This window comes from Schistocerca nitens, chromosome 8 (assembly GCF_023898315.1).
Source record: "Schistocerca nitens isolate TAMUIC-IGC-003100 chromosome 8, iqSchNite1.1, whole genome shotgun sequence".
NCBI lineage: Eukaryota > Metazoa > Arthropoda > Insecta > Orthoptera > Acrididae > Schistocerca > Schistocerca nitens.
Genome location: NC_064621.1, coordinates 446465087 through 446609265, shown reverse-complemented (window position 1 = coordinate 446609265; position 144179 = coordinate 446465087). Strand labels below are relative to the sequence as shown.

The 144179-nt window shown below is 41.9% G+C and overlaps 1 protein-coding gene across 1 annotated transcript; it reads left to right on the top strand.

The window, feature by feature from the left end:
* Nucleotides 1-34648: 34648 nt before the first annotated feature.
* Nucleotides 34649-118276, top strand: LOC126198907 (protein transport protein Sec61 subunit alpha-like). Its single transcript, XM_049935534.1, has 3 exons — nucleotides 34649-35422; nucleotides 85214-85496; nucleotides 117918-118276. The coding sequence occupies exons 1-3, from the start codon at nucleotides 34649-34651 to the stop codon at nucleotides 118274-118276; spliced, it is 1416 nt and encodes a 471-aa protein (XP_049791491.1).
* The last annotated feature ends 25903 nt before the right edge of the window (nucleotides 118277-144179 follow it).

Genomic DNA, 144179 nt, shown 5'->3' with positions numbered 1-144179 from the left:
TATGACGAGAGGGACAAGTGCTTGAGAGAGGACTTCCCTATCAATACAAATGTGCCTGAGAGACGACTTTCCTATCAATCTCCTGGATAGTTTTGTTTCTCAAATCAACATAGTGCGTTATCATGCAGTAGCACAGGTGATGTAGTTTTGTTGCTCGATTTTCTTACACTGTGACCGAAAGGTGTCTCAGTTGTTGGCAACAAATTCCAGCTGTGTTGCACACACCCTGGGGGCAGAATTCGTAGCCCAAAACACACTTTTGGATTTATCAGATGTAAAATAATATGTTCACGCAACTCTTTCCTCGAGTTTACGTCTTTTGGTGGGGCTCAGCCTTTCATTTCTTCTTAGGAAGTTAACGATAAAGGCATCATAACACGTCACCAGTAACAGTACTGCATAGGAATGCTCGATGAGTGACCTGATGACGTTCAATAATAGTTACTCTGTTGATTTTTGTTGTTTCGAATTAGAGCATGCAGTACTCCTACACCAGACTTCTGAACATTACCTGTTGAATGCAAATTCAAGTGGTTCATAATTATTTTAGTAAATTCACTCGATATTTTTATGTCCTTTAAATTACATTTGCTACATGATTCGCATTGAAGACGTAGGAAATGTATGTTATTTGGTCCGGGAAGCACGTTCCAACAGAAACTGATGCTTACATTGACATTTATGTTGCGAATTAGTCGTCTTATCCATCACATGGATAACGAGGATGCTCCGTTTTGCTACAGTTGTTTCATAGATAACAAGGGAACCTTCCCATCGCACCCTCCTCAGATTTAGTTATAAGTTGACACAGTGGATAGGCCTTGAAAACTGAACACAGATCATTCGAAAAACAGGAAGAAGTTGTGTGGACCTATGAAAAAAATATTCAAACCAAACAAACTGAGTAGTCCGTGTGCATGATAAGCAACATCAAGGATAGCTTGAGCACGGGAGCGCAGTGGTCGCGTGGTTAGCGTGAGGAGCTGCAGAACGAGAGGTCGTTGGTTTAAGTCTTCCCTCGGGTTAGTTGTTTGATTTTTTTTATTTTCAGACAATCATCACCACACGTACTGTTATTCAACAAATGTAGGAAATAATCATACAAATGTTCGACAATCGTTCGATCCCTTAAGGAACTTTCCGATGCCTTACAGTTCGGAAAATATTCATTGACATTGTTATTGGAGTCACGAGCTATATTTGCTGGATTCATATTGCCCACGCAATGCATCGCACGTATTTAATGCACTCTCGTCCAAAGTAGCGAACAGTTAACTGCCAGCCAGGGAGCCTCATTAGCAGGAATACTCTCTCTTCCGTGCGCTATAGTCGACTGACGTCATGTCTTTCGATGTTTTTTAGGTGTAGCGTCATCATACTACGGCGCGGTTACCTCGCATCGGACAGACGGACGGACAGATAATAATTGTCTGAAAATAAAAATTAAACTTTTCACTCCTGGGAAAATTTGACGGAAGGACCTCTCGTTCCGCAGCTGCGTGCGCTAACCACGGGATCACGGCGCTCCTGAGCTCACCCTATCCTTGATGTTGCCTATCTTGCGCATGGACTACTCAGTTTGTATATTTTGCTTATTTTTTTCATACTTCCACACAACTTCTTCCTGTTTTCTCGATTGATCTGTGTTCAGTTTTTCAAGGCCTATCCCCTGTATCAACTTATAACTAAATCTGAGGGCGGTGCGATGGGGATGTTCCCTTGTTAGTGGTATTGTGTGTTGGTGGCGTTGCCAGTTTACATACTGTGCATGTAACTCACAATAAATGCGTTGGATTCCTCCTGTGATCAGTTTACTTGAAAAACGTTTGTTGTCATCGTAATTTGTGTAACTGTCTCTCCGACTTCCAATTTGACAATTTGTGGAAAAATTGTTTACCTTCTTAGTCCTAGTTTCAAACATTGTCTGATAGAAAATGTAGGCATGAAGGAGTCTGTAAAAGCAATTAATCGCTATTATAGCAAACTTTTGAATCCACTGGACACTTGAATTCTATATATTGATTCTGAGAGTTTTGTTATTTCTCTTGTTATTTACTGTCCCAAAGTCATCCGTGAGAATAAAATTAAAGGCAGTTGGATTAGGTTCCTGATCTATAAACTGTGATTTAATATTCTGCGCTGCTAAATAAATTTTGAAGGTTGTATTCTTTACGTAAAACAGAGTATCGATGTCAGTCCTAGGATTGACGATAAACTTCAGAAATACAATTACGGAAAAGTGACATATCGATTACGGCTACTCACCATCAACAATAGTTGTTACCCATTGTTTAGTATTTGCTATTTTACCGTCGTTACCCTTTAGAGGCCAACCTGATCTTTCCACAGTGCCATTTTTACTTGCTTCTTAATATGTCCTATAACTAAAGATTTGTTGAAAATATGAACTGTTAAATACGCTATTCCACAAATTAAAAACTTCCAGTTATTCTTCATATCTTGAAACTTACTACCGTTGACTTTCACTGAAGGAAAGATACGTAATAATAAAATGAAATCAAAGATTAGAATGTCGAAGCATAGTGTGAATGGTTAAAATGAAATGAACTAAAAATCATCTTCTTGTCTAAAACACTTTACTCTTCCAGAGAACTTCGGTACCTCTCAAAATTTTTTCAGCTCTGATGTTTAGCCACATGTGGAAAAATAGCGGGTCTCATGATGCAGCACTGTTTAGCCGTCACAAAATAAAGCCTCAAAAATCAGTAAATAAAACTATTCTTGTACAGTTGCTCCGAATCGCATATACCAACCGCCCTTTGCTGCGACAACTACTCAAAGTCTATTGGGTATTTGATTTTGTTCTGCTTTTTCGGGCCTCCTTACCTCTCCTTCTAGCCCAACCTTTGTTCTGCAATTACGTCTTCATCGGGGAGCTTCTCCTCAACATTTTTATTTTGTGCTGAACTGTTTTGTACCCTTCTTGCATACACACGTGTGTCACGTATTTTATAGAGACTGAATGAATATATAAGGTGAGTATTTCTTCTCTTATCAAATTAAATATTACATATCTTGCTGTGAATTAATTTGTTTGTCCCCATTCCACTTATTGCGTTTCCTTGAAATTATATAAAACATAAGTCTGTAAAAAAAAATCGCGTATAGCCTCCTTTGGCTTCCACAACAGCTGGAAGTCTGTTGGGCATTGAGCCCACAACTCGAGCCACAGAACTAGGAGATTCAAGTAACTCATTCCAAGCTTCATGAATTTGCTGATTTGTCGTGCGTTGACAAATGGGTGGTTCTCACTGAAACGGCGTATCTGCTGATCCTGAGCTTGCGTTGTTTTGCGGCGACGGCCATGAGGCCTCCCATTCAAGTTACCACTCTCTTCCTTTCGTCTGATCCACCTGGCTACCGTCGACTTGTGAAGACCCATAGTTCTCGCTATGTCGGCATTTGAAGATCCCTCTGCATGGAGTATTATAGCGCCCTTGTCTGCCTCAGCCAGATGGGCCATTTAGCGTTGACTGAATGATTCGTCGCGGTTAATATTGGCTGCGGAAACAGCGCTGGCAGGAAACAGACTGCCTCCTCCAAGATGGCAGCCGCAACGCAGTGGCCAAGTATGTGTAACACGGAAATCGATGGCATAAAAGACAGATCGCAAGCCCGTGCCCGTGTCATTACATAGTGGAGCAACTTAGAATCTCTAATTTTTCTCAGAAGTGACTGGTTCACTCTTGTCATGTCTTATCCTGATAAATATTACATGAAATGAAATGTTTACGTTTTGCATATGCGGCAGGCCTGAGGCAAGAAACATTTCTGAAATATCTGAGGCAACCTGAAGAACACTTCGTGAATATTATCTGTAGAAGGTTGCCTTATAAGAAGGAAAACGTGTTTATCCCCGCTCGCCGTGTTTCCAGGTGGCGCAGTTTACTCGGAGGCATACATAATTCTCGCCGGGCGTAAGAAGCGACTCGACGAGCGAGGGGAACTCGCCAAATGTCATAGGCTGATTGTCCCGAAACTTTGCTCAGTGAAGGAGAGGACAAAATAAGCGAACATGTGTTTCGGCTTATCTGCAGACACTCGACCGTTTCCGAGAAAACGACGGTCAAAGTTATCAACGCGCTGTTGCTCTAGTGTAGATACCTTCTGCAGCCGAGAACGCAATTGAAGCGGTGGCTACCGTCGTTCCTTCTTAACACTGATTCCCGTGTTCGATACCATATTGGGTTTTTTAATTATTTTATTTTCCTGCCTCTCTATCAGAATTATCTACGAATGTTTTTTTCTAAGTTATGTTGAAATAATGTTGTCATTATTCGCCAATTAACTTTATGTGTAATTAATGAATTAAAAAGTAATAAACGAATGAGACAAGCTGATCTAACATCATCTGGGCTGCCTCATGTATCGTTATAACCAAATATTTTATAAATGTTAATCTACATTCAGATCCGATGATGGCACCTTTAGTGTGTTGAAACCGGTTATCCAGTAAACAATATTTAAGCGATCTTGGCTTCTGAATTATTTCTACAACAGAGTGATCGCCCCACTACGCACTGTATGTTCCCTTTTTAACTTATTTCTTTACACAGTAAATTAACTGACGAATAACGACAACAGTGTTTCAACATAAATTGGAATAAACATTCGTAGATAATTCAGAGAGTGAGGGGAAAAAAAAAAGGAAAAACCGGGTTTCGAACTCGCAGCGCAAAGTTCAGAAATCGCTATGGTAGCCGCAGAGCCACCGCTCCAGTTGAATGCTTACCCGCTAAGAGGTGTCTACACTATAGTAACAGCGCATTGAAAACTTTGACCGTCGTTTTCTCAGAAGCGGTAGAGTGTAAGCAGATAAGCCGAGACACGTGTTCGCTTATTTTGTCCCCGCTTTCACTGAGCGAAGTTTCAGCAAGATCGGGGTATTTCCTCGGGAACACAGGAAGAAACCATAGTAATAATGTAATTCAAGGCTCGCAAGAAAAGATTTAAGTGGTCCTTTTTCCCGCACACTGTTAATGAGTGGGACGGTAGAGAAATAACCCTAACCTTCTGCCGGGCACGTAAGTCCGGATTGCCAAGAAATCCTGTTGATGTAGTCATGTAGATGTAACGACGAAATTATGTTTTAATTACGACATGTGACTTTCATTTGATTTAAACATCGAAGTTGTTTGCTGTTTCAAAATGGTTCAAATGCCTCTGAGCACTATGGGACTCAACTGCTGTGGTCATAACTCCCCTAGAACTTAGAACTACTTAAACCTAACTAACCTAAGGACATCACACACATCCATGCCCCAGGCAGGATTCGAACCAGCGACCGTAGCAGTCGCACGGTTCCGGACTGCGCGCCTAGAACCGCGAGACCACCGCGGCCGGCTCGTTTGTTGTTTATTTACTTTTTGTTCAATAGTTTCAGGCATATACAAACACCTAGGCGCGTTAAATTGATATTGAAATAAAGTGTCATGCGTGGACCAATAACAATAAATTCCCACCTACTTGTTATAGTACTGCAGTATCTGCCAGCGTCTTCAGAAGTGGATATCGCATACGAAGTTCCTAGGGTGTTTGTAATGGATATTGCAGACGACTTCGACAAAGTTTGAATGTAGCTTCGTAAAAGTTCCGTGATCAAACGATCTGAGTTGCTGGAGAATACAGTTTATCCTCACTAGACAGTATATATTATCATTATACATGAGGTGAGTAGGGTTTCGCCGCGTTGCGGTGGCCGAGCGGTTCCAGGCGCTTCAGTGACGAACCGCACGGCTGCTTCAGTCGCAGGTTGGAATTCTACCTCGGGCATAGATGTCTGTGATGCCCTTAGGCTAGCTAGGTTTAAGTAGTTCTAGGTCTAGGGGCTGATGACCTAAGCAGTTAGGTCGCATAGTTCTTGAAGCCATTTTTTGACCTTTCGCGTAAATTTTCTTTACATAAACCGTCGTATCTTTTGATTGCGTTGACATAGAAGCTCACTTTTTTACACCAGCATGGGACCGGTTACAGCAAGAAGTGCGATACATTTCCGCTTATTATGTCCACCCGTTCTGGAGGTAAACGGGTTTTAAGGGTTGGGTAGACCGATAGACGGTCAAGAAAGTGAGACTAGTAGGGTTCCGTTTTTACCGGTTTAGGTGACGAAATCCTAACAACGAAAACACTGAAGATGAGGGCCGCATAAATAACACCCGCTACTCTTTATTCGAAATGTTCTAGTTGCTGTCGATACATAAGCATATTAGTCGTAGCTACGTTTTCGATCCAAATCACGTTTACAGGAATGCAAATAGAATGTATTTGCCTATACACGTGGTAATTCACATCCCAGTATTAATGCCACCGCGTTTTAGAAGTACGAACATTCTCATTGCTAGCTAGCTTAAGAAACACTTCTGCTAATGAACGTTTTCTGGCTGTGGCGAGTCTAGTGGAGAATTCGAAACAATGCAGAATACGTTTGGCAGCTATGTAGCCGTTTATTTCCTGGGGTGGTGCAGAATTATCCTAAAAAATTTACTCTCTAATAACAGTAATTTGTTATTTCGATAAACATCCCGAATGATTGTCACATAAGCGGTGACATAAAGGAAGAAAATTCATGTTTTTGAGTCCAGAAAGCTCTATGCAACAGAAACTGCAGATTTTCATTTCGAAATTGCCTGCTTGTTCATGTCTGGGGTAATAATAGAGGGCTGTTTGCCTAGGTTGTCTGCTAGCATAGTGAAAGGAAGGTCTGGTTTGTTTTCGGTTCTAATCTCTATGGAGGCAGGTAGAATATCAGTAAAGCAATTTTAAGAAATTCTCGCGCACCCAATACGTTTTATCGCTACCTTTATTCTGTACTGGCGCCCTGTGCATGTCAATATGACACTCTTGTAGAATTTCATACATGTTACTGCCTACTTTTTCCGCTTCTGTCAATAATGGAATTGACTTAAGCGTGGCACTGAATGATTTTTAACTGAATTTCGTTATGAATCTTCACGCATTGCTAAATTTGCACACTTTCATGGTAGGTCAGCAACGGTAATCCAGTATGACTGGTCTGAACGTTGACACAGACCGTTTCGCGGCCGAATGCGGATAATATTTTGCTACTTCGTAACGATCTGGGGTTCTTTGTCTTACTGAAACAGTTAAGTCATCTCGATAAGTTGAAATTCATTTTTATTTGTCCAGTTCATACCAATTAGCGTTTGTTCTTTCAGTTCTGTCTTATATTTACGTGTTGTATTTAACACACTAATCAGCATTAATATAGTCTTACAAATTATGGAATACAGTCTAAAAAAGTTCAGATAGTTTGTCAATTTCACGCCTGCGCATAGTATGTTGGTAGCACTTCGTCGCCTTGCCTGTTATGCTGTGTAGCAGACTTTAAAGCCGTGCGGATCAGCATAACGAAAAGGCGAGGGGTCTCGCTCGTTTTGTCCACGACTGTACATGGACTTGGGTTTGCCTCCCCTCACACAGGTCTCGTGGAAGTTGGACAGCTACAATAGACAGCAGATTCCGATCCTAGGTCAGTTCTCCACTCTTGTCTCTTACAAATCTGTTGTTTGCCTTCTCCCCCTTCTCTGTTGAAGATCATTCCTAAACCATAGACTTGTTCAGATTAGGTGCATTTAACGCTTTCAGTTTTCCACTGCCAGTGAGGTAAATTTAGTGTCAGATCAAGTTCTGTATCAGCAAATGGAGCCCCTCTGCTCTGAGTTTTTGTTTCTGTTTTCCCCTGGGCTCAGTTGTGTTACCAGTTTTAAGGTCCACATTACCACAAAAGAATCTGCCTGCCCTCGTTTTTCTCGGATGCAATAGGTGCCCGTCATGTTGACTATTTCTACCAGTGCATGGGCTACAGCACTGGTCACCATTGAGAAGCTGATGGGTAAGCTTCGCCTCTGCAGCGACTTCAGTGTCACAATTAATGCACAGTCCATGATAGATACATACCTTTCGCCCTGTGCTGACAAGTTGCTTGCAAAATTGTCAGGCAGCCACTACTTTTCCAAGATTAATTTGACAGAAGCATAACTCCAGCTCCCCTTGGATGAGGCCATTAGGCACTTCTCGTTGTAAATACACCTTTCAGCCTATTCCAATATTAATTTTTTGGCATCACTAGTGTGCCCGCAATTTTTCAGCATTTTTTAGAACAGCTGAGAGCCTCTGTACCAGGCTGGATCAATTACCTCCACAATATTGTTGTTTTGGGTTCTTCCACCAAAGACCAGAGACCAGAAAGGACCAAAGACCAGAAAATCTCCAGTCATTGTTTTCTGTCCTGCAGTCTGTGTTTTCTGTTCTGCAGTCTGTGAGTCTCATGTGCAATCTTGGTAAATCTCCACTTTTTCAGGCTTCAACTGCAGGCATTTCTAGGTAAAGTTGCACACTAATGTAAGTTTTAGTGGATACGTCCACTGTTGCTCATCCCCTGCGCTTTTACATAAAAATGGGTCTCAGTTCTGGTCCCCGGTTGTGATCGAGCATTCACTTTGCTTAAATCTAAGCTTCAATCTGCCCTGTGTCTGGCCACTTTTCAGCCTGGTCAGCATCTTGTATTGGTTACAGATGCCTCTAAGCATGGTCTTGGTGTGGCGTTGGTGCACAAATGTGCTCTCTTCCTCTCCTGTTGTCATTATCATATCCATTACCAGCCGGCAGTGCAATAGGTCAATACTGACACCTTACCTCACCTGATGAGACCAGACCTGTTGTTTGATCAGAAGGAGTTGCTTTGTTTCTATTTAGATATTGAGACCCAGAATGTGGTCAGTGGTTTTCTCATCACTGGTGCCACAATAGCATCAGCCGTCACCACGGATCCTATACTTAGTGTAGTCTTCTCTTTTGTGAAGCACAGTTGGCCCCAAAAATCCCTGCACCATGTCTCAGATCCCTTGTGCAATTACTTCTCCCTCCAGCACTGCCTTTCCGTGTTTGACAGGGTTCTTTTGTTAGCTATGGACATCACTGTGCCCTAGTTTGCGATTCCCACTTGCTGATGCCATAATGTACTATGCTTCTGCATGTTGGTCACTGGGGGATCTCTCACACCAAAGCTTTGGCCCACCAGCATATGAATTGGCTAGGCTTAGATGGGGACATTATGTGGCTTACATCCACTTGTACTCACTGATTTCAGCAACAGGTGGTACTGTGGGTGTCTTTTTACCCCAGCTGATGCTGCAGCGCCCAAGGGAGAGACTACATGTCGATCTGCAGGGCCTTTCTTAAATCTGTATTGGCTCACTAGAATGGACACCTATTGCAAGGTTCCCTATGTGATGAGTTGTCCAAGGCAGCCACTATTTTGTCCCTGTCCAAGATTTTTGCAACAAAGGGGCTTATACTTCATTACCGATAGTGGCCACCAGTTTGTTTCTCAAGAATTTGCATCTTTCAGTGAGGCTAGTGGTGTTTGCCATCTCATAGCTCCACCATTTCATCCTCAATCTAATGGAGAGCCTGAACGCATGGTCGGATGTTTAAAATTCAGATACAGAAGTAGGTATCCAGCAGGTCCTCTGAAGCTGCTTTAGACCATTTCATTCTTCATCTACATCTACATCCATACTCTGCAAGCCACCTGATGGTGTGTGGCGGAGGTTTACCTCGAGTACCTCTATCAGTTCTCTCTTCTATTCCAGTCTCATATTGTTCGTGGAAAGAAAGATTGTCGGTATGCCTCTGTGTGGGCTCTAATCTCTCTGATTTTATCCTCATGGTCTCTTTGCGAGATGTATGTAGGAGGGAGCAATATACTGCTTGACACCTCGTTGAAGGTATGTTCTCGAAACTTCAACAAAAGCTCGTACCGAGCTACTGAGCATCTCTCTTGCAGAGTCTTCCACTGGAGTTTATCTATCATCTCCATAATGCTTTCGCGATTGCTAAATGATCCTGTAATGAAGTGCACTGCTCTCCATTGGATCTTCTCTAGCTCTTCTATCAACCCTATCTGGTATGGATTCCACACCGGTGAGCAATATTCAAGCAGTGGGCGAACAAGTGCTCTGTAACCTACTTCCTTTGTTTTCGGACTGCATTTCCTTAGAATTCTTCCAATGAATCTCAGTCTGGCATCTGCTTTACTGATGATTAATTTCATATGGTCATTCCATTTTAAATCACTCCTAATGCCAACACCCAGATAATTTATGGAATTAACTGCTTCCAGTTGCTGACCTGCTATATTGTAGCTAAATGATAAAGGATCTTTCATTCTATGTATTCGCAGCACATTACATTTGTCTACATTGAGATTCAATTGCCATTCCCTGCACCATGCGTCAATTTGTTGCAGATCCTCTTGTATTTCAGTACAGTTTTCCATTGTTACAACCTCTCGATATACAACAGCATCATTCGCAAAAAGCTTCAGTGAACTTCCGATGTTATCCACAAGGTCATTTATATATATTGTGAACAGCAACGGTCCTACGACACTCCCCTGTGGCACACTTGAAATCACTCTCACTTCGGAAGACTTCTTTCTATTGAGAATGACATGCTGCATTCTGTTATCTCGGAACTCTTCAATCCAATCACACAATTGGTCTGATAGTCCATATGCTCTTACTTTGTTCATCAAACGACAGTGGGGAACTGTATCAAATGCTTTGCGGGAGTCAAGAAACACGGCATCTACCTGGGAACCCGTGTCTATGGCCCTCTGAGTCTCGTCGCCGAATAACACAAGCTGGGTTTCACATAATCGTCTTTTTCGAAACCCATGCTGATTCCTACAGAGCAGATTTCTAGTCTCCAGAAAAGTCATGATATTCGAATATAATACATATTCCAAAATTCTACAATTGATCGATGTTAGAGATATAGGTCTATAGCTCTGCAAATCTGTTCGACCAATCTTTTGGAATGCTACGCTAGGAACACCGCTGCAAGAAGGGGGGCAAGTTCCTTCGTGTACTCTGTGTAAAATCGAACTGGTATCCCATCAGGTCCAGTGGCCTTTCCTCTTTTGAGTGATTTTAATTGTTTTTCTATCTATCTGTCATCTATTTCGATATCTACCATTTTGTCATCTGTGCGACAATCTAGAGAAAGAACTACAGTGCAGTCTTCCTCTGTGAAACAGCTTTGGAAAAAGACATTTAATATTTTGGCCTTTAGTCTGTCATCCTCTGTTTCAGTACCATTTTGGTCACAGTGTGTCTGGAAATTTTGTTTTGATCCACCTACCGCTTTGACATAAGACCAAAATTTCTTAGGATTTTCTGCCAAGTCAGTACACCTCTTGCATGACCCTCCTCACACTACATTTCGCTTCGTGTAGTTTCTGTTTGTCTGCAAGGCTTTGGCTATGTTTATGTCTGCTGTGAAGTTTCCTTTGCTTCCGTAGCTATTTGCTAACTCGGTTGTTGTACCACGGTGGCTCTTTTCCATCTCTTGCAATTCCATTGGGTGATAAGAGTCCAGCACAGCTGCTACATGGACGCCAACCATGGATGCTCCTTCAGCTGCTGCATCCGACGTCACGACAGTGACAGCACTGGCTTCATGATATTTCCTGCCAGGTGTGCCTGTCTGGGCTCTTGGTTTCCCCTGCCGACCAAACTGGGTTCCTGCCATCATCAAGTGCCCCATTTCCGGCACCTGTGTGTTGTCCACACTCTTCATGGGTGGATGTATCATTACTTCTGCACTGATATAAACTGTGGCCAGCACACCTGTCAGCAAATATGTAGCAAGAAGATCGATAGTAGCCAGTCGATCAAGTATGCCTAGCAGGAGAGAAGCCAAAGACAGGCTCGCAAGCAGCATGCTACCAACACCCTCTCAACTGCAAGTATTTAGATTGCTGCCGCGGATTGGATGGCTCAGTTGCAATTACTAGCTCACCGTCTGAGTCAGTCGCAGTCTCAGTCACTATCCTAGTTGGTGTCTGTCATTCATTGTATAGCGAGACTTGTACATGTGTGCAGTTGTGTTGTAGAAAGAGGATACTGGCCACGAAACAACATCCTCTCCCTTGCTTCCCATGGTACAAGATTCTACAGTGTTGTCGAAGAGACAACAGTGGCAACAAGGGTACTTCAGTGCAAATCAAAGTTAATCAACTTGCTTGCTTCTTTTGTGTTTTAACTTGCAGGGGTGATCGTGTCTGCTAATTTGTTGTTGTTTGTTCCTGCATGTATTCCAGGAAGGGAGCCACAGAACTAATCAAATTTCTCTTTTCATAGGCTTTGCTTGCTTTTTTGCTATAACGTATTTGTGTAAACCATGAATACTCCACCCCCTCCACCCGACACCCCCGCATCTCAGCCACAGATGGCCGATGTGATGGATCTAACGCAACCTTTCAGTTTCAGAACCAATAACTTACCGCCCTGTTAACAACAGTACAACAATTTCTGGCTGCACAAGCTGTGTCGGCCGCACAACAGACCAACCAACCAGCCCAACAAGTGCTGTCGACCAGCATACCACCATTCCAGCAGTTTAACGACACCAAAGAGGAATGGCTCGAATACCTAACACAATTCCAAGCACATTGTCAAGTTCATCATGTTGAAGGTAATGTAAAGCTACAGTACTCTCTTTTGACTGTGGGGTTCCCAGTGTTCAGGTTAATTCAAAATCTATTTTCAATTGCAGCTCCTGATGAACTCAGCTATGACCCAGTAATTGCTGCATTAACTCAAAATTACGACCAATAAGTTCAGGTAGCTGCAGCTAGATATCAGTTGTTTCACTTGTACAAAAAGCTGGAACAGACGTACCATCAGTGATACACAGAATTAATGGCCATGACTAGGAAGTGTAAATTAAATGCAGTTGTGGCAACTTTTGCAATGATTTAATGATTAGAGATGCAATAACATTCAGTATCCCAGATAGTAGAATATGGGAATAGATCTTAAAGTACTCAAATCCATCACTTCCCCAAGTATTACAAATCTTAGAGCAATATGATTCCGGTGCCATAGCGGCTGATAAATTTGACTGGGCCCTAATTTGCCGGGTCAAGTCGCCCCTTGCTCGCCACCCCAAGCAGCCACAACAATGAGTGCATACACAGCTGCATGGACAGCCACACAGACATGTAAACAAGTCTGTGAATTTAGTGAAGTCTTACCCCAGATGTTTTGCTCACCATAAAAGGCAGGACTGCCCATCACATAACATAACATGTCACAAGTGTGGAAAAAAAGGCCATGGCAATGAGTTTGTTTGCAATGGCACAGAAATGCCAATTTTGCCCACTCCCAGAAGAAACAGGCCCGTGCACATGCAGTGGACGCTGTGTTTTCAAAACCTACAACAGGTTCTGACAAAAGTAAGACTAAGATTGTGCCTCCTTCTCACCCTAGTGCTGTGCAGTGACATTCTAACAACCTATTTGTCTCACGACGCACTGCTGACCACTGTGTGAACTTTCAGTTAGACACAGGTGCCTCAGTAACTTCGCTTAATCATGCCACATATGAACAATTAGGCTCACCACGCCTTTCTAAATCTAGCAAGCATCTCACTGCTTACAACGGACAGGAAATTCCACTGCTTGGACAGTGCAGTCCTGTGCCTGCTACTTAAAAATCTCACACTGTGTTGAAATCCAGAGACAGTGAGAAAATTTTTGGTTTAGATGCCTTTGATTTGTTTGAACTTGTCATCCATGAGAATGTACTTTCCATATCAGCTTTTGCACTAGCTTGCTTAAAGAATTTACAGAACTATTTTCAGAAGGAATGGGAAAAGCAAATAACTTCGTAGCACATTTTACATTGAAAGACAATGCACAGCCTAAGTTTTTTTGGGTCCACCCCATTCCAATTGCTTTACGAGACAAAGTAGACAGTGAATTGAAAGAATTGCAAGATAATGGTGTAATTGCTCCCATTCAAGCTAGTCAATGGACAAATCCTCTTGTTTTGTTGCTTAAGCCACCTGGTCACATTCCTATTTGTGTTGACTACAGTCAACCCACAGACAGTAGTTGACACTTATCCATTACCTTGCCTTGGGGAACTCATGGACAGGCTTGGTGCAGGACGTTACTTTTCTTAGATAGATTTGCGTAGTGCCTACTTGCAAATTCCATTGGATGAAGAATCACAGAAAGAGTTCTAAGCACACTCTTATGAATGCTCAAGTATTTGTGTTTGCCCTTTGACAGTGCTTCCACACTTGCCATTTTTCAATGTTACTTGGAACAGCTGACTGCAAAAGTGCCATTTTATTCAAACTACTTTGACGATATTGTCATCTCAGGTTGTACACCAGAGGAACACATTGCTAATTTGTGTACTCTTTTACAAATGCTGTCAGAAGCAGGACTCAAGTGTGGTCTCGAAAAGTGTGATTGAACTACAGTACTTAGGCCATGTGATAAACAGTCAGGGTGTGCATCACCTTCACTCTCATTTTCTTGCAATCCGTGACCTGCCTGTTCCTCATAATGTGTCTGAACTGCAGTCAGTACTAGGGAAAGATGATATGCTACATTCAGTTCATACAGTTTGCCACTCAGATCAAGGCTGCACTGCATTGCTTGCAATGCAGAACTGTGCCTTTTGTGTGGACTGAAGAATGTCAAGACGCATTTCAGAAATACAACAATCCCTTGCTCACGGACAGATGTTTAGTGCATTTTGACTTGGCTAAGCCAGTAGTTTTGCAAGTCGACGCTTCTTCCTATGGAATTGGTGCTGTGCTTTCACATAGAATTGGCACACAAGACAGACATATAGCTTTTGCCTCAAAGTTGTTACCTCAAACTCAGTGCAATTACTCTCAAATTGAAAAATAGTCTCTTGCTATTATGTATGATTTGACAAAGTACCATCACTATTTGTATGGTCAAAAGTTCTATTTAGTGACAGATCAAAAGCCTTTGCAGTCTTTGTTTCATCCATCAAAACCGGTTACTACAAACACTGCTCAAAAATTGCAACATTGGGCTTTGTTGATTTCACAGTATCAGTATGAAATTGTGTACAGATCTACGGCAAAGCATGGCAATGCAGATGCCCTGTCTCATCTTCTGATTGACCCAGACTCTGATTTTGATACATTGCCACATTTTGTTGCCAAATCGATGCACAGGGCTCTGAATTGCTGGTATCTTTTCCCTTGCACTACAGAAAAATTGCACAGGCCATGGAAACAGACCCAGATCTCAAGATTCTGTTGCGTTACATACATACATCTTGGCCTTGTTCATTGAGCAGTATCCAGAACTCAGTTGTGTGCTGATATTTTGCACATTGGCATAACCTCTCAGTTCAAAAGGGTGTGACTCCAGTTCAAAATGACAGTGGTAAGTGCATGTGCTTATTCCCAAAGTGTTGCAAAAGGATGTGTTATGATTTCTCCACCAAGGACATTGGGGAATTGTTTGTACTAAATAGTCAGCACGATGGCACTGTACTTGGCAGGGCATGGACATCCAGATTGAACAGATGACATCATGGTGTCACACACAGACATTCTCAGCTTCACCTAAGACTCAATCACCATGGCAATGAGTGCACATTGACTTTGCGGGATCATTCTGGAACACTCGCTGGCTCATAGTGGTAGACTTAGCAGGTTCCCATTTGTGATGCCTACACCTTCTACCACACCACGTAGCAGCATTCAAGTGTTGTCCTCCATATTTTGCGTAGATGGTTTGCCAGAAATACTTATGTCAGACAACAGACTACAGTTTACTTCATGTGATTTTGAATAGTTTCGTGTACAAAATGGCATTCATCATCTAACAAGTGCTCCATTTCACTCCCAGTCAAAACAGAGAAACAGAACGCTTGGTACGCACTTTCAAACAACACATGGCCAAGCTTCACATCACCCACACAGGAACAGACGCTGCAACTCTTTCTCATCTCCTATCACTCCCACCCATGAGACGGACCATTACCGGTGGAACTTCTGCTAGGCTGCCACCATCGGATGCTGCCCCACTTGCTACACCCACCGCAGCATCCGGTGCCGCCAATGGTCCACAGGTATCACTTTGCACCACACGATCTTGTTTTTTTCAGGGTTTATGGCAACCACTGGCGCTGGGAAAGAGGCGCAATACAGAAACGCATTGGCTCTTCTGTGTTTTTGATTGCACGTCCTGACAGTTTGCAGTGCCGTCACTAAAACCAAATTTGTGCATGTCGTTTGCCACATGATTCTGCTGATTTTCTTCCCTCAGATTCACAGCCTCATGGGACCATGTGGCCTTTGCAGTTACCCACTGGTGCCACAAGGGTATCCCAGGAGGAGCAGCTGGATGATGCGCCCTCGCCCCTGCTGTCCCCACTCACTGACCAGATGGACCTGGACCCACCATCACTTTTGCCGTCACCATCACCATCATCACCCTAGGATAGACCCTCAGGGCTACATGTGTGCCCTGGCAGCAGTTTCTTGAGGATGTTTCTGGTTGCTTCACAAGCCAGATGGTGGGGTATGGTCGGGAGTATGCCATCCTCCACACTCATGGCTCCCAGCTCATCTCTATATCCAGCATCCTGCCTCCCTCCCCATTGTCATTCATGTTATCCCTACATGACAATGTAGGAATGTGCTGGTGTAAGCTGTCGCCAGCACACCTCGGAAAAGATGTAGCAAGAAGATCGACAGTAGGTGTTGGATCAAGCGTGGCTATCAGGAGAGGGGGCCATAGACAGGCTCGCAAGCAATACGCTGCCAATGCTCTTTCGACTGAAAATATTTAGATCACTGCCACTGACCAGAGGGATCAGTCTCAGTCTCTCAGTCACCAGCTCAATCACTAGCTCAGTCACTGGTGCACTAACTCGCATCCTAGTTTGGCATGTGCCATTCATCTCATAGCAGGACTTGTACTTCACCAGCAGTGAGGCTAATGTGGACTATTAATGGAGAGCCTGTACCCCAACACATGGACTTTTAAAATTAAGTAGCTTCCTGGTTATGTCAATAAAGAACCTAGTTAATAAATGTGTGCAGTTGTGTTATAGAAAGAGGATACAAGCCACCAAACAACATCCTCTCCCTTGATTCCTATGGTACAAGACTCAATAACTTCAACAAGCTGTGACTGTGCACAGCAGTGTCTGTTCCGGAAGGCCCACCACAGCCTCTGCCCCCGCCAATGCCTGTTCCTGTGTTGCAGATGATCCAGTTTGATCTGCAAAGAAGGTCGCTACCTGGCTGATCACTGTCTAGGGTTCCTTCCTCTGATCCCACTCCTCAACTGCGATCACTGGTGCACCCCCCACTGAATCTGATGCTGCAGCTGCTGCCACCTCCATCACTGGGTCCTGTGTGGCCAGTGTCTCTGATGGCCCCGCTGATGCCTCCAGTGCAGGTCACTGACCTCAGTGAGGATGTTACTATGGAGATGCTGTCCCCAGTCCTGCCTTATGACCTCTCATGACAGGGGGGACAGTGTGCCAGACCACTCTCCCATCACTTCCACCCCAACCTGCCAGTGCCCGCTTGCCATATGCTGCAGCATCTGCCATCGTCGGACAATAAAATGGAGGTCAGCACAGTCATTGGCATTTTCTGTGACTCAAAATGTCATTGCCTTGTTATATCAGTGCTTTTTTTCATCGTACTAGTTCTTTTTCCATACCAGTGCTTTTTCGGTACCAGAGCTTTCCCGGTACCAGTGCCTTTTCTGTATCATGCATTTTTTCTGTATCATATAATTTTCTGTGCTTAGTGTTTTTATGTATGTGGTTTTCCCAGGGGATGGGAGGAGGGCTGTACCTTCACTCATAATGTACGCGATTTTAGAGATCTCACGTACACAGAGTCCAAAGACCCACTTATAGAGGCCACCTGGGTTGGGCCCCTGGTGCGCTCTGGTGAGCCGCCAAAGAAGGGATTATTTAAGGGATCGCAAATGAGTGCTCACCTATTCTATAACCTGTACTACTGCTGTCCATTCACTGTGTTCAGTGGTATGCACAACCTTGATATGTTTATCGAAAAAGTACTAGATTCCATAAATTGCATTTGTTCTTGCTGTAGCAAATGCATACAATTCAATTTAATGCTGGAGGGATGATTTTACAGAAACGTTATTACAGTGTCACCAGCATTAACTGTATGCTCATATAACTTACCAGTTTGAAACTTGAAAGGGCAGTTTGTAAAAGGTCATCCCACTTACTTTCTGAGATTTGTAGAGGATCCAATTTATGCACTATCTGTTAAGGTATCTGATCTCAATAAACATATATTCTCGATATATCAGAGTCAGCTGTTGTATTAAAATCATATTGTATATTTGTTTGAATTAAAAAACAGTCTTGGTTGCAACTTATTCTTTTATTAACAATGTGTTTCACTTCCATGGGGCATCTTCAGATTATCTTAAGATTTTTCCTTTTACAACTTATTTAAAACCATAAAACATAATATGTTGTGAAAGGAAAATTTTAAGATAATCTGAAGATGCACCATGAAGGTGAAACACGCTGTTAATAAAACAGTAAGCTGCATCCAAGACTGTTTTTAATTAAGATACTCTACATATGGCTGCTGTACCAGATGTGCTAATGGAGTTTTGTATGTATGTCTATTTTATAGTTACAAAGAAATTATTTTGATATTATACAACCATTCATCCAAAACTCTTTGCACATTGTGGAATACATTATGCATTTACAGATATTGTATATGTGTGTGCATGAATGAACATGTGGAAACATGCATGTCTACGCATTGCACAAAATTCAGAAAATTTAGCAGTAATACTGCAGTAAGTAAACCATTTTTTTTATTTACAAAACAGGATGCACTACTAGGATTTTTCATTTTCTTGTTTTGAGTTTCTTATAGTTCACATGTTCCAAAAATTCCACTACTGAATAGAAGCAACAATCTAATGTGAACACCATAAAGGTCTTAATAAATAGTGAGAATGATGATATAATTTTCACTGAATGTAGAAGACTATTGTAAATTTGAATCACACAATTTGTAGACAAAATTTTAAACACTGATTTCTTGTTCAACTGGATACGGAACTTTTCATTTTGCCTTGCATTACGTTCTACATCTAAATGTACATACATTCTCGATGAACCACCATATGGTGTATGGCAGAGTGTGCCTCATACCACTACCAGTCATTTCCTTCCCGCTCCACTCACAAACAGAGCAAGGGACAAAATGATTGTCTTTATGCCTCCATATGAGCCCTAATTTGTCTTATCTTATCTTTGTGGTCCTTACATGAAACATACGTTGGTGGCAGTAGAATCTTTCTGATGTCGGCTTCAAATTCTGTTTCTGTAAATTTTCTCAGTAGAATATTGTCTTGCCTCCAAGGATTCCCATTTGAGTTCTCAAAGCATCTCCATATTATCTGGATGTTGATCAAACTACCAAACAAGTCTGGCAGCCCGCTTCTGAATTGCTTCGATGTCTTCCTTTAATCCAAATTGGTGGAGACCTCAACATTTGAGCACTACTCAAGAATGGGTCACACTAGTGTTCCACATGTGGTCTCCTTTACAGATGAACTAGACTTTCCTAAAATTCTTCTAATAAAATGAAGTTGACCATTTGCCTTCTCTACCACAATCATTACATGTTCATTCTCTTTCAGATCATTTTGGAACATTATGCCTAGATAATCTATGTGACACTGTCAAGCAGCATACTACTAATGCTGTGTTAAAAAATTACAGGATTGTTTTTCCTACTCATCTGCCTTAACTTCAGTTTTTCGACATTTAGAGATAGCTACCATTCATCACATCAAATAGAAATTTCGTCTAAGTCTGACATTATCTATTTGTTGGCTACACCATCAGTCCCATAAAATGTGAATTTATCTAGAAGAATTCTATCATTCACACAATCAAATGCCCTAGAGAGGTGGCAGAAAATAAAAACCAGCACTATTTTATTATTTAATGGTTGTGAAATCTGGTGAGTGAACATGTAAGTGGCATTCTCAGTACAGCAACTCTTCTGAATTCAAAACTGTGATTTCTTAAGGATACGGTACTACTGTTGCTAACATGAGCTACTATTCTAGAATACATCATCTTCTCAAAAATTCTGGAGAATGGTGTTAGTGCTGAAACAGGTCAGTAGTTATTGACATCTTTCTTATCACCTTTCTTAATGAGGGGTTTAACAATAGCATAGTTCAGTCTCTCTGCTAAAATGCCTTGAGTTAGTGAGGCATTACATATATTGGATAAGACTGAGCTTATTACATGGGAACAAATCTTTTGTACTCAATTGGAAACACTGTCAAAACCAGATGAGCTTTCATTTTTGAGACACTGTATAATTTTCTTAATTTCCAAAGCAGAAGTTGGTGATACATTCAAATGATTGAATTTTATGATAGTTACATTTTTAACATTCTGCTGTGATTTTGCCTTTGAACTGTTTGTTGCTATGCTTTCTACTATATTTAAGAAATCAGTACTAAATGCATTTGCTGCCTGTGACTCACACTTTAGAGCTCTTCCATTCAGCTTCACACTGATGTTGTCTTGTTCTGTGGCTTGTTGACCTGTCTCTCATTTCACTACATTCCATACAGCCTTAAGTCTGTTGTCAGAAATACTGATTTCTGACATTATGTTCCTTGATTTTTAATAACCTTTATTAGTAATTCTGAATAGCTTCTGCAATTGCAACTACTGCAGGATCCCTACTACTTCTTGACAAAAGATACATTTCCATTTTTATTTCACAAGATACTTTAAGTCCTCTAGTAATCCACAGTTTTTTACATGGCTGTTTAGTATTGTTTCTGATTAGCTTATGCGGAAAGCTATTTTCAAAAAATGATATGAATTTATTGTTGAATTGATTAAATTTTATGTTAGGGTTTGGTTCACTATAAATTACATCCCATGTCATCTCCTTTAACCTATTCTTAAAAACATTTGTCCTGGAGTCATTAATTACTCTAGCAGACTTCCACAGATCCAAACTGTAATATACTATGTTATTTACCCCAGCTAACTGTACATCACAATCAGAGAAATGCAGTCTGTGTAATGGTCAAGCGACAATATGTTTGTATGATCCTCCTGTGCGAATGATCCAATAAATGCGATACTTGAAACTTCATCTTTCCTTTTGCTATATTCTATAGCCACACCTGACTGATCAGTGAGTGACTAGATAGAAGCCTTTGGCCCTCTTAACAATCTTACATTGGGCCAGAATTTCTTCAGGCTCTTGGCAAGATCTTTTGCAAGTGTGCGACGGTGATAGTTGTGGTATGCTTCAAGCATTGATCTTTATACACACACATGAATCTCTATTAATTTTTGCCTGTTGTCATTTGCATGTTCTCTTTTGAACCGAGAGAGCAACAGTCTTTGCTTTCTCAGTGTTTTCTGAATTTTGTTAGTAAACCATGGAGGGCTCTTTCCTGTCCTTAATCCATTTACTCGCACACACTCCTCCAGGGCACAACTTACAGTACTTTTGAACTTTGCCCATAATTCCTATACATCCATTATAGTGGAACTAAATGATGTCCATTCATCATCTGAGTGGGATGCTAACAACTGTTTATCTGCTCTTTCTAGCAAAAATACTCTCCTAGCCATCTTGATACATTTATTAACTTTAGTAACCATCATCACTATGATGACATCATGATCATTAACCCCTGTCTCTACACTAACACCACTGACAAGGTCAGACCTGTTTATAGTTACAAAGTCTAATGCATATTCATTGTGTGAGGGCTCTCGAACTAGCTGGTCAAGACAGTTTTCGGAACACTTGTTCAAAAGTACTTCATAAGATTGCTGATTTGTATCCTTACATGTCCCAGTCTATACTTGGAAGGTTAATGTTCATGTTAATGGATTTTAAAGCATTAATTATTTACTTCTAACATATTTATAAGTTTAAATCAAACAATGGAAAATCCAGGATGGACTGTAACAATATTATGAAAAGGATAGTTGCTACTCACCATATAGCGGTGATGCTGAGTTGCAGATAGGCACAACAAAAAGACTGGCACACAATAAGCTTTCAACCAACAAGGCCTTTGTCAAAAATAGGCAACAGACACACACACTAATGCAAACACAACTCACACATTCATGAGCACAGTATCTGGCAGCTGAAGTCAGAGACTGTAGTCATGCGTGTGTCAGTTGCATTGTGTGTGTGTGTGTGTGTGTGTGTGTGTGTGTGTGTGTGTGTGTGTTGTCTATTTTTGACTTGTGATTATTACATCCTGGATTTTCCATTGTTTGATATTTACAAGTTTCTACTATATAGATACAGGGGGTGGGTGGGGTGCAGAGATTGAAAGCTTTCCGGAAAAGGGCTTGGTATAATCTGTTTGTCAAGCATGTAGCATCCCTCTCAGTTCTTTTCTGAAGATAATTGAACTATACGGTGCATTACTCCAGAACATAATACTATACTGAATATTATATTGAAAGCTGCAGTGGAACTGAACAATGTAGGCAGTATTATCCCAATGTTAATGTAATTGGTTTGGAGTGTTTCCTGTTGGAAGGGTGTTTGTGTCAGTCTGTGTGAAAGATATTTATTTGTGATTTCATGTTCAGCGCTAGGTTACTTAGAATCAAGAGGAAAAGACTGGCTTGAGGACTGATCCTTCAGGAATACATCTTTTCTTGTTTTTTCCTCTGTCTGTTTTCCTTTAGTTCATGTTTTATCTCTATCTTCTCTCTCCTAGTTTTTAAGCATAGTGTGAACCATTTTAACACAGTGCATTAAACTGGAGCTCCTCCAACAGCTTTTTGTGCTCCAGAAAATTGAATGTTTTACTCAAGTCTAAATTAAAAAATGGGGCATTTTCATTTTTGTAGGAAGTCATAGATGACACTAGATGTAGATTTATTTTTCTGACAGCCATACTGGGTGTAAGAGAGGATTTAGTTTTTGTCTATAATTTTGATTAACTTGTTATACAATTTTTTCTGTGATTTTACCAAAGCCTGATTATAAGGAAATGGTCTATAGTTTTATACATTTGCTTTGTCTCCTTCTCTTGAAATGGGACCACTTTAGCAATACACAGACAGTCAGAAAAATGCCTGCCAGAAAAGATGAGTTAACTATATCTGCAAGAGGTACTGAAATGTTTGTAGTGCAACACATTGTGACAAAATCTGAAGTACCATCAATCCCTGAAGATATATTCTTGAAAGCAGCAGTTGTTTCACAAATGTAGACTGAAGAGAGACACTGATATCTTTTTTTGAAGAATGAAAAAGTTATTACATAAAACATCCAGATTGAGGTAAGTCGGGTCAACAGAAGTGTCCGGTTTTACCCGTCTGCTTTGACCCATGACGTAATGGTGTTGTGATGTTTGACGTCACTATAGCACAGTGTTTTTGAGTTGGTTGTGTTTGTAGATGTTGTGTTGTTGTATCTGGTAGTGACCTCTGACAGCGGATGTGGATATGCTGAACTTAACATGTGGTTTTGAGTTCATTTGAGTTTTGATTGTCATCATGCTAACATGGTTTTGAATTTAGGTAGTTAGTGCAGTCATGTGGGTTATGGAAATGTTTTCAGTTACTAAGGTTTTTTTTAATTTATGTGTTTGGTGTTTTTGTTAGGTCTGATTAGTTCGGTGTTTGCGGAAATATGTCTAATTTTTTTATTGCTTTTTAATTAGGTATGGATATGAGTGTCAGTTTCATGAGTGGGTGTTTTACACCTAAAACACCAATTTTTATTTCACAAGATACTTTAATCCCTCTAGTGATCCACAGTTTTTTACATGGCTGTTTAGTATTGTTTCTGATTAGCTTATGCGAAAGCTATTTTCAAAAAATGATATGAATTTATTGTTGAATGGATTAAATTTTATGTTAGGGTTTAGTTCATTATAAATTACATACCATGTCATCTCCTTTAACCTATTCTTAAAAACATTTGTCCTGGAGTCATTAATTACTCTAGCAGATTTCCACAGATCCAAACTGTAATATACTATGTTATTTACCCCAGCTAACTGTGCATCACAATCAGAGAAATGCAGTCTTTTTGTTGTTTTTGGTGTGTGTGTGTGCGTGCCAACCCAGGTGGTACTGCCGGCCGAAGTGGCCGTGCGGTTAAAGGCGCTGCAGTCTGGAACCGCAAGACCGCTACGGTCGCAGGTTCGAATCCTGCCTCGGGCATGGTTGTTTGTGATGTCCTTAGGTTAGTTAGGTTTAACTAGTTCTAAGTTCTAGGGGACTAATGACCTCAGCAGTTGAGTCCCATAGTGCTCAGAGCCATTTGAACCATTTTTGAACCAGGTGGTACTACCAGAGACTTTTGTTGGTAAGTAATTCTTGTTTTGGTTTTTCTCTGCAGTAGTTGTGATGTTTTGTCTGTTTTATATTTATGGTAGGTCGGTTGTGTTTTAATTCATGCAGTGAATATGGGATATTTGGGTTCTTGAGTCCTGGGGTATTGACCCACTTTTCGGAGTTATAGGTATTGGCTTTTTGGTATCGACAGTTATAGTTGAGCTGTGTAGGTCATGAATGTCCGAATTCTGTGGTTTTGCTGGTGTAGCGGAATGTAGTAATTTATATTTTTCTGGGTATTTTTTGTTTTAGGATGGTGTGGTGTTTCTTTATTGTTGTATATTTAGCTTGTCCTCGTCCTTAACCCCCAATTTTCTGCCGCTGTTACGTTAGTTTAATTTTATTTTTGGAGTAAGACGGTATTGGGTCATTCCGCGTGAAGTGTCCTAGGGTTCCCAGCTCCACCATCTTCAATTTTGATGAAATTTGTACAGGATGCACCTGAAGGCCCCACATGAACTTAAGGTTGAGGTGCTAGAACCATTTTCGTGAAGACCACTTTTACAGAGACTGAAAAGTCATGAAGAAATCGTCAAGTTTGGCACTCCACTGTTCCTAACGTAAAAGAGCTAGACTCTTGCTTCTGGGTATAGTGGTACAACTTTGTGTGCTCTACACACAAATGTTGCAAGTAGACTTCAGAAAGCAATGAATTTGGTATCATCTCAGTTCAAAGTGGGCAACAAAGCATGTCGCAAGAAATTTGCCCCATAGTTTAACCAGGCATAAGTAGTGGAGAAAGTGCGCTATGGACCTGATCTTTTTCCAAACTACTGTCTGTCTGGGTGCTTAGTATATCACAAATTTTGGCCTGGCTTGTGTGTTTAATTATTGTGCTACCATCCTGTAAATTTGCTAAAAAACATGAATGTATCAAAATATACCTGTGTTCAAAGTCATGTATCTCAAAATGGACACCTACCACATTACATTCATTAACACCATTCAACAGAGCACATCTCATTCTATTAGAAAAAACTTATTTTCATTTTGGTGTCTCTTTGGGCAAGGTGCAAAAATGTCACCTATAATTTGGAATTTTGTTGATTATGACTTCATTGTTTAAGTATTCATTTTGCTGTTTATTCGGTGATTTTAAACCTGTTTGTGGCAGTTTCAGTGCTAAATTTAACCATTTAACTTACTAGAGACTGCTACATAGTTTTTGGGGAATTTTGTTGATTAATCTTCATTGTTTAAATATTCATTTTGCTGTTTATTCGGTGATTTTAAGCCTGTTTGTGGCAGGTTCATTGCTAAATTTAACCATTTAGCTGTACTAGAGACTGCTATATAATTTTTTGGAAACTGAATGCTTATTAATTTTATTTCTTTTCTTTATTTAGGACTCGACAATTTGATTTTAGTGTCTGAAGCATATCAAGTTGTTGCTAAAATGGAAGAACAAGATCAAGTTAATGTATGCAGTTTTGGAGATACTGATTCCCCATGCCATTTAACGAGATACAGTGTCTTAAAAGGACTGAAAGCTGTAAAGCAACTTTCCTTAGAAGAACAAGGACTACTTACTAGATGGAGTGGTTTACAATCTACTGAAAATACTCAACTATGCTTCCTTCATGAAGCTTTACCCCTAAAAAGATCTGAATTTTTGCAAAGATCATGCTGCAACCCATTTGACAAGAAAAACCACCTAGCACGAAAAAGCTTGCGCTCAATCAACATAGAAACGGCTGACTTACTAAAAAGGATAACCATGTCTGATATTAAACCAGGCCAAAAAATGTGTCCTTCCTGTAAAAAAGAATTTGATAAACTGAAATATTCACAAATGGACGTTACATATCAGTCAGATGAAGATGATGATACTAATGTTGGTCACAATTTGAATACAAGCGTAACATCTGTTGGAATATCACCATTAAAATTTCAACGAATTGGTACAAGGGATACAAAAGGATATGCAAAGTGCAAAATACATCAAGTTGAAGGTGAAATTATTAAGAAAATTGCAGAAGTGGGAGGACTTGATCCCAGTGAATTGGAGCAACCATCCACAAGCAAGTAATGCGTGACTTGTTCAGATTACATTGAGCTGATCCAAGAATTGAAAGAAAAATTACATATATCAAATAATAACGAGAAAATTCATATTTTGACCTTAGTTCCCCAAAGTTGGTCTATCAAAAAGACTATGGAAGAATTTTGCGTTTCAGAAAGAATGGTAAGGAAGGCTAGAAAGTTGAAAGCTGAACAGGGAATATTGGCACAGCCCAAAGGTAAATGTGGGAAAAAGCTTTCTGAGTATGTGAAGGCAAGAGTCATAGAACATTTTTATGATGAAGAGTTTAGTCGGATATGTCCAGGAAAAAAGGACTGTATTACTGTTCGGATACATGGAGAAAAGGTTAAAAAAACAGAAATACTTATTACTGAGCAACTTAAAAGAAATGTTTGTTGCGCACTGCAATAAAAATGGGCCGGAAATTGGATTTTCCAAATTTTGTGAATTGAGGCCAAAGTGGTGTGTGACTGTAGGCACAGCTGGTTCACATTCAGTTTGTGTCTGCACAATACATCAAAATATGAAACTAATGTTGGCACATAGTCCAATAAAAGAAGAAGTTTACAAAATTTTACTTAGCAAAATTGTCTGTAATTTGGAAAACAAAGGATTGCATGCTTCATCGCTGTGAAGTATGTCCAGGAACAGAAGCTCTAAATGAATATCTGGAAAGCGCTTTTGCAGGTTTTGCTCCTGAGGATACAATTCAGTTCAAACAATGGACTCACACTGATAGAGATACATTTGAAACCAAAGAAATGACAGTTGAAGAATTCATTGAACTATTGGTTACAAAACTGTTGGCCCTTTCTACTCACCACTACATTGCAAAGCATCAGAGCAAGCATTTGCAGTTCACTAAAGAAGGTTTCAAACCAGGAGAATTGATTATATTAATGGATTTCGCAGAAAATTACTCCTTTATTGTCCAAGACGCAGTGCAAGGATTCCACTGGGAAAATTGTCAAGCTACAATACATCCATTTGTCATTTACTACAAAGATAATGAAGACATAAAGAGTGTCAGCTTCTGCATAATCAGTGATTGCCTCTGACATGACACAGTTGAGTGCAAGTGTTTTTAACGTACTTGATCAAATCCCTTAAGTGCATTTTTAAATAAATGAAGCATATTCATTATTTTAGCGATGGTAATGCAGCACAGTACAAAAATTTTAAGAGTTTCCTAAATCTTTGCCATCATCGAAAAGATTTTGTCATTACTGGAGAATGGAATTTTTTCGGAACAAGCTATGGGAAATCACCATGTGATGGAATTGGGGGTACAGTTAAGAATTTAGCAGCAAGAGCTAGCCTTCAACGCCCAACTGACAGCCAAATCTTAACACCAAACTGATCTGTTTGAATATTGCAAAAAAGATTTTCATGGAATTGAATTTATTTATATTAAAAAAGAAATTATTGAAGATGCAAAAATTGATCAAGAGGAACGTTTTGAGGATGGATGTACAGTGTCTGGTACAAGAGAACATCACCATTTTGTGCCAATTGATGAAAAGCGACTTAAGATTCACAGTGTATCAAATGATACATTGACCTTTATAGCAAATGTTAACCGAGGTGCTAAAGTTGCTACTAAACATGTTGCCATTAATGAACTACAGCCTGGCCAGTATGTTGCTTGCGTTTATGATGGAAAATGGTGGATAGGAAATATCTGTGAAGTTTCATGTGAAGAAAAAGATGCCTTGATTAATTTTATGCAGCCACATGGAGCTGCTCAATCATTTCATTGACCTACTAGAAGAGACATATGCTGAATCCCAGAACAACAGATAATTGCAGTCATACCAGTCCCAGCTGCTTCAATGATGGGTGGCAATACAGTTTGCCGGAAGCAATAGTTTTGGACATCAGCAAAAAATTTAAAACATTTAACAATTGAGGAATTCTGTATTACGACTTGGGAGCCACAGAGAGACCCAAAAAAGACTTGGGAACTTGCTAGATACCCACATTCAGACTTGGGAACCTGCTAGTTACCCACATTCAGACTTGGGAACCTGCTAGACATTCGCATTCTGGCTTGGGAACCTGCTAGACACTCACTTTCAGGCTTGGGAACCTACAGTAAGGAAACTCACCCGTGGCTGACCTTGCATGACTATTAGGTGTGGCCCCTTGGTGATGGGGTTATCAGTCTTGACATTGGTAATGACATAGCCACCATGGACCAACACAAGGATTTTCTGAATTACCAAAAAAGTCAATAGCTTAGGCGAATTTTTTGCACCCTACCCAAAGAGACACCAAAATGAAAATGAGTTTTTCTAGTAGAATGAAATGTGCTCTGTTGAATAGTGTTAATGAATGTAATGTGATAGGTGTCCATTTTGAGATACATGACTTTGAACACGGGCATATTTTGATACATTCATGTTTATTAGCAAAGTTACAGGATGGTAGCACAGTAATTAAGCACACAAGCCAGGCCAAAATTTGTGATATACTAAACACCCAGTCAGACAGTAGTTTGGCAAAAGACCAGGTCCATAGCGCACTTTCTCCACTACTTATGCCTGGTTAAACTATGGGGCAAATTTCTCGCGAAGTGATTTGTTGCCCACTTTGAATTGAGATTATGCCAAATGCATTGCTTTCGGAACTCTGCTTGCAACATTTGTGTGTAGAGCACACACAAAGTTGTACCGCTATACACGGAAGCAAGAGTCTAGCTCTTTTACATTAGGAACAGTGGAATGCCAAACTTGACGATTTCTTCACGACTTTCCGGTCCCTGTAAAAGTGGTCTTCACGAAAATGGGTGTAGCACCTGAACCAAGTTACTGGTGAGCCTGAAATTTTGCATAAGTTCATGTACGGCCCTCACATACATCCTGTACAAATTTCATCAAAATTGAAGATGGTCGAGTTGGGATCATCTTCTAAACTGGGACACTTGACATGGAATGACCCTATTGTCATTTTTATTTTTGCGTGCGTTTGTTGCCGTATGTACTGACGTCATTGTCACCATATTGTATTAGCTGGAACTATAGTTGAATTATTTTATCTTGGCGGCTCGCGCATGCCCGCCCAGACGCGGGAGATTGCTGCGTTGCCAGTTGCACACGACGCACGCGCCAAGAGAAGCAGCGCCATAGTATAGTATAGTTCGCAAGCTTACGTTTAGGGGGCGAGCGCGCAGTTTATGAAGTAAAGCCACCACGGCCGCATTAACCCTTTCGCTGCTACAGAGACCCCCCCCCCCCACTTCATTTGACTGATTAAAGTGCTTTAAAATAAAGCCAAACGCGCCCGGTGTAAATAAAACTTTTATTACAGTCGCGAAAGACGGAATATTTCTCAATATTACATACGACACCTATGTGGTACTTACATTAAATGAGATATTGTTATACAGTAAATTTTATGTGAAATTTAGGTACCTTGTCCACATTTCATTCTCAACATTGTGAGAACTAAAATCGACCATACGGAAAGTATACGCTATGGACTTTTACCTCTGCAAACTCTTCAAAATTTCGTGCAATGGTTTTCTACATTTAATGCTGCACAATAACTGGGTTGAACATCGAAACAAAATTAAGTCATTTATGGGGGGAAGGTATCAGTCAAGAATATGTGTAAAAATCTAATTTTTGGGCCAAATAGTTTTTGTGAAATCGAATGATAAGTGTGTCAAAGCAGTGGGAACACCATGTGTCTGCACAGGCGAGCAGTGCAGTGATGACAAAATCGCGCACAGCGCGGAATGCGGGGAGCACGTGACTGCAGCAGCGAAAGGGTTAATGAAGAGAGAAAGCACTAGAAATTTCAAAAAATTGCATTCAAACGAATAAAATTCATGAAGTAAGACACTTCGATATTGTTTTTAAATAAAGAAAATATTTGCATTGCACAAGGTTTGAACTCGTTACCTTTCGCTTACAAACCCCTTAACCGTTACGCTAGTGCAGCTCATCCTGCTATGTCGCTCCATAAGGTTTCTAACAGGTCACACAAAATTCTGACAAACACTGTTGGTATGCCTATGAATTACTCGCACTTCGTCGAAGTACAATAGGAAATAAACAATTACCGCTGTTCTTTATTGCGAAAAAGCGGTTCGTGAAATTGATACAAACACCTTTCCTTGCTATCGCCTGAATTAGGAGTCTTATTGCTTGTTTGGTTTAATTAATTAATAGAAAATGAAGCAATTGGTATAAAGAATGGTTTTTCCAAACTTTCTATAAAACAAAGTCTGCTATCAAGACATTGCTTTTGTTCTATTACTTTATTTATGACTGAACGTTTCTAAAACTGAAGACACTGGTCCCTGCTCTGCTCTGCAGTCGAGATCTGGCAACGTCGTTCTCTGTTCATTGGCTGACTGTATTTTTTGACGTCAGATGCGCAGAACGAACCTAAACTCGGCCGCCAACATAAATGACGCGCACTTTTTTAGCAGTTTCCGCCATTTGATGATGTTATGCGTCAAAGTTGACGGGTGGAATCGGACGCTTCTGTAATTGCAGTAAGTCGTCCATATGAAACATGCCAATTAAAAAAACAGTGAAAGTTTTACTTAAGACATCATTTACTGGCGCTCTCTCGCTATTACAGCAACGATTTATTGTATATGTACTGTATATTCAGTTTCCAGCAATTGCTTTTGCTGATACTTCCTTGGATATAGCACATAATAGTGAGAGTTCTCCGTAAGAATGAGGTATACAGAATGCGATGGATGAGTGAATGAATTGGTTGTAGGAAATTACCACAATCGCTCGAGTCTTCAGTATTATTATAACATTTAGACAATTATATTGACAAAGAAGTGTAGTGTGAAACGAACTCCACAAGGAACACACAAATAGCCCTTTTTCAGTCTAGATAAAATTATGAATAAAAGCGACTACCAACGATGTATTTACAGTTAAGAAAAGCTTATTGCCAAGATAGGCCAATATGAATTCCACCTGCACACAGTACAAACTATCTGATCAAAAAGATCTGGACACCTATGAGAGGACATTAATATGGGGACCCATCGCCTTCATGAATGCTTGAAATATGCTGGGGGAACTTACAGTGAGGTCAATGGAGTGAAGACAATTCTTCCTCAAGAGCCAAAACCACAGAATTTAGTGATGTTGGGTGCTGGGGTCTGGAGTGAAGTCAACTTCCTACCTCATCTAAAAGATCCATTGGTTTCAAGCCAAAACAGTCCATTGCAGGTGCGTTATGGCTTTAGGACAGTGTTTGCTGTCACGCTAATGCACCCATCATCTCTTAACTGTCCCTGTATTGCATGCAGTAGACAATGCTGTAAAATGTGTTCATATCCATATGCATTTAGCATTTTCGGTAATTTCCAAGAAATAAGAATGATTGCCTACCGAAGTCGTGGGGTCCAAACGACACATATCGAACATGCGATTGTAAATCGGTCATGTGAGTCTCGTGGCGGGCGTTATGATCAATTACTTGTGATCAGTTTTCCGTCGTTCATTTACTTGCTCTTTTCTCTGCGAATTATTTGTGACTTGCATGGGAAACTCAGACGATTTCTGTGGATAGTGAGTGTGATGTCTGGTGTTCCTGACGTTTCTTCGGCGGATTCTCTCAATGGAAAATCTCATTCCATGCATATCCAGCGTAGAAAATTGGCTTTTTGCGCAGTTCTACCGGACGACGGAAGGAGGGACTGTGTTGCTGCGAAGTGTGTAAAACTTCGTAAGAGGAGTTTTGATGCTGAAATACCATTTCAACTTCGCTGAGGACAGTGCGGAAAACGAACGAGTATCAGGAAGAATACGTGGTTCGACTCTTCCAAGTTATCCATCCAGACCAGCGTAATTCTTCTATCGTGTTGGATTCGAGACTACACGTTGCAAGCAACAGCGTCAGAAACTGAGTTATCTGCAAATACCGTCTGTAACTATTTCGGGTTTTACCGAGAAGTCTGTTATGCGGTAGTGACAAACGACAGTGTACCAATTGGTAGAGCAAGTTAAGTTGCGGAAGTTGACGAATCCCATATAGCTAGACGGAAGAGCCAGAGAGGGCGATCTTCAAAAAGTGAACTCTATCACATTTGGGTATTCGGTGGAATAAAATGGTTCAAATGGCTCTGAGCACTATGGGACCTAACATCTGAGGTCATCAGTCCTCTAGAACTTAGAACTACTTAAACCTAACTAACTTAAGGACATCACACACATCCATGCCCGAAGCAGGATTCGAACCTGCGCCCGTAGCGGTCGCGCGGTTCCAGACTGTAGTGCCTAGAACCGCACGGCCACTCTGGCCGGCCATTCGGTGGAATAGAAAGAGATTCGCGTAAGTGTTTCGTTGTCAGAGTATTGTCCAGAGACAAGGTCACTTCAGTGGGTCTCATAAAGCAGTTCATACTCCCTGGTACTTAAGTCATTACAGACGGGTTTCAGTCGTACAAGACTCTGAAAGCTGAAGAATTTGACCACGAACTCGTGAACCACTCTGTGGAGTTTGTGTCTTCGGATAGCCCCAGTGTCCACACACAGAATATTGAGCAGCTGTGGAAATCTGTGAAGTCTTCCGTTAAAAGAGAAGGGCGTCCAGGACAAAGACAAACTGTACTTGTATCAGTACCTCTACTTCCACAACTTGCGTTTGCAGGGATCTGCCGATATTCTTGCGTGATATTGGCAGAGTTTACCCAGGCACACCACATCACATTACATGGACTTTCACATGGCGTAACACCGACGACGAATAAGGTAAGTCGTGTCCTTTGTAATTGCAAGTGTTTTTTTAATGCTCTTGTTTTGTCGTTGCTGTTGTGACCACCGTAAACATACTCATAACGCCCGCCACGAGACTCGCCTAGAATCGCACGTTCCATATGTATCGTTTGGACCCCGCGACTTCGATAGGCAATCATGCTTGGAAATTACCATACTTTCTTCAGTGCAATAAGGAAACCACACCCTGTCCAATGGCATCCCTGTTTACCCCACCTCGAGAACCACTTTGCTGCTTGACTACTGTATCCCGTTCTTTTTAAATCCCCACGCACTGTCATTGCGCCAGCTGGACTGCTGGTAACACTTTGTAACTCACGGGTGATTCCTTCGGCTGTGTTCATGCGATTTTTCACAATGTAATTGCTCAACGGTCCCTTTCTATCAGTAGATGAAATTTGTTTGATCGTTTCTGCTGTGGTTGTTCTTCGCCTTTCCACTTCAGAATCACATCAACAACAGTCGACTTGTGCAGCTTTAAGAGGATCGTGACAACTACTGGTCGATCCTGCTTTACGTAGCGGTGTCGGGATACTTTTGGTCCGACACTGAACGTTCAGCAGATGACTAGACACTTTCCACGTGCCGCACGTTTTACTAGATACGACTTATGCGGAATGTACTACGAGCGACAGAATGGCGGTAATGTGATGAACTTTATTGCCCCTTCATCCACAAATCCCTTCTCCATAGAAAATTACCGATATCATGACGTAGGAATATCTGTGGAGTGAGCCTTCAGATGCACGCAACAGAATTTTTGTGGTCAGCATGCATTCCCTTCGAAAGTTAAGACTTGAAGATACCGCACTTACCTATGAAAAGTAATTGTTTCTCCTTTCCTGTATTTTGATTTGCATATGCAGCAGCCACAATTATTCATTGTTATTGTTATTAATAAGTAAACACACAAAATCGGGAGAAATGTCTGTAATAATCAAATTCCGGTCTTCTTTGGAAAATGTTAACAACCAATAACCAAAAGTAAGGTGACTATTACCACATGATATTGACGATATGTGCAGTATGCTGTGTTTACTTCATAGATATTCTTGCCTTATGTTTATGATCCATTGTTATGACCATAGAGATTGGTTATCAACGATACGCTAGTCAGTTGTTGAAGTTTTGGAGATACAGGGATTAAGAATTAGAAAGAGTGGAAGTAGCGAAACCTTGCGTTACATTTTAGGTCAAGTATTAAGAATCAGTTGTTCTAAAAGCGAATATGAGCGCGAAAGCATATATGAATTCAATTAGTTTTATTTTTAGAAGGAATGGTATTTGGATGCGTAGCAAGTGAGTGTGTTGTTTGGTTCTAATTCGACAATACTACTTTGTTTCTAACCGTTAACGATTCTTTCATTGTTGTTGGTCAGTAACGTCGGAATGTCGTGGGAATCAACTTGATTTAATTGTGGCGAAGGGAGACTGCTCATTGGGTGAAAGCCACGGACGTGTTTTAGCAAGAACATTCTGTTGCCATTTTCGATTGAAAACGTGCAATGTAAACGCTGCTAGCAGTTGTATGTCAGTAACACTTCTCGTGTCGCTTGAATACTTTAGTTTTGATATTGGATATTTTTTCCTTCAAAATGGGGGTGTTTCTCGAAGTTATTAAACCGTTTTGCAGTATTCTTCCCGAAGTAACGAAGCCAGAAAGGAAAGTTTCCTTTCGTGAGAAAATGTTATGGACAATAATAATACTTTTTATTTATCTTGTTTGCTGTCAGATTCCTCTATTTGGAATAATGAGTTCAGATTCTGCAGATCCTTTCTATTGGACACGTGTAATTTTAGCTTCAAATAGGGGGACATTAATGGAACTTGGCATTTCACCAATAGTAACTTCTGGTATGATTTTACAAGTTCTGGAGGGAACGAAGATAATTGAGGTAGGAGATATACCACGAGATAGGGCGATTTTTAATGGTGCACAGAAGCTTCTTGGTTTAATAATAACTAGTTGCCAGGCTGTTGTCTATGTTTTATCTGGTATGTATGGCGATCCAAGTGAAATGGGTACTGGTGTATGTCTGATAATAATAATCCAGCTAGTGATAGCAGGAATGGTAGTAATTTTGTTTGATGAACTTCTACAGAAAGGCTATGGTGTGGGATCAGGCATATCACTGTTTATTGCGACGAACATATGTGAAACTGTTACGTGGAAAGCTTTCAGCCCGACGACTGTAAACACGGGACGTGGTACGGAGTTTGAGGGAGCTGTCGTCGCCCTGTTCCATTTACTTTCAACGCGCAAGGACAAAATTAGGGCCGTGAGGGAGGCCTTTTACAGACACAACTTGCCAAATCTTATGAACCTATTGGCCACGATTCTCGTTTTCGCGATTGTAATTTATTTTCAGGTAAGAAAATCTTCACCTTAGGTTTAATTATGTGTATTTTTTCATTCTAAATATGTATGTATATTGTAAAAAGTAGGTGTATGCTATTCGTTATGTATACGAGACAGCTGTGTACTGTATGTACACAATTGTTTCTTGGGAGACAGTGCCTTGCTAAGGTTTGGACAAAATCTGACGCAATAGTACTCTGTTGTGGCACAAGCAGAAAGCAGAGTAAATGGCACGAGATTTCTGTGTAACAGTCATGTGGTGTATTTAATTGTGGTATTAAGAAGTGACATCTGTCTGCGATGTATTAATAATTATTTAATGTAGTTGGTTCTTCATTATATCACTTAGAAGTTGGTTATTAGGGAACTACATTGTAAGACCACTGCGATGAAATAATGGAAATGCAGGAGGGAAATGAAAACACCGATACGAGTAGCAGCCGACGACGACGTTGAAAACGTGTAAGACAAACACGTTATATTTTCAAGCTGTCGGTACGCACATAAATTACGTACGTAAGACTGGGTACGGGTCAGTTGTAGTGTCCGATTCCACCCGTCGGATTTGACCAATGACGTAATGTGTGATGTTATTTTGTTTATGCCGCAGATTGTACTGTAAAATACTTTGTATTTCGTCTTAACGCGCGTATATTAAAAATATGATGTATAGTGTTTTGTTTTCGATATCTATTGTTGATGAAAGTATTCGTGATTTATAAGATTCTGCTTTCTTACCCAATTGCTTTTCGTTATGGATGAGTCAGTTGTGTTTACAGCGAAAATGCTCCTTGACAGAATGACTGATCGTAAATGAACTATAAGACTTTTACAATCATGGGGCATTATTGCAGAATTGTGCAAGTGCAATGTTAGTGGCGATTATGTGGTGTTGACAAAGATTCGATCTGCAAGAACTTTCGACGAATATTTGAGGAGGAGCAGAAAAAGTAATATATGGATGTCTATACGCAGAGGGACCTGGTTCGAAAGGTCGAGGCTGAATTTAGAAGTAATAGTCATGTTAACTATTTTTACTATGAATATTCTATCTGTCATGCACGAAACAGGGGTTGCGTATGGCACTGTAGTTGAATGATTTTCGTTTTGTAGAGAAGTCTGCGGGAAATTTATAAAGTGCTGGGGGTCATTAGGGTGGGGGGGTTCAGTTGAAGTAGACGAGTCACATTTTGGAAAGAGAAAATATGAAACGGGGCGTGAGGTAGGGTCGTTCCAAATTGTACCCCGAAGAAGTGTTAACAGCTTCAGTTAATGAGAATATGTGGAAGTAGAGTCAATAGTAATGGCAGATGGGTTTTCTTCCTACAAGGGTTTGGGTGACAGGAGTTATCATTTGGTTGTAAATCTCAATATTGAGTTTAAAGGTTGCAAGACGGGGCATGTACAGATACTATCGAGGGGTATTGGGGGGGGGGGGGGGGCTGTAAAATCTGTTGTTGGGCGTGAAAGAGAAGGATTTCAGTGTTACAAGGCCATATAGATGAATACTGTTGGAAACAGAGGATTCCTAAAGGTTATTGTGTATTTATAGCATTTATGAAAACAGTCAGCAAAAGTACAGGAATCGTTGTGTTAGGTGTGGGTGGGTTTAATATGTTTTCTTGTTTTCTGTCTTTTTTTTCATGGTCTTTGGGTTTGGTACCTTTTTGGTTTCTCCAGGTGGAGGTTTTTCTATCATTTTAATATTTCTTGGGTACAATGGGGGGGTGATGGTTTGGTTCTTGTGTCTTCAAATTTTGCGTCCGCTTGTGGGCGGTTGGTGGGGAAGAATTGATTTTGATGGTGCCTCTTTCTAACCTGGCAGTTAGCGTTTATTATAAATTTTTTGATTAGTTACTCTGGATTTTGCATTTCGTTATAGTTTGACCTCCTGCTATTACTATTTCTTATTGTGTCCGTATTTTATTCTTATTGTTAGCCTCGATCTTTCACTCCTTTGGAGTTCATGTGTGGTAAGTTTCTCTTTGTATAGCCAATTCTATTTTGCTATATTTCTGTCTATTTTGCTTTTATTCCTGAGGTACAAATTATATCGTTTGTCATTTTCGAGCCATTGTAGCTGGTGTGAGTTGCATTTAGTATTGTTATCGGATCCAAGGTTCTGTTATTTTTCGTTTTATTTTTTTGAGTGTGTAATGATGTTTTTAAAGGTTGTCATTTTTGGCAATAATGTTTTTTGAAATGGATTAGTAAGTTTGTCCTATATGTTGTTGTTGCGGTCTTCAGTCCTGAGACTGGTTTGACGCAGCTCTCCATGCTGCTCTATCCTGTGCAAGCTTCGTCATCTCCCAGTACCTACTGCAACCTATATCCTTCTGAATCTGTTTAGTGTATTCATCTCTTGGTCTCCCTCTACGATTTTTACCCTCCACGCTGCCCTCCAATACTAAAGTGGTGATCCCTCGATGTCTCAGAACATGTCCTACTAACCGACCCCTTCTTCTAGTCAAGTTGTGCCACAAGCTCCTCTTCTCCCCAATTCTATTCAATACCTTCCCATTAGTTATTAGATCTACCCATCTAATCTTCGGCATTCTTCTGTAGCACCACATTGCGAAAGCTTCTATTCTCTTCTTGCCTAAACTATTTATCGTCCGCGTTTCACTTCCATATATGGCTACACTCCATACAAATACTTTCAGAAACGACTTCCTGACATTTAAGTCTATAGGCCTACTCGATGTTAACAAATTTTTCTTCTTCAGAAACGCTTTCCTTGTCATTGCCAGTCTACATTTTATATCCTCTGTACTTCAACCATCTTCAGTTATTTTGCTCCCCAAATAGCAAAACTCCTTTACTACTTTAAGTGTCTCATTTCCTAATCTAATACCGTCAGCATCACCCGACTTAATTCGACTACATTCCATTATCGTAGTTTTGGTTTTGTTGATGTTCATCTTATACCCTCCTTTCAAGACACTGTCCATTCCGTTCAGCTGCTCTTCCAAGTCCTTTGCTGTCTCTGACAGAATTACAATGTCATCGGCGAACCTCAAAGTATTTATTTCTTCTCCGTGGATTTTAATACCTACTCCGAACTTTTCTTTTGTTTCGTTTATTGCTTGCTCAATATACAGATTGAATAACATCGGGGACAGGCTACAACCCTGTCTCACTCCCTTCCCAACCACTGCTTCCCTTTCATACCCCTCGACTCTTATAACTGCCTTCTGCTTTCTGTACAAATTGTAAATAGCCTTTCGCTCCCTGTATTTTACCCCTGCCACCTTCAGAATTTGAGAGAGAGTATTCCAGTCAACATTGTCAAAAGCTTTCTCTAAGTCTACAAATGCTAGAAACGTAGGTTTGCCTATCCTTAATCTTTCTTCTAAGATAAGTCGTAGGGTCAGTATTGCCTCACGTGTTCCGATATTTCTACGGAATCCAAACTGATCTTCCCCGAGGTCGGCTTCTACCAGTTTTTCCATTCGTCTGTAAATAAGTCGCATTAGTATTTTGCAGCTGTGACTTATTAAACTGATAGTTCGGTAATTTTCACATCTGTCAACACCTGCTTTCTTTGGGATTGGAATTATTATATTCTTCTTGAAGTCTGAGGGTATTTCGCCTGTCTCATACATCTTGCTCACCGGATGATAGAGTTTTGTCAGCACTGGCTCTCCCAAGGCTGTCAGTAGTTCTAATGGAATGTTGTCTACTCTGGGGGCCTTGTTTCGACTCAGGTCTTTCAGTGCTCTGTCAAACTCTTCACGCAGTATCGTATCTCCCATTTCATCTTCATCTACATCCTCTTCCATTTCCATAATATTGTCCTCAAGTACATCGCCCTTGTATAGACCCTCTATATACTCCTTCCACCTTTCTGCTTTCTCTTCTTTGCTTAGAACTGGGTTGCCATCTGAGCTCTTGATATTCATACAAGTGGTTCTCTTCTCTCCAAAGGTTTCTTTAATTTTCCTGTAGGCAGTATCTATCTTACCTCTCGTGAGATAACCCTCTACATCCTTACATTTGTCCTCTAGCCATCCCTGCTTAGCCATTTTGCACTTTCTGTCGATCTCATTTTTGAGACATATGTATTCATTTTTGCCTGCTTCATTTACTGCATCTTTATATTTTCTCCTTTTATCAATTAAATTCATTATTTCTTCTGTTACCCAAGGGTTTCTACTAGCCCTCGTCTTTTTACCTATTTGATCCTCTGCTGCCTTCACTATTTCATCCCTCAAAGCTACCCATTGTTCTTCTACTGTATTTCCTTCCCCCATTCCTGTCAGTTGTTACCTTATGCTCTCCCTGAAACTCTGTACAACCTCTGGTTTAGTCAGTTTATCCAGGTCCCATCTCCTTCAATTCCCACCTTTTTGCAGTTTCTTCAGTTTTATACTACAGTTCATAACCAATAGATTGTGGTCAGAGTCCACATCTGCCCCTGGAAATGTCTTACAATTTAAAACCTGGTTCCTAAATCTCTGTCTTACCATTATATAATCTATCTGAAACCTGTCAGTATCTCCGGGATTCTTCCATGTATAGAACGTTCTTTCAAGATTCTTGAACCAAGTGTTAGCTATGTTTAAGTTATGCCCTGCGCAAAAATCTACCAGGCGGCTTCCTCATTCATTTCTTAGCCCCAATCCATATTCACCTACTATGTTTCCTTCTCTCCCTTTTCCTACTCTCGAATTCCAGTCACCCATGACTATTAAATTTTCATCTCCCTTCACTACCTGAATAATTTCTTTTATCTCGTCATACATTTCATCAATTTCTTCTTCATCTGCAGAGCTAGTTGGCATATAAACTTGTACTACTGTAGTAGACGTGGGCTTCGTGTCTATCTTGGCCACAATAATGCGTTCACTATGCTTTTTGTAGTAGCTTACCCGCACTTTTATTTTGTTATTCGTTATTAAACCTACTCCTGCATTACTCCTATTTGATTTTGTATTTATAACCCTGTATTCACCTGACCAAAAGTCTTGTTCCTCCTTCCACCGAACTTCACTAATTCCCACTATATCTAACTTTAACCTATCCATTTCCCTTTTTAAATTTTCTAACCTACCTGCCCGATTAAGGGATCTGACATTCCGCGCTCCGATCCGTAGAACGCCAGTATTCTTTCTCCTGATAACGACGTCCTCTTGAGTAGTCCCCGCCCGGAGATCCGAATGGGGGACTATTTTACCTCCGGAATATTTTACCCAAGAGGACGCCATCATCATTTAACCATACAGTAAAGCTGCATGCCCTCGGGAAAAATTACGGCTGTAGTTTCCCCTTGCTTTCAGCCGTTCGCAGTACCAGAACAGCAAGGCCATTTTGGTTAGTGTTACAAGGTCAGATCAGTCAATCATCCAGACTGTTGCACCTACAACTACTGAAAAGGCTGCTGCCCCTCTTCAGGAACAACACGTTTGTCTAGCCTCTCAACAGATACCCCTCTGTTGTGGTTGCACCTACGGTACGGCTATCTGTATCGTTGAGGCACGCAAGCCTCCCCACCAACGGCAAGGTCCATGGTTCCTATATAGAAGAATTATTTTGTCGATTCTTAGGTAGGCAAGTTCTGCGTTTTTATAACATGTTCTCAATGGTTTCTCTCAGTTTTTCCATTGCTTCTTTCCTCTCTGAATTTCCGTAACAAATAAACAATTTATTTATTTTAGTAGTACAGAAAGTAACAGCAAAATAGAAATCCTACAACATAATACTGCACGTGATTACTTGTAAAGACGTTGAAAAATAGTGATTTGTGGACTCGGTAAGTACAGTTGACCTATATTGATCTATTATTTAACATGAAAAGCGTGGAACAGATAACTGGAATTTATGTTTATAGATCAATTGTAGTTAACTATTCCAAACATTCCGTAGTTTATTATGCACATCGTTTTTCCAAATTTAGGCCAATTCTATTTACCGATTCCCACCATTCTATGGTTGAATAGATGGAACTGGTAACTAGATCTGACCTATGTAGGTCAATTTTAGTCACAGATTCCAACCATTCTATGACGTCTTTGCAGCAGATTTATGCACTGAAATGTGATGGGAGTTCCGCAGTACTACTTGCGCTACGAACTACCGCAGAAAGTTATTATTATTGAAATCGGTAACTAGAATTGACCTCATATATAGGTCAATTCCAGTTACCGATTTCAACTATTGGATGGTTCACTAATTAGATCGTTTCTCCAGGACGTGTGTTAAACATAATATCATTTCTGCAGTCGTAAGTGCCCTCTGAGCTTCTGCGGAAAAGTTTGTAAAATTGGAATCGGTAAGTGGAGTTGGCCTCATATATAGGTCAGTTCCAGTTATTGAGTCCAATATTTGTTACTTTTTATGATTTTTCGTACTTGCGCACCTGCTTTTTTAGGATTTAGCGTGTTGGTTTCGCCATATTTCATGTTAGCTATTCCTATTTGTTATCATTCACTATATTTTTCCGTCGTTCTGTTGTAAATTATTTTCTCCCTGGCAAAACCCCAAAATTTCCTGCGCTTCTACGTTTGAATGAATAATTAAAATTAACGCAGTTTTATAATAGTACGATTTCACCATGCGCTATAGTGTAATGCAGTTTAATGGTTATCTGTGCGCCTCTACTCGCATAAACTATGATAATAATTCTAATCAGACAATTTTTTTCCTTCCTTGTTCGTATTTATTTTCTTTATTTTCAACGCGTTTGGATGTAATTCGTGCGTTTACAAATAATAATCACGTTAAATGAGAGTGTAATTTTATCGCATACTACATTCGTTTGTTTACAAGTATTATCTGTTCCTTTCATAGATTCACTCTGCGGCTTTGCCTTAGGTACTACGTCATTGGTCAAAGCCGACGAGTGGAATCTGACACTAGAATTTATCCAAATTTCTGAAATTTTAAATGGCGGAACCGCAGAGAGAGTAGTGTCTCTAACGTGCTAAACGTAGTCGTTATGGAAAATATTACTCTGCTAATGTAGACTGTGTAATGTCATTGCAGCTACCTCGTGTTTCGTGGATCTCATAAGAAATGAGGAATGAGAAACGAGTCGAGTAGGCTACATGTTAATCGAGAGAACCAGTTATATATTAATTCTGTAGGCTGCAATTAATTACTGGCACCTAATTATTATATGTTCTTTTTGCTTAGAGACTATAAATAAACGCAATATAGTTTTCAGAAAGCAGCTTTAGAAAAAGCAATTGCTTCCCCAGCTGTACAAAATATGCGATTGATACTGATTGTTTTTTTGTGAAACTATGACTATACTGATAGCCAATTAAGAATAACTTTTTTATGTTATACCAGTATGCTGTAACAGTAAGCATTGTTACTTGCGATGTGCTAATGGGAGTTTCAACTCATGAATACAATTAATTCGATAAGTAACCGCTTTAACTACTGATATGCAATTTCTCCACTTTTATTGAACCGTAACAAATCATACAGAAAAGGCTGTGTTTTCAATAAATGCGCCGGTACATAGAAACAAAATGCTTTCGTATCATAACACGTAGTTTGTAATACGAAAACTACGGTAGTTTATCTCTTGAACTAGAAAAAAGAAAAAAACTGTTCTCCATGCACAATTAACATTTAAGGGTTGAAATTTTGTAAATTGGTATCAGACATCTTGGCGTGGTTTATGTGCTCGTGCATGGCTCTGAGCACTATGGGACTTAACATCTGTGGTCATCATTCCCTTAGAACTTAGAACTACTTAAACCTAACTAACCTAAGGACATCACACACATCCATGCCCGAGGCAGGATTCGAACCTGCGACCGTAGCGGTCACGCGGTTCCAGACTGAAGCGCCTAGAACCGCACGGCCACACCGGCCGGCACTCGTGCATGGAAAAAGTTTGATGTGTTTGGCTGACTGCATAATGCCTAATGGCCTCTGATTCTGTGTTCTGATTGACTGAGGAGATCATGAGTCCTGTGTTCACATTGTGTAACAAAGCACATCACGCAGCGTAATCTCGATTTCACAGTTTGCGTAGCTGTCGTGCCATATTTGGGGATTTCGTATTTTTACCCGTTTATTGCGCAGATATAGTTTCAATGCTAGAGCATAGAAAGGTCGTTCCAAGACATGTCCTACTATTCTCAGTTTGTTTTGCTTCAGTTCGAGGAAGTCCAGCACCGATATCTAAAAACTTTACTCAATTATATCCTACAATGAAGAGCCAAAGAAACTGGTACACCTGCGTAACATCGTGTAAAGCTTTCTCAGTTATATACTACACTGAAGAGCCAAAGAAACTGATACACCTGCGTAACATGTTGTAGGGCTCCCGCGAGCACGCAGAAGTGCCGCAACACGACGCGGCATGAACTCGACAAATGTCTGAAGTAGTGCTGGAGAGAGTATCGCATTGTCCTGCTGGAGTTGTCCAAGTTGTTGGAATGCACAATGGAAATGAATGGATGCAGGTGATCAGACAGGATGCTTACGAACGTGTCACCTGTTAGAGTCCTATCAGGGGTCCCATATCACTCCAACTGCACACGTCCCACATCATTACAGAGCCTCCACCACTTTGAACAGTCCCCTTCTGACATGCAGGGTCCGTGGATTCATGAAGTTGTCTCCATACCCGTACACGTTCATCCGTTCGATACAATTTGAAACGAGACTCGTCCGATCAGCAACATGTTATCGGTCGTCAACAGTCCAATGTCGATGTTGACGGGCCCAGGGGAGGCGTAAAGCTTTGTGTCGTGCAGTCATCAAGGGTACATGAGTGGGCCTTTGGCTCCTAAAGCCCATATCGATGATGTTTAATTGAATGGTTCTCTTCAGCCGTCGTTGGTCCCTTTCTTACAGGATCTTTTCCCGGCTGCAGTGATGCCTGAGATTTGACGTTTTACCCGATTCCTGATGTACGCGGTACACTCGTGGAACGGTCGTACAGGAAAATCCACACTTCATCGCTACGTCGGTCCCATGGCTCGTGCGCCGACTATAACACCACGCTCAAACTCACTTAAATCTTGATAACCTGCCATTACACACGATAGAATATCGAAGTCAAACCTCGACCTAGATTATTTTGAAGGAACAGTGTGCTTTCGTTTTAATCCATGTGTAATACTTCCTTAAATTTATCTAGAGATAGGTTTTTTACTGTTGTAGTTCTTAGTTTATCTAGAGATAGGTTTTTTTACTGTTTGTTGTAGTTCTTAAAGCTTAGATATCTGTCCTAGACTGCAAGCCTTGAAAATGGTGCGCCTAGTTTTGGCCTACAGTTTTTTTCTTGTATTTTGGATATCTACATTTTATCTGAAGTTGAAGTATCTCATACTCTTTTCCTCGTACATTTGTTCTTCAATAGTATTTGTGACTGGTAATAACAAAAATAGTTTTGGAAGAACTGTTGTTCACACTGCAATACAAGACATAAAAATGATTTTATTTTGAACTTTGCCTCCGTAACTAGTATCCCAGCTGCTGTTCTATATTGTTGTAAAGAGAGATTTAAAGAGATTCCAGCAGACATAAAGCAAAAAAATGGAGGAGCCATTCATATAAAACATAAAGACCATACCTGAAAAACCATTATTTTCGCACATTTAGCGTTGTTCCGATATCAACGAAGTATCGATAGCAACTGAAATGAGTCGTACACATTCATCCTGCGATGCTACTCACCGGAGCACTTAAAAAGTATCGGAACCTACTCATACAGAAAGTATGGGTGACTACTCATATCGATACTTTTTAATATTTTTTCAAATGAAGTAATGTAGAGTATTATATGTGATATTTTACTTGATTTATCATCAATGAAAATCCTTCAGCAAAAAAGGCACCTTTTTAAAGGTTTCCCATAAAAGAGCAATTACTGTAAATATTAAGGAGAAAACATTTCTATTCTGAATCGTAATTGCACTAGCTTTTGAAAATAAACGGTCACTAGACACACGACGACAAGATAGTGTGGAGCATATTTCTTCAAACACAGAAAAAGGACTTTCATGTTTTCCCATTCTACAAATGGGTTGCTTCTTAAAAATATCATAAGGTTTGAGAAATAAAGAGATACTTCGTCACTCTGGTGTTTCCCTTTTATTTTTGGGTCTTTGTGTTTGCTATTTATAATGTTCCCAGAAGTCGTATTCCTGTGTTAGAGTAGACGAAGCAGTATCTTGCTGTGATTCACTTGGGCTACTTCGTTGCTCAAAGACCATACTTCAGCAACGAGATTTGTTGCATCCGCAAAACATTACATACATTTCTCTTCACCAATGGATTTTTTATGGCTGCTAACATAGAACATCTATACCTACGTTAATAGTCTGCAAGCCATCTGATGGTATGTGGTGGAGTGTACCTCTGGTACTGTTTGTTAACTGATACCTCCTTCCCAGTTCCACTCGCAAATGGGGCATGTGGAGAACGATTGTTGGTAAGCGCCTGTATTAGCTCTAATTTCTCGAATTTTCTCATCATGGTCATTTCGCAAGATGTATGTGGGAGGAAGTTGTGTGTTGTCAGTCTTCCCAGAAAGTATGTCTTGAAATTTCAATAGTAAACCTCTCGTGCCACTGGAGTTTGTTGAGCATCTATGTTGCGCTGTCGCGCTGACTAAACGATCCCGTGAAGAAACGCGCCGCTCTACGTTGGATCATGTCTATATCTTCTACTAATCCTACAAGGTATTATGTCACCAAGGCATAAATTTTAATTTGTAATACATTACAACTATCAAGAATGTCCAGAAATGTTTTCGATGTATATTCAGTTGTATGTCTTTCGATTAGTGCACGAGCTACTAGGTATAACACATTTCGCCGAAAGAAAATCGGCTGTTACACCAAAAATTCTTGTTCGTCATTATTTAAGGCCAAGTATACACTGTGAGACAAATATTGTCTATTTTTGACAATATAGACGTACCTGTAGCCAAACAAACCTCATATTTTTCGTGAGTTAACTTTTTTAGATATTTTTCTCCAGGCATATTAAAACTAGATTGCAGTTCCTTCACAAGATATTAAAAGCTTTTCCCTCAACCATGTTAAAAGGTCACGTATCCCTACAGAAAAAAAGATACCAATAACTGAACTATTTTTTTTATATTTTATACCTCCCTCTGAAGTAGAAAAGTCATTTACAAAAACTTACAGTTTAAGTATAATGTTTAAATACTAAATTTAATTCATTTACCTTGACTGGGCGATGTTCTCGAAATAACTTCCTTGAAGGTATTTTGCAATACTGTCTTCGTTCTATTTGCACGAAAGTCGACATCGTAATCAATATCAGACCTTTTTTCCCAATTCAGAATATTTCTATGTTTATAGATGTGACAGGATATAACAAACTGGTACCCTACATTGTTCTTGGTCATACCCGAGTAATTTAATTACAATACAGTGTTTGTACTATGTAAGTGAAAAATACTCGAACACAATAAGTGGACTGAACAGCCAGTGTTTCGTGCAGTTTTCTCGTCACAAAACACAATAAAAGCTAACAAACTTTTGTCAAGAAGCGCGCACTGCACAATTGCAAACCACAGCAACCAATATGGCCTACGGACAGATGAACAGGCCGGGTAGACAAAGGGCAGTGCGAACAGTGGAAGCAGTACCACAAGCTTCGTTTGATTAACGTTAGCAACCGTTATGATCACAAGAATGCTTTTGAAAGAAAGATCTCCCACTTCAAGTAGTTTATGGCTGGCTGAAATTTGTCCAACTGATGGCCAATGGCCGACCGATGTGGCCGAGCGGTTCTAGGCGCTTCAGCCTGGAACCACGCTACCGCTACGGTAGTAGGTTCGAATCCTGCCTCGGGCATGGATGTGTGTGATGTCCTTAGGTTTGTTAGGTTTAAGTAGTTCTGAGTTCTAGGGGACTGATGACCTCAGATGTTAAGTCCCATAGTGCTCAGAGCCATTTGAACCATTTGATGACCAATGAGTGGTTGCAACTGAGTTTCGACTGAAAACATCTATTTCTTCTGGTGACTCCAAATCGCTAAAAACCTTGCTTTGTATGCGCAAGGCTTTTTGTGCTCAGTTTAATAGGCTTCTAGTTGAAGAAAATAAGTACTAGGTTACGGCTAGGCTTTTAAAGGGACAGTGCACCTCACCTTATGAAAATTCAATACATCCTAGTGCAATTTTAATCCCTTGAGGGATTTTTCCGCAGAAATTTGTTGTATATATAAATCGTGGGGTATCTAAATCAAAAGGATCTCACTATCCTCGTTGCTATTGTTTCAGGGCTAGATGAATTAACTTTATTGCAGCATAAAAACCAAACTGTAACATATACGACTCCATTTAATAGTAAATTTAATTACAGAATAAACCATGTACAAGACAAAGAGAAAACATAAGTTAGCGATGGTACCAAAGATAATCAGTAAGAGCAGTAATCAGGGCACTTAGCTTTACACTGTATGACACTGAACTTCACCCCCCCCCTCCCCCTCCTAGTGTCAATGATATTTTTTACTGAACTGGATTTGTCCAGACTGGGTAATAAAGGGTCGTGCACAGGCTGCTGATGGTAAATTAGAGGTAACCTCTGACGTCCATTGCAGCTGTTCTTTGACTGGCAGTGGTGTGGCTGTAGTGTTTATCGAATCTGTGGTGTGTGTAGATGAGCCCGTGCCAGTGTAGGGTGCACAGAAATCTGATTTGAGCCTATCGATGATGATGGTGGTTGGTATACGCATCACATCTACTTTGAATGTCTTATCCCGCCCTACTGATGAGGCAGTAGAGTAGCTACAATGGCTTGCATACTGCATCATGCCGTACAACGATATGATGGTATTTCCGTAGTTCATCAAAAACAAAAGGGCGATGGGGCTGCTGATCCTTTGGAGTAAAGCGACATAGTTGTTGGGTTTTTGTATGCAGCTTTTTTACGAAATTTGATGGGCCAATGCAGTCGTCTGGAACTTGACAAAGAACTGCCGGGCAGATGTAATGGCTGGCCATAAACAAGTTCTGCAGTCTTGGCTTTCAGGTCTTCTCTCAGTGATGCACGGAGACCAGGAGGATGATGGGCAACGTCTCTGTCCACTGTTGTGACTTGTGAGATCGAAACGACATTTTCCATTGGCGGTGAATGCATTCACTGGCAGGTGCTAAGCGGTGGTTCTGATCCACTTCATACCGAGTAGGATGACGAGTGCTTGGAACAGATGTGGTTCACATTGTCTTCCCTGGTTTCTTGTATGTGGATGCATTCGACTAAACCATTCACTGCCAGGTGCTAAGCGGTGGTTCTGATCCGTTTCATACCGAGTAGGATGACGAGTGCTTGGAAAAGATATGGTTCACATTGTCTTCCCTGGTCTGTTGTAATTCGTAGAGGCACACTGAAATGTGCTATCTATACCCGTAGATCGCGTTCACGGCAGTTTCGTTGGTAATGTTGGCGATCGGAATCATGTCGGATCAGCGTGTAATACAATCGATGACTATAAGACAGCAGGTGTGTCTTTCTGGCGGTGGGAGAGGCCCTACAAGGTCTAGATGTACATGTTCAAATCTATGATCAGAGGAAAAAGTGTGCGAAGATGTGACCTAATGTGCTGGTTAACTTTATTCTGTTTACAGGCCATACATTCTCACATATATTGCTTGCAATCTTTGTACATGTGTGGCCAGACAAAAGCTGTCTTCACCATGTTGATAGTAGTGACTCATACTCCATGGTGTGCCACGTTATGTAAAGAGGCGAGTGCCTATTGGCAAAAGTCAATAATCAGTCACAAACGATTACAGTTTGTTAATACAGCAGCCTAGTTGACAGTGACAGCGTAATACAGCGGAGATGTAAGTCTGATAGTTGTGCCAACAAATCTCGTAGCTCACTATCTGTTTGTTGCACTATGGTGATAGCTTCAGAATGAACTGCACGATTGATCACTTTGATCCGAGAGAGAGCATCACTTGTCACACTTAATTCTCCTTCATTGTGAACAATATTGGTAGTGAACTGTTCAATACACCTGAGACGCCACAGCTGACATGGTGACGCTTTTACAGGACACTGGCAGAAAGAGTATATTAGTAGCTTGTGATCTGGAATGAGTGTCAAGTGCTGTCCGCCAACATACGACGAAATTTCTTAATAGCAGAATAGGCAGCATACAGTTTGTGATCATAGATGGACCAGTTTTGCTGAGGCGGCGATAACTTTTTACTGAAAAAGTCTAAGAGCTTTCAGCTTTCATCTGTATGCTGTTGCAGTGCAGCACTAATGGCAATAGCGGATGTGTTGATAATCAGGGCGCGAGACGCCTACGGAACTGGGTACGCTTACAGCGTAACTTCTAGGATAGCAGTCTTCAGCTGGGTGAATGCCAGCTTGGCCTCACTACTCCACTGAAGTGTGTCCTTCAGCTTTCGTGAACAATGTAAGAATTTATTCAAAGATGCAGCTACGAGGGCATGATTGTGAACAAACTGACGGTAAAAATTAGTTATGCCAAGAAATTGTCATATTCTTTAATTGTCGTAGTCTGTGGAAACTTAAGTATAGCTTCTACTTTCTCTTGCGGTGGCCGTAAGCCTTGCACATTGATAGTCTAGCCTAGGAACTGTACTTCAACTGCTCTGAAGACCTATTTTGATGGGTAATAAGCAGGCCATGTGCAGGTAGATGAGAGAGATCTGTTGTAAATGCGACAGGTGTTCAGCCTCTGGATCTGACATGACCAGGACGTCGTCAATGTAGACATAAAAAAGTGTAAGTCATGTTTGGCTTCATACATGAACTTCTGAAATATTTGAGCAGCATTACAAAGTTCAAAAGGCATTCGAGTAAGTTCAAATATACTGAATGGTTCGCAGACGACAGTCTTAGAAACACTGTCCAGTGCCACAGCAAACTAATAGAATGGATGAACTAAGTCGAACATAGGAAATATGTGCTTACAGTGGACATTGAATGTAAAATCTTCGATACACGGTATTGGATGTTGATCGGGAATGGTTGTGACGTTGTGCTGTCTACTCGCGACATGGACACACCCATTATTCTTCTTTGGGTTCACGTGTAGTGGAGATGCACAAGTGCTGCTCGTTGGGTGCCAGATGTTTTGTGCAAGCATTGACGACAATTTATGCTGCAGTTTCTGGGATGTCAAGCGGCACAGTCGAGCAAGTGGTGGCCTGGGTGAAGTCAAAATATAGTGTGTTATTGAATGCTGCACACCCCCCTGCGGGTCCGGGGATTAGAATAGGCCCGAGGTATTCCTGCTTGTCGTAAGAGGCGACTAAAAGGAGTCCATCCCCCTCACGGGGGTAGTTAGCGCCTGCGTCCGGAGACGGACGGTTTCACGACCTATAATCGTGGTCTTTTTGGTTTTTCACTTCTCGTTTCTTCCTTCCTTTTGTTGGTTCCTTTCTTTGCTCTTCTCCACTTCACTGTCTTCCTTACTCTTTCCCTTGACTCCTCCTTGCCTTCTCATTGCCTTTTTCTCCTTGCCTTCTCATTGCCTTCTTCTCCTTGCCTTCTCATTGCCTTCTTCTCCTTGCCTTCTCCTTGCCTCCTTCTCCTTGCTTTCTCATTGCCTTCTTCTCCTTGCCTTCTCTGGTCTCCGCCTCGGCGTTTGAGACAGTCTGTCCTCTTTCTCCCTCTCTCTTCTTTTTCCTCTTCTTCCTTCCTCCCTGTGCGTGTCTGAAGGCCGACCCACGCGTTCGCACGCGTAGCCGGTGACGTGGTAACGCGTAAGTCCCCGCCCTGGGTAGACATGTAAGGCACGCGCGTACCCCCTGGTAAAGGCCAGGCCCGGGGAGGGGTGATTGCCTGAGCTGATACCTTCTGACCATGCCGATTGGTCCCTCCGTCTGTTTCTCGGGAGGTGTGACCTGGGGTGTAAACATTCACCTAAGGCGGGAGTGCCCTCTGAGAGGGTCCCCACAAGGAAGGAGCGCGCCATCGGAGACGCTGGCAATCATGGGGGATTCCTCCGCAATGGATTCTACTCCATCGCTTTCGACTTCGACCCACAAACGGAAACGTGACCAGCCAACAGTGACAAAAATACTACCGCCTGCCCCACAGTTCCTCGTAGTTTCTCGATCTGAGGACGGAAAGGATTTTTCCTCTGTCAACCCTTTCGTTATCCAGAAGGGCGTAGATGCCATAGCCGGATCTGTCAAATCTTGTACCAGGTTGCGTAACGGTACCTTATTACTAGAAACTGAGAGTGCCTTTCAGGCACAAAAACTGCTTCGGGCCACACTCTTGTACACGTTCCCTGTCCGGGTGGAGGCCCACCGCACTTTGAATTCGTCTCGTGGTGTAGTCTATAGTAGCTCTCTCGACGGATTGACTGACGAGGAGCTTCAATCTTTCCTCGCTGAGCAGGGCGTGACGGCTGTCCATCGGGTCATGAAAAAGGTCAACAATGACCTTGTACCGACCCGGACACTTTTCTTAACCTTCGATAGTGTTAAGCTGCCATCGCGCATCAAGGCGGGCTACGAGGTTATTTCTGTTCGCCCCTATGTCCCGACACCTACGCGCTGCTACCAGTGTCAGCGTTTCAATCACACTCGACAGTCTTGTTCCAATGCGGCTAAATGTCACTTGTGGCAGGGATGCCCATGAGGGTGACTGTCCACCTCCGTCTCCTCGTTGTGTGAACTGTCAGGGTGACCATGCCGCATCCTCCCGCGACTGTCCTGTCTATAAGGAAGAACGCTGTATCCAGGAAATTAGAGTCAAAGAGAAAGTGTCCACCTCGGCTGCTCGCAAGCTATTGGCTAGTAGGAAGCCCACGCTGCTCCCAGCGGGGAAATACAGCACTGTCCTCGCCTCTCCTCGGACTACCCGGGAGGTAGCAACCCAGACGTGCGATCTGACCTTCAGCACCACGGTCGTCCGTTCGGCCAGTGCTAAGGTCGCGCGGTCGACGTCTCCTCTTCCTCCCATCACCCCACAGACACCAGCCACTTCCTCAGCTTCTGCTCAGTCGAAGACCCCGAAGTCAGATGCACGGGCCTTCAAGAAGGAACCATCCCGTGCCGACTTCCTCCGTCCCTCGACCTCCCAGCCTTCGACCGGTACTTCCACCAAACGTCCTTCTAAAAAGGCGCATAGGAAGCACAGTTCTCCTTCTCCGCCGCGGCGCCTTTCTTCTCCTGCGCCACCCAGCGGTTGCCGCCCCAGGCCGTCATCCGTTTCGCCTGGCCGCACCGCTGGTAGCCGAACATCTGGCCGTTCACCGGCGGAGGAAGCTCCCCCTCCCGGCCATCCTCCTGAGATGGCCGATGACCCTATAGACCCCATGGACGATGACTGTCCGCCTCCTGCTAGCGGCGGCAGTGCTCGCTCGAAGCCAGGCCCTAAGCGGCCTTCGAGGTGACCCCTTCTCTCATCTTCCTTTTCTTACGATGGCACTTATTAACTGGAATATTCGCAGCATTCGCTCCAACCGAGAGGACTTGAAGTTGCTGCTCCGCTCGCATCGTCCGCTCGTCGTAGCCCTCCAGGAAACGAAGCTACGCCCATGCGATCAAATTGCCTTGGCACACTACACCTCTGTGCGTTTTGACCTACCCCCTGTGGTAGGTATCCCAGCTCATGGAGGGGTTATGTTGCTGGTCCGGGATGATATTTACTACGATCCCATCACGTTGCACACCGGCCTGCAGGCAGTTGCCATCCGCATTACTCTCCCCACTTTTACGTTTTCCTTTTGTACCGTTTACGCTCCATCGTCATCTGCCGTTACCAGGGCAGACATGACGCAACTTATTGCTCAGCTACCTGCACCATTTTTGTTAACTGGAGACTTCAATGCCCACCATCCTCTTTGGGGCTCTCCAGCATCCTGCCCGAGGGGCTCCTTGTTAGCAGACCTTTTCAACCAGCTCAATCTTGTCTGCCTCAATACTGGCGCCCCTACTTTTCTTTCGGACACATCTCATACCTATTCCCATTTAGACCTCTCTATATGTACTCCCCAACTTGCACGCCGGTTTGAGTGGTATGCACTTGCTGATACATATTCGAGCGACCACTTCCCGTGTGTTATCCATCTCCTGCAGCATACTCCTTCTCCGTGCTCCTCTCGTTGGACCATCTCCAAGGCAGACTGGGGGCTCTTCTCTTCCAGGGCGACCTTTCAGGATCAAACCTTCACAAGCTGCGATCGTCAGGTCGCACACCTCACGGAAGTCATTCTCGCTGCTGCTGAATATTCCATCCCTCACCCTACTTCTTCTCCACGTCGCGTACCGGTCCCCTGGTGGACCGCAGCATGTAGGGACGCTATACGTGCTCGTCGACGTGCTTTACGCACCTTTAAACGCCACCCTACAGTGGCGAATTGTATTAATTATAAACGCTTACGTGCTCAGTGTCGTCGTATTATTAAAGAAAGCAAGAAAGCCAGCTGGGCTGCTTTCACCAGCACCTTCAACAGTTCTACTCCTTCTGTTGTCTGGGGTAGCCTGCGCCGGCTATCTGGCACTAAGGTCCACTCCCCAATTTCTGGCTTGAAGGTCGCGAATGAAGTCCTTGTGGCCCCTGCGGCTGTCTCCAATGCCTTCGGCCGCTTTTTCGCCGAGGTTTCGAGCTCCGCTCATTACCACCCTGCCTTCCTCCCCCGCAAACAGGCCGAGGAGGCTAGGCCACGTGACTTCCGCTCCTCGAATTGTGAAAGTTATAATGCCCCATTCACCATGCGGGAACTCGAAACCGCACTTGGCCGATCACGGTCCTCCGCTCCAGGGCCTGATTCTATTCATATTCAGATGCTGAAGAACCTTTCTCCTGCGGGTAAAGGTTTTCTTCTTCGTACTTACAATCGCATCTGGATTGAGGGACATGTTCCCGCATGCTGGCGCGAGTCTATTGTTGTCCCGATTCCTAAGCCGGGGAAGGACAAGCACTTGCCTTCCAGTTATCGACCTATCTCGCTTACCAGCTGTGTCTGTAAAGTGATGGAGCGAATGGTTAACTCTCGATTGGTTTGGCTGCTCGAGTCTCGACGCCTACTTACCAATGTACAATGTGGATTTCGAAGGCGCCGCTCTGCTGTCGACCATCTGGTTACCTTGTCGACCTTCATCATGAATAACTTCTTGCGGAAGCGCCCGACTGCGGCTGTGTTTTTTGATTTGGAGAAGGCTTACGACACCTGTTGGAGGGCGGGCATTCTCCGCACCATGCATACGTGGGGCTTTCGCGGTCGCCTCCCTCTTTTTATTCGTTCCTTTTTAATGGATCGACAGTTTCGGGTACGTGTGGGTTCTGTCCTGTCCGACACCTTTCGCCAGGAGAATGGGGTGCCACAGGGCTCAGTTTTGAGCGTCGCTCTCTTCGCCATCGCGATCAATCCAATAATGGATTGCCTCCCAGCTGATGTATCAGGCTCCCTTTTCGTGGACGATTTTACCATCTATTGCAGCGCGCAGTGTCCACGTGTCTTGGAGCGCTGTCTTCAGCGTTCTCTTGACCGTCTTTACTCCTGGAGTGTCGCCAATGGCTTCCGTTTTTCTGCCGAGAAGACGGTCTGTATTAACTTCTGGCGCTACAAAGAGTTTCTCCCACTGTCCTTACGACTCGGTCCCGTTGCTCTCCCACTCGTGGAGACAATCAAATTTTTAGGCCTTACCTTTGACAGGAAACTTAGCTGGTCTCCACATGTGTCATATTTGGCCGCCCGTTGTACCCGTTCTTTAAATGTCCTCCGTGTTCTCAGTGGTATGTCGTGGGGAGCGGATCGAACCGTCCTACTTCGTCTATATCGGTCGATCGTCCGCTCCAAGCTGGATTATGGGAGCTTCGTATACTCCTCTGCACGGCCATCCATCTTACGCCGCCTCAACTCCATACAACATCGGGGTTTACGACTTGCGATCGGAGCATTTTATACCAGTCCCGTAGAGAGTCTTCATGCTGACGCTGGCGAATTGCCACTCACCTACCGGCGCGATATACTGCTTTGTCGGTATGCCTGTCGGCTACTGTCAATGCCCGACCATCCTTCTTATCGTTCCTTTTTTGACGACTCTCTTGACCTTCAATATGGGTTGTATGTCTCTGCCTTGCTACCCCCTGGAGTTCGCTTTCGTCGCCTCCTTCAACACCTTCATTTTTCACTCCCTGCAACCTTTCGAGTGGGCGAGAGCCGCACGCCACCTTGGCTCCAGGCTCAGGTCCGCATTCACCTCGACCTCAGCTCGCTCCCAAAAGAGGTCACCCCCGGTTCGGTCTACCACTCCCGTTTTTTGGAACTTCGTTCGAAGTTCAACAACATGACTTTCATTTATACAGATGGCTCTAAGACCAATGACGGGGTCGGGTGTTCCTTTATTGTCGGGGCACAAAGTTTCCAATACCGGCTCCATGGCCATTGTTCGGTCTTCACAGCTGAGCTCTTTGCCCTCTACCAGGCTGTTCTGTACATCTGCCGCCACCGACATTCTGCTTCTGTCATCTGCTCAGATTCCCTGAGCGCCATCCAGAGCCTCAGTGATCCGTACCCGGTTCACCCTTTCGTACACCGGATCCAACGCTCTCTTCAGCAGCTGGTGGACGTCGGTACGCCGGTTAGCTTTATGTGGGTTCCTGGCCATGTCGGTATCCCTGGGAACGAAGCTGCAGATGCCGCGGCCAAGGCTGCGGTCCTCCAGCCTCGGACAGCTTCTTGTTGTGTCCCTTCGTCCGATTTTAGCAGGGTCATTTGTCGGCGCGTTGTGTCGCTGTGGCATGCCGATTGGGCTGCACTTACCGACAACAAGCTTCGGGCCTTAAAACCTCTTCCCGTGGCTTGGACGTCCTCCTCACGCCCTTCTCGGCGGGAGGAGGTCGTCTTAGCAAGGTTAAGAATTGGACACTGCCGGTTCAGCCATCGCCATCTGCTGACGGCTGCGCCGGCGCCGTTCTGCCCATGTGGGCACTTGCTGACGGTTCGTCACATTTTAATGTCCTGTCCCGATCTTAAAACACTGCGCCTCGATCTTAACCTGCCTACTACTTTAGATGCCATTTTAGCGGATGACCCACGAGCAGCTGCTCGTGTTCTTTGTTTTATCAATTTGACAAACCTCGCTAAGGACATTTGATGATGTTTTTTAATCCTATGCCTGTCAGTCTGTCTTTTATTATGTTTTCCCTTTTAGTTGTTGTCAACTTGTGCCTCGCGGTGCATTCTTAGAGTAGTCAGGGCGCTAATGACCATTGAAGTTGTGCGCCCGAAAACCACAAAAAAAAAAAAAAAAATGAATGCTGCACAGGTGCTAGTGTGGGAGCCTGGCTTGTGATCTCAGGGAACTGTCTGAGCTGCTCCATGAATGGAGAATCACCTATAATTATCTATCCTGCTGTGCGCTTGGCTTGCTAGGTTGTAGTGGTGTCAAAAGGCGCCAGTTATTGAGTTCAGACGGGAGTCCTTAAAACGATAAAAAGTCCACTCCAAGTAGAGTGTGCGTTGAACAATACGGCTGGTAGATGCGCAGTCGGCGGCGTACATGTAACGGGAGTGGTAGTGGTGGGGGTTGCGGGATGGCACAATAGGGGAAATACTGAGCACTGGAGGCGAAGTGCCATTCTAAATTGAAGCCTACGCTCAGTGGAGCCCCTCCAGGCCCACCTTACATCGTAACCATTGCAAAAGATTTACTGTCACCTCTGCTTTGGTTAGTATCTGGAAAGAATTCCGCAGAAAATGCAACAAAAGCAGCAATTTATTTTCGCCTGGCTTTTTAACCATTTGTAGCTTTAAAAGAGGTGTCATGAGTGGTGAATTTTGAGTAGAACCTACATTCCTCTTGTTACTATGTTAAAATTTACTTTCTTTGCCAAAACAAAGTAAAGGTTATACAATGTCACCTCACTGACATGTTGTAAGGACGCTATGTTGAGAGAATTCTGAAACTGTGATTTATTAAGTTTATTAAGTAAGGAACTTCGGAAAAGTAAAGTCAATAGGTTATGAAAAAGCACATCCTCGGTACAAAAATAAACATGCTTTATCTTCAATAATGCTGTTCCAAAACCTACACATCTCGTTTCACCAGCTTTCGATGGCTAAGAGCCATTGCATTCAATGAAGGAATTGTGTTCTTTCATCGAAAAAGTGTGTATTTAGTGGAATAACACGGCAGGTAACGAAATCTTGCATAATAACCATAGGGAAAAATACTCTTCTCTTTGCATGCTATCACTTTTCAAAATCCCATTTCGATATCCCAAAGCGTCTATGAAATATTAGAAATGTTGTGATTATTTCATTCTGGCTTTTTCGTTGGCCCAACTGCAAATAAGTGTGTTACATCAGATCAGTTTTCTAGATCCTGGTGAAAGGTAGAGATCTCTATCCAAATCTAAAGGAAAATTAAATATCTTAGCTAAATTTCATATGCAGCAACATAGTATGTATGTACCAAACGCAAAATCATAGCGACCCCTATTTTCCATTGCAAACTTTTTCAAATTTTGTGCAGTGTTTTACTTAGATGCAAAATCACAATAACTATTCCATTAACGAAATGATGGACATACCATCAAGAAAGTTGACATGTAAAGCTATAAGTCACTCAGAAAGGATGTTTTTATTAAATAGTTTCTGTAAAATCGTTTGGGAAAGATTGCAGGGCGTGCACCTAGATTTTGTCATCACAGCATGTCACTGTCCAGCTGAAAGGGGGCAAACGGTTCTGGCCTCACTTTCCAAACAAACAAATGAACTTGCCTAGTGCACTGGACGAAAATTGGTCACTGCGCATCAACCACCATATCCTGCGCAGCCTCTGTGGCACGTCATGTCTGATACGATTAACTGCCATTTAGATTTGTGCTATACGCCTAAGTTCAACAATAAAGTGACATGACCATGCACAGCAATCACAGAATGAGTGGCGGCACAAAGGTGGCTGTCATTAAAGTTGTGACGTGGTAAATGGGCACATGAGTAGACTGTTATGTCAGCACTTGTGTCTGTAACTTTGTCATGTTCTGTTACAAACGGCCGATGGCTGCGGAGAGCCAGTCGCCATCAACACTGACTTTCTGCTCAATCCCCCCATTTTTACTGCAGGCCACACTAGTGCACCTTTAAACAATACCGTTGGTGGTACCAGAAGACTTTTGCTGATGAAGTTGAGTGGCTGTATTCTTCCAGTGAGCGGTAGTGACAAGATCGGCGACTAGTAGACTGGGTCGGTAATGCAGCAAATTGCGCAGTGAGGTCGGCAACCTGTGATTGTAGTGTGAGGATGTTATCTGCCTGAGGCTGTGGGAAAACGGTTGTTACACGTGGACAGATGCAGTCCTGCTATGCGACCTGGAGTTTGGGTGAGTGCATCTAGATTGCTGGCAATATCTTCTGTGCATCAGGCGGCAGGTGGCATAACACAATATTCCGCAGAATGTCGTCACTGAATGCATTGTTTGCTAATACATGCTACTGGCAAATTAGCTACGATAGAGTGAGATCGCATACCTCTTTAGTGCGGAGTAGCTTATTCATTCACTTCGCCCCAGATTGTGAGAGTGATGGTTCTGTGCCGATCAGTGTTCAGCGTCGATGCCACAATGTCTTGCCCCTTTGTGGGCACATCTTCATTGAGTGCAGCAACTACATAACTTTACATGTGTTATCTGCGGTACCGTACGCTAGCACTAACTGACTTTCTACACTGAAGCGCCAAAACAACGTATACACATGCGTATTCAAATATAAAGATATGTAAACAGGCAGAATGCGGCGCTGCGGACGACAACGCCTATATATGACAAGTGTTTGGCGTAGTTGTTACATGGGTTACTGCTGCTGCAATGGCAGGTTATCAAGATTTAAGTGAGTTTGAAGGTCACAGGCATGAATGCTGTGAGCTATGCGACACAGCATCTCCGAGGTAGCAATGAAGTGGGGATTTTCCCATATGACCATTTCACGAGTGTACTGTGAACGTCAGAAATCCGGTAAAACATCAAATCTCCAACATCAATGCAGATCCTGCAAGAATGGGATCAACGAGGATTGGAAGAGAGTCGTTCAACGTGACAGAAGTGCAACCCTTTTGCAAACTGCTTTTGATTCCAAGGCTGGGCCATCAACAAGCGTCAGAGGCCGAGCCATTCAGCGAAACATCGTCGATATGGGCTTTTGGAGCCAAAGACCCCACCCATGTACTCTTGACGACTGCACGACGCCAAGTTTTATGTCTCGCCTTTGGCCCGTCAACACTGACATTGGTGTGTTGATAATTGGAAACATGTTGCCTGATCGGACGAGTTTTGTTTCAAATTATATCGAGCGGATGGACGTGTACGGATACGGAGACAACCTCATGAATCCATGGACCCTGCATGTCAGAAGGGGACTCTTCAAACTGGTGGAGGCTCTGTAATTGCGTGGGGGGTATGCAGTTGGAGTGATGTGGGACCCCTGCTACGTCTAGACACGACTCTAACTGGTGACACGTACGTAAGCATCCTGTCTAATCACCTGCATCTATTCATGCTCACGCGGAAAAGTTCGTTTGTTTACTTACTGCTGCTTAGGCCTAATTTTTCGAGTGTGCATATTTAACGTTATACCGCAATTGTAAGTGCATTTGCTATAGATTAACTGATTAAATACGTTCATTAGTGTGCTCTTCAAGCTTGCCATTAATGGTTTTCCTTTTATTTGTGTATTCCTCCAGTAATCGCAAAAAGTTCGTTTTGGTTGCATTCGGCTGTTTAGGCCTAATTTTTTAACGTGCATGTTTAGCGTTATACCACAAATTTAAGTGCATTTGCTAATAGTTTACTTACATATTAGTTTCCAAAACATATATAGTGTCCTTTTACATCTGTATTTAATATGTTACCGTTATCACTTAGTAAATCTCTTAACCAATTTCCAAACTACCATCGATACTGTGCGAGCTGCAGTAGGAAAGTTAGTTTAGGGGTTTTGTGCAGGTGTTGCGACAGTTGGTTTCATTGGGGAAATTGTAACGGCGTGGGAATTGGGGAAGCAAACAAGACTCTTCCATTCTTATGCAGGATTCGCTCAAAAGATAGGATTATAGCTGAACAGGAGGAGAAAATTAGAGCCCTTGGGGCTGATTTGGACAGAACGAGGGAGGAACTGAAGAGGTTAAGGGGGGAGGAGGGTAAACAGCGGTGGGAAACTGGTAGCTGGAACAGGGGCCACAGAAAGAGGACAGTGTCTGACAGTTTCCCAATTGGCGCAACCAATAGATTTGCCTTGCTACCACAGTTAAGTAAGGAAGAGGCTCCAGTAGAAGTAGATGTAGTTAAGATGCAACAGAATCTTACTGTTTCAAAAAAAGTAGAAAGTAAGAGAAAAGTTCTGTTGTTAGGTAGCAGCCATGGAAGAGGTGTGGGCCAGATTTTTCAGGAAAAAATAGGCGACAGGTACCAGGTCACAAACGTTTTCAAGCCAAGTGCATGTCTTAGCCAGGTAGTAGAGGATGTACGTTCCTTGTGAAAGGGTTTCTCAAAGCAGGATCCTGTGATGATAGTGAGTGGAGTGGGCAACAGTATTGATAGGGATCAGGGCTACAGTATCGAGTGTGACGTGGTGAAAATAGCCTCTGCAACGACCCATACCAATGTTGGGCTGGTGCCTGCTTTCATGCAGCATGATCAGCCCCAGTTGAACCACTCTGGCAGGGGGGCAAATATGGAGTTGGATCAGTTGCGTAGGGCGACTACTGTCAGACATTGGATTGGTTCCTGTTAAGGCTATTGATAGGGGGGATTTCACAAGGCATGGCCTACACCTCAATAGGAAAGGAAAGGGTAAACTGGCATGATTGTTAGCGAAATCCATAAGGGGGAACACTAGTACTCATGGATGTACCTCTTTTTTAGACTAATATCAGTGTCCAATGAAGTTCAGGCAGGCAGGTGCTAAAGAGGTCCAAAACTCACAAGATTCTCACAGCAGTAAAGTAAATAATAATGTTACCATATTTAACCAAAATATTGATGGATTAAAGAAAAAAAAGTAGATTCTCACAAAAGTAAAGTAAAAAATGTTACCATTTTTCACCAAAATATTCCTGGATTGAAGAATAAAGTGGATGAGCTCCTGGTTTGTTTAGATGACATTGAATCTGATAATGTAATAGATATACTATGCCTGCCTGAGCATCACATTGTGTCTGATATGGGAAAGGTAAATGTCAGTGGTTATAAACTAGCTACACATATGAGTAGAGAGAATAAGGTGAAAGGAGGAGTTGCCAAATATGTCGAACTGTGTAAAAAGCTTAGATACAAAAAAGTTTTGTCTAGATCAACATATAGCAGCATGTGCCTGTCAACTTAAACTTAAGGAGTGCTCTTTTATAATTATAACAGCATATAGATCCCCTTCAGGAAACTTTCACTTATTCCTGGAAAACTTGGATGCCTTGTTGTGCTATCTGTCAGATAGGGGAAAGCAAATTATTATTTGTGGAGACTTCAATGTCGATTCACTGAAAGAGTGTAATAGGAAGAATGAACTGGAAGTGTTGCTCGGTTCTTTCAATTTGACATCTGTCATTAATTTTCCTACTCGGATAGTAAAGGACAGCAGCACATTGATAGATAACACTTTTATAGACCAAGATAGGTTTAAAAACATCAATTCTTGTCCTGTTGAGAATGGCCTTTCTGATCATGATGCTCAGCTAGTTACAGTATATGACATAGCTCCATCAGTAATTCAAAACTACCCTCCAAAGTTGTGTGTTCAATTAATGACTCAACAATTAGAAATTTCAGAGAAAATCTTCAGCAGTTAGACTGGGATGAGGTGTACAATGTACCTGACACTAATTTAAAATATAACGTATTTCATGATACACTAGTATGAGAATTTGAAAACTGTTTTCCCAAGAAAGTAGTTAAATCTAATTATAAGAAACCATGCAAAAAACCTTGGCTTACTAAAGGAATAAAAATATCTTGTAACCACAGAAGGGAACTGTATCTAACAACAAGAAAGGGTAATGATCCAGAAACAGTCAAATATTATAAAAACTACTGTGCTACATTAGGAAAGGTTATTAAAAGGTCCAGAAGCATGTGCATCATATCTGAGATTAATACCTCTGATAACAAAATCAAAACAATTTGGAATATTATTACAAGGGAGACAGAGCAACCAAGAGTACAGGATGACGGCATTACCGTCAAAGTGAATGGAAACTTGACAAACAACAAGCCAGAAGTCGAAAACATTTTGAATAATCATTTTTTAAATGTGGAGAAAATAGGAACTAAATGTTCATTAGAAGAAGCAATTTGATACAGTTGACATTCCATCCACCTCTCCTTCTCAAATTAGGAAGATAATAAACTCTCTCAAGAATAAAAGCTCACATGGAATTGATGGCATTTCCAGCACAATAATAAAAGCTTGTTCCCAAGAAATAAGTGGGATTCTTAGCCACATATGTAATAGCTCTCTGAAGCAGAGTATTTTCCCACATAGACTGAAGTATGTCATTGTTAAACCACTGCATAAAAAACGGTATACGTCTGATGTCAACAACTACTGCCCAATCTCTCTTCTGACTGCCTTATCCAAAATTCTTGAAAAAGTAATGTATTGTATAGTAGCTTCACACCTTTGTAAAAATAAAGTTTTAACAAAATGTCAGTTTGGTTTCCAGAAAGGTTTTTCAACGGATAATGCTATATATACTTTCACTAATGAAATATTAAATGCTCTGAGTAACCGGAAGTCACCCGTTGGGATTTTTTGTGATCTCTCAAAGGGTTTTGCTTGTGTAAATCATGGAATACTTCTAGATAACCTGAAGTACTGTGGTATGAATGGGACAGCGCTCAAATGGTTTAAATCAATCCTAACTGGAAGAGTGCAGAAAGTTGAAATAAGCAGTTCACATAATACGCAAAAAACTTGTGATTTCTCAATCTGGGGAACAATGAAGAATGGGGTGCCGCAAGGTTCGATGTTGGGTCCTCTACTGTTCTTAATATACATTAATGATGTGCCATTCTATATTCACGAAGATGCAAAGCTAGTACTTTTTGCCGATGATACAAGTATAGTTATCACATCCAACAGACAAGAATTAACTGATGAAATTGTAAATGTTATTTTTCAGAAAATCATTCAGTGGTTCTCTGCAAATGGGCTCTCATTACACTTCGACAAAACACAGTATATACAGTTCCACACAGTAAATGGAATGACACCATTAATAAATATAGACTTCGATCAGAAATCGGTAGCTAAGGTAGAATATTCAAAATTTCTAGGCGTATGCATTGATGGGGGGTTGAACTGGAAAAAACACACTGAAGATCTGCTGAAACGTTTGAGTTCAGCTACTTATGCTATTAGGGTCATTGCAAATTTTGGCGATATACATCTGAGTAAATTAGCTTACCACGCCTATTTTCATTCTCTGCTTTCATATGGCATCATTATTCTGGGGTAACTCATCATAGAACAAAAGAGTGTTCGTTGCGCAAAAGTGTGTAATCAGAATAATTGCTGGAGCTCATCCAAGATCATCCTACACACACTTATTTAAAGAGCTGGGGATCTTCACTGTAGCCTCACAATATATATATTCACTTATGAAATTTGTTATTAACAATCTGAACGAATTCAAAAGTAATAGCAGTGTACATGGCTACAACACTAAGAGAATGGATGATCTTTACTACTCAAGGTTAAATCTAACTTTGGCTCAGAAGGGGGCAAATTATGCTACCTCAAAAGTCTTTGGTCACTTACCTAATGGCATCAAAAGATAGCCATATAGCATTTAAAAGGAAATAAAGGAATTTCTGAATGGCAACTCCTTCTACTCATTAGATGAATTTTTGGAGGTAGTAAGTTGGTAATTTTCCCACCCCACACCTAAAAAAATAATTAAGTGCCATGTAATATTTTGTGTAATGTAATATCTTGTATAGATACCTTTTATTAATCTGACACGTTCCACATCATTACGAAGTGTCGTATTCATGATCTATGGAACAAGTGTTCTACAGATCGGAGCATGGAATGTCAGATCCCTTAATCGGGCAGGTAGGTTAGAAAATATAAAAAGGGAAATGGATAGGTCAAAGTTACATGTAGTGGGAATTAGTGAAGTTCGGTGGCAGGAGGAACAAGACTTTTGGTCAGGTGATTACAGGGTTATAAATACAAAATCAAATAGAGGTAATGCAGGAGGAGGTTTAATAATGAATAGGAATGCAGGTAAGCTACTACAAACAGCATATGGAACGCATTATCGTGGCCAAGATAGATACGAAGCCCACGCCTACCACAGTAGTACAAGTTTATATGTCTACTAGCTCAGCAGATGACGAAGAAATTGAAGAAATGTATGATGAAATAAAAGAAATTATTCAGATAGTGGAGGGAGACGAAAATTTAAGTCATTGGTGACTGGAATTCGTCAGTAGGAAAAGGGCGAGAAGGAAACGTAGTAGGTGAATATGGATTGGGGCTAAGAAACGAAAGAGGAAGCCGCCTGGTAGAATTTTGCACAGAGCACAATCTAATCATAGCTAACACTTGGTTCAAGAATCATAAAAGACTGTATACATGGAAGAAGCCTGAAGATAGTGACAAGTTTCAGGCAGATTATATAATGGTAAGACAGAGATTTAGGAACCAGGTTTTAAATTGTAAGAGATTTCCAGGGGCAGATGTGGACTCTGACCACAATCTATTGGTTATGAACTGTAGATTAAAACTGAAGAAACTGCAAAAAGGTGGGAATTTAAGTAGATGGGACCTGGATAAACTGACTAAACCAGAGGTTGTACAGAGTTTCAGGGAGAGCATAAGGGAACAATTGACAGGAATGGGGGAAAGAAATACAGTTGAATAAGAACGGGTAGCTTTGAGGGATGAAGTGGTGAAGGCAGCAGAGGATCAAGTAGGTAAAAAGACGAGGACTAGTAGAAATCCTTGGGTAACAGAAGACGTATTGAATTTAATTGATGAAAGGAGAAAATATAAAAATGCAGTAAATGAAGCAGGCAAAAAGGAATACAAACGTCTCAAAAATGAGATCGATGGGAAGTGCAAAATGGCTAAGCAGGGATGGCTAGAGGACAAATGTAAGGATGTAGAGGCTTGTCTCACTAGGGGTAAGATAGATACTGCCTACAGGAAAATTAAAGAGACCTTTGGAGAGAAAAGAACCACTTGTATGAATATCAAGAGCTCAGATGGCAACCCAGTTCTAAGCAAAGAACGGAAAGCAGAAAGGTGCAAGGAGTATATAGAGGGTCTATACAAGGGCGATGTACTTGAGGACAATATTATGGAAATGGAAGAGGATGTAGATGAAGATGAAATGGGAGATATGATACTGCGTGAAGAGTTTGACAGAGCACTGGAAGACCTGAGTCGAAACAAAGCTCCTGGTTTAGACAATATTCCATTAGAACTACTGACAGCCTTGGGAGAGCCAGTCCTGACAAAACTCTACCATCTAGTGAGCAAGATGTATGAGACAGGAGAAATACCCTCAGACTTCAAGAATAATATGATAATTCCAATCCCAAAGAAAGCCGGTGTTGACAGATGTGAAAATTACCAAACTATCAGTTTAATAAGTTCAAATGGTTCAAATGGCTCTGAGCACTATGGGACTTAACTTCTGAGGTCATCAGTCCCATAGAACTGAGAACTACTTAAACCTAAGTAACCTAAGGACATCACAACCATCCGTGCCCAAGGCAGGATTCGAACCTGCGACCGCAGCGGTCGCGCGGTTCCAGACTGTAGCGCCTAGAACCGCTCGGCCAATCCGGCCGGCGTTTAATAAGTCACGGCTGCAAAATACTAACGCGAATTCTTTACAGACGAATGGAAAAACTAGTAGAAGCCGACCTCGGGGAAGATCAGTTTGGATTCCGTAGAAATATCGGAACACGTGAGGCAATACTGACCCTTCGACTTATCTTAGAAGCTAGATTAAGGAAAGGCAAACCTACGTTCCTAGCATTTGTAGACTTAGAGAAAGCTTTTGACAATGTTGGCTGGAATTCTCTTTCAAATTCTGAAGGTGTCAGGGGTAAAATACAGGGAGCGAAAAGCTATTTACAATTTGTACAGAAACCAGATGGCAGTTAAGAGTCGAGGGACATGAAAGGGAAGCAGTGGTTGGGAAGGGAGTGAGGGTTGTTGCCTCTCCCCGATGTTATTCAATCTGTATATTGAGCAAGCAGTGAAGGAAACAAAAGAAAAATTTGGAGTAGGCATTAAAATCAATGTAGAAGAAATAAAATCTTTTAGGTTCGCCGATGACATTGTAATTCTGTTAGAGACAGCAAAGGACTTGGAAGAGCTTTGCAATGTGCTGTTCAGAAGAGATCTCCCCCCCCCCCCTCGTACTCTTTCGAATTCATGGACATCCCTGCAGGGTTCATGGTGTCAGTTCCCTCCAGCATTACTTCAGACATCAGTCGAATACAAGCTCTTTTGTTCTTCAGTGTAGATGCACAAAACACATGGGATTCTATTGCCAAAACAGTGGTGGTTTTACTGTAACACGATTAATTACAGCACCAGTAGATACATCTACAGTTGTTGGTTGGTCAGATATTGTGGAGTTACGGTGACGGTGGGACATGGTAGATTTATAATGCAGTTGACACGGATGTTCGTACTTAGCGTGAAACAGCACGATTCGAAGCATTAGTGACTGTCGAATTTCATGTCAGTGGCCGTCAGAAATCATGTCAGTGTCACCAGTTGCGGGGCTAGATGGTTTAAAGTTATTGTAACATAAAAATTGAACTGCAACTCATACAACTCCATTTAATAGCACATTCAACAACAGAATAAAACATATGTAATAAAAAGAGAAACAGTAAGTCAGTGACTGAACCAAAGATAATCATTTAAAATAGTTTTCACTTGCACGTAGAACTATGCTGCACATAACACTGTGATTCACTATCAACGATATGCACACCTTAATGTGTTTAATGTGGCGCACTTTAGAGGTGAGGTGGCATAGGTGGAAATATGCATGCTGTACCGTTACACAAATATATTAATTAAATTGCATACCAGATTCATAACCACTAGACACACAGAAACCACCCAGTGACAACTAGACAAGTGATAATTTTTTTTTGAACTTACGTAATTTCCAGCATTTGTATTTACTACATTGGTACTAATTATATGCCGAGTGCTGTCAATCAGCAAAGGGATTTGTGTTACCAAAATCAATGAGACAACCTTATCAAATTTATCATCTTGTGTATATAATCAAAATATGAAAAAAAGGGATGTTAATGAGGACAGTGGTGTCAGGAACAGTTTAGAACTTCTTCAGTTACCATCTTGTATCACTGTTCCTCCAAGTAGTGCCGACCACAAATGGGAAGCAGAAATGTTTGCTGCATTTCAATCATCATAATCAATGTTTATGGAAACCCTGCAGCTGTGTCATTCATTAAATAATGAAATATTGCACCAGTTATGTATTTTTTTCACGCGCAACACGGCGCATTTCGAGAATGAGCAAATATTTACGTAAGTATTTTTTATGTTTCGTTCTGCCTCTCTTGCATTGTAGTCGTCTTTTTGGGGTTATAAGGATCTGTACCGCCTCCAGTACACAAAACTACACACGCACAAATCATCATTCGTACTATTTGTGAAATTTCGCACTGTGTGTGTGTTTTTTCTCCATAATGGAGGAGGCACAGTACCTTATAACCTCAAAAAGACGACACATTATAGTACAAGAGAGAGACAATTCACATACAGACATCACACAAAATACCTTTGTAAATACATGCAATTGACAGTGAGAATGAATTCTCAGAGGAGTAGTGCATGAAATAATACGTACTTGATGCAGTGTTTCATTATTTAAGTCAGAAACGTATGAGTAATGCAAAGAGAGCAAAGGTGTCAACTGACGCTACAGGTGGCCAAAAACGGAAACACTTGAAATGTGCATTCGAGTAACACATAGGTTTCATGGCGATCACAGCTATTGCAAAACTGCTCATGTGTAGTAGAGACAGTTTGCAATTGATTGTGATACCTTTAATCAAATGAACCTATAGACACATGCAAACACTCACTCAGTACGTGGATATGCGCATAAAATCGATTTGATACAAGTATTTTTCTTTTGACACTGAGTAGGTTCGTATGAATGATGCCTTTCTAAAGGCATCCAGTGTCAAAACAAAAGTATCGAATACTTGTTTGTATTTACTTGTATTGGAACATTCCTATACACACTACATAGCACAGGGCTAGTCAGGGGCTAAAACTGTTACCACTACTTTAGATGTAAAATATTACTGCTAACAATCTGAATACCACAAATAGCAACTAAGTTAGCTAGTTGTAGCAGATAAGTCTGTTATGTACTGTCTTCTTCCTCAGATGTTTATTGCAGAACCAAATATCAAGTCATACTATGAAAAATCGGTGATTTTGTCTGTCCACCAGATAGTAGTTTTTGAAAGAAAAGAAATTATTGTTTCTGATGTAAGTTTGTACAGTACAGTAAATTCCGGAGAAGTAATAATTGATTTAGAAATAGCTATTGATAATGAGAGTGCAGTTGTAATAGATAATTTTGACATCAGGTACACAATGTCTAATACAAACTTTATTTGTTTTTTTTGTCAGATGATGAATCTATGACATTTTGATAATACAGTATTATTAAGGAATAAAGACGTTGTAATTGTAGTAGTGTGCAATACCAGAACTGGTTGGGTGCAGCTGTCCATGCTAGTCCTGTGCATGTTACTCCATCTCTCTGTAGTTACTGCAACCTACATCCATGAGATCGTTCTTCCTGTATTTGATCATTGGTCTCGTCTACAATCCCCCCCCCCCCCCCCCCGCACACCCACATACACTTCCCTCCATTACCAAACGGACGATTTCTTGATGCTACAGTATGTGTTCTATAGATAGATGCCTTCTTTAAGTTAGGTTTTGTTATTAATTGTATGCTCCTCACAACTGAATTTATTATGTAGTTGCAGTCTCAAGAATATCAACATCTTTTTTCTGTTTATTGTATTTTAGATATATGCTGGGTGAAAACCTCTTACTAGTTTGGAGTTATATTTAACATGTCTGGAAAACATTAGTATCCATAAAATCTCATTGATGGACATTTCCAAAACTATATTTGAGGACTGATCGGCTCTTAAACTATTAGTAGATGAAATCGGAAATTCTATTCCGCTATTCGATGCAGGGCCTCATCGTTAATTATTCGATCTACACATCTAATCTTCACCATTCTTCTTAACACCACGTCTCAAAAGTTTGTGTTCTCTTCCTGTTCAAATCGTTTATCATCCACATGTCACTTCTGTACAAGTGTACACTCTGTATATACATCTTCGAAAAAGACTTCTTAATATTTAAATTTATATATGATTTCAACAAATTTCTCTTTTCCTTGCTATTGCCTGTCTTGCTATTGCATCTGCATTTTATATCCCCTCTTCTTCAACCGTTGCCAGGAATTTTACTGCCTAAGTAGTAAAACTTATTTACCAATTTTAGTCTCTCATTTCCTAATCTAATTCCCTCAGCATCGCCTGATTTAATTCGACTACAGTCCATTACCCTTGTTTTATTTTTGTTGACATCCATCTCATAGCCTCTTTTTAAGACACTATGCATTCCCTTCTTTACTCTCCCAAGCCGTTTTCTGCCTGTGATAGTTATGAAGTCCTCAGTTTTAATTTTTTCCTCCTGAAATTTAATTCATTTCCAAATTTCTCCTTTGCTTCCATCACGCTTTGTTCAATATATTGATTGCATAACACTGGGGATAGACTACAACACTGTCAAACTTCCTTCCCACTGCTTCTGTTACTGTACTTCGACTCTTATAACTGCAGTGTGGTTTATGGACAGGTTTTAAATAACATCTCGCTCTGTGTTTTATACCTGCTTCTTTCAGAATTTGAAATAGTGTAGTGCAGTCAAAAAGTTTCTTTAAATCTACAAATGCTATAAATGTGGTTCCCTTTCTTTAACCTACCTTGTAAGATAAGTCTTACCGTCAGTATTGCAGCCCTACATTTCTCTGTAACCCAAATTGATATCACTCGAGGTCACCTACACCTGTTTTTCCATTTTTCTGGGAATAATTCGTGTCAGTATTTTGCAACCATGAGTTATATAACTGAATTCTGGTAATATTCACACCTATAAGCACCTGTATTCCTTGGAACTGGAATGACATGCCTCTTAAAGTGTGAAAATATTTCACTTACGTTTATTGCATACCAAAGGGAATAGTTTTGTCATAGTTGACTTTGCCAAGTGTCTCAGTAATTCTGATCGATCTAGTTTTGACTTAAGTCTTTCAGTGTTGTGCCAAATTCTTCTCACAGTATCCTATCGCTCATCTCATCTTCGTTTACTATTTGTTGGCTTTCTATAATATGATAGGTATAAGACAGCCAGTTGGTTACAACTGGTTGCATGCTTTAAAGCTATAATATTCTTGAGTGGTTGCTATCTCACAGCCATGTTTAGAATTGTCTCTATAATATTGCCGTAATTTCCACAGTATAGCCCTTCTATATATTCTTTGTAGCTTTTCCTTCTTTGCCAACAGAGTTACTGATATTCATGGAGCTGCTTCTGTTTTTTACAGAAGCATCTTTAAATTATCTGTAAGCAGCATCGGTCCTTGTGGTATTGTGTGATCATAATTTAAAGCATCATCTTTTTGCGCAAAAGACACAAATATACACTACGTCATCATACGCTGCTTATGAATTTACGACAGTTAATCTAGTACAAAAATATTGGCAGTTTTTGCAGTATCTTCTTGACCGTAGTTTACAACTGCAGCTTTCTGTATAAAAGACACAGATTTGAGAATTAAAAGATATTTAAGATTTATACGACATTATGATGAAACTGTGCCAAATGATATTATGTTTCTTTATGCTAAATATTTTTACTTTAAGAACTTTTGCTGAAGAGATAGGTGGGCAGAGATGCTTTGAATTGTGCAGTCTGTTGTATTGTTTTACACTTTATGACATCTATTCAGATTTTCTACTTCACTGTTTATTACTATAATAACGTACACACTTAGGTTTTGATCTGCAGGATACTCAGTTACACCATGATAATGCTTCTGCTGTAGTTAGGCATGAACAGCTCTTTTCAATGCGAAGATGTCTGATTATTTTGATGTCACAGGTTATTTTGCTGTATAGCTTGTTTCCTGTCTAGAGTGGACCATTATGTTGCAGTGTTATATTAGAATAATGGAAATGTATAACCTGGTTTCCTCATGTGCTGTGTAATTCTCTAGGTTTTAATTACAAGCTGGTTATTATCATCTAAGATTTTCCCAATAAAATATATAAACAGCGCAGTGGAAGGACATGAAGGTTTTTGAATAAAGACTTGCATGAGCTTCTGGCAAGAGTCTGGAATGGCGTGTACAACTGTCTTTAGGGCTGCGAAACAACTTTTGCTAGCACTCGAGTTTCCCCAGTAGATAACACCGTATTATAATAGAGATTTTGCTTCAGTAAAGTTGACATTTTTTATTGTTTTCTTTGCCATGGAGAATTATTATGCAGCAGCTGGTAGTGTTCAGTTTATTGGTTAGGTGTTTTGTATGTTGGAGCCGTCTCAGACCCTTCTGGATCCATATTCCAAAAAGAACTTCTTAGCATTTACATTTTCCAAGTTTCTGGTGAACAACTTTACAGGTGGAGCTAATGAATTCTAAATTCTGTACTGTGTTTAGATTTATAGTAACTGTTTTATGCACCACTCAGTGGACGTTCAGTAGCGACACTGACGTGCAAATTCCAGACTTCGTCACCAATGATTAGCACTCAGCATCAGGGGCGCCGACTTATAAAAAATATTGGGGTGGAGGGGGCCATACTGTGGGTCTTGTTCCGGGAAATTTTCTAAATTTTAGATGGAAAATAGTGTATTTTAAAGTTTTCTTAAGCATTTAAGAATCATTTGATCAACATTAGAAACCCGAAAACTGGACTGTCGATAACTCGACACTCTGGGAAACTCGACAAACTTTACACATTTTTTGGCTTTGAAAAAAGAAACAAAACAAACATGCACAGTATTTTCGTAAAAAGCAACTTTAATTTACAGTTATAATCATGCTTATAGGCTATTACAGAGCAGTGAATATAGAACTATGAAAAGACTGAAATTATATTTAAATGAATCCTAAACTATCATTAAAAGAATAAAACACGAAATATTGCTATTGCACAGTAATAGCAATTTGATTAAAATGTGAAATTACTTTCAGTCAAAAAGTATGTAAATAGCAGGTTTTAATTGGGTCTTACACTCTAAAAATATTTTAGTATTTGAAAATAACTAATACAGTACTATGGTGATATACAGAACTAAACTAGTACTAATATTTCGAAACTGAAAATTTAACATTATGTATGTATTTAATTCTCTATTTCATAAAGATTTTTAATATTGCTCTAAATGCCATTATTAGGGCTATAGTGTCTTTAGAAAGGTGCAAATGTCGACCATCTGACTGGATTACTGAATATGAAGTCGTTGATGACTAGTCGGATATCCAATTCATCCAACACATCTCGGTGGGCATGAAGAACAGCCAAGTTGTTCAATCGCTTCTGTCCCATTGTTGATCGGAGATATGACTTCAAACGTCTAAGGGCGGTAAATGACCGTTCTGCTGTTGCTGTCGTGATAGGAACTACTTGGAGAAACTTAATGCACTTCACTACTTCACATAACATTTCTCCAACTGCAGGCGCTTGTGTAACGTACTTTCTTACATCATGCATATTTTTAAGACCACTTATTTTTTATTAGCAATCCCAGCTAACATATTCAAGTGTAAGTGCAGTCTCTCATTGTCTGTCATTTTTGAAGAACTCAGTTGATTTTTCCAAATTTGTTGCACCTCTGTTTACTAAAAGCAAGCACTCTTGTTCAACTGCAACGACCTGTGTGAGTCTAGTTACAGCAAACCGCTCAGTAATGCAAGATTGCACCGTTTCACAAACTTCAATGTAAATTGCTTTGTAGTATTCCCTTGGGGTTGTGAAAGTGTGCGGTGAGCTGACTTTGTTGTTTTCATACTTCTTTGGTATACTTAGATTCCGAGGAAGCGAAGGATCGTCAACTGGTGAAGGATTTTTTAATTTTTTTAATTTTTATTTTTTTTAAATACAATTTCGAAAAGTGTTTAAAACTGTCACGCCTTCCATTCAATATACAAATCAAGCCTTCATATATTTTTTGCGTATCAGCAACACTTAGGTGAGGGCATTGAATTTTTTCATTGACGTCGTCTACTGGGTTCATTTTATGGCAATAAAGACGTAAAAAGAAATATGTCTTGAATTGTAACATTGACTCAAGGTAGCCTGGACATTTGTAACGTGCCTCTGTTTTGTCTTCTGCAGAAAATGTTTCAAAGAACTAGAAATTCTTCAAAGTTTTTCAATATTGTCAAGATACAAGAGGTGAAGAGGTCCCATAATCCATCGAGTCGGGCAAAGGGGTCTTAGACCGCCTTGGTCGTAGGCGCTCTCACAGCGTATGCTACTGAAAAGTCCCATCCTTTTGTTGGATTCCCTTACGGTGTTAAGTCCTTGGCAAAAGCAATAATATCCGTCATAGACGTAAGATGGTGGAGACTGTCTACAACTGCCAAGTCTAAACTGTGAGCAGTGCTTTGCACATAACGTACTTTTGGTTTTATATCCAAAACTAACTTTTTTAGTCATTTAAACTCACTTCTCATATCCAAGGCATCATCATAGCACTGTCCACTTACGTTATGCATTGACAAATCAAGATGAGCGAAATCTCTTAAAATACTAAACGGAGTTTGTGATTCAATGTTGGGGGTTCTCGTTTAAGCCACTAAATTCTTCATTGGTGATTAAGGAGTCATAGACAGTACGAATACAAAACCACACTTGTTCGTGAATCGAAGAATCACTTGTTTCTTCAACCATAATAGAAAAATGTTCGGTCTTCTTGATTGAAGCCAACACCTTTCTCAACACAGACTTTCCTAGTAGATCAATGATCTCGTTTTGAATATCGTGGGACGTCCACTTGTACCCCGAAACCCCTACCCAAACTCAGGTATGTCACTCTTCCGGAGTTCCAACAATTGAAAAAAAATTGAGTTTACATCCTTGTGCCCTCTAATTGCTAGTGTTTGTCGGCATAGAGATTGCTTGGTAGTAAAAATTGTCTCAAGAGCTAAACGGCCTTTCTTCGTATCATTATCTAACTGTTAATTCAATTGGGAGGCCACACTTCAGTTAGTGATAGAATTTACTTTCAGAACACCTTCTTTATGCGCAAACGTATTTTCATGAAGACGGAATTTTTGAAGAGCCTTTTTCCAGTTAGGAAACCCTATGAAAGTAAATGCATCTTTTTTTTGTGAAGAAAATTGTAATAGATTTTTAGCATCTGCCTCTTTGCGTGTTTTGCAGAAAACGTTTTCGGTAGATGCTTCATATTCTAGCCATGTGTATTTGATCAACCAAGACTTCTGAAATGATCTTCCCTTACCGGGTTGTCCAGGTTTCGGCTGTGAACGTTTCTCACCTGAAAACGACGAAGCAATTGACGACACAATTGTTAGAGGTTGACTTGCAGTATCATCAACTTGCGCTCCTTTTTGATAACAAATTTTTCCATTGCAAACCAAATTCACAATACACTAAGAGACTAAAATAAATGAATAAAATTTAGTCATATAAAATAGTCCACTAGACATTACAGTCGGAACACTGAACACGTCTGCAGCATGCACTGAACGAAACTATCCACACTGAATGACTGTGATAGCAGTAGGCTTTATACAGCCGCTACGTCGTTATATCTCGAAGCTTCAAGGCGACGCGAGGCGGAGGGTTCCAGGCGCTTCTGCTCCAGTCATTTTGATGTCGCTGCGGCCTCAGCGCTGGCCCGCCGGCGCCAGACTTTACCGCAAAGTTGGCGCACCGGGACAAATTCTAAGTGAATGCCGGACATTTGCCACGCCGGACTTTTGCCACACTTGCCCCTTCGGCAAGTAGCTTGAGAAGCGATCCCTCAGGTAAGGGACGCCCTTCCTCGTACTTCTTCTGTCCGCATTCAGACCGCCGTCTCCACATCTTACTCGATACAACCAGTACGTAAGGGACCTTCTTGTTCGACATCTTGGCGAAATACAGTTTTTCTTTTCCGAAATCGAAATATTTATAACTTTTGGGAAACGAAAGCAATACCGACAATTATGTCAGTATGTAATTAGTTCTGGTAAGTATAAATATAGATGCCTCTGTCTGTACGGTAGCTCCCTTTCACGCTTACTGATTGCGATAGAAACATTACATCGCCACGGGAGCAACAAGAAAGGAACAATGTGAAGAGAATGCGAATGTACGCTAATCATTTGTTTTTGATCACTGCATTTGTTTGTTGTTGTTGTGGTCTCCAGTCCTGAGACTGGTTTGATGCAGCTCTCCATGCTACTCTATCCTGTGCAAGCTTCTTCATCTCCCAGTACCTACTGCAACCTACATCCTTCTGAATCTGCTTAGTGTATTCATCTCTTGGTCTCCCTCTACGATTTTTACCCTCCACGCTGCCCTCCAATGCTAAACTGGTGATCCCTTGATGCCTCAAGACATGTCCTACCAACCGATACCTTCTTCTAGTCAAGTTGTGCCACAAACTTCTCTTCTCCCCAATCCTACTCAATACCTCATTAGTTACGTGATCTACCCACCTTATCTTCAGCATTCTTCTGTAGCACCACATTTCGACAGCTTCTATTCTCTTCTTGTCCAAACTGGTTATCGTCCATGTTTCACTTCCATACATGGCTACACTCCATACAAATACTTTCAGAAACTACTTCCTGACACTTAAATCTGTACTCGATGTTAACAAATTTCTCTTCTTCAGAAACGATTTCCTTGCCATTGCCAGTCTACATTTTATATCCTCTCTACTTCGACCATCATCAGTTATTTTACTCCCTAAATAGCAAAACTCCTTTACTACTTTAAGTGTCTCATTTCCTAATCTAATCCCCTCAGCATCACCCGATTTAATTTGACTACATTCCATTATCCTCGTTTTGCTTTTGTTGATGTTCATCTTATATCCTCCTTTCAAGACACTGTCCATTCCGTTGAACTGCTCTTCCAAGACCTTTGCTGTCTCTGACAGAATTACAATGTCATCGGCGAACCTCCAAGTTTTTACTTCTCCATGAATTTTAATACCTACTCCGAATTTTCTTTTGTTTCCTTTACTGCTTGCTCAATATACAGATTGAATAACATCGGGAAGAGGCTACAACGCTGTCTCACTCCTTTCCCAACCACTGCTTCCCTTTCATGCCCCTCGACTCTTATAACTGCCATCTGGTTTCTGTACAAATTGTAAATAGCCTTTCGCTCCCTGTATTTTACCCCTGACACCTTCAGAATTTGAAAGAGTATTCCAGTTAACGCTGTCAAAAGCTTTCTCTAAGTCTACAAATGCTAGAAACGTAGGTTTGCCTTTTCTTAATCTTTCTTCTAAGATAAGTCGTAAGGTTAGTATTGCCTCACGTGTTCAAACATTTCTACGGAATCCAAACTGATATTCCCCGAGGTCCGCTTCTACCAGTTTTTCCATTCGTCTGTAAAGAATTCGCGTTAGTATTTTGCAGCTGTGACTTATTAAACTGATAGTTCGGTAATTTTCACATCTGTCAACACCTGCTTTCTTTGGGATTGGAATTATTATATTCTTCTTGAAGTCTGTGGGTATTTCGCCTGTCTCATACATCTTGCTCACCAGATGGTAGAGTTTCGTCATGACTGGCTCTCCCAAGGCCATCAGTAGTTCTAATGGAATGTTGTCTACTCCCGGGGCCTTATTTCGACTCAGGTCTTTCAGTGCTCTGTCAAACTCTTCACGCAGTATCTTATCTCCCATTTCATCTTCATCTACATCCTCTTCCATTTCCATAATATTGTCCTCAAGTACATCGCCCTTGTATAAACCCTCTATATACTCCTTCCACCTTTCTGCCTTCCCTTCTTTGCTTAGAACTGGGTTGCCGTCTGTGCTCTTGATATTCATACAAGTGGTTCTTTTCTCTCCAAAGGTCTCTTTAATTTTCCTGTAGGCAGTATCTATCTTACCCCTAGTGAGACAAGCCTCTACATCCTTACATTTGTCCTCTAGCCATCCCTGCTTAGCCATTTTGCACTTCCTGTCGATCTCATTTTTGAGACGTTTGTAGTCCTTTTTGCCTGCTTCATTTACTGCATTTTTATATTTTCTCCTTTCATCAATTAAATTCAATATTTCTTCTGTTACCCAAGGATTTCTACTAGTCCTCGTCTTTTTACCTACTTGATCCTCTACTGCCTTCACTACTTCATCCCTCAAAGCTACCCATTCTTCTTCTACTGTATTTCTTTCCCCCATTCCTGTCAATTGTTCCCTTATACTCTCCCTGAAACACTCTACAACCTCTGGTTCTTTCAGTTTATCCAGGTCCCATCTCCTTAAATTCCCACCTTTTTGCAGTTTCTTCAGTTTCAATCTGCAGTTCATAACCAATAGATTGTGGTCAGAATCCACATCTGCCCCTGGAAATGTCTTACAGTTTAAAACCTGGTTCCTAAATCTTTGTCTTACCATTATATAATCTATCTGATACCTTTTAGTATCTCCAGGATTCTTCCAGGTATACAACCTTCTTTTATGATTCTTGAACCAAGTGTTAGCTATGATTAAGTTATGCTCTGTGCAAAATTCTACCAGACGGCTTCCTCTTTCATTTCTTTCCCCAAATCCATTTGTGCCAACTTTAATTACTACAACTGCACACCCAGAAGACAATAAGGAAAGAAGAAATGGGTATGTGAATGTTTGAAAAGAAGAACGACATACTCCATATTAATTTGTTCTCTAAAATCCGATATCCCTTGCAGCGAAACATTAGTTAATAAGGTGGAGCGGGACAATGTTCAAAACATGACTGAAAATACGTTCACTAAATAGAGATAAGAACATCTATGATTGACATGTCATCTAAAGTCGTCGAACAATTTTAAAAGGTTAGAAAAAACAACTTACGTTGTTGTTCTACATTGTTTAGCTCTGGTATTTACAGGGTCACAGAAAGCATCCTAGGTTTTGGAGGGAAAGCCGTAATTGTAATGATCTGCGCAACAGAAACAAGAAGCACAACTTAAGGAAAAATAATGTAATGTGTGTTCCAGCTCACAAGCGACATTGAAGTAGATAGTTCCTGTGACTTAGTATCGGCAGAAGTTATATTCGACAACCGGAATAAATTAATAACTGACTCCATTTACCGAGCCCCGGTCTCAGATGAAACAGTTGCTGAACAGTTCAAAGAAAACTTGAGTCTCATCACAAATAGGTACACCACTCATACAATTATAGTTGGCAGTGACTTCAATCTACCTTCCGTATATTGATAAAAATACTTTTTCAGACACTAGAAAACAACTTCCGTAATTGTTCTAAATGCTTTTTTAAAAGTTATTTTGAACAATTAGTTCACGAGGCCATTCAAATTGTAAATGGTTACGAAAACACACTTGACCTCTTAGCCACAAATAATCCTGAGCATAACGACGGATACAGGGATTAGTGAACACACAATCGTAGCGAGGTTCAATTCCGTAACAAAAGAAATTCACCAAAACTAAACGAGAAATACATGTTTTATAAAAGCAGCAAAAAATTCGGTTGGCGTCTTTCTAAGAGACAGTCTCCAATCCTTCCAAACTATGTTAGCGAAGACCATATGTGGCTTAAGTTCAAAGAAATAGTATCACAGGACTCGAGAGATTCATACCAAATAAATTAATAAGATACGGAACTAATCCCCCATAGTACACAAAACAGGACAGAAAGCTGCTACAGGAGCACCGAATAAGGCACGTATAATTTAGACGAAAGCAAAATCTCCAAGATTGGCGAAGTTTTACTGAGGCTCGAAATTTGGTGCGGATTTCAGTGCGAGATGTATTTAATAGTTTCCACAACGGAATGTGGCGGGTCGAGCGGGATTAGCCGAGCGGTTTTGGGCGCTGCAGTCGTGGATTGTGCGGCTTTTCCCGGCGGAGGTTCGAATCCTCCCTCGGGGAATGAGTGTGTGTGTGTGTGTGTGTGTGTGTGTTTGTCCGTAGGATAATTTAGGTTAAGTAGTGTGTAAGCTTAGGGACTGATGACCTTAGCAGTTAAGGCCCATAAGATTTCACACACATTTGAACATTTTTGAATGTGGCGGAAAATCCAAAGAGATTCTGGTCCTATGTTAAGTAAACCAACGGAAAGGCTCAGTAAGTACCTTTACTGCGTGTCAGTGACGGTAATGTTGCTGATGACAGTGCCACTAAAGTGAAGTTACTAAATGCAGTTCCAGGGGTCGGGCGGCGGGTGAGGAGGAGGGGGAGACAACGGACCCAATCCTTCGGAGCAGGTAAAATCTTGGCAGATGTCCGGCGTAGCAAATGCACGTCGTGGCAAATGTCCGCACACCATTCTAACAAGGGAACCTCCCCATCGCACCCCCCTCAGATTTAGTTATAAGTTGGCATAGTGGATAGGCCTTAAAAACGGAACACAGATCAATCAAGAAAACAGGAAGAAGTTGTGTGGAACTATGAAAAAAATAAGCAAAATATACAAACTGAGTAGTCCATGCGCAAGATATGCAACATCAAGGAAAGTGTAAGCTAAGGAGCGCCGTGGTCCCGTGGTTAGCGTGGGCAGATGCGGAACGAAAGGTCCTGGGTTCAAATCCTCCCTCGAGTGAAAAGTTTACTTTTTATCTTCGCAAAGTTATGATCTGTCCATTTGTTCAGTGATGTCTCTATTCACTGTAATAAGTTTAGTGTCTGTGTTTTGCGGCCGCACCGCAAAACCGTGCGATTAGTAGACGAAAGGACGTGCCTCTCCAATGGGAACTGAAAACATTTGATCGCAAGGTCATAGGTCAACCGATTCCTCCAGAGGAAAACACGTCTGATATATCCTATACGACTCTGGTGACGGCATGTGCGTCACATGACAGGAATATGTTGTTGACCCACCTAACTTGTACACTTCGCGAATGGATAAAAAGATTCTTCTACCTTGCCCGATTTAGGTTTTCTTGTGGATGTGATAATCACTCCCAAAAAAGTGATGAAAACATAACGGACGGACAGATAATAATTGTCTGAAAATAAAAAATTAGAACTTTTCACTCGAGGTAATACTTGAACCAAGGACCTCTCGTTCCGCAGTCGCTCACGCTAACCACGGGACCGCGGCGTTCCTTAGCTTACACTCTCCTTGATTTTGCCTGTCTTGCGCATGGACTACTCAGTTCGTATATTTTGCTTATTTTTTTCTTAGTTCCACACAATTTCTTCCTGTTTTCTCGATTGATCTGTTTCGTTTTTCAAGGCCTATCCACTGTGCCAACTTATAACTAAATCTGAGGGGGGTGCGATGGGGAGGTTCCCTTGTGTTACCGCAGCACCGTAACACTATCATGATTCACGCCACTCGTTTTCAGGTAATCTGCTTACTACCGTAATAATTGTTTGAACTCATTACTGAATGTATTTTAAAAGGTAACTATCGTCAAAAAAGGAAAATAAAAAAATCAACATAAGTTTGTGATTTTACAAAGCATAATATAACTAATAATTTTCCTAAATTATTGGGGGGGGGGGGGGCGGTCTGCTCCTCCCAACTAATTTTTGAGGGGACTTGGGCCCCCTCAGGCCCCATAGAGCCGGCGCCTGTCCTCAGAATGGGTGCGGAGGTCCTTATGCAGCAACATTCAGTGAATGGTCTTTGAGGAGGCACTGTTGTTGGCAGTCCCTTGTTTCATCTGGGAGGTCAGTTGTTCCACGGTTGCACATTTGTTCATCCATACACATCTCAAAATCTCCATTATTTTCCGTCCCCCCCCCCCCCACGATGCGTATTATGTATCCTCATCTACATCTACATTCATACTCCGCAAGCCACCCAACGGTGTGTGGCGGAGGGCACCTTACGTGCCACTGTCATTACCTCCCTTTCCTGTTCCAGTCGCGTATGGTTCGCGGGAAGAACGACTGTCTGAAAGCCTCCGTGCGCGTTCGAATCTCTCTAATTTTACATTCGTGATCTCCTCGGGAGGTATAAGTAGGGGGAAGCAATATACTCGATACCTCATCCAGAAACGCACCCTCTCGAAACCTGGTGAGCAAGCTACACCGCGATGCAGAGCACCTCTCTTGCAGAGTCTGCCACTTGAGTTTGCTAAACATCTCCGTAACGCTATCACGCTTACCAATAACCCTGTGACGAAACGCGCCGCTCTTCTTTGGATCTTCTCTATCTCCTCCGTCAACCCGATCTGGTACGGATCCCACACTGATGAGCAATACTCAAGTATAGGTCGAACGAGTGTTTTGTAAGCCACCTCCTTTGTTGCTGGACTACATTTTCTAAGCACTCTCCCAATGAATCTCAACCTGGTACCCGCCTTACCAACAATTAATTTTATATGATCATTCCACTTCAAATCGTTCCGCACGCTTACTCCCAGATATTTTACAGAAGTAACTGCTACCAGTGTTTGTTCCGCTATCATATAATCATACAATAAAGGATCCTTCTTTCTATGTATTCGCAAAACATTACATTTGTCTATGTTAAGGGACAGTTGCCACTCCCTGCACCAAGTGCCTATCCGCTGCAGATCTTCCTGCATTTCGCTACAATTTTCTAATGCTGCAACTTCTCTGTATACTACAGCATCATCCGCGAAAAGCCGCATGGAACTTGCGACACTATCTACTAGGTCATTTATATATATTGTGAAAAGCAATGGTCCCATAACACTCCCCTGTGGCACGCCAGAGGTTACCTTAACGTCTGTAGACGTCTCTCCATTGATAACAACATGCTGTGTTCTGTTTGCTAAAAACTCTTCAATCCAGCCACACAGCTGGTCTGATATTCCGTAGGCTCTTACTTTATCAGGCGACAGTGCGGAACTGTATCGAACGCCTTCCGGAAGTCAAGAAAAATAGCATCTACCTGGGAGCCTGTATCTAATATTTTCTGGGTCTCATGAACAAATAAAGCGAGTTGGGTCTCACACGATCGCTGTTTCCGGAATCCATGTTGATTCCTACATAGTAGATTCTGGGTTTCCAAAAACGACATGATACTCGAGCAAAAAACATGTTCTAAAATTCTACAACAGATCGACGTCAGAGATAAAGGTCTATAGTTTTGCGCATCTGCTCGACGACCCTTCTTGAAGATTGGGACTACCTGTGCTCTTTTCCAATCATTTGGAACCCTCCGTTCCTCTAGAGACTTGCGGTACACGGCTGTTAGAAGGGGGGCAAGTTCTTTTGCGTACTCTGTGTAGAATCGAATTGGTGTCCCGTCAGGTCCAGTGTACTTTCCTCTGTTGAGTGATTCCAGTTGCTTTTCTATTCCTTGGACACTTATTTCGATGTCAGCCATTTTTTCGTTTGTGCGAGGATTTAGAGAAGGAACTGCAGTGCGGTCTTCCTCTGTGAAACAGCTTTGGAAAAAGGTGTTTAGTATTTCAGCTTTACGCGTGTCATCCTCTGTTTCAATGCCATCATCATCCCGGAGTGTCTGGATATGCTGTTTCGAGCCACTTACTGATTTAACGTAAGACCAGAACTTCCTAGGATTTTCTGTTAAGTCTGTACATAGAATTTTACTTTCGAATTCACTGAACGCTTCTCGCATAGCCCTCCTTACGCTAACTTTGACATCGCTTAGCTTCTGTTTGTCTGAGAGGTTTTGGCTGCGTTTAAACTTGGAGTGAAGCTCTCTTTGCTTTCGCAGTAGTTTCCTAACTTTGTTGTTGTACCACGATGGGTTTTTCCCGTCCCTCACAGTTTTACTCGGCACGTACCTGTCTAAAACGCATTTTACGATTGCCTTGAACTTTTTCCATAAACACTCAACATTGTCAGTGTCGGAACAGAAATTTTCGTTTTGATCTGTTAGGTAGTCTGAAATCTGCCTTCTATTACTCTTGCTAAACAGATAAACCTTCCTCCCTTTTTTTATATTCCTATTAACTTCCATATTCAGTGCTGCCACCTACCATCTATGAGTGGTTATTCCTCGTTGACGTTGAACATGGTCGTTGGTCACGTTAATGTGACTGGACCGAGTATATTCTTTTAAAATGACTCCATAATTTTCATTGCTTTGAAATAATTCCTGACAGAATTTGGTCTCCTCTTCGTGTATCTAATGACAGCTGTGGAGCCGATTCTCAATAGGGGGAAGGAATATGGTTAAATATTTTATTTGGATGTTAGTCGAAGCAGGCGAGGAAATTGAAAATACAGGAGGAGACTGAAGTATGTTAAAATTACTTTTGGTGCGAATCAATGAAATGAAAATTAAACATATTGTCGAGGAAATTACAGTATTTGCAAGAAACAGGCGGAGATGATGAAACTGGAAAATCAAAATAGACAAGTTCATGCTACAACGGTTTTTTATCCTTTGATTGCCAGTGGTTTCTGCTTGAAACCACCATTTTATAAATTTTTTTAAGTACCAGCGTCTTCCTTATGAAATCACCGACGCTATTGTAAGCCAGAGACTTCTAGTGCTGCACTAAGGTACTTGTATGAATGTAGTGCCTTGTCGCAGTCACAGCATTGTAGGCGACAATCGGCGTGGAGAATGGAGAATGTACTACGTGATTATAGGAGATCGTGAGAGGCTTTTTTTTCTTTTTTTTTTTGCAATATTGAGGTGATCATTGACAGTGACATATAAAGTTATTGTAACGTAAACTTGAGTTTGTACTACTGTTGTTATGAGAGGTTTTCAATTGAAACCACTGGAGCAGTACGTACTTTTGATATAAATGTATTAAATTTTAGATCCATTTTTGCTTATTATTTAGGAATATAATTTGTTTTAGGCATTATGAGTTCATGGAAGTTTCGAGGTGTGGGATTGTGTCTAGGAAAAACGTGAAATTACTTTCAAATATCTCATAAGATGGATGGTTCAAAACCGAATGTCCCAGTGGTTCCAAAGTAAAATCACCACTTTGAAACAAATGATTTTTTACTTTTTGTCATTTTCTTCTTGTATTCGTTGCTTACTATGATGATAAAGGTCAATTTTGTGAAAAAAAATTAAAATTGTTTTTTTTTTAAATATTGCTAGAACTTAAAAGGTTAAAGTACGGAATGAAATCATAGGGAATTCCAAACTTATGATTGTATTACGGCTGGCAACCAACATAGTTCCTGTACTTTTCATAATAAGGCTGCACAGTTATATAGCACGATTTACGTCTTAGAGATCTGCAAGTGAAAAGACAGTTGATGATATCGTCTCCTGTGTTATCAAAGAAATTTTCTTATATTTGTTGAACTTTTCTTTCACCTAAGCAAATATATATGAGGTAAGACACCTTAGACATTCAAATGCGAAACACTGATCGAAGTTCCTCAAGTAGACTTATGTATGTCGGTTTATTTCAAGGAAGGCATCATAAACAGTAAAATGGGAAACATTTGTTCAAGTCCCACTAGTAAACTTCGCATGTACAGTGGAACCTGCTCAGAGATTCTCCATCTTCATCTCAGAATAATGTACCAGTAAACAGAGTTAGGCATGAGTTGAAGAGTGGTCTGATTTAAAATTTAGAGACGTACAATGTATGTCAAACCTTTTACCAATGATAGTGGCACACGAAAATTGTATTGTTTTTCTTGCTTGCTTTTTGGTTGTAAATGAAAACTTTTTTTTTTTGCAGGGCTTCCGTGTTAATCTCCCAATTAAATCGGCTCGCTTCCGCGGACAATATAGCACGTACCCCATTAAACTGTTCTACACCTCCAACATGCCAATCATGCTGCAGTCGGCGCTGGTGTCCAACGTCTATTTCATATCGCAAATGCTCGCTTCCAAGTTTGGCGGAAGCCTTTTTGTCGACTTCCTGGGAGTCTGGGAAGAAGTAGAGCCGACCCGGTCCAGCCCAGTAGCTGGTCTGTGCTACTATTTATCGCCGCCAGAAACGTACGAACACGTCCTACAAGGTATGATCACCAAGTGCAAAAAATACAGTTCGTTCTTGTTATTCATATTTTCATATTTTACATAACACAACTTGTTGCCTTTTAGTTTTGGAGGAAAATTAACTGGTAACGATAAATGTCACACAATACACTCAATAGATTCCGAAAAGCTACAATCCATGTATAACAGACATGGACAGAATTGTCTACCATGCGTCATAAAAGCTGGGATATGTTTGCATACATTCATAGTATTAAATTTCCACTATTTTTTAAAATTTCTGTGATACATAAACAGAACGTTTTAGAAAGTATTTTCCTCTATAACTTACGAACTCATAAGTGAAAAGAATATTTAGTTAGAGGGTTAAACATAAAAATGCTACTCTTTCTGCGGTGTTGTGAACATACTTGATTTCATTCTACAATTGATTTAGTTATTTTCTAAAGAGATAGAGTAACGAGATATATTTCTTTAAATAGGGCATTAATGTTTCTATTATTTATATATAAACCAGTGGTGTGCAAATCAATTTAAATCAAATTTCTACCAATTTCTGTTAGGAATCTAGAAACGTTCTAAGTTTCAGAGGTGGATGAAACGTGCTGTACATAATTGGCTGCTTTAGGATGGATGCTCTGATGGAAGAATGTTCATGTGAGTCGTTCAAACTAGTGCCTATTTTTCTGAATGCACAACTCAGAGTGCCCTCTAAATGACCTCCGGATAAGATGTTAAATTGCTTGTGTGATGGAATGACAAGCTTCCTTGATGTGCTGTTGCAATTCATGTTCGGTTACATTGTAGAACGTATTCTTACAATGCTCTATGCAAGGCAGGGTATGAATGCATAAACGATTTTGGTTTGCCATGGATATTGATGTTGAATAAACATGTTGTACACATCTAACGAATACATTGATATGTTGCTCATGCTCGGCAAATGCCACACAATGCCAATGAAGCAGCCATATCTTATGGCGTAAAATATCCTGATCGACAAACTTCACTATTAAGTTGTTAAGTACTGAACAACAACTTCGAGAAGCAAATAGTTTCAAAAGTTGCGGTGGTAATAAATGAAGACTAGCAAGAAGCGAGAAACTGGAAGTACCAGTTTTAGCCGCAGTACACCATATTCTGCATGTTTTATTATGGAAAGCTGCTGCAGTCGCTGGTGTCAGCCGTACATCTGTGTGGTTAATAGTGCATGGACACAACTTCCACCCATACCACCTGTTACTGGCACAGGAGCTTCGTCGAGATTATTTCAGTTGGAGAGTTACTTTCTGCGAATGGGCAATGAATGATTTCACTCTGGACATATTACAAAGTATATTATATTCTCTCGTGAATTCACGTTCACAAATTATGGTGCAGTGAACTTTCGTAATATACATTACTGACACACAGAACTACTGAGATGGGTAATTTATGTTGATTATCAGAAGATGAGAAAAGAAATAAAATCGTTGGCCCACAATAATCCATAGGTATTTTGAGAGGTAGGATGTATAGAACTTCTATCGTCGACAGTTTAGGTCCTCTCCTTGAGAATGTTGGTCTAGACCAGGGGCAGCCAAGAATTCGGCTCATGAGGCGCGCCCTGGCTTGCGTGCCGTAGCTCTCGGCCTGGCTGTGCACTTACCCACCGCCACACTATGCTGTCTGAGCGTGAGAAGGGGAAATGCGAGACACTGAGAAAGCGCTGCATTTACAATGCCAGAAAAAATTAGCATACCCTTTTAGAGGTTGCAGTTCACTCAAGATTTATTGCTAGAACAGTACATACGCAGTACATGAAATGATTACATTTACAGATCAGTAACAAAAGCGGTTCTGAGGTACCAGGTATCGGCCCAAGCTGTGACACCCACATTTGTATGTGGTGTAGCCTCCATGAGCGCAATGCAGGCGCTGATTCTGGTATCCAGTTGATCGTACAGATGATGCATACTGTGCTGGGACGCGTTATGCCATGCCTGCTCGTCTTGATGACGAAGTTCTGTAAGAGTTGTTGGGTGATGATTCGCATGAGTCACTTCTCATCCCATCAAAAACCACACATACTCGGTAGGAGACAAGTCAAGAAATTGTACTGGCCAGCGAAGTTCCTGCATGTCTTGCACAGCACGTTGAGTTTCGTGGACAATGTGTGGGCGATCATTGTCCTGTCGGAACAATACATCACTTACTGCCCTATAAACTCACATGAACCCGTCTGTCGATTATTGTAATTGTTTTCATCTTTCATTTTCAACTGTTTTTAAATTCTTTCTGCATGGAATGTCGTCTAATAGCAGATTTGTGGTACACATCGATTATGCGACCGCATAATACACACTTGCTCATAAATTAAGGATAATTGCAGAATGTGGTACCATACAACGTGGCACTACACAAAACTGGCGCTAATAGCGTAGGCACATAGGGAACACGCACGACACAGATCTGTAAGTCCACGGTATTGATAAGTTGAGAAAACCGTCCTGAAGCACATGTTACAAAACGCCACTGTTTCCTGTGCATGTACCCCGACGTCAATATGAGATATGATCACCATGCACACGTACACAGGCCGCACAACGGGTTAGCATACTCTGGATCAGGTGGTCGAGCAGCTGCTGGGGTATAGCCTCCCATTCTTACACCAGTGCCTGTCGGAGCTCCTGAAGTGTCCTAGGGGTTTGAAGACGTGCAGCGATATATCGAGCGAGAGCATCCCAGACGTGCTCGATGGGATTTAGGTCTGGAGAACAGGCAGACCACTCCATTCGCCTGATATCTTCTATTTCAAGGTACTCCTCCACGATGGCAGCTCGGTGAGTCCGTGCGTTATCATCCATCACGAGGAAGGTGGGACCCACTGCACCCCTGAAAAGGCCGACATACTGGTGAAAAATGACGTCCCGATACATCTGACCTGTTACAGTTCCTCTGTCAAAGACATACAGGGATGCACGTGCACCAATTATAATCCCATCCCCACCATAAAACGACGACCTCCATACAGATCCCTTTCAACGACATTAAGAGGTTCGTATCTGGCTCCTGGTTCACGCCAGATGAAAACCCGCGAGATTCACTGTTCAGACTATACCTGGACTCGTCCGTGAACATAACCTTGGACCACTGTTCCAATGACCCTGTACTGTGTTCTTGACACCAGGCTTTACGGGCTCTCTCGTGACCAGGGGTCAGTTCAATGCACGTTGCAAGTCTCCGGGCGAATAAATCATGTCTGTTTAGTCGTCTGTAGACTGTGTATCTGGAGACAACTGTTCCAGTGGCTGCGGTAAGGTCCCGAGGAAGGCTACCTGCAGTACTCCGTGGCCGTCTGCGGGCACTGATGGCGAGATATCGGTCTTCTTGTGGTGTTGTACACTGTGGACGTCCCGTACTGTAGCGCCTGGACACGTTTCCTGTCTACTGGAATCGTTGCCATAATCGTGAGATCACACTTTGTGGCACACGGAGGGCCCGTGCTACGGCCTGCTGTGTTTGACCAGCCCCCACTCGCCCTAGTATTCTACCCCTCATAACGTCATCACTATGTGTTCTTTGAGCCATTTTCAACACACAGTCACCATAAGCAGGTCTGAAAACGTCTGCACACTTACTCGCTGCACTGTACTCTGTCATACACCAAAACACCTCTCCGTTTGTGGACTGCTGCCAGCGCCGCCGTGCGACGACCGCAGGTCAAATGCACCGCATGGTCATACCCTGAGGTGATTTAAACCCGCATACCGCTCACCAGAGCGTTGTTTCACCATGTATCAGCATTATCCTTAATTTATGAGCATGAGTGTAGATACTGAGAATTCTCATCCCTATCTTTTGTTATTCCCATTCATGTTTAAAGGCTTATGACGATAGATTGCTAGACTGCCACTTCTTGAGCAGGCAGCCACTGGATCTGTGAACGTCCATTAAACAGCGAAGAGTAAACAGCGCTGACACCACGATTCTGCTCAATTGCAGGGAGACGTGCCGACCGAAAAATGGCGTACCGAATTACTAAATAAAATATGTTGCAATACTGGGTACTTCCAAGAAGCAACAAACAAAGACGGGGCAAGCCGAACATCACTCCGCATGCGATCCCCACGTTGGGCTCTCTCGCAGCTGCAGCACATTGGTGACCTAGACCGTTCAGCATGTGATGTGCAAGAATCGAACAATGGATTTACTGTAAGATGATCAGGATGTCGTGATCCTCAGAAGCAGCACACACATTTGCCCAAGTTAACACTTAACAGATTCCTTTTTGTCAATGTATCTAAGGAATTGGGTTTGTCACAGAAATCACACCCTAGGCGTCAAGGAAGATTGTTGCTGCGACACAACAGCAACTTTAAAACTCGTCCACAGGTAGTTTAGAGTGCACATTGTGTTATGCATTCAGAAAACTGGGCAGTAATTTGAACACCTTAACTAAATGAACATTCCTTCCTCAGGAAATCCACCTGAACACAGCCACCTATGTACATACAGCATGATGCATTCACTCCTCAAACATTGAATGTGTAATGTTGTTGCTTTAATTTGCTATGAAAGCGGTACTGATAGACAATAAAAGCGGGTTAAAAGCTGTGAGCTGTCTGGGGAAGTTAACCGTGCATTACTGCGCAACTGTTTCACCAGGTATCCAGTCTAGCTTACCAAATTCCCAACCAGACTAACATTAATTATAATCTTTTAATAGTCATACGACAACCGGCTATATATATATATATATATATATATATATATATATATATATATATATATATATATAAGAATTTAAATAAAAAGAAATAAATCAGTTTATATTTGGAAATTTATTTTAACATTGATCATTGAAATTTCAGCATATTAAACTTGATTCATAACTAAACTGGTGCCTTATTTAGGACTGTGAAAATGTGAGTTTTTAATCTTACGGAACACATCAAATATGGAGCCAAGATTGGGAGACTGCATACAACACTGCATTCATAAAATAACACACAACGAACGTTGAAACATATGCAACCAACCGATTCAATTTTCACCCAAAGAAGTTACGTTCGTAGCGCAATCCTGTCCGTCATGAAATTACCACACACTGGTATACTAAATTCATACTAACTCTCTGTGAAATCTTCCCGAAAAGAATAGCTGAGGGCTACTTTGATGCTTACACCACATGCTTCACGTGGTCAACTTGGTTTACACAAAGAGTGTAACTCCACAATAATTTTGATAATTAAAATAAATTACATCGAAACGCAATTTACTAAAGAAAAACCTCGAACTGGTTACTATCGTCTTGCTATTAACCTGATGGGTCAAACAATTGTATAAGCACGTGGTACTGGTCTCACAAAGTACACCCCACGTGGGTTGAACCTAAAGAAAAAGTTGCTATATTGAAAAACATTGTCAAGACGAGAATTTATAATCTCACGCACATTCGCATTTAAGATTGATGATCTTAGTTAGTTACTGATCAACACGTGGTTCCACTTTACTCACAAAGTAGTGACAAAGCAACTACCGGAAGATATTCTGAACTTCACACGCGAATTACACTGTGTTGCAATTTAAGATAACATTAGATATTTTATAGCTCAACCTGAAATAAAGGTGATTAAATTTTCAGTTAGGCTGAACTTAAGAAATCCATTGTCCTACGGACTTAGCAGACACGCGCTTAGCCGGAGATCTTACCACTTAAGACGCTCGCCGCGGACAGACTGGCCTGCTGGGCTCCTACCGAGCGTGCTTCACAAATACCAACGGAAGTGACCAGAGAGACAGCTTCCTATGCCAACATGACAAGGGACGGACAGGACCATACTAAGAATAGAAACCTCTCTGGTTTTAGAAAGCGTAGCTACCTGTTCCGATGTTGGTCCTACTGTTCTCTAGCAGACAGGCTTGTCTGCTACCCTCAAGCATGCAACTGGAAACACATTTGCTCATTCATCCTCTCACACAGAAGGGAAGGGGGATGACAGTATCTTATCATATACAGTATATAAAAGAAAGCGAATGTAGGTTCCGTATGAGACTGTGTGACATGAATTACATATAAACTGTGTTTTAAAGTGTAGTAGTGTGACAGATCGTTCTTGTTTATGTATAAAAGTAACACGTTTCACTGCTCAGTCTCCTCCCAGATAGCCAGAAACAACGTGTCACTAATTCACCACAAATTGTCTGTTGCCATCCTACACCGAATTCCACCAGCCATAGGATTCCACAAAAACATTGTTTACGATTTTGCTTTCGTGCTGCGTATGTCAATCCCAGTGCTATGCCACCAGATCCATCGCAACATTTATTAGTGGCCACGATCACTAGCAACGTGAGTCTGTTGTCTAAGTGGCCCTTCTCACTACTGATCGTGGCATCTTATTCGATTTTACTACAGGGTATGTCATGACATGGCTAACGACTGTGCCATTACAGAGACTAACAGAGTTTAAAATTTTGTGTGTAAGTATTATATTACCTGTTCGATAACAAGTAAGAGTCACGTATTATATTTTACTTCTCTCTTTTTGTTAGCAAGAATTGCCCCATGCTCTAGTTGTAGTAGAGTGACCATACACGTGAGGTTGTCGTTGGAGATACGCAAATGTCTCATTTCGCCGTTTTTCAGAATTCCACTAACTTTTCATCTTTAGAGATGTCCAATGGAAGCACTTGGTTGTGGGCCGTCCAGAAGTGACAGATGTAGCGGTGTAATGGTGATATTTGCAGAAAATTCTTAACTATTTCGTTTGCAGTAAAGAGCACACAGTTTAACTTTTTTAAGGGATGCCATTTTATGATTACTGTAGTTTTTTGCATCACAGTTCACTGTATTACACTTAATATGGTGTACAATATTAGTTATCACTACCATTCTGCAATTGTGGGAGGTTCATTTCATTACTTCCAGCACACATACCCGACACCCCTATTGACTGGCCCCCAACTATACCGCCATAAACAATATTTTTAATGATATTTGTTAACAATTGATGGAAGCCACCACTGAAATGGCTTCTCATTGTAGTCCCCCGCTATTAGACTGACACCAGACCTGATCTTTCAGCTCTTGCTGACACAATGAAGTCTCTGCATCACTTGTTTCAGCTAATAGCAGCCACAAAAATTTTGTTTTATTTTCTATATTGGGCCAACCTCATCCAGCCCCTAGGTTCTGATGTGGATGGCACCGTGACGCCAGCCCACATTACCCAGGTGCCATGTTGTACACAAAGAAATTAACACTGAAAGTTGTTTAAACACTCAGACACTAATAAAGCAATTATGATGGCAAATTTAAAAAAATTGTTGCAAGGCAACATGTGGCATGGGTTGGTACTAAAGGGAATCCAAGTGGCTATCTAAAGTGAGAGAGAGACTTGCTTGTCTGACTTAAATTTTTGGGGTGGAACATGGGATCGAAGCATGACGAGGAGAATAATAATCTCAGAAAATGCAGCTAACTTTTAAATTTCGTTCAGAAATTCAACTGTAGAAATGACTTCCCTAGCGAAGGTACCTCCACACTAATAACCAAGTCCTTCTGCTGCACTAGCAGCAAGAGTTCGGCACAAGAACTGTGCCCTGGCACAAGTGTGATAGCGCTGAGTCTCGCTGCTCACTTACCCCACTGCCACACCTCGCTGTCTGAGAGTTTGGGGGGGGGGGGGGTTACAAGGGGAAGGGGAAACTGTGACTGGGCGCTGCAGACAACTTGATTTCACATTCCTCAACCTCATTGATTACAAACAAAACAAATTTTCGGTATTATTTAATTCCTTTCGCGCTGAAGACATAATATAATTTTTATCTGGTACGAACTGTCGACATACGTAGAGATGCCGACAGTTTCACAGATTTTCGCACTCAGTTTGCCACGTAATCGTGACTTATTTAGTTTCATAATCCAAAAAGGGCTTTCACACAAATATGTCGATCGAAATTTTGTCGCACTTTTGCAGCCTCATTAAGGGGAAATGGAAACTCTACTTGACGTTCTGGACAGTTTTAACGTAAAAGGATTTGCCATTGAAATGACAATTGCCTTGCAGGTCAATCGGTTACATTTGCATATGCACAGGAGCGCTTTCAACTAAGACGACAAACGGACTCCAAAACAAATAGAAAACAAATGTAAGATTGAAAGTGTTCTCAAAACGCTTAGGAAACTATCCTTGTAATTCTTTCAAGGCCACAATGAATTCTTCATACCTTGCGTTTTCGTTACTGGCCGTGAGAATAGGTGACTGGAATGTGTTTGTCAGATTGCGGCCCTTCTACACTCCTGGAAATTGAAATAAGAACACCGTGAATTCATTGTCCCAGGAAGGGGAAACTTTGACACATTCCTGGGGTCAGATACATCACATGATCACACTGACAGAACCACAGGCACATAGACACAGGCAACAGAGCATGCACAATGTCGGCACTAGTACAGTGTATATCCACCTTTCGCAGCAATGCAGGCTGCTATTCTCCCATGGAGACGATCGTAGAGATGCTGGATGTAGTCCTGTGGAACGGCTTGCCATGCCATTTCCACCTGGCGCCTCAGTTGGACCAGCGTTCGTGCTGGACGTGCAGACCGCGTGAGACGACGCTTCATCCAGTCCCAAACATGCTCAATGGGGGTCAGATCCGGAGATCTTGCTGGCCAGGGTAGTTGACTTACACCTTCTAGAGCACGTTGGGTGGCACGGGATACATGCGGACGTGCATTGTCCTGTTGGAACAGCAAGTTCCCTTGCCGGTCTAGGAATGGTAGAACGATGGGTTCGATGACGGTTTGGATGTACCGTGCACTATTCAGTGTCCCCTCGACGATCACCAGTGGTGTACGGCCAGTGTAGGAGATCGCTCCCCACACCATGATGCCGGGTGTTGGCCCTGTGTGCCTCGGTCGTATGCAGTCCTGATTGTGGCGCTCACCTGCACGGCGCCAAACACGCATACAACCATCATTGGCACCAAGGCAGAAGCGACTCTCATCGCTGAAGACGACACGTCTCCATTCGTCCCTCCATTCACGTCTGTCGCGACACCACTGGAGGCGGGCTGCACGATGTTGGGGCGTGAGCGGAAGACGGCCTAACGGTGTGCGGGACCGTAGCCCAGCTTCATGGAGACGGTTGCGAATGGTCCTCGCCGATACCCCAGGAGCAACAGTGTCCCTAATTTGCTGGGAAGTGGCGGTGCGGTCCCCTACGGCACTGCGTAGGATCCTACGGTCTTGGCGTGCATCCGTGCGTCGCTGCGGTCCGGTCCCAGGTCGACGGGCACGTGCACCTTCCGCCGACCACTGGCGACAACATCGATGTACTGTGGAGACCTCACGCCCCACGTGTTGAGCAATTCGGCGGTACGTCCACCCGGCCTCCCGCATGCCCACTATACGCCCTCGCTCAAAGTCCGTCAACTGCACATACGGTTCACGTCCACGCTGTCGCGGCATGCTACCAGTGTTAAAGACTGCGATGGAGCTCCGTATGCCACGGCAAACTGGCTGACACTGACGGCGGCGGTGCACAAATGCTGCGCAGCTAGCGCCATTCGACGGCCAACACCGCGGTTCCTGGTGTGTCCGCTGTGCCGTGCGTGTGATCATTGCTTGTACAGCCCTCTCGCAATGTCCGGAGCAAGTATGGTGGGTCTGACACACCGGTGTCAATGTGTTCTTTTTTCCATTTCCAGGAGTGTATAACGTGATTTTCCTTTTAAATGCGTTCCCATCAAACGAGAAAGTTGTTTTCTCACCTTACATTGTTTTACTGGGCAGTGTGCAGCCAAGTCCATTTAAAATGGGAGGTCCGCAATCCATTATGGATGTTCTAATTTTCGTTCCTGCACTCCCTTTTCCTTCATAAACTCAACAATAGCTAGCTTTAAATCGAAAAATCGTTCCAGGCACACCCCTTGACTTAACAAACGTACTTTGCAATGATACAGGAAGTTCCCATACTCGTCGTTCAGTTCCATCTGCAACTGACAGTGGAATAATGAGTAAGACTTCAGAAATTTTAATATTCTTCACGTGCTGCATGCCTGCAAATTTAGCGTGAAGTTCTCCTTGATATTCTGAGCAAAGGAGCCCGTCTGTCCATTTTCGTAATTTTTTGTCTTTCATTGTTAACTAAATCTTTAAATTCCTTCTGCATGGTACTGTAAGACCGTTTCATAACAAATTTGCAGCACGCATCACTTATGCGAGTGCATAACAGATTCTGAGAATACTCGTCCCTTTCTTCTGTCATTCACATTTATTTTTAAAGGCTTACGACGTTAGATCGTTAGACGGCCTCGTTTTGTGTAGACTTTTACAGGACCCGTGGACGTCTATCATACCACGAACAAATAACGGCGACACCACGATTCTATCGAACTGAAGAGAGTTGTGCCAATCGAAAAATGCCACATCGCAATGCTAAATAAAATGTCGCACTGTATGTTTCATTAAACTCACGCAGCTTTCCCTGCAGCTATCTAAAATCTATCCAGAGGCTCTAGCCCTTAACTCCTGTTGTTTCTTTCGCTACTGCTTCCAGTGTCTTAACTCCGTACTCATTACTTACTCACTACTTTTCTGACTTCTACTGCCTCTGGACGCTCGGTCCTAGAGTTTAGTCTTTTCCACTCCGTCCCCGTTTATCCCTGACATGGCATAATGTTAAAACGAAGCCTTTCCCTACATGATCCCGAACTACTTCCAAGCCCTTCATTGGCTTGTCATGACGTAGTGAATTCCCCATCACGAGCCGAGCCCTCTCTCTCTCTCTCTCTCTCTCTCTCTCTCTCTCTCTCCTCTCTCTCTCTGGCAGGTTCCACACTGTCTCATTTCGTACTCCTTATTGTCTTCCCGATACTGAACAAAAAGCTTCGATACTTAGGAGTAACATTGCTAGAAAAATGTCGTACTAATAAAAGAATCGAGAAAAATTGACTATCGATAGTTATCTTTGAAAATAAGATTATATCAGTTACTCGCTGTTCGTCCAATCTCTCCATTTCTGTTTATAAAATCTATCTATAATACAGTGAGATAGTCGATGTTCACAAGTTTTAAATAGAATAATACAAGAGTTAATTCAAGCACTGTTTTTGTTTTCATTGCAGATTACATGTTCAAAAATTTGAAACTTGATGAAGTGTTGGCAGAAGAGCCAACACCGTGTTGCTAGAGGAGGCCGAAATGCACGCGTTTAATTACACGCAGACTGGCGTGAGGTCTGGAACAATTAAAGGAGTTGAGTCTAATAAGAAAAGAACGTAGTTCTTGGAATACTTAACTTTAATCCATATTTGGAGTACATCGCTCTTGATTGTACATGCTTCAATATAAATATCAATTGAATACAGCGCCTTGCTAGGTCGTAGCAAATAACGTAGCTGAAGGCTATGCTAACTATCGTCTCGGCAAATGAGAGCGTATTTGTCAGTGAACCACTGCTATGAACGTCGGCTGTACAACTGGGGCGAGTGCTAGTAAGTCTCTCTAGACCTGCCGTGTGGCGGCGCTCGGTCTGCGATCACTGACAGTGGCGACACGCGGGTCCAACGTATACTAATGGACCGCGGCCGATTTAAAGGCTACCACCTAGCAAGTGTGGTGTCTGGCGGTGACACCACACTTGAAATATGAAATTACAGAATAGCTGACTAGTACCCATAAGTAAATTTAAATCGGCGAAAACTAATTTCAAAAATTCTCCTTTGCGCAGCTTTAAAAAGTATGAAACAAGACTTCCACATTGAGGTGTTCTTCAGGAGTGCTATCTGCATTACAAATTCATTCGGATCAGATCGATATTTTAGCAGTTGCAGACGAGGATACACACAAATGTTTTTCCAGTTTTTGGAAAGTAGTTTACAATGTGCCCGTTTTCGGAAGAAGGGAGTAGTAACCCACACTCAGAAAACAACCCATAACTCCCAAATTTATAACATTACAGTCTAAGATAAAAAAAGCGACACACCGCGAAGGAATCATCCGAATGGGACGAAAATAGGTAGATATAATGTAAAAGTACAGAAACAAATGCAACAATTTCTGAAAACTTGGATGATTTATTGAAGAGGAAGAGAATCACGAATAGAGCAAGTAAGTAACACTTTGGTCAATCACTGACCCTTATGCAAGGAGTTATTCGTGTAGCTTCATTGATAGAGTTCTTGGGTCACTCCTGAGGGATACTGTGCCGAATTCTGTCAAAATTTGTGTGTTAGCTCTTCAAAATCTCGAGATGGCTGAAGCGCCCTGCCCATAATGTCCCAAACGATGTCAGCAAGGGAGAGATCTGGCGACCTTGCTGCCCAAGGTAGGGTTTAGCAAGCAAGAAGACGGAAGCAGTAGAAACTCTCACCATGCGTAGGTGGGTATTATTGGCATTGTCGTGCTGAATTGTAAGCTCAGGATAGCTTGTCATTAAAGGCAACAACTGTGCTGTAAGCGTGGCTCGGATAATAACCAAAGGGGTCCTGCTATGAAAAGAAATGGCACCCCAGACCATCACTCCTGATGGTCAGGACGTATGGCGGGCGACAGTGAGCTTGGTATTCCACTGGCATCTGGTGCATCTCCAAACTCGTCTTCACTGGTGACTGGGCCCCAGTTCGAAGCCATGCTCATCACTGAAGACAATTCAACTCCTATCGTTGAGATTCCTGGCCCAAGACGTGTCTGGAGACTCTACGGACAGCTGTGAGATACCAACATGGCTGTTACCCCTCCCTCTCCCATAAGGCTTGACAACCATGTGTGACAGTCAGGGGCACAATTTCTTTTCATAGCAGGATTACTTTGGCTAACATACGTCGACATATTCTGCGTCCCGTTTTGTTGCCCTCCACGGCAAGCCATCATGGGCTTTCATTTCAGAAAGATGTTGCCAGCCCCCATACAGAGTTTCTATTGCCTGCCTTCGCGTTTGCCATCCCTACCTTGACCAACAAGGTCGCCAGATCTGTCCCCAGTTGAAAACTCCAACCATCCCGGGTTTTTGACGTTCTAAAGCGCCAGTTGGACAGAACTTAGAATGACATCTCTCAGAAGGGCATCCAACAACCATGTCAAATCAATACCAAGCCAAAGACAGTGATACACCAGTGTATCACTTTAACGCCCAAAAGAATTGTACCAAAACTAGCACTTCGCTACCTGGAAAAATTTACTGTGACAGTAAGACATCGCCAGTACCCGTATGGCCGAGGGTCGCGGGTGAAAAGGAACATAAAAGCATAACTCAGGATCTCCTGGAGGAATTTCAAGCAAATTTAGTATGAACATAACTCCTTAATACTATTATTATTTATGTAAAAATACTGTGAGAGTAATATACCCCTATCACCTCTAGGGAAAGCGGTGAGGATGAGAAGCCTTGACATGTAAAAATATTCGACAATGACCCATATTATTATGGAAACCACAGTTTTCGCTGTCGCTACGCTCACTGGATGACATGTCGCTCCTGCGGGTGGTAGAGGTCGGGGAGGTATGCAGGGAGAGTGACATATCAGCATAACTACAGTACCTGAAGCAATTTATACCAAACTTGGGGCACGTATCACTTGCTACCCGGATAAAATTACTGTGACAATGAGGTGCCCCTAGCACTTTTGGCTGAGGGGGTGGGGTGAAAGGATACTGAGGAACTGCAGTGCTGCAATTCACACCAGGCACAGTTAGTAGGGAACTGTTATTGTCCAACATTGGGTTTCACGTGGGACAGTTGGTGCCCAATTAGAATGTGAATAATAAGTTTATTGGAAGGAACATAAACTTCGATTGTCTTCTTTGAAGCTTAATTACAGCAACACAAGAAGTACTTTTCAGTGAAGTGTATTTCTTGAAGTGGGTGAGAGCCGGTAAGTCTGGTGGACTGAATCACAATCACTAAAATGTCACCGAGCGAGGTGGCGCAGTGGTTAGACACTGGACTCGCATTCGGCAGGACGACGGTTCAATTCCGCGTCCGGCAATCCTGATATAGGTTTTCCATGATTTCCCTAAATCGCTCCAGGCAAATGCCGGGATGGTTCCTTTCAAAGGGCACGGCCGCATTCCTTCCCCGTCCTTCCCTAATCCGATGAGACCGATGACCTCGATGTCTGGTCTCCTTCTCCAAAACAACAAACCAACCAACTAAAATGTCAGTTAACATCCTACATGGTTCACGAACTATCTCTGTTTGCATGAGCACTATGACATGACCATAATACCAAAATCCTGGCCGGCCGGGGTGGCCGAGCGGTTCAAGGCGCTACAGTCGGGAACCGCGTGACCGCTACGGTCGCAGGTTCGAATCCTGCCTCGGGCAAGGATGTGTGTGATGTCCTTAGGTTAGTTAGGTTTAAGTATTTCTAAGTTATAGGGGACTTATGACCTTAGAAGTTAAGTCCCATAGTGCTCAGAGCCATTTGAACCAAAATCCTGGAGGTGTGCTGTGGTAGAAGCCAAGTCTTGGTGTAACGTGACGACGACTGCTGGCAGCTCCACGTAGCATCAGAGGTGAACATCAGAAGTCGGTAGGCTGGCTGGCAAACACATCGACAAACGATGTCATGGTCGTTTGACCAGCTTATAAGCTTTTAATTCGTTATTTGTTAAGTCTGTTCAACACATTGACTCATTCGGTACCAATGTTCTTGCCAGCAAGACAGTTAGGTCCCTAGAGAAGTATAGCTTTTCTTTGCTTTTCCATAGATACTGCCGTGGAGAGTGTTTCTTACCAAGTTTTATCGTACTCTTAACACTAGCAAACATATCCGCTGGGAAGCTGGTGTTTTTGCCAGCCACAGTAACCGCAAACATGTGTACGTTGGAGTACTCGTCGAAAATGTCAGAATGGAGACAGTTTACTGCATTAAGGGACAAACGAAAAAATCTGTTTATAAAGTTCGATTCGCATCTGGATCTTCTTTGGAAATGATGGTTAAATTGCAACTAAATGTGGCAGACTAGATGTACACCTAGACATATATACACTCCTGGAAATGGAAAAAAGAACTCATTGACACCGGTGTGTCAGACCCACCATACTTGCTCCGGACACTGCGAGAGGGCTGTACAAGCAATGATCACACGCACGGCACAGCGGACACACCAGGAACCGCGGTGTTGGCCGTCGAATGGCGCTAGCTGCGCAGCATTTGTGCACCGCCGCCGTCAGTGTCAGCCAGTTTGCCGTGGCATACGGAGCTCCATCGCAGTCTTTAACACTGGTAGCATGCCGCGACAGCGTGGACGTGAACCGTATGTGCAGTTGACGGACTTTGAGCGAGGGCGTATAGTGGGCATGCGGGAGGCCGGGTGGACGTACCGCCGAATTGCTCAACACGTGTGGCGTGAGGTCTCCACAGTACATCGATGTTGTCGCCAGTGGTCGGCGGAAGGTGCACGTGCCCGTCGACCTGGGACCGGACCGCAGCGACGCACGGATGCACGCAAAGACCGTAGGATCCTACGCAGTGCCGTAGGGGACCGCACCGCCACTTCCCAGCAAATTAGGGACACTGTTGCTCCTGGGGTATCGGCGAGGACCATTCGCAACCGTCTCCATGAAGCTGGGCTACGGTCCCGCACACCGTTAGGCCGTCTTCCGCTCACGCCCCAACATCGTGCAGCCCGCCTCCAGTGGTGTCGCGACAGACGTGAATGGAGGGACGAATGGAGACGTGTCGTCTTCAGCGATGAGAGTCGCTTCTGCCTTGGTGCCAATGATGGTTGTATGCGTGTTTGGCGCCGTGCAGGTGAGCGCCACAATCAGGACTGCATACGACCGAGGCACACAGGGCCAACACCCGGCATCATGGTGTGGGGAGCGATCTCCTACACTGGCCGTACACCACTGGTGATCGTCGAGGGGACACTGAATAGTGCACGGTACATCCAAACCGTCATCGAACCCATCGTTCTACCATTCCTAGACCGGCAAGGGAACTTGCTGTTCCAACAGGACAATGCACGTCCGCATGTATCCCGTGCCACCCAACGTGCTCTAGAAGGTGTAAGTCAACTACCCTGGCCAGCAAGATCTCCGGATCTGACCCCCATTGAGCATGTTTGGGACTGGATGAAGCGTCGTCTCACGCGGTCTGCACGTCCAGCACGAACGCTGGTCCAACTGAGGCGCCAGGTGGAAATGGCATGGCAAGCCGTTCCACAGGACTACATCCAGCATCTCTACGATCGTCTCCATGGGAGAATAGCAGCCTGCATTGCTGTGAAAGGTGGATATACACTGTACTAGTGCCGACATTGTGCATGCTCTGTTGCCTGTGTCTGTGCCTGTGGTTCTGTCAGTGTGATCATGTGATGTATCTGACCCCAGGAATGTGTCAATAAAGTTTCCCCTTCCTGGGACAATGAATTCACGGTGTTCTTATTTCAATTTCCAGGAGTGTAAATAGAAGTAGTAGCAAATGAATGGCTACCAGTTTACGCCAAAATATAATCTTATACCTGGGAACAGAATGAATCTTGTGTTTGCCGACCGAAGTGGCCGTGCGGTTAAAGGCGCTGCAGTCTGGAACCGCAAGACCGCTACGGTCGCAGGTTCGAATCCTGCCTCGGGCATGGATGTTTGTGATGTCCTTAGGTTAGTTAGGTTTTACTAGTTCTAAGTTCTAGGGGACTAATGACCTCAGCAGTTGAGTCCCATAGTGCTCAGAGCCATTTGAACCATTTTTGAATCTTGTGTTTGACCTTGTGCGAAGACCAACAAACAGTATTTTGCAACTGTACTCTGTGCCAGTCACTTCCATTTAGTATCATTTGACGAATAACTTACAAACAGCTGCTCTGTGGTGTTTAACAGCGTTATGCAGTTTGTCTATTGGGTAATAAATCCCTAAGGCTCGTTATTGTTATGTATACAAAAAAAAAAAAAGAAAACTAGAAATTGAGGACATCGAAGTCAGGAAATGAGAAACTGGAGTATATAGCTTAGCTAACTGCTGCATAGAAAGAATATGTAAACAGCAATTGGAAACATAACACTAGTAAAGAAAACTGGTGGCAAGGTGGTGATTTTCGAGCCATAGTAATCGCAAATACCATTTGTTGGAGTACTGGTCGGAAATGACAGAATCGAGACCACTTACTGCATTAACGGACACACAGAAATACTGTGTACAAAGCTCCATTTACATCTGGAACTTCCTAAGAAATGCAGTGCACTAGATGTTGTACATCTAGTAGAACAACCGTTTGCCGAATTTAAAACTGGTGGAATAACAGCTTTTAACTGTAATTCGTTTGCAAAATTTCTTTACTTAAAAGTTCCGTATGACTATACGGCATTGGAATCAGCAGCCTGCTTCTGTATCCAAAGGGGGAGCCATCTCCGTATATGGTATAATTCCGATCAGTTTGATATTTGATTTGATGCACACACCTCACCTAGAAAGTTTATTCTTTTTTCTAACCTCCATGCTCTGAGCCGGCCGTAGTGGCCCAGCGGTTCTAGGCGCTACAGTCTGGAACCGCGCGACCGCTACGGTCGCAGGTTCGAGTCCTGCCTCGGGCATGGATGTGTGTGATGTCCTTAGGTAAGTTAGGTTTAAGTAGTTCTAAGTTCTAGGGGACTGATGACCTCAGAAGTGAAGTCCCATAGTGCTCAGAGCCATTTGAACCATTTTTTTCCATTCTCTGAGATGGCAAGCCCAAGTGATCACAATGTGTTTTGCACGAATGCTGATGGGCGATTATGCCCCAGGCCCTCTTCCACGCGATAGTGCATACATTTCAAGAATGCACATGTAATCTCTCAGTAACGCGAACACCCTGATGTGATAGAGTTCTCAAAAATATGTATATGTGCATGGCTGGCTGGCTACTTCTGTGATGCATAATTCCGTATAGCATATTCTTATTTTGTTTGTGGATATCTGGCCTACCAGCATTAGAATGAGTTTTCACTCTGGTGCAAGAACTGCAGCGGCCTTGACCGAGAGCAAGAAGAGACTTGGTTGACACACCCTGTGACATTACAAGACTGCTTTCAAGATGGCCAACAACTGTTATCTCAGATAGCAGGTGGCACTGATGAGCTGGACCTGCATTCTATGCTGGCCCTCAGATCTGCAGACATGTGTACCGCAGCATCCGCCATAGTTGATGCTTGGTGACAACTCGGCAGCTCTCTTCTGGCTTTCATATGAGGCCACTGCAGTTCTGTGTGATAGTGCAAAAAATCATTCTAACGCTGGTAGGCTGGGTCCTGCAAAGAAAGTGTGATAGTGCAAAAAATAATTCTAACGCTGGTAGGCTGGGTCCTGCAAAGAAAGTACGACTGCGTGATACTATTTCATAGTACAGAAGCAGACAGCCTGCCAGACACGCACATGTGTATTTTTGGGAACGATATCGTGTGACAGCATTTGCATTGTTGGGTGACTGCACATGCGTTCTTAAAAGGTATGCGTTATCACGTGGTTCTGACCCTGGAACATAATCAGCTGTCGCCATTTGTGTTAAACACATCAGGTGTACTTGAGCCTGTTAGTGCAGAGCATGGAGGCTAGGGAAAAAATACACTTTCCAGATAAAATGTGTACCTATAAAAATGATACGTTATTTCTGTTTATAGTAAATGCTAATATCGCACTGTGCTTGAAGTAATATGTAAACTTTGCTTCTGCATTTTGCAATAGCTTCTTCTTTTTTACAATTGCATTTTATATATCATTCTTTTAGGTAGTTGTCTACAACATATACTCCAGATTTTCGCTATTTGACTTCAATGTTCTCCATCTCCAGTGTTCTCTTTTTGTATACGTAACCTTGACTGTGCTTAGGAGTTTATTACCCCATTAGATAAGCTACATACCACTGTTAAACATCACACAGCAGCTGATCTGTAAGTTATTTGTTAATCGAAGCTACGTGGAAGTGACTGGCACAGTGGAAATTTGTAAATACTGATCATTGGTCTATGCACAGGGTCAGACACGTGATCCATTGTGTTTCCAGCTATAAGAGTCTATTTTGGTGTAACTATTACACATCCATTTGCTTGCTAAACTGCTATGCATAGGACTAGGTGTATAACATCTAGTCTGTCACATTTAGATGCAATGTAAACCATCTTTTTTTTTAACTGAACCAGATATGAATGGAGCTGTATAAACTGATTTTTTGTTTGTCCCTTAATGCAGTAAACGGTCTAGATTCCGACATTTCGACCAGCACTCCAACGAATGGGTATTTGCAGTTACTACGTCTGGCAAAAGCACCAGCTTCCTAGTGGTTTTCTTTGCTAGGTTAAGAAAAAAATATGAAATCTAGTAAGAGTCATTGTCTCCGTGACCTGAAGGACTCAATGTGTCGAACAGAGGAAAGACAGTACCTTAAGAGTCATAAGCCTTTCCTATGACCGTGACGTCTCTTTAATGTGTTAGCGTAGCGCTCAGAGGCTAAACGTTATATGTGTTACCGTGCTACAGTTCCACCACACTATGCTACAGTCAATATGCTTTTGTAAAAAAAGGCCACAATTAGCAATCATATTTGATCCAATCTATAATTATTTATCACATGCATAACAAATTTTTGATTTTCGTGGTGTGCTACGTGCAAAATGCGGAATTGGTTTGTCAGCCAGGGATACTTACAAGGTTGGGTTAATGGATGTGGAATATAATCATGACGAGAAGATATTGTGAAGCCTATTTCACTGTGGGGATGGCAAACTATTCCAGTGTTTACATATACATATGTCTAAACATCAGTCAGATTGACTGGCTAATTCTACACACATATCCCAGATTCTTTGTGTTGGAAATTTGTTAGTATTTTTGGTGGCTTAGCAAATAAGAGAAGCAACTATTCTGCTACAAAATACAAACCTGTTAAGTTTTTAGTGGGCACTTCTTGAAAAACTGACAAACTGCCTTTTGACTCCTGTCTCAGGTTCTTTGACCGAGGTTTTTTTAATGAAAAAATGGCTCTGAGCACTATGGGACTTAACTTCTGAGGTCATCAGTCCCCTAGAACTTAAAATTACTTAAACCTAACTAACCTAAGGACGTCACACAAATTCATGCCCGAAGCAGGATTCGAATCTGCGACTGTAGCGGTCGCGCGGTTCTAGACTGTAGCGCCTAGAACCGCTCGGCCACTCCGGCCGGCTTTTTAAAATGATTTTTGTGACATTTCACCAGCTCGAGTGGCTGCCATTATCAAAGCTTCACCTTCTAATGCAGTGGAGGGGTGAAGCTGTGACAATGCTAGCCACTTGTGCTGGCGAAATGTCAGAAAAATCATCAGACAGACGTTGACTGAAGAACCCGAGACAAAAGCCAACAGGTAGTTCGTCTACTACAAAATCTTTGTTAATTTCTGCATATCCATTCACACAGAGAAAACAACACATTAAGTGTTAATATCTTGTATTCCCCAGCCATAGCCAGATTTCTCCCTTCACTGTGTTTAAAGTCTTGTGTATATCTTGCTAGCACATCTGAGAGAGTTTCCTTTTCCCAATTGCAGTTAATATTGTTAATAAATGAAAAGCACCAGTTTGCTTTTGTTCTACAATATTACTTTTATTGTAAATCGGTTTTAGGCTTACAAGGCCATCTTCAGACATTTACTGAGTATTATCACCAAAGAAGTTAAATATTAGCAGACAACATTGGAAGAGAAGTAACACATCTAGACTGATATAGAAACATACAGTAAGTAACATCTTTGCAATGAAAACGTAAAAACTGAACTGTACATGAATAACAATGGAGTAGACAGGAAAACCATTAGCACAAAATAGGAATAGAATGCCTACATAACAGTTTCTATTAATAAACAAAACTAATAAAATAAAATAAAATTAGTACTAGACAAGGCTTCATCAGGAGGTATGAAAAATGGAGAGTGATACACAACCAATTAAAAGAAGAGACAGTTATCAATGAAAATACAGAATACATAAGGAACTTACGCAATATATGTAAGATAAACAGAAATAAATAAATGCAGGAAAATGGAGGTGTTTGAGGGAACCTACAGTTTGAGAGTGTGGTGGTACTGCATTTTAACATTAACATTATAATCAAAGCAGTGGCTGTGTAACAGTTTTCATTAAATAAATGAGCAAAGTAAAATATGAACAGTATTTGATGAGAAAACTACAAGGGGTGTTAAACATGGACAATAATACAAGTACCAGTCAAAAGAAAGCCTTAACTATTGAAACTACAGTCAATGTGGAATACAAAGACAACTTCAACAAAACAAAACAACTTAATGAATACAGGAAAATGGGAATATGTAGGAAGGGAGAGTGTGGGAAGTAACGAACAACAAAGATAAGTATATGAAGTTTAGGAGAGGGGAAGTGTTGAGCTGTGTCTGGTCATTTAGGATGAGATCTGGACTGTGAGAAAGATATTTGTTAATTTCCAGAGCTTCGAGCAGGTTGAGTTTATGGCCTTTGTTTGCTAAGTGAAGTACATGGGACAGTGGCTGGTAGTTGTGACCTTCACTCAGTACATGCTTAGCAAATGCAGAGTCTAAATTCTGCAACCTCCAGCTGCGTTCCTGTTCAGCCAACCTAGTTGATATGTCTCTGCCTAACTGACCAATGTAAAATTTGTCACAATCAGAACAGGCGATTTTGTATACCCCACTGTTGGCTAATAACTGGATCTTGTCTTTGCTATTAAAATCACACTGGGCTGTCGTGTTCCTGACATAGTAGTAAACCATATACTTGCAGGATTTCTGTGCTTTGGCTACAATCTCTGATACCTGACCTGGAAATGGTAGTGTACACCATTTATTGCAGACAGTGGATGGGGAAGCAGGTGTGGCATAGAGGAGGGGTATAATTTTTCGTTTCCTGTGCAAGATGTGGTCAATAAGAACTGGATTGTAGCCATTGGCTGTGGCAATAAATTCTATTGTATCCAACTCTGCTTTAAAATCATGGATATGAGACGTTGTACCATTGAGTGCAAAGCTGCATGTTTGTGAGCTATGGGGTGTTGTGAGCAAGGAGGTATTTCTGTGTCTGTAGTAGTTATTTTTCTGTAAATTTTGAAAGAATGTGTGTGTGTGTGTGTGTGTGTGTGTGTGTGTGTGTGTGTGTGTGTGTGTGTGTGTGTGTGTGTGTGTGTGTGTGTACTGATGTCAATGGTGAGATCTAAGAAGTTCATGGATTTGTTGCCAATCTCCATAGTGAACTGGATATTTTTATGTTGGCTGTTTAGGTTTTTCAGGAATGTGTTGAGTTGTCTTGTAGTAACAGTCCACATACACAGGACATCATCTACATATCTAAACCAGTATTTGATGTTTACTCTCAAAGGTTCTGTTTTTAGAAAATTTGGCTCATAATGGTCCATAAATATTTCAGCCAACAGTGGACTAAGAGGGGACCCATAGGTAAGCCATCTAATTGTTTATAAAGAGTCCCTTGGAACTGGAAATAGTTCTGTGTGAGGCATGCCTGTGTGGCCAGTCTCAAGTCATTCAATTCTACAGGATTGACATTAGACTTGTGCATCAGCTCTGTCAGAATATCAATGCATTCTACTACTGGTATGTTAGAAAACAAACTGCTAACATCAGAGGATACTAATTTATCACTGTGTGAGACAGATATATCTTTTAACTTGTTTACTAGGACCACAGAGTTTGAAATACCGTGCTTTGGTTTGAATTTAATCTTGCTCTTAATATTATTCCTTTAAGGCAGTTGTTTCAGCCCTATACTTCAGTGTTCCTTTTTTGGTTGCGATGTCCTCCATTACCAGTTTCCTTTTTCGAGGGCATTATACATTAACTCCATTTACTGTAATTTCATCAGTGGAAAATGGTTTCAGCCTGTGCGATACATTTACTAGTTTTCTTAAGATTTGTGGAAGAACAGTGTTGGTAGCAACCAGTCCTAATTTATCAGTATCTATATTTGAGGATATTGTGAAGAGCAATTCTCTAGATCGAGAGTAATATGTTTCTTCTGCTTTAATATAGCACTTCAGTATAACACTTATGTCGTCTTTGTTGTAGTCAGTGTTAAGAATCTCCACATAGTTAGCAGGTAGGCAGTTAAAACTGTTTGTTGCTAGAATACAGTTTATAAGCTTTTATTGGTCCCGAATGTCAGGAAGACTTACTTGTACATCAGTCAATTTTCGTGTGTTCTTACTGTCGAAATAGACGAACTGCATACGTTGTTAAACATAACAAAGCAGCTGTTCTGTAAGTTATTCGTTAATTGTCACCACATGGAAGCAGTTGTCACAGAGTAGAGTGGAGCACATTGTGAATACTGTTCGTTGCAGTTTAATACGCTTAAAGAGTCGCGCGCAGGGTCAGACAGACGATCTATTTTGTAGCTGTATACTGCAGTCTCCAGCTTGGAAATAGCATGCTCTTCAGCCAAGGAAGGCGTAAAAGTTTCACGTAGTCGCATGTCGGGACACTTTTTAATTTCTATAAAGTTGTTAGCAAAAACTTTGTTCACTCCCGGCTGTGATTCGACATATAAATTTGTCATATATCTTTGCACTTGTAGCTCAACAATAATAAACTGTCAATCCCAACTGTCTTATTGTCGTCCACAGTCAGACTGCTGTTTCCCTGACATTCTTCTTCCATGCAGAAGCCATGGTTTGATATCAGATAATCACAGATCTCCATTTTTATTAAAAATTCGGCCAAAATCTCGCGTTATGTCAAAATCCAAAAGGCAAGTCATCTGCACGAATCTGCTTCAATATTGCAGGCAGCCCTTCTGTTAGAACACCCATTTTAACGTCAGGTCGTTCCACTTCGTATGGTTTGGCCACAGGGTTCCTACATTTCTTCAAAATAATTTCCACAGCTTCCTTGCCGATTTTTTCCAGTATTCCTCTTGCTGATACATTATCATTCCCATGTAGGAGAAATGGTAACTTTGCCCTGACACCGTATCTCGTCGTGACGAACATGTAAAATTTAGTACGTAGGTAGTAGTTTAATGACCACACCTCTCCTTTAAAATTACTTGTTTAGCAACGAGAAAAGAATTGGTGTCAGGAATGTGAGAACCTTACTATAGACTGGGAAATTACAGAACATGATAACTGAAATGGAAAAATTAAATTTATATGTATTAGGTTTAGCTGAAGTGAGGTGGCCACAACCTGGATATTTTTGGAGTGGAATTTGTGGTGTACCGGAAGGTACAGCAGAGAGTATGCCAGGAAATGGTGGAGCGGGCACAATCTGACATAAGAAACTGGGAAACAGAGTCAACAGTTTTGTGTAGTACAGTGAACGACTAATTAGAGTACGGATTGAAATTAAACCAAAGTCTATATGCCAGCAACAGAGGAGGAAAAAAAGTGGTGGAAAAATGTTATGAAGAGCTAATTGAATTGATAAAGAAAATACAAGGTGAAGAAAACTTCATTTTACTTGGGGATAGGAATGTAACAGTAGAAGGAATCGAAGGAAATACAGTTGGTAAATATGGATTGGGATAAAGAAATGAGAGAAGAGAGAGATTTGTAGAGGTCTGCATAGATATAAACTAACGGTAACGAATACTATATTCCGGCATTATCCAAGGAGGAGATATAAGTGAAAAGCCGCAAGAGACATACAGAGGGCACACATAGACTACATACTGGTAAGAGAAACATTCAAGAATCAGTGAAGGACAGCAGAAGCTACCCTGGAGCAGGTGTCAACATCAACAATAATTTAGTTGTGATGCTTTGTGAACCAGAATTCAAAATATTAAAGGTGAAAGAAAGAAGCAGTGGTAGGTATCATAAGCTTAAAGATGAGTCTCCATAAAATCGCTACACAGCACAAACAAACAACACTGTTGAGGAAACCAGATAACACATGGGGCTACAACAGAAATGGAGTAAAATAAAGAAATGCATTTTAAACTCTGAATAAGTGGTATTAGGGAAAAAAGTAACAGCAGAACAGGAAAGAATGGATAAGTCAGGAAGTCGAGAATATGATAAAGGAAAGAAGAGAGTATAAACACTAGAAGGATGTAGAAGGAATGCAGAAATACAAAAAAATTTAGAAACAAGATTAATAAGAGGACAAAACAGTATAAAGAACAGCATTTTAAAGAAATATGTCAAGACATAGATAATACTATGAAATTAGGTCAAATTGACATGGCATAGGAGATGTAAAGAATGTCTTCGAAACGCTTATATATAAAAACTACAAACGTGAAATCGAAATAGTTCGCTGTGGTAATAAAGAAGAATCAGATATCATTCAAAAGGGGTTACGATAACGTTGCTCCCTATCCCCATACTTCTTTAATTTGTAGATACAGAAGGCAGTCGACTTGGTGAGAAAAGAAGTAAACATAGGAATTAACAATTGATGAACATAAGGTGGACATGCTGAAATTCACCGATGACATAGCACTAATTACAGAAAGTGAAGGTGACCTGCAGAAAATCTTGAACACAACGAATACAATAAGTGAGAAACAGTTCCATATGACAATAAAACACAAATGAAACAAAAGTTCTAGTCAGCAGTAGAAGCGAGGTAAGCAAGACAGCGGTAAAGTTGAAAATGAGACGATTGAGGAAGTGAACAAGTTTAATTAATGGGAAGTAAAATTCCGAGTGGTGGAAGAAGCTACAGGGAGATAGTATGCAGAACTGCCGAGGCCAAGAATGGTTTTAATAAGAAGAAAAACATATTCACTACAAAGAGTATAAGCCTTGACGTGAGGAAACAAATGTTGAAGACCTACGTGTTGAGCACTGAAAAATTTGCAGAGAAGATTGGACGATAGGAGTGAGAATGCTGCATTCTAAACATGGTGCTACAGGAGAATGATGAAAATTAGCGGGACAGAAATGATCACAAACGAGGAAGTTTTTATTCCAGCAGGAGGGAAAAGATGGAACACGAAAAAGAAGGGCTCAGCTGATAGCCACGTACTCAGACATGATGGTCTATTGAAAAGAGTAACAGAGGGAGCAGTGAAGGGAGAAATGTCAGAGAAAGACCCAGACTTGAGTATATTAAACAAATATTGGGAGAGTGAGAGAAAATGCTGTTGAGAACTGGTTCTGTAACGGGTGGAAGCACATTTAAATTCATCTTTCTATGCACATATTTTCCGTTTAATTTATGTTGCCAATTTCAGTAACAAGGTTGTCCAGCTTCTCCGCAATAACGACAAACCAAAGCGTTCCACGGTTGGTCTCATCTTTCTCTCTAACAGCCGAGTAACGCTTAGCACTTTGTAGAAATCCAAGTTCACAGTTTTCGCTACTACATAATAGTGATTGGCTGCGACTATCAGGCCTTCCTTTGTACTTAAAAGAACCAAGATGGCGGCACTCTGACGCGTTATCAGTTCTGTGTTAGTGTCTAATACAGTGAAAACAGCCTTGCACAGGGTCAAACTATGATCCATTCTGTGGCGTAAAATGGTAAATATCCTAACTCACCAAAAATTCTTGGAAGTTCCTATTTACAGTGCTCTACGTGCATGTATTTCAGATGGGAGGAGTGGGTAGTTGGGTGACCTAGAACAGTAGTCGAATCTAGGTAGCTTAAGGCAAGGCAACCCTCCTTTTGCACCTGTATGATGTCAGAATTCAGGGAGCCATGATGTCATGGCGTTGTTGTAATTGCCAGGATGCAATTATGGCATAATCCTGGGAACGCTATTCTGATATTAGCAAGTCTTGAGCTCTAATATACACTGGCCCGCTACTTTCGAATACTATGAAGAAATACAGTTTGTCTTTCTGTTAAATAAATGCATATATTATGTTTAATTATCTTGGCTATTACAAAAGTTAAAAATTTTCCCTATGAAATAAAATTACGTGGCCCGCTGTGTACTATCATTTGCCGTAAACCTTTTTTCGATGTTTTGAACCATTCATAAAATAAAGGCGTCTTACATCTGATGCGATACACCCTGTAGACGTCACGCAAGGTCGCGGCATATACAACAGTGAAAGGATTAATGACTCATTTTATATTATTGGTCGCGTTACCGTTTTATGCTCGACTCTTATAATAAGCAGTAAACCCTCCACTCCTGAATCTTTACAGAATCAAACTCCCATATATTAAAGAGCTTCAGACATCTGATAACTTGAACAAGTGAGTTAATGTATTAAATATATTACGTGTAGACATATAAATGAGGAAAAGTTTAGTAAAGGTTTGAAATTGTATTTAAAGTTAGCAGAAAGCCGATAAGAGCTCTCATTATTAAACACTGGACTGAGTATAGTCTGGGTAATTTGCGCTCCATTTTATGCAAAAGCTATTTTTTCGCACATCTCAATGTTTATGACGTCATTTCTTCAGAAATACGCAATAATTTTGCGAGTACTTCAGTAGTGCATGTGGACACAGTCTGCAAATGGTTTTGCGAATAGAGTTAGTAGTATTAACAGAATATTCCATCGGATCTTGGCAGAACAATATTATTATAAATGAAAAGCACCAGTTTGCTTTTGTTCTACAATATTACTTTTATTGTTAACCGGTTTTCGGCTTACAATGCCATCTCCAGACATTTACTGAGTATTATCACCAAAGAAGTTAAATGTTAGCAAACAACATTGGAAGAGAGGTAACACATCTAGACTGATGTAGAAACATACAGAAAGTAACATCTTTGCAATGAGATAGTAAAAACTGAACAGTACATAAATAACAATGGAGTAGACAGGAAAACCTTTTGCACAAAATAGGAATAGCATGCCTACACAACAGTTTCTATTAATAAACAAAACTAATAAAATTAAATTAGTACCAGACCAGGATGCGTCAGAAGGTATGAAACATGGAGAGTGATACACAACCAATTAAAATAAGAGACAGTTATCAGTGTAAATACAGAATACATAAGGAACTTACGCAATATCAATAAGATAAATAGAAATAAATAAATGCAGGAAAATGGAGGTGTTTGAGGGCGCCTACAGTTTGAGAGTGTGGTGGTACTGCATTTTAACATTAACATTATAATCAAAGCAGTGGCTGTGTAACAGTTTTCATTAAATAAATGAGCAAAGATAAATATGAACAGTATTTGATGAGAACTACAAGGGTTGTTAAACAAGGACAGTAATACAAGTACCAGATAAAAGAAAGCCTTAACTATTGAAACTACATTCTATGTGGAATACAAAGACAACTTCAACAAAACAAAACAACTTAATGAATACAGGAAAATGGGAATATGTAGGAAGGGAGAGTGTGGGAAGTAACGAACAACAAAGATAAGTATATGAAGTTTAGGAGAGGGGAAGTGTTGAGCTGTGTCTGGCCATTTAGGATGAGATCTGGACTGTGAGGGAGATGTTTGTTAATTTCCAGGGCTTCGAGCAGGTTGGGCTTATGGCCTTTTTTTGCTAAGCGAAGTACATGGGACACTGGCTGGTAGTTGTGACCCTCACTCAGTACATACTCGGCAAATTAAGAGTCTGAATTCTGCAACTTCCAGCTGCGTTCATTTTCAGCCAGCATAGTTGATATGTCTCTGCCTCACTGACTAGTGTAAAATTTGTCACAATCAGAACAGGTGATTTTGTATACCCCACTGTTGGCTAATAACTGGATCTTGTCTCTGCTATTACAAACACACTGGGCTGTCATGTTCCTGACATAGTAGGAAAGCCTATACTTGCAGATTTTCAGTGCTTTGGCTACAATCTGAGATACCTGACCTAGAAATGGTAGTGTACACCATTTATCGGAGACAGTGGATGGGGAAGCAGGTGTGGCATAGAGGAGGGGTATAATTTTTCGTTTTTATTTCCTGTGCAATATGTGGTCAATAAGAACTGAATTGTAGCCATTCCTTATGTATTCTGTATTTACACTGATAACTGTCTCTTCTTTTAATTGGTTGTGTATCACTCTCCATGTTTCATACCTCCTGACGCATTCTGGTCTGGTACTAATTTTATTTTATTTTATTAGTTTTGTTTATTAATAGAAACTTATGTAGGCATGCTATTCCTATTTTGTGCAAAAGGTTTTTCTGTCTACTCCATTGTTATTTATGTATTGTTCAGTTTTTACTATTTCATTGCAAAGATGTTACTTACTGTATGTTTCTACATCAGTCTAGATGTGTTACTTTTCTTCCAATGTTGTTTGCTAACATTTAACTTCTTTGGTGATAATACTCAGTAAATATCTGGAGATGGCCTTGTAAGCCGAAAACCGGTTAACAATAAAATTAATATTGTAGAACATAAGCAAACTGGTGCTTGTCATTTATTATAGAGTTTGTAGTAAAGAATTAGTAACTTAAAAACTCATGCCAGAATTTTCAATAAGTAGTACTATCTGGAAGAAGCTGCATAAATATTCAGTCAGATCTTGATAAGATCAGAGATTGACAATTTGCTTTAAATGTTCTGAAATGTGAGATTGTGTAGTTCACAAAACGAAATAATGTAGTATCCTATGACTATAATATTAATGAGTTACTGTTGGAGTCGGCCAACACGTACAAATACTAGCGAATAGCACTTTGTAGAGATGTGATTTGGAATGATCACATAGGTTCAGTCGTGGGTAAAGCAGCTGGTAGACTTCGGTTTATTGGTGGAATACTGGCGAAGTGCAATCAGTCTACAAATGAGATTGCTTACAAGTCACTCGTGCGACCGGTTCTAGAATATTGCTCAAATGTGTGGGACCCGTACCACATAGGACAGCACGAATGGTCACAGGTTTATTTAATCCGCGGGAGACTGTCACAGAAATATTGAAGGAACTGAACTGGCAGACTCTTGAAGATAGACGTAAACAATCCGTGAACGTCTATTAACAAAGTTTCAAGAACCAGCTTTAAATATTTACTTTAGGAATATATTGCAACCTCTTAAGTATCGCTCATACAGGGATCGTGAAGTAAGATTAGAATAATTGCTGCACGCACAGAGACATTCAAATAATCATTCTCCCGCGCTCCATTCGTGAATAGAACAGGAAGAAACCCTAAAAATTGGTACAATGTGGCGTACCCTCTGCTGTGCACCTCACAGTGCTTTACAGAGTATAGATACAAAAATGTTGATGTAGCTCTTTTCAGTCACTGTGTTTTAGTCAAGAAAAGAAGGGACCGTACACTTTTTCATGAGAAATGGCACAAAAAACGTTCACTTTAACCGAGTATCTCTAACGATCAGTGCGAAAAGGCCGATGAAAAGCACGTTGGACCGAAATCAGTGACTCAGTCTTTGAAAACTGCAGCACACTAGACCCCTTCTGTTGAGCGTACGCCATCCTATTTCTGATTGACTGCAAACTGAGAAGACTCATTGACTGACATGTCTACATCTACATACATACTCCGCAATCCACCATACGGTGCGTGGTGGAGGGTACCTCGTACCACAACTAGCATCTTCTCTCCCTGTTCCACTCCCAAACAGAACGAGGGAAAATTGACTGCCTATATGCCTTTGTACGAACCCTAATCTCTCTTATCTTTGTGGACTTTCTGCGAAATATAAGTTGGCGGCAGTAAAATTGTACTGCGTCAGCCTCAAATGCTGGTTCTCTAAATTTCCTCAGTAGCGATTCACGAAAAGAACGCCTCCTTTCCTCCAGAGACTCCCACCCGAGTTCCTGAAGCATTTCCGTAACACTCGCGTGATGATCAAAGCTACCAGTAACAAATCTAGCAGCCCGCCTCTGAATTGCTTCTATGTCCTCCCTCAATCCGACCTGATAGGAATCCCAAACGCTCGAGCAGTACTCAAGAATAGGTCGTATTAGTGTTTTATAAGCGGTCTCCTTTACAGATGAACCACATCTTCCCAAAATTCTACCAATGAACCGAAGACGACTATCCGCCCTCCCCACAACTGCCATTAGATGTTTGTCCCACTTCATATCGTTCTGCAATGTTACGCCCAAATATTTAATCGACGTGACTGTGTCAAGCGCTGCACTACTTATGGAGTATTCAAACATTACGGGATTCTTTTTCCTATTCATCTGCATTAATTTACATTTATCTATATTCAGAGTTAGCTGCCATTCTTTACACCAATCACAACTCCTGTCCAAGTCATCTTGTATCCTTCTACAGTCACTCAACGACGACACCTTTCCGTACACTACAGCATCATCAGCAAACAGCCGCACATTGCTATCCACCCTATCCAAAAGATGTGACGGCGATCTTCTGATATCTAGGCCAAGCTCATTCAATCGGCACCGTCCAAAATCAAGTCATTCTTTCCGAAACACCCTGTATTTAGTGATTGTAGTTAGCATAATTTGCGCGCCATGAGTTATGCTCCATCACGACATATACACTGTTTGTAATATTTGCCTTGCTGTCTTAAATCTTTGACACGACGAGACTTTGCCTCTTAATGGATAGATTGTGACAGTAATTTAAATTTTCAAGTTGGGTATTAATTAAAACTCATCTGAAATACTGAAAGATCAAGTTTTTGTAGCGGCTGGAAGCCGTTGGGTAAATAATTTGCAAGTCGGTCTGTGCACCGTAGCCGGCCGCTGTGGCCGAGCGATTCTAGGCGCTTCAGTCCGGAACCACGCTGCTGCTACGATTTCAGGTTCTAATGTCCATAGGTTAGTTAGGTTTAAGTAGTTCTAAGTCTAGGGGACTGATGACCTCAGATGTTAAGTCCCATAGTGCTTAGAGCCATTGGAACCACTGTGTACCTTAAACTAAGTTGTTGTTGTTGTTGTTGTTGTTGCGGCCTTCAGTCCTGAGTGGTTTGATGCAGCTCTCCATGCTACTCTATCCTATGCAGGCTTCTTCATCTCCCAGTACTTACTGCAACCTACGTCCTTCTGAATCTGCTTAGTGTATTCATCTCTTGGTCTCCCTCTATGATTTTTACCCTCCACACTGCCCTCCAATGCTAAATTTGTGATCCCTTGATGCCTCAGAACATGTCCTACCAACCGGTCCCTTCTTTTCAAGTTGTGCCACAAACTCCTCTTCTCCCCAATTCAATTCAATACCTCATTAGTTATGTGATGTACCCATCTAATCTTCAGCATTCTTCTGTAGCACCACATTTCGAAAGCTTCTATTCTCTTCTTGTCCAAACTATTTATCGTCCATGTTTCACTTCCATACATGGCTACACTCCATACAAATACATTCAGAAACGACTTCCTGACACTTAAGTCTATACTCGATGTTAACAAATTTTTCTTCTTCAGAAACGCTTTCCTTGCCATTGCCAGTCTACATTTTATATCCTCTCTACTTAGACCATCATCAGTTATTTTGCTCCCCAAATAGCAAAACTCCTTTACTACTTTAGGTGTCTCATTTCCTAATCTAATTCCCTCAGCATCACCCGACTTAATTAAGTTAGCTATTAAGTAATGCAGATGGTTACCTTCCTATTATGAACGTTTGAAAAGTTTCTTGTTTTTACATTTTTACGTAGCTTTTGCTGCTGAGTAATGCGACCGCTCTCTGTGGCAGACCCGATGCACGCGCTGCTGTACCTGTGCTTCATGCTGGGCTCGTGCGCCTTCTTCTCGAAGGCGTGGCTGAGCGTGTCCGGGTCGTCGGCTCGCGACGTGGCGCGGCGGCTGCGCGAGCAGCGGATGGTGATGCCGGGACACCGCGACGGGTCGCTGGTGCGCGAGCTCGACCGCTACATCTCGACGGCTGCCGCCTTCGGGGGCGTCTGTATAGGCGCGCTGTCCGTGCTCGCCGACGTGCTGGGCGCCATCGGCTCGGGCACCGGCATCTTGCTCGCCGTCACCATCATCTACGAGTACTTCGAGATATTCGTACGCGAGCAGGGCTCCCCTGGCTCCGTCGGCCTCCTCTTCTGAGACGGACCAGGAAGAGTGACCTGTGGTCGGACGCTCGAGTCGGCAGATCCTTTCTGGAAAGTTGCACTGCCAAGTATGATGCGAAGAACTCTGACTAGTGATGAGTATGAATATGAGTGCATTGTCAAATAGTGCTCGCTGAGGAGCGCTGTGCCAATATGTTGTATCTGACACTGACCCTTCCTCGTACGCACTGGAAATTTCCAGAGGCCCGACTGTGTCTTAACGATTTTGGGAAGCTAACGATGATTTTAGTCTGCCCCTCTGCGTATCGTCAGTGACTCTTGTTGACCTTAATTTTGTTAATCGATTTGTTTGTAATCTCACTGAAACACTTGTATAAAAACATTTACTGTTTAATCATACAGAATATATACATTGTGAGAAATGTAGGTTCTGTCTGTACCACCAGTCTACTTTAATCTTAGTACATACACTACCACATCAAAAGTAATCGCCAACCAGACCTTTGACACCACTGGCCATTAAAATTGCTACACCACGAAGATGACGTCCTACAGACGCGAAATTTAACCGACAGGAAGATGATGTTGTGATATGCAAATGATTAGCTTTTCAGAGCATTCACACAAGGTTGGCGCCGGTGGCGACACCTACAACGTGCTGACATGAGGAAAGTTTCCAACTGATTTCTCATACACAAACAGCAGTTGACCGGCATTGCCTGGTGAAACGTTGTTGTGATGCCTCGTATAAGGAGCAGAAATGCGTACCACCTCGTTTCAGACTTTCATAAAGATCGGATTGTAGCCTATCGCGATTGCAATTTATCGTATCGCCACATTGCTGCACGCGTTGGTCGAGATCCAATGACTGTTAGCAGAATATGGAATCGGTGGGTTCAGGAGGGTAATACGGAACGCCGTGCTGGATCCCAACGGCCTCGTATCACTAGCAGTCGAGATGACAGGCATCTTATCCGCATGGCTGTAACCGTTCGAGCAGCCACGTCTCGATCCCAGAGTCAACAGATGGGGACGTTTGCAAGACAACAACCATCTGCACCAACAGTTCGACGACGTTTGCAGCAGCATGGACTATCAGCTCGGAGACCATGGCTGCGGTTACCCTTGACGCTGCATCACAGACAGGAGCGCCTCCGATGGTGTACTCAACGACGAACCTGGGTGCACGAATGGTAAAACGTCATTTTTCCGGATGAATCCGGGTTCTGTTTACAGCATCATGATGGTGGCATCCATGTTTGGCGACATTGCGGTGAACGCACAATGGAAACGTGTATTCGTCATCACCATGCTGGCGTATCAGCCGGCTTGATGGTATGGGGTGCCATTGCTTACACGTCTCGGTCACCTCTTGTTCGCATTGACGGCACTTTGAACAGTGGACGTTACATTTCAGATGTGTTACGACCCGTGGCTCTACGCTTCATTCGATCCCTGCGAAACCCTACATTTCAGTAGGATAATGCATGACGGCATGTTGCAGGTCCTGTACGGGCCTTTCCGGATACAGAAAATGTTCGACTGCTGCCCTGTCCAGCATATTCTCCAGATCTCTCACCAATGGAAAATGTCTGGTTAATGGTGGCAACTGGCTCGTCACAATACTCCAGTCACTACTGTTGATGAACTGTGGTATCGTGTTGAAGCTGCATGGCCAGCTGTACCTGTACACGCCATCCAAGCTCTGTTTTACTCAATGCCCAGGCGTATGAAGGCCGTTATTACGGCCAGAGGTTGTTGTTCTGGGTACTGATTTCTCAGGATCTATGCACCCAAATTGCGTGAAAATGTAATCACATGTCAGTTCTAGTATTATATATTTGTCCAATGAATGCCCGTTTATCATCTACATTTCTTCTTGGTGTAGCAATTTTAACGGCTAGTGGCCGGCCGGTGTGGCCGTGCGGTTCTAGGCGCTACAGTCTGGAGCCGCGCGAGTGCTTCGGTCGCAGGTTCGAATCCTGCCTCGGGCATGGATGTGTCTGATGTCCTTAGGTTAGTTAGGTTTAAATAGTTCTAAGTTCTAGGGGACTGATGACCTCAGTAGTTAAGTCCCATAGTGCTCAGAGCCATTTGAACCATTTATTTTAATGGCGAGTGGTGTATTATTATATCGGTGCATAACTGCGAAGCGTTTTTGTTATGCAAGTTGGTAATCCGATTGCTATGGCTTTATTTATCAATTGTCATTTTTATTTGAGTTTAGATATTGTCATTTTGTCGTTTCCAGATAGTGAACGGAGCTGTGGACGCTAGAAAGTGGAATGCTAAGAGGACAAATCGGAACGCTTCCGACTTATTCTTCCGTTTGATTTCAACAGATGGATAACAGCGCTGAGTGCCACTGAAGACGGCACGTGAAGAAAATGGTTCATCGTATAGACATTAGTGACTCGCGTTCAGGAAGACCTTCGAGGTTTGATGAAGATCGTTTAAACGCATTAATCTACAATGATCCGCGTCAGTGTACTCGAGAACTGGCAAACGTGTAGAAACTGTGATCATTCCACTAGCGTGCAACATTTACGTGCAATGGGGAAGGTTCAAAAATAGGATGTAGGGGTATTACTTGGTCTAAGCCAAACTGACAAAAATCAGTGGGTGGTCATATGTGCATCTCTACTTGGTCACTATCGATTTGCTTGTGAACAAGACCGACCATTCCTATCCTGTATCGTTGCGGTGACAGGAAATGGTGTCTTTATGCTAAGACAAGGAAAAGAAAGGAATGATTGAGCTCAACGAACACAACTACTACCTGTACAAAGACCTGCGCACTTCCACAAAAAAGATAATGTTAAGCATCTCATGGAACAGCGGTGGTGTGGCGTACTAAGAATTGCTTCCCCGAGATGTAACCCATCACTGCTGACATTTACTGTCAACGACTGAGACTTATTGCAGACGCAATGCCAGAACAGCGACCAGGAAGACTGCGTGAAATGGCGCTACTCTACGTTAACGCCCGCCTGCATTTTGCTGAACTGATAAAAGCACTATACGAGCAGTTGGGTTGGGAAGTCATTCCGCGCCCATCATATTCATTTGTTCTTGCGCCCTGAGATTTTTGCCTTTTCCGCCCTCTAGTGAATAACCTCCGAGGAACTTCCTTTGCGGATGAAAATGCGCTCTGAATATGGTTGGACGAGTTCTTCGTCTCGGAACCACGTGATCTCTACAGAAGCGGATTGGAAAGGTTACCCCAGCGTTGGCAGACTATTGTAAATGAGAATCTGTTATTGATGACTAAAGTCTCTGTTACATGTATCTGCTATATTTATGAAACTTATGAAGAAACGCTACGAATTTGTTCACCAACCCAATATGGAGTGCATCCACTATTCGCTTTGAGCTCTGCTGGGGACACTTTCAGTGTAGTGTCTGAAGATCTTTGGAGGAATGACAGTCCATATTTCCTCAGGAGCCGAAACCAGAGGAAGTAGTGGTGTTGCACGTTGGTGTTTGTAGTCAGTGTTCTAAGTAATCGCAAAGGTACTCCATTTGGTTCAGATGGGGGCTCTGGGCAAGGTAGTCAATTTCAGGAAAGTTATTGCTCATAAACCATGCCTTCCAGGTGCTGCTTTACGTCACGGTGCGTTCTCATGCTGATACAATCATCTTCTAAGAGCTACTGTACTGCACGCAGTACACAATACAATGCTGTGAAACATGTTCATATCCTTCCGCGTTTGGTGTTTCAATAAACGCAATACAGGGACCACAACCTAACCAACAACCCCCCCCCCCCTCCCCACCGTAACACCACCTCCTCCGTAGTTCGCATCCTTTTGAGCAGATAGTGTATGACTGCGCAAGACCTAATCTTTGCCTTTGACGTGACGGAGGACAAAGCTGCGCGAAGTGGAACGAGAGTTACGGTTTTTATCATTTATAGCTGAAATCAACCACTGATTACAATAATTGAACGACTTGTGTTATTATTGCGCACGTAGTTAGCACATTTAACCTAATTTCGTCGCAATTCCCAATATTAAACCGACGATAATCTATTTTATATTTGTCCAAGTGAAATGGGAACAAACAGTGTGGAACATTGTATTGACAGTTCTTTGTTTTTGCAAGGGACGCAATTACGCTTGTTTAGTGAAGTTATTTACTGCTGTGCGAGTAATGTAGTTCATTGCTTCTACAAGGGTAAAGTTTTCTGACAATTCCTCAAGAATATGTGTGAAATGTTTTATTACGGTTTTATGAGAAGTGACATCCGTTTCTATCCACAATGACCGATTTTTACACAAAACAAACCTTTATTTTTTAAGTCTTTGCTCTACCGAGACAACACCAAGAAAACAAGCGTAACATACCAGAAAATGTTGTTGGTAGGGGAAACTTTTACAGTGAGTTAGATACTAACATTCTGCTGTGTCTAAATCTTCGTCATTCAGTGCGTATTTAATCATAAGACCGACTCATTTTTCCGAGATATATATGTAATGACCTTTATCATTCAATTCGTATTATTTGGATACAGATGAATACTCTAAAATAGCACAGCATTTGCATCTTCTTCGTAACGATATCAACCCTTAGCTTCAGTCTTTAAATTAACTGACTTAATCTCGAAGAAGGTGTTTGCAAATTTGTTTTTAAAACAAACGTACCAGTGGAATGAAATATTGCTTCTCTTCAAATCTCTCTTAGTGTAAACAAACACGGTACAAGATACCACCATTTTAATAATGAAAGCCTTACGGTATTGCAGAAGCCGCCTGTACCAGTCATCTGATCGAGATTGATGTGTTGGTGAATGTGCCAACACCTTGTAGATAGAGGAGGCCGAAATGCACGCTATCTAACGCAGACGGGCGTGAATTCTGGAACAGGATAAGTAGTGAATTCTAATAAGAAAAGTATGCAGCTCCTCTAATACTTAACTTTTATTTATCCTTGTTGTGAATACAGCATTCTTGATGAGACATTCATACGATAACTATCAAACTATGTAAGGCTAATGGCGCCTTGCTAAGTCGTAGCCATTAACTTAGCTGAAGGCTATTCTGTCTCTCGGCAAATGAGAGCAAAGGCTTCGTCCGTATAGGCGCTAGCAACGTCGTCGTACAACTGGGGCGAGTTCTCGTACGTCTCTCGAGACCTGCCGTGTGGTGGCGCTCGGTCTGCGATCACACAGTGGCGACACGCGGGTCCGACATGTACTAATGGACCGCGGCCGATTTAAGCTACCACCTAGCAAGTGTGGTGTCTGGCAGTGACACCACAGAGATGATGGTATCTACATAACAACGTAATGCACCGTCTATATTATCTACTTTCTGAGGCTTCGACTCATTACTCCATCAAACAGTCGTATTTAAATCTTTAATCGAAATCCATTTTCGTAAAATACGCGTCATAACAAGAATTGTAATTGGTAGAACAGTCAGTCATCAGATGCACTCACGAACTGATGTCATGGGTGAGATGGTGACTTATAACCCCTTATATCAATGCTTGGTGTCTGTTCTTTCGGACATTCCCAAGAGAACAGTCACCACACATTCATATAATCCATAGAGATGCAGTCAGAACTTATGTATGAGGACATGCAATATTGGTAACAACTGTTGATGTTGAATAGTGGCGGGGGTCATAAAATGTGATGCATGGAGATTGGTATGATAATACTGATTCCAGATCGCCCCTCCTCTGCTCAATCGAATTCTTGTTAGCTTCGATCCTCTTGATACAGGATTCTCGGCACGTCGCGGATTAATGAACAGTATATATTACAATTGCCCCCCCCTCCCCCCCCCCACTGTACACTGACGTCACACGGAGGTGCACAATGTCTGAGCTTATTTTTCTTTTTTATGGGTTGATAACCCTGGCCTGTATGAGAATCGCCTTTATTTTTCGGCCGTTGGAGTTATCCTATATGATTACCAATTTATGTAGGCATGTCAGCTCCCTTAACACATACATACATGTTCTCCTTCCTACAGAGTGCTTGCTGTAAGCGCATAGTCCCATTATTGTCAGTCAGTACCTGCCCAGTGTTTAGATTACGAAGCATGCGCGCGCAGCTCGACGTCCGTTACCGTTCCTGCTCGGCTTCACGTGTCTGGTACAGAGTGCCCGTTTCGTAAGTCCACACAGTCTTTACTGCACAAATTCGTGAAGCTCGTGTTCAGTGGCGTGATCCTTAGTTAAAATCTTCGGTGCAGTGACAACTGGTTTCCATATCAGCGGCCCGAGGAAAGTATTCCACCTCGTCGCTCGAACTTAAAAAAATGGTTCAAATGGTTCTGAGCACTATGGGACTTAACATCTGTGGTCATCAGTCCCCTAGAACTTCGAACTACTTAGACCTAACTAACCTAAGGACATCACACACATCCATGCCCGAGGCAGGATTCGAACCTGCGGCCGTAGCAATCACGCGGTTCCGGACTGCGCGCCTAGAACCGCTAGACGCTCGAACTTATTCAGGTAAGTTTCTTGCCGCTTCTACGACGTTGTCAAGCACAGAAAACTCATGTTACATGAAGTATTGTCATTTTTTAGTTCATCACGCGCACACCCACATACCTCACACGTACGCTTAACTCTTTGCAGGCAGTTTTCGTATGTTTTTGAGCGTCTTTCACACCGTTGAATTACACAAAGTTTTTGTAGTGTCCTTTCCACATACTATACACACGACAAAAAAATAAAAATACAACTAAAAGAATAAACTTATGCTATTCATTTTCTGACATGCCATTATCGTTGCTTGTATACGTTGAAGTCTGTCATTTTGTTAAATTATAATTTCGTTGCATTGTTCAGTTTCAATTCTGTGAGTACACTTTTTACTCTCGTTTGGTTTTACATTATCTACATCACATTCACACAATAATAGGTTCGTTTTTCCTTTGACATAAATTGACATACATTTCAATTTAATGTGACTTCTTGTCGGAGCATATTTATCAAGTTCAAAGTACTAAAGAGCTAAACAATAGTCACTACAAAAGATTCTACACGCTGCTTATATAACTACGCGTGGCCTCGCCTCTCTAGCATTCTCCGAGGATCTACACACTACAGGATTGAGGAAATTTCACGGAAAGGAGTTTATGTTCTCAGTTACGTCTCGTTGCTGATCTTAATTGTTATCCCAAGAACAAAATAGTTTGTAGTTGACAAACACAACGCAAAGCTGACGATACCATTCGTATCGAATACTTATTCAATGTTTAAAGTCCACCTCAGTATTTACTGATTATGTTCATCGTATAAGTGATAACCATTTCATATGCTGAGGTATACAGAGGTGTATTATCAATGCTGTATGTCATGTACAACGAGCGTAAAATAGTGTTTATATAAGTAGCAAACGTGTATAAAAATTTCAGTGTAATCATGTGTTTGACGCGTTCATGAGTAGTCGATACTCACAGTAGTTAGGTTTCGACTCCTTGATTATATGGTAGTGCTCCACCTTAGTTCAGCATCGCGATATGCGACGTACTGCAACTTTATTCCTCTACACATATTTTCACACTATCACATTCGTACATATCATAAACTTACAACTATATTTACTTGCGGCGCGGCCCTTTCTTATGTTTATATGGTACCTAACACTCTACAAGCATTTATCTTTCTTCATATTAGGACGCGTCGCTGCATCGTTCCCTGGAAGAAAAAACTTAATACTAACGTAAAACTAAGTCTTCATAGATAAGTGTATTATAAGCGTGGTGCGACCTCTTATTCAGTTTCCCACTTATATTGTACTCGCTTGTTTACCTGCAGCAAGAGTTTTCTGGTCCCTTAGTTATAATTAGTGGGTGTACTTTAAATATTTAAATTTGTAAATATATAGATACAGTGTAAATAGTAACGTAACTTCAGTAAATATTTCGTTGTTTAGGATCCCTTTCCGTGTAAATCCCTTATCTTATCTTTGTTTGTGTGTATTGTGTAGATAGTTGTAGTTCTGGTATAGGCGCTCCCTTAATTTTCTATGTCCCAGTTTATGCAACAGGTTTTAAAACTGCTAGTGCAGGCTGTAGGACGTAGAGTTTGTTTGTTTTGGATGCTCCAACAGTTTTAGCTGTAATGAGATTTTCACTCTGCAGCTGAGTGTGCGCTGATAGGAAAGTTCCTGGCAGATTAAAATTGTGTGCCGGACCGAGACTCGAACTCGGGATCTTTGCCTTTCGCCGCCAAGTGCTCTACCACATCGAGTTCGAGTCTCGGTCCAGCACACAGTTTTAATCTGCCAGGAAATTTCAGTTTCAGCTATGTCTGGCGGGCACGCGCTTGCGGTTTGTTGACTAATTTTCTCCTCAATGCGCATGCGCTGCGTCGCTCTGTTAGGTCGCGGCGAGTTGTGTATGGCAGTGCGCGCTACCGTATGTTTCACAAGTTGGTTTATTCATTTACAATGACTTATCCAAAATTCTTGAAAAAGTAATGTATTGTAGAGTAGCTTCACACCTTTGTAAAAACAAAGTTTTAACAAAATGTCAGTTTGGTTTCCAGAAGGGTTTCTCAACGTAAAATGCTATATATACTTTCACTAATGAAATATTAAATGCTCTGAGTAACCGGAAGTCACCCGTTGGGATTTTTTGTGATCTATCAAAGGCTTTTGACTGTGTAAATCACGGAATACTTGTAGATAAGTTCAAGTACTGTGGTATGAATGGGACAGTGCTCAAATGGTTTAAATCATACCTAACTGGAAGAGTGCAGAAAATTGAAATAAACAGTTCACATAATATGCAAAAAACTTGTGATTTCTCAAACTGGGGAACAATCAAGAATGGGGTGCCGCAAGGTTCGGTCTTGGTCCTCTGCTGTTCTTAATATATATTAATGACTTGCCATTCTATATTCACGAAGATGCAAAGCTGGTACTTTTTGCCGATGATACAAGTACAGCTATCACACCCGACAGACAAGAATTAACTGGTGAAATTGTGAACGATGTTTTTCAGAAAATCATTAAGTGGTTCTCTGCAAATGAGATCTCATTAAACTTTGACAAAACACAGTATATACAGTTCCACACAGTAAATGGAATGACCCCATTAATAAATATAGACTTCGATCAGAAATCGGTAGCTAAGGTAGAATATTCAAAATTTCTAGGTGTATGCATTGATGAGGGGTTGAACTGGGAAAAAACACGCTGAGGATCTGCTGAAACGTTTGAGTTCAGCTACTTATGCTATTAGCGTCATTGCAAATTTTGGCGATATACATCTGAGTAAATTAGCTTACCACGCCTATTTCCATTCTCTGCTTTCGTATGGCATCATACTCTGGTGTAACTCATCATTGAGTAAAAGAGTGTTCATTGCACAAAAGCGTGTAATCAGAATAAAGTCTGGAGCTCATCCAAGATCATCCTGCAGACACTTATTTAAAGAGCTAGAAATCTTCACTGTAGCCTCACAATATATATATATATATATATATATATATATATATATATATATATATATTCACTTATGAAATTTGTTATTAATAATCCGAACGAATTCAAAAGTAATAGCAGTGTACGTGGCTACAACACTAGGAGAAAGGATGATCTTCACTACTCCAGGTTAAATCAAACTTTGGCTCAGAAGAGGGTAAATTATGCTGCCACAAAAGTCTTTGGTCACTTAACTAATAGCATCAAAAGTCTGACAGATAGCCATATAGCATGTAAAAGGAAATTAAAAGAATTTCTTAATGGCAACTCCTTCTACTCATTGATGAATTTTTGGATATAGTAAGTGGGTAATTTCCCAACCCCCCCGCCCCCCCCCCCAAAAAAAAAAATTAAAAATATTGAGTGTTATGTAATATTTTGTCTAATGTAATATCTTGTATAGACACCTTTTATTAACCTGACACGTTCCACTTCATTACGAAGTGTCGTATTCATGATCTATGGAACAACTATTAATCTAATCTAATCCAATCTAACTATGCTACGCGTATGGCGAAGCGTTGTGTTGAAAGTATAGTCATCTCTAGATACATGAAAATAAAATTATTCCTTGTTACATCCACTTATCATTTATACATCTGACATATAAGAAAAAACCTAAATAAAAATTTTCCTATCAACTAACAACATAAATTCTGGAATGTGATTTTCTAGCATCCTAAATTTAATATTACTATACATATGTACAACTTGGATGCGTACAAACGGCTGCATACCCTCTTCTTTGAGATGTTAATAACACTTCCATTTTGTACACGAAATCCTTAATAATACCTAGTCTTTGTTTCAGATACATGTATATAAGCAAGTATCAGTTCCCTACGTTCCGCTTGCTGTTCTTTAGACAAGCACTTTCATTCACTTGCCTTTGTGCTTATTGTGTCATCGTTTATGTCTTCTGCTGACGACTGTTCGTTACTGTATGTGTTGACAAACATGACTATGGAATTTACCAATTGAACTTCAAGGTCGTGTGTAACTTCAGTTTTACATCTATTAGTACTTCTCATGAACAGGTCTATTACAAATAATTGGTTATTTACCGTGAAATGACATTGGCCTTTTCCTATATCCATATTGGTATGTCCAATATGTATCCGTTCTGATTAAACGATCAACTATTAATTTCTGTATTATCAAAGAAATTGCATCGTACAGAAAACTGCCCTAATTGTAAGGGAATTAAGGCTTGTATCTTGACTGCTCTTGATTTCTGACCAGTGGCAGTTTGTACCTTGCAATTTTGCACTGGCAGTGTGGGTATACGTCCACGTTTCTTCAGTTCTTGAAAGAATGCCTGTGATATCAAATTAATAGTAGCTTGTACCTTGCACTCTGTCAAGTTTTTCTGCTTATCCTCATTACCTTGATACAGATCATCTCTAACATCATTACAGTGATCGTATCTGATAAAGCAAGTGTCGATCAAGCTCGTACCCCACTCCCCTCCAAGGTCAGAGAACAGGGACCTACCGTGACCGGTTCAAGTTTTCCGGCGTCGCGGTGGCATCGACCTCTAGGTCCTGTGATGCTCTAGACTGAAATTCTCTTTGCCTCTGCGTGTTATTCGGCATATGTGTGTTACTTTGCCTGCGGAATTGCGCTGCCTGTGGGTTATTTGGTTGTCTGTTATAATTTTGCGCTTGCCAAGTGATCGGCTGACCATTGCCGGTACCTTGTGTACGTACATATTGAACAGGCTGGCCTTATGTTACACGCCCATTGCAATTGTTTTTGCTAAAATTTTTCCCAATTTTTTATATCCAGCTTTTTATTTACGGATTTCTCCATTGCTGTTGTGATTATCGTACCATTACCATAGGTCGGTCTGGGATAAGGTTGCCATTCGTGTTGTACTAAGAATCCATTGTTTACTTGTTGGTCCGTATATCTCTGTGTCGCTATCAGCGTATTAACAGGCTTCGGTCGTACTGGTCTCTCTTCATGTATTAAATCTATTGAGTCCAGTACAGACAGAAAGTATACGGTTTTGTGTTCCGGGATGGTAATGAGTTTTTCCCCAATGTGGGCAGGAAGACGGCTCTTTAAATCTTTAAGCACGTCTACTTGAGATACAGGGATTCGTCCAGTACCTAGTTTTATTCAAATATTTTTCAAAATAGCCGCTTAGTCTCCCATAATTGCTATTGAACGGAGATGGGTTGAATACTTCACTTCTGAGCCTCTCTTGTACGGCCTCAGACCAATACTTATCCAGAAATGCTCTCTCAATCTGTTCATAATAGTGGCAACGTTCCGCCATGTCCGTAGTCTATAGCAGAACGTCACCCTGTTTGTTTCCAACAACAAAGCTAATTTTCTGGGCTTCGTTCCAGGTACGAGGTAAAACATTTCATGGCACCACAACTAGTGGTCGCCAATAAGCATGGGCACTCCCTAACACTGGAGGTGGGGGTGAAGGCACGAATAGTGATGTTACCTTCGTGACCCCTAATCTCGTAACCAAGGTAACAGAGGGGATGGTCTGGAATCAGGTTACAACCAGCGACCACAATCTCATTACGTTCTCACTAGGAGACAGGGAGTGCCGCTGGGATATGGGGTGGGAGACAGCTCAACTATAACAGGACTGATTGGGACCGCTTCGCGGGGGAGTGTGACATACCGACATTGCTAGGGGGTGACGAGAATGTGGAGGAATACACTGAGGAGCTGGTGAAGGCAGTTATCAGGGCGGTGAAAGCAGCCGTACCAACCAGGAGGAGAGCCGTTGCGGCTTCCCCGTCACCATGGTCAGCGTAATTGGGACAGATGCGCCAGTCTGTAAGGAGGGCGAGGAGGTACTACCAGCGAAGTGTCGTCCGGGCAGAAAAGCAATGCTGGCTGCAAATATACAGGTAGGCGAAGGATCAGTTCCAACAGGACCTAAGGGCAGTCAGGTTAGGAAGCTGGGAGAAATATGTTCAAAGCCAATTGGATACAGACCCATGGGGCACCCCGTACAAATTAGTATGGGAAAAGGTAAGATCACCCATGGGGTTGTCTACCGTCATGGATGGAGGCCGGATGACGGAAACTTGGCAAGAGACTGCCGAGGTCTTCCTCCAGGTTCTGTTGCCTGACGATAGCGAGGAAGATGACTCTGAAGTGCAACAATGAATTGGGAGAGAAAATCAACAGGATTATAGGAACAATAATATGGTATATCCCTTCTTTGAGGAGGAGGTGGCTGCCCAGATAAAAAGCCCTTAAAAAGTGCAAAGCTCCTGGCCCAGACGGCATCACAGCGGAGGTGGTGCAATTTCTGCCTCCCCCCTCCCCCTAGCTGGTGGCATCTCTCACTAAGTTATACAATGAGTGCTTCAGGCTCAGGAAATTTCCCCCCATTTGAAAAAAAAGCCAACTTACTGATAATCAAGAAAGACCCAAAGAGAAGCTAAATCGTACCGGTCCATTTGTTTACTGGACCTCCTGGGGACACTTTTTGAGAGGTTGCTAGCAGACAGACTGGCAGCACACCTCGTGTTGTGTGGGACGAGTGACAGGCGGTTCGATTTTCGGTCGGGAAGATCAGTGTCTGACGCCATTGCCCTGGCCGCGGAGGTCTGTGACTCAGCCCCGCACAGATACGTTATCGGCATCATGGTGGATATCAGTGGCGCCTTTGACAACCTGTGGGGGCCTTCGCTCTTCCCCCGCCTGCGGCAGAAGGAGTGTCCAGGGCCGCTATACGGCTGTCTTCGGAGCTATTGTGAGGATAGGGAGGTCTGGCTATCGTCCCCTAGCGGGAAATCAGTAAAAAGATCACAAAGGGGTGTCCACAGGGCTCTGTCCTGGGGCCACTCTTTTGGGACATTAACATGGAATCCCTCTCGAATAACCTGCAGAACAGCGACGATATGCTAGAGGGCATAGCCTATGCAGACGACCTCCTCCTGCTGGTTGGCGGTCGTAGCGGCGAAGACTTGGAGCCAAAAATCGTAAGGGCCGTATTTATCCTAAGTACATGGTGCCATACTACCAAAATGAAAATTTTAACAAGCGAGTCCACATATTTACTACTGAAGGGCAACTTGTCAGGAACCCGACAGTAAGAATAGACGGCTCACCGGTTCTTCAGCGCCATGAGGCCCGATAATTAAGTGTAGTCGTCGATGAGAGGTGGAACAATACATCACATATTGATGCAAAGATCTCTAGAAACGCTCAATAATTTGATTGGGATTGGCCACAAACGTTTCCACCTGCCACCAGAGTTAATAAAACACTATCACAATAGCATTCTGACATCAATTGTATGATACTGCTCAGGAGTCTGGGCCCATAGGCTTACGAGGGTAATGCCTACATGGTCGTAAGAAGAGTGCAGCGAAATATGCTCCTGCGCTCTGAAGGGGCATGTAGGACAACTCCAGGGGGAGCATTATCAGTATTGATGGGACTTCGTTCTCTTGATATAAATATTAGGGAACAGGCGGCATGGTAAAGAAAGGAGAAGATTGGGAACAAATCAGAAATTAAATGCAGGGGGGAGGAGCTATGGCAGGAACAGTAGGACAACGACGAAACGGATCGTAGAACACACGAATTGCTGCCCAACATCTTGGAGCGATTACAGCTACAATACTTTAAGCCATCAAGACGACTGCTGCACTTCCTTACTGGACATGGCCCCTATCCGGCATACCTATGCCGGTATGGGAAGTGGGCTACACCAGCGTGTGATTGTGGGGCCACACCAGGCACCCCGAACCATGTGGTGTAAGAGTGCCAATTCCTCGACGATGTAGCGGCACATTTAAGACTACAGCTACCCAATTACGACACGTACCACCTGCTCAGGCAAGAGGAACACTTCAAAATCTTGAATAAACTGGCAAATCATACCTGATTTAGACTCCGTACACCTACCCTGTTCCGCCGAGGCGTGGATCTGGCCAGCCGCTTCACAGCTGGAATCCGCCACGTCTAGGATTAGGGGGGAAAGGTGCACATTCTAAACGATTCAGACACTCACCGAATATGACTGTAGACTTAGTTTGAGGTTAGATGTAGCGTAAGACAGGATAACCCCATTAGCATAGTTCTGCAACGATTCACTATTGTGGGCCGGCCGGTGCCAGGGGCATGCCCATTGGGATCAGCACGGTGGTCACGGCCAACAATGCAGGTTTATAAACGCTGGCACACCTGTAACGCTGCAGGTAGAGTAGACTAGCAATAAGTAGTAGATAAGTAAAACACTGGTAACCCAAAAACACAGCAAGTAATGCCCATAGTGGAAACAAGAACAACACATTCTAGAACTAGATCAGCTGCAGTAAGTGTAGTTGTAATAAGCATAAATCATGACCCACTCATGTATTAGGTGGTGGGTTATTTTGTGTCATGTATTTGACGAACCATAACCTCAGTGAAGCATCTGATAAAGACCACAGGGTTTGCTCTTTTCCCTTCAGAAGTAAATATCGGGAATTGTCGGTGCCTAAGTAATCCCTCATCGGCAAGTAATGTTGACAAAGACTCCGCGCTTGTGGGGTAGCGCATGGCAACTGCGCTTGCTGGACAGATGCAACTGCCGGCAAGTGTTGTTGCATTGTGCAACCTTCGCTATTTTCCATCGACGGGCTAACGCCTTATTGTGGATAACCAGTGAAGGTATCTAACTTCTCTAAGAGCATAGGTTTGTTTTGTCATATGTTGTTTTGGAACGTCAGTAGTTTTGACACTGCCTCGCAACGTTTTTCTCTGCTTTCTTTAAAACCGAGTCTATTTTGGCTAGAAGCTGACTTTCCTTCTCTTTTAGAGCTTCTTCTACAGCATCTAAATAAAATTTGCATTCTGACACTACCTTTCCAGCAAGGGTGCTGCCCTCGTCCAGCATCCCGGCTTCAGCTTTTTCAGTTATTTCCTTTACATCTGCACATAACTAATCTGTTTTTTGGAAAGTTCTGACTCTAAACGTAAATGATCTACTCTTAGACTCAACATGTGTATTTCTATAGGTAGGTTTTTGCATACGTCTTGCAGATCGCTGACTGCGTTCGTCACATTTCTTACCGACGCATCCAGCTGGGATTGCGTCTCCTGAATTTGAGAATATGCTTCACTGAGGTTTTGCAACTCAGCTGCAAGTTGATTCTGTTTACAATCTACGAATGTTACCTTTTCCGTTACGTATTTATATTGCGGGTCATGTCGGTAATTATTTCTTGTTTTAGTTGTTTACCAAGCTCTGTCAACTTCCCGGATAGTTCGTCAGATAACTCAGTGCGTATAGTTCTGCTCACCTCACTGAACTGTTGACCAATACTATTCTTGAAATCGTTAAATGCCTGATTTTGCTGTGTAAGCTGTTGACCTGTATTTTCCTGATGATTTGTGAACTGCTGTGTAAACTGTTGTCCTATATTTTCCTGATGTCTTGTAAGCTGTTGCGTTATTAGTTGCATGAGTTGTGTCAAATTGTGAGTGTCACTAGTATCTACATAGCTTTTTCGAACTATTTGCTTTTCTTGCGTTTGCAACGTAGTGAGCAAGTAGACAGAGGAAGTTTCTCTGTCGCGCGCTTTAGTTTGACTGTTTGGAAAAATGCTTCCCGGTGACAACTGAGAAATTGTCTCATCGAGTGTCATAAAGGTGAGATCATGACTAGTTATATCACCAGTGTCATCATTTTTTAATAATTGGACGCCAACCTGGTTGTTTCGGTAGGCATCAGCCAGTTCACAAGTTGGCGCGTTACTTTCAACTGTTGCCAAGCTCGGATTTCTGCCATCTTGGCATCTCGCATTTTGTAACGAATTTCAACAATGGCCATTTCCTTTGACTCCATTGTGAACATTGTTTAACAAAAATAATGAAAAAAATTTAAACATGAAATTTTATTCGTATCGGTACTTTACAATTAATTATTGACTTTACACAAATCTTCATCTTTTATATAGATGAACTTTCTGTAAAGGATATTAATTGAATGGAAAAAGGATTATTTACTACGAGAGAGACGGCGCCAAGCGCTGAAATCCGCATTCCCGGCGCGTCTCGTTTGCAGGTAGAATTTAATTTTAATTTGCTCCTTCAAGTTGTTAATAGTTTCAATCTCATGTACATGTAACAAATGGAACAAAGGCGTCATTAGTTCTCTGTAACGATAAAATGGACCATTTATCTCAAAAAGTTTTTATCTCAACAATTGAAAGGTCTGTTCATATTCCGCTCCGCGCCATCCTTTGAACGGTCGCCATTGAATAGTGGCGGGAGGACATAAAATGTGTATATTGGAAACTGATTTTAAAAAATTTGCTGCTTAAATAATTAAATGGAAAATGTTGAAAGAATGATTGAAAAAAAAATTGGAAGGTCACATATCCTGAATGAACTTTAAAAATGGTTCAAATGGCTCTGAGCACTATGGGACTTAACATCTATGGTCATCAGTCCCCTAGAACTTAGAACTACTTAAACCTAACTAACCTAAGGACATCACACAACACCCAGCCATCACGAGGCAGAGAAAATCCCTGACCCCGCCGGGAATCGAACCCGGGAACCCGGGCGTGGGAAGCGAGAACGCTACCGCACGACCACGAGATGCGGGCGAATGAACTTTAACTGGCACTAATATAAACAGAACTTCAGTATTCAATACTTATATTAGGCATTTAACATTCGTAAATTTACGTACATTCTTTTTTGTTACCGCTATCGTGCATGGAGATTGGTATGATAATACTAGTTCCAGATCGCCCCTCCTCTGCTCAATCGAATTCTTCTTGTTAGCTTCGATCCTCTTGATGCAAGGTTCTCGGCACGTCGCGGATTAATGAACACAATAAACTTTGCTGTCTCGATAAGTGTCTTTAATACTTTTTAACGCACAATTGGAAAATAAATATATGTATAAATAATAAAATAATGTTACATTATACTGTCATGCTAATCCAAGCCAAGTGTGAATTTTTGCTGAAGGGTTATTGTACACCTACAGTTTGCGAGAGACGCTCTGTCTACCGACTAGAAAGCGCAGCACTCAAGAAATTGTTTACAACTATTTAAAAAGTAATAATGATGGGTTTACTGGATTGATTATAACGTTCTTAGAAAAGTGAACATCTCCGGCAGCAGTTTTGTTAACCATGTGCTATCGTCTAAATTAGAAAACAGTTGGGTGTTAGTAACAGTTTGTGTCACTGGTAAACATACGCCAGACAATAAAAATGATGAAACGATACAAGAAATAAGAATTGCAGACTCGTAGATTATTTTTTCCACAGAAAGAAGTCCAGAGGCGTAAGATCAGGAGAACGGGCTGGCCAATGTATGCGTCCTCCACGTCCTGCGAAACGCCCGTCCAACATCCTGTCAAGGGTCAGCCTAGTGTTAATTGCGGAATGTGCAGGTGCACCATCATGCTGATACCACATACGTCGACGCGTTTCCAGTGGGACATTTTCGAGCAACGCTGGCAGATCATTCTGTAGAAACGCGATGTATGTTGCAGCTGTTTGGGCTCCTGCAATGAAGTGAGGACCAATGAGGTGGTCGCCAATGATTCCGCAACATACATTTACAGTCCACGGTCGCTGTCGCTCTACCTGTCTGAGCCAGCGAGGATTGTCCACGGACCAGCAATGCATGTTCCGTAGATTCACTGCCCCGTGGTTTGTGAAACCCGCTTCATCGGTAAACAGGTAGAACTGTAACGCATTCTCTGCTATAGTTGAATTCTTTTATCTTGGCGGCTCGCGCATGCCCGCCTAGACGCGGGAGAGTGCTGCGTTGCCAGTTGCACACGACGCACGCGCCAAGAGAAGCAGCGCCGTAGTATAGCATAGTTCGCAAGCTTACGTTTAGGGGGGAGCGCGCAGTTCATGAAGTAAAGCCACCACGGCCGCATTAACCCTTTCGCTGCTACAAAGACGTGCTCCCTGCATTCCGCGCTGTGGGCGATTTTGTCACTGCACTGCTCGCCTGTGCAGACACATTGTTTTCCGACTGCTTTGACACTCTTTATCATTCGATTCCACAAAAACTATTTGGCTCAAAAATTAGATTTTTACCTATCTTCTTGACTGATACCTTCCACCCATAAATGACTTAATTTTGTTTCGATGTTCAACGCAGTTATTATGCAGCATTAAATATAGTAAACCATTGCACGAAATTTTGAAGAGTTTGCAGAGGTAAAGTCCATAGAGTATACTTTCCGGATGGTCGATTTTAGTTGCCACAATGTTGAGAATGAAATGTGGACAAGATACCTATATATTTCATTTAAGTACCACATAAGTGTCGTATGTAATATTGAGAAATATTCCACCTTTCGCGACTGTAACAAAAGTTTTACTTACACTTGGCTTTATTTTAAAGCACTTCAATCAATCAAAAGGAAGTAGACAAAATACATTAAACAAAACTGTGGACTTACAAAAACATTAGGACTTCAATGTACCGTCTGTCAGTGAAGTGCTCAGAGCTATGCCAAATATAATTTGGGACACACAAACAGCATTTATTTGCTAAAACACTGATGAGCCAACACAAACGTTGAATATTGTGCTACCACAGCACAAAACTACGAAAGGTGACTTGGCAATGGAGGACACAAAATACAGTCCTCTTATGATGCTTCAAAAGAGAGAAACGCGTCTGGTCTAAATAAGTCGCTTATTACAGTTGCAGAAGAGGGATATATTTCAATACCATTGGTAAAACTGCGACTGTGGAACAAAAACAAGAAATAGAACATGAATACCATTGTGTATGTGCCATACCTTTCACCGATGGAAGTGCTTTAAAATAAAGCCAAACGCTCCCTGTGTAAATAAAACTTTTATTACAGTCGCGAAAGACGGAATATTTACATACGACACCTATGTGGTACTTAAATTAAATGAGATATTGTTATACAGTAAATACTATATGAAATTTAGGTATCTTGTCCACATTTCATTCTCAACATTGTGGCAACTAAAATCGACCATACGGAAAGTATACGCTATGGACTTTTACCTCTGCAAACTCTTCAAAATTTCGTGCAATGGTTTACTACATTTAATGCTGCACATCAAAACAAAATTAAGTCATTTATGGGGGGAAGGTATCAGCCAAGAAGACGTGTAAAAATCAAATTTTTTGGCCAAATAGTTTTTGTGAAATCGAATGATAAGTGTGGCAAAGCAGTGGGAACACCATGTGTCTGCACAGGCGAGAAGTGCAGTGATGACAAAATCGCGCACAGCGCGGAATGCGGGGAGCACGTGTCTGCAGCAGCGAAAAAGTTAATGAAGAGGCAAAGCACTAGAAATTTCATTCAAACTAATAAAATTCGTGAAGTAAAGCATTCCAATATTGTTTTTAAATAAAGAAAATATTAAGCACCACACAAGGTTTGAACTCATAACCTTTCACTTGGCAGCCCAACACCTTAATCGTTCCGCTACCTCAGCTCGTCGAACAGTGAAACTCCATAAGGACTCTAACACCTCACGCAACTACTTATAAACACTGTTGGTATGACTATGAATTACTCACGCTTCGTCGAAGTACAATATGAAATAAACAATTACCGCTGTTCTTTATTGCGAAAAGCGATTAGTGAGAATGATACAAACACCTTTCCTTGCTGTCGCCTAAATTAGGAGGCTTATTGGTTGTTTGGTTTAATTAATTAATAGAATATGAAGCAATTGGTATAAAGAATGCTTTTTTCAAACTTTCTATAAAAGAAAGTCTGCTATCAAGACATTGCTTTTGTTCAATTACTTTATTTATGACTGAACGTTTCTAAAACTGAACACACTCGTCCATGCTCTGCACTGCAGTCGAGATCTGGCAACGTCGTTCTCTGTTCATTGGCTGACTGTGTTTTGTGACGTCAGATGCGCAGAACGAACCTAAACTCGGCCGCCAAGATATATGACGCGCACTTTAATGCCCATTGACAGAATCGCACTCGATGATTAAAGTCATCACCATGTAATTGCTGATGTAGCGACACATGAAACGGGTGAAAGCGGTGACGACGCAGTATGCGCATGACACTACTTTGACTCAGTCCACCGGCTCTCGCAATGTCCGGTATACTCATGGCAACAGCAGCTAACACACCAACTGCACCCGCCTCTCCTGTGACGGGCGTGTTACGGACTCGTTTGCGTGCTACGACCATACCTGTTGCATACAGTTGGCGGTAGATGTTTTGCAATGTGCGGCTCGTTGGATGTTCTCTGTCCGGGTACCGTTCTGCATACACCCTGCAGGCTTCAGCTGCATTTCGTCGACACTCGCCATAGATTAGTATCATCTCCGCCTTTTCAGAGTTCGAATACACCATGGTCACAGTTCCTACAACACTACACTATCACAGACGTCTGGTAACACGGTGTACTACAGTTGGTCTGCGTGCGGAGACGAATGCCAAATAACAATAGCAGCAAGCGCTACATGCGGACACTGCGACAGCTAGACCAAACCACAACAGTGCACTACAGCCACACTCGTAAATACGGTCGTCATCGTAAACATGTCCCTGTAGATGCTGCTCGCCGACCGTGGCCCGTGTTTGTTACAACACGCAACTGAACGTCGGAGGTTTCAAGCGTCAATTTTAGGTTACAATATCTCCGGATGTAATTAACATTTCACAATGCAACAAACGGCACTGATTACGTATTTGTTTATATGTTCAGATGTGCTAACAAAACTAACGGGGTTCCATTTAAAAAAACGTAGGTTTGTGTTAAAAAACATATTTCCGTGCATTTTTGTATGGTTTGTATTAACCAGTTACACTAGCCCCTCTCCTCACGTTCGGTCTGTGGAATCGGTTCGTCAGTATTTGATGTGGTTTACAAAATATATCCAGCGGTAACGTTAGGTGACTCACCCTGTATATACACTACTGGCCATTAAAATTGCTACACCAAGAAGAAATGGAGACGATAAACGGGTATTCATTGGACAAATATATATTAGAACTGACATGTGATTACATTCTCAAGCAATTTGTGTGCGTAGATCCTGAGAAATCTGTAGCCAGAACAACCACCTCTGGCCGTAATAACGGCCTTGATACGCCTGGGCATTGAGTAAAACAGAGCTTGGATGGCGTGTACAGGTACAGCTGCCCATGCAGCTTCAATACGATACCACAGTTCATCAAGAGTAGTGAATGGTGTATTGTGACGAGCCAGTTGCTCAGTTACCATTGACCAGACGTTTTCAGTTGGTGAGATATCTGGCGAATGTGCTGGCCAGGGCAGCAGTCGAACATTTTCTGTATCCAGAAAGGCCCGTACAGGACCTGCAATATGCGGTCGTACATTATTCTGCTGAAATGTAGGGTTTCGCAGGGATCGAATGAAGGGTAGAGCCATGGGTCGTAACACATCTGAAATGTAACGTCCACTGTTCAAAGTGCCGTCAATGCGAACAAGGGGTGACCGAGACGTGTAACCAATGGCACCCCATACCATCCCGTTGGGTGATACGCCAGTATGGCGATGACGAATAAACGCTTCCAATGTGCGTTCACCACGATGGCGCCGAACACGGATGCTGTGAACAGAACCTGGATTCATCAGAAAAAATGACATTTTGCCATTCGTGCACCCAGGGTCGTCGTTGAGTACACCATCGCAGGCGCTCCTGTCTGTGATGCAGCGTCAAGGGTAACCGCAGCCATGGACTTCGAGCTGATAGTCCATGATGCTGCAGACGTCGTCGAAGTGTTCGTGCAGATAGTTGTTGTCTTGCAGATGTCACCATCTGTTGACTCAGGGATCGAGACGTGGCTGCATGATCCGTTACAGTGATGCGGATAAGATGCCTGTCATCTCGACTGCTAGTGATACGAGGCCGTTGGGATCCAGCACGGCGTTCCTTATTACCCTCCTGAACCCACCGATTCCATATTCTGCTAACAGTCATTGGATCTCGACCAACGCGAGCAGCAATGTCGCGATACGATAAACCGCAATCGCGATAGGCTACAATCCGGCCTTTATCAACGTCGGAAACGTGATGGTACGCATTTCTCCTCCTTACACGAGGCATCACAACAACGTTTCACCAGGCAACGCCGGTCAACTGCTGTTTGTGTATGAGAAATCGGTTGGAAACTTTCCTCATGTCAGCACGTTGTAGATGGCGCCACCAGCGCTAATCTTGTGTGAATGCTCTGAAAAGCTAATCATTTACATATCACAGCATCTTCTTCCTGTCGGTTAAATTTCGCGTCTGTAGCGCGTCATCTTAGTGGCGTAGCAAATTACACTCCTGGAAATTGAAATAAGAACACCGTGAATTCATTGTCCCAGGAAGGGGAAACTTTATTGACACATTCCTGGGGTCAGATACATCACATGATCACACTGACAGAACCACACGCAAATAGACACAGGCAACAGAGCATGCACAATGTCGGCACTAGTACAGTGTATATCCACCTTTCGCAGCAATGCAGGCTGCTATTCTCCCATGGAGACGATCGTAGAGATGCTGGATGTAGTCCTGTGGAACGGCTTGCCATGCCATTTCCACCTGGCGCCTCAGTTGGACCAGCGTTCGTGCTGGACGTGCAGACCGCGTGAGACGACGCTTCATCCAGTCCCAAACATGCTCAATGGGGGACAGATCCGGAGATCTTGCTGGCCAGGGTAGTTGACTTACACCTTCTAGAGCACGTTGGGTGGCACGGGATACATGCGGACGTGCATTGTCCTGTTGGAACAGCAAGTTCCCTTGCCGGTCTAGGAATGGTAGAACGATGGGTTCGATGACGGTTTGGATGTACCGTGCACTATTCAGTGTCCCCTCGACGATCACCAGTGGTGTACGGCCAGTGTAGGAGATCGCTCCCCACACCACGATGCCGGGTGTTGGCCCTGTGTGCCTCGGTCGTATGCAGTCCTGATTGTGGCGCTCACCTGCACGGCGCCAAACACGCATACGACCATCACTGGCACCAAGGCAGAAGCGACTCTCATCGCTGAAGACGACACGACTCCATTCGTCCCTCCATTCACGCCTGTCGCGACACCACTGGAGGCGGGCTGCACGATGTTGGGGCGTGAGCGGAAGACGGCCTAACGGTGTGCGGGACCGTAGCCCAGCTTCATGGAGACGGTTGCGAATGGTCCTCGCCGATACCCCAGGAGCAACAGTGTCCCTAATTTGCTGGGAAGTGGCGGTGCGGTCCCCTACGGCACTGCGTAGGATTCTACGGTCTTGGCGTGCATCCGTGCGTCGCTGCGGTCCGGTCCCAGGTCGACGGGCACGTGCACCTTCCGCCGACCACTGGCGACAACATCGATGTACTGTGGAGACCTCACGCCCCACGTGTTGAGCAATTCGGCGGTACGTCCACCCGGCCTCCCGCATGCCCACTATACGCCCTCGCTCAAAGTCCGTCAACTGCACATACGGTTCACGTCCACGCTGTCGCGGCATGCTACCAGTGTTAAAGACTGCGATGGAGCTCCGTATGCCACGGCAAACTGGCTGACACTGACGGCGGCGGTGCACAAATGCTGCGCAGCTAGCGCCATTCGACGGCCAACACCGCGGTTCCTGGTGTGTCCGCTGTGCCGTGCGTGTGATCATTGCTTGTACAGCCCTCTCGCAGTGTCCGGAGCAAGTATGGTGGGTCTGACACACCGGTGTCAATGTGTTCTTTTTTCCATTTCCAGGAGTGTATATATGTTTGCGTATGACTTTACAGAAACTGAAAAATCATTCATGGTCCTGTCCCACGTTCTGTCTCCTAAATCTTCTATTGGTTTTAACAGATATTTTCCAATACGCTGTATCTTTAAACAGATGTGGTTTGAGTGACAAGTCCCTTAAGACAGATTATTCATATTGGCATGAAAATGAAGTTGTGGTCAATGCGCTACACCTAGTTACTAAACTAAAAACTGTGGGTTATCTATTTGAGAAAGGCGTCGAACTCATGGATCACTGCAATAAATCATTTACTTCGAGCTGCGTCTAACTATAATGTTCCATGGCAAGAAAGCTTTTATCTAAGAATAAGCATATTCAAAATAAAATTTGATTTTCTTGTCGTTTTTGCCTGATAAGCATAGAAAATAGTAGGCTTATAGGCTGTGTTATGAAAGTTAATGCAGCAATACGGTATTAATAATTAAGGATGAAAGTAACAAAGTTTTATGTAAAAAAGCTACTTCTGAACAATACCATTTTTGGTAAGAAGTGTATACGATTCTGTGCCGTTCAACAATTTTTTAATTGGAGAGACATCTATTCCCCATTTACTACCGGGTCTAAATCACTTATAATTTTTGTTTTTGTTTTTGGTGCAAAGAAATCAATCTAACACAAGGAAACAACCAAACTTGAAAAATAAGATCCTCTCTAATAGTCATGTTTTGTTTTTGGAAGAAATACGAAAGTCGTAAGTTTTATGTAAACTTTATTACAGTACTATTTAAGAAAACATTAAATGTTGTCTTAAATAGCAGTCGTTAAATCGAGCAGATGAAAGTTCAAAAAATCTGTAAATAGAAGTGATGTTGCGTTATAATAGGTATATGTTTCACAGTTGACCAAAACGTCGAAGAAATAACGGTGTTTCTCTTTTCAACGCCAGAAAAATGTGTATAGTACATACAATATAATTTTATATAAGTTAAATAATTACAGAAAAATATTGTAAATTACCGCTCTTGGATGACGAATAGAATACAGAAAGAACTAGGAGTCCAGATCTTGAGAACAGTTTGAAACAGAACGAGAACAAACGGGCAGAGTGAACTAATAGGACAACTCGATTCTCAGCTAGGAGCGGTGGTACTGGAACTAGTTACGAGTGGTCACTCGAAGAAGAATGAGACCGAGGCGAGAACAAGGAATGGAGTAATTACATTGAGGAACGAGACCGACCGAGTGAGACTGACGCAACCGAAGTAAACGGTGACTGACCGTTCCTTAGAAGTGGTTTCTCGATCCTCCCGTTCACTTTAGTGAAACTTAATTTGGCCCATTCGTTCGCAAACGACCCGCCTCCAATTAGGAAAGGAACTATCCCGGTATTTGCCCTAAGCGATTTAGGGAAACCACAAAAACCTAAATCTGGATTATGTATGGCCCAGTATGGGTCCATGAACGGTTTGACGCTAATGATTTTAAAAGACGGTTTTCAAGCTACTGTGTGATGAATGTTGCCTTAGAGATATTACTGAAAATGTCGTACGTTTATATTAATGCACAACTGGCATCTGCGAGCTAATCATTGTCTAACACGATCGAAACATTCAGCTGTGCCGCGAATGATGCCCACAACTTCAGTCAAACGGACAACGTGCTTTCATGTAGTGTATATTGGTGTAACGTTCACCAAACTTTTCATTTCCCCCATAAAAGAAATCCGTAAGATGTAAGCAACATCTGCAAAACAATATTCATCACACATCACCTTGAGCACTGTCTCTGAACAACATTACCGTCAAAACCTCGTGGATCCCAAGCAGGGAATCGG

Bases quoted from the DNA above. Each gene is read 5' to 3' on its own strand.
- LOC126198907 (XM_049935534.1), top strand. From the start codon at position 34,649: ATGGGGGTGTTTCTCGAAGTTATTAAACCGTTTTGCAGTATTCTTCCC. The intron at 35,423-85,213 runs GTAAGAAAATCT...TTTTTTTTGCAG, and splicing joins CGATTGTAATTTATTTTCAG to GGCTTCCGTGTTAATCTCCC. The intron at 85,497-117,917 runs GTATGATCACCA...TCTCTGTGGCAG, and splicing joins GTACGAACACGTCCTACAAG to ACCCGATGCACGCGCTGCTG.